This window comes from Epinephelus lanceolatus, chromosome 11 (assembly GCF_041903045.1).
Source record: "Epinephelus lanceolatus isolate andai-2023 chromosome 11, ASM4190304v1, whole genome shotgun sequence".
Taxonomy (NCBI): domain Eukaryota; kingdom Metazoa; phylum Chordata; class Actinopteri; order Perciformes; family Serranidae; genus Epinephelus; species Epinephelus lanceolatus.
In genome coordinates this window covers 779,372-923,550 of record NC_135744.1, presented here as the reverse complement: position 1 = coordinate 923,550, position 144,179 = coordinate 779,372, and the positions used below count along the sequence as shown (strand labels likewise).

At 42.7% G+C, this 144,179-nt stretch overlaps 2 protein-coding genes across 14 annotated transcripts in view; both read right to left on the bottom strand.

The window, feature by feature from the left end:
- The window catches only part of usp25 (ubiquitin specific peptidase 25), a 240,471-nt gene extending 234,191 nt beyond the window's left edge, over positions 1 to 6,280 (bottom strand). For 4 of the 10 annotated variants that reach the window (XR_004502882.2, XM_078172109.1, XM_033649505.2 and 1 more), the window contains exon 1: positions 6,058 to 6,280. Coding sequence is in view for 9 of the 10 variants with exons in the window: in XM_078172109.1 (XP_078028235.1) it covers positions 6,058 to 6,099 (42 nt within the window). In the remaining variant the exon portion in view is untranslated. The remainder of the gene's footprint in view (positions 1 to 6,057) is intronic. The other 6 variants (XM_033649478.2, XM_033649481.2, XM_033649479.2 and 3 more) reach the window with 2 other exon arrangements.
- A 56,026-nt stretch (positions 6,281 to 62,306) lies between these two features.
- Positions 62,307 to 138,634, bottom strand: nrip1b (nuclear receptor interacting protein 1b). 4 transcript variants are annotated; one of them, XM_078172107.1, is made up of 3 exons: positions 138,333 to 138,620; positions 106,227 to 106,293; positions 62,307 to 68,555 (listed from the first exon to the last, which is right to left on the bottom strand). In XM_078172107.1, the coding sequence occupies exon 3, from the start codon at positions 68,096 to 68,098 to the stop codon at positions 64,481 to 64,483; it is 3,618 nt and encodes a 1,205-aa protein (XP_078028233.1). In that variant the 5' UTR covers positions 68,099 to 68,555; positions 106,227 to 106,293; positions 138,333 to 138,620; the 3' UTR covers positions 62,307 to 64,480. The 4 variants fall into 4 exon arrangements, with proteins under 4 accessions (XP_078028233.1, XP_033505362.2, XP_033505368.2 ...); XM_033649471.2 differs by lacking the exon at positions 106,227 to 106,293 and having other exon boundaries at positions 138,333 to 138,634; XM_033649477.2 differs by lacking the exon at positions 106,227 to 106,293 and having other exon boundaries at positions 138,053 to 138,620.
- Between the last annotated feature and the right edge of the window lie 5,545 nt (positions 138,635 to 144,179).

Below are 144,179 nucleotides of genomic sequence, written 5' to 3'. Positions count from 1 at the left end.
TGCTGAGCTGGTCGCCGTCAGTGCGACCCCGCTCAGGACCGCAGTTTTTGTCAGCTCACCGGCGAACATAGTTCGGATAGGGAGAATCAGCAGCTGGAACACTGGAGGGGGGAGGTGGAGTAGAGATAGCACATTGCTAGCATAGCTGTTCGGTTGTTGACCAGCTGTTGTTTGTTGGGCGTCTGCAGTTTGCAGTGGGGTAGTTCTCCCAGTAGCTGGTCCCGGGCACGGGTGAATGTCGCCAGACAAGAGCAGGCACAGAGAGATAACTGCAAGGATGTCCTCCTTACTCCTCCGTGCAGGCAGGCGCAGCGAGTGGCGTTCCAGTGTCCCGTGGAGTGCCGCATGACCAAAGCCGAGGTGTTTGCTTTCTGGCCGGTCTGGTTGGATGTACCGGTTAGGAAGATTTTCCATGTGAACTCCAACATGAGTTTTCGGAGTCGGGATGGAGCGCAGTCGTGCTAACAAAGTTTGTGCGGTGAAAATCACAAATAGTCCACGAATTGCACAAGCCGCTGCACTCCGCACTGCTCCTGCCGCCATGTCTCTAGCTCCAATAGATAGTCTAGTGTGTTTCATTTTTGTAACTTAAAGGCTTCAGTAAACACACAAGACACATTTTTAGTAAAAGTCATAGGAAGAGAAGCTTGTAGGTTTTATCTAAACAGAGTTATTTGCATTATAAAAACTGTTGTGGCGGCTCTAGGACAAGTGCACTTACATTGATCACTTCCATAAAATAAAACGAGAAATTGGAGAAGATTGAAAAAATTGTTAAAATTAAATTAAGGGACTAATCACAGATGTATTGTCTCTGTGTGTTTTTACATCTATTGTTGCTTTTAATTTGCAGCTATACTTTTAATGAAGCTGACATGTCATGACAATCAAGAACCCCCCCCCCCCCCCCCCCCCGAAATTCCCTGATCGCTTCAATGACGTCATCAAAGCGAAAAAGCGAGTCTGTTGATTTCTGCCACATTGACGAGCGATTGCAACTGAGCAATGAAGCGATATCAAAGGGGCGAACCGAACGACAGTGAAAAAAAAACAGGTCCGGTGTGAACACACCTTAAGGTAAATGGGGTTCAGTTGTTCTTTTATCTCATATTAGGAGAGAGAGAGAGACAGAGACAGAGACACAGAGTCTGTGTGTGTTTGAGATAGTGTTGTCACTGTACCAAAATTGGGACCCACGGTACAATACCAGTGAAAGTATCATGGTTCTGAGTGGTATCAGGATACCACAGCGAAAATGAGGCAGATGTGCCTTTTGTCATTTATAAAAAGATAAATCACTTTTCTATAATACATCAATGATATTTCAAAGGAATAAATTACTTATTGACTTATTCATACTTCAAAAACAACATCAATAAGTGATTAACATAGGGGGGATCAAAATAAAATAAATAAATAAAATAAAAATCAACCAGCCACCCTCCTCCCCTGACAAGTCCCTTCATAAGTAACGAACAGTCCCTAAAGTTTCTCCTCTGATACGCTACATACTGTGTGCCCCCATGGCTCAGCTGTTCAGGTACTTTTGGGCAGTCATGACAACAAGTTATTCACCTGAAGCCGGACTTCTTCGCCGGTAAGCCGTTATAATGTGCCGCCGTATTTGACAGGAATACGTATTCCTGTCCATGTCTGTGACCCCCATTCAACCCACAACCAGCGGGATTCGCCGTTACTGTTTATCGCCACACTGCCGACATTTTACTGTCCATCACCGCACGCTGTTTGATTGCATTATCAAAACACGCCGCTATTATTCGGCCTTGCTTTTCACTTATTCCACCGAATACCGAATGTGTGTTTTTTTGCAATATTCGGCCAAATATATTCGGTGCATCCCTAAATAGGAGCCTTCCCCCACTCCCCTCACCGCTGCTCTCCTCACTATACTGGCTGCTGCGCTGTGCAAGTGCACAGATGTCTCAGAGTGGTGGTGCATTTGCAAAAATGTTTTGAAGGAGCAGCAGCGGCAGCAATAATTTAGCAGCGGCGACACGCCGCTGCTAAATGAATGTAGCGGAAACACTGATATGTACTCTGGAGTTTTAGTGCCGCGGTCTACCGTTGGTACCAGTATACCGTGCAAAGTGTGAGAGAGAGTGTGCGCATCTGTGTGTGTGTGTGTGTGTGTGTGTGTGTGTGTGTGTTTGAGAAAGAGAGAGAGTGTGCGCGTCTGTGTGAAATTATGACCGAGTTAACGAGTTGTTTTCCGACATGAGGGGGTATTCTTGAATTTTCCCAGTCAGAAAGAGTTTTTCTGATTATGCCGACGTCACTTGAACGCAGCATTCACTGCAGGCCATTCAGGTCTCATAGTGGGAGCGGGGCACTGCCTGTGCTGACAAAATTATATATGTTATCGTGGCTATTTGTCATGATATCGGACTTATCGGAATGACGTAATAATTCCTGTTATCGGCCCGATAGTTATCGTGCACCCCTAAGTTTTATGTGCATCACTCTGCAATTTAAACGTGCATGCTTAATTTAATTAGGGCAAGCCACATGTCGCAAGTCCCGCGTAAATATTGCACACGTGTGCTTCGTGATGCTAAAAAGATATACTATCGTTCGGGCCTAGTTGGTTGTGTGTCCGCCCTTGCATGTAATTACGGTGCTGCATAAATTGCACGTCACGCTGTTAGTCTTTTTTGGTGAAGGGAAGCCTCACTTTCGACCACTTCTGTCTCTCCGCCATTACGTCTTCTTTGTTGTTGAACGTGCTACTGACTGACGAACGTGACATGCGTCATCGACGTAAAGATTTGGTGTAATGAAAAGAATCGATAAGGGAATCATTAAGCATAAACGCTAATGATGTCGTTGAATTGAACTAATTTGAACAGGTTCTTAACAGGAACCTGTTCTCGATTCCCATCCCTATCTCTGACTGATCTATTCTTGTTTTTTGTCTTTATCAAAGAGGCGTGTCCTGAAGTATGGATGCTACTCCCCAGAATGCAATGCGCCATGACATTGTTGCCTGTTCTCTATGGAGCACAATGGTAGTAGTAGTAGTAGTGACTACAACTCAGTTCCACCACAAACTTGTGCACTGTCAAAACTAATTAGACCTGAAAAGCTTTGTATGTAAACTAATATAAAAAGTTATTTGATGTATTCATATATATATTTACACAATTTTATTTATCATCATTGTTGTTGATGGTGGTTCATTCCCACCTCTGAAAGGTCACACTGTGTAATCGGGTTTGTGTGACAATGCTAGGGCTGAACGATATATCGTTATCGTATCTATACCGAGATATGAACATGCAAGATATTAATATCCCAAAAGGCAACGATATTGACGATATAATTTCCCCATGAGTTTCCCCAGCTTGACCTGCATGTACAGCTCAGCCAATCACAAACATCCTTTTTACGCTTGCCCTAAATGTACAGCTACGGCCAGCCAATCACAAACCTCATTTCCTGCTTGCCTTGGATCGACAACAAAGCCAGCCAATCACAAACATCCCCTTGAGGGAGACGTGCTGCTGCTAGCAACTTGCTAGTACACACAACACATTTGCGACTAAAAATAGTTTTGTTCGAGCAAATTAAATCATTCAGCACGCTGTGTGAGTACAGATTTCAACCAGCAGCAGAAACGAAAGGCGAAACTTACCGGTTGTGGGTTGAACGGGGGTCACAGACGGGAATATGGCGGAGCGCTATGGCCGCCGCAAGATAACGTGGTTTACCGGCGTTTCACCGTACGTGAAGAGCCTGGTGACGCGAGGCTACCGGCAACCGAGAAGCCCGGCTCCAGGTGAATAAGTTGGTGTCATGACTGCCCAGTAGTACCGGAACAGCCGAGCCGTAGCGGCACACAGGTATGTGACGTGTCAGAGGAGAAACGAGCCGTTAACATTTCCACAAACCTCACCGCACTTTAGGGACTGTTCTTTACTTATGAAGGGACTGTTCTTTACTTGTCAGGGGAGGAGGGTGGCTGGTTGATTTTTATTTTATTTATTTATTTTATTTTGATCCCCCCTATGTTAATCACTGATTGATGCTGTTTTTGAAGTATGAATAAGTCAATAAGTAATTTATTCCATTGAAATATCATTGATGTATTATAGAAAAGTGATTTATCTTTTTATAAATGACAAAAGGCACATCTGCCTCATTTTGGCTGTGGTATCCTGATACTACTCAGAACCATGATACTTTCACTGGTATCATACTGTGGGTCCCAATTTTGGTACAGTGACAACACTACCGAGGACTGTATGAACAATGCCTTGCATTAAAAGACACGGCAGGGACATCTGGGTCCTCCTGTGTCAAGCCCAAGCAAGGTCAGATTGCCGATGCATTCAGTAGCATAATGCCATACCAATCGACGTCCAGCAGGCACAAAGACATTACAAATGCTATAACGTACCATATTGCTACACATGATTCCCATGCATTCAGTCACTAAAGAGGGCTTCCAGAAAATGGTTCGGACTCGTTTTATTTGTTTTAATTTTTTATAAAGAATGCTTAGTTTTCACTGAACCCATAGTCATATCGTATCGTATCGGTATCGAGATATCTGGCATAAATATCGAGATATGAAATTTTCTCCATATCGTTCAGCCCTAGACAATTTGTAAGGATGAGTCATCAACACAAGGCTAAGTTTTTATTTTCTGACTCATCAAGCCATCAAATACTGATCACACACTTCTAATTTAAGTTTTTTGGTAGGTGAGCTGTATTACATTTGGTTTAACACAGTACGCCTATGCTACAGAGCAAGCCTGGACTACAGTGTGGTGAAAAAAAAACCCGACTCTTCTGCTAAACTGTTATGTTTTTTATTTAAACAATTCAGTCTTATTATTTAGCAGATCCTAATTGTGTTTTTTTTTCATTTTCTTTATTTATTTTCTTTATTTTTCCAAAGTTTACTTCCTTTTTTCCTCTATGACATCACTCTGGTATTGTTCTGTGATTGAATTCATTTGTTTTTCACATATCTATTTTGTACAGTATTGATATTTAAATGTTTGTAATGATTTGATAAATCTTTAGTTATGCTGTTATATTGCTCGTAATAAAGTATATTTAAAAAAAAAAAAAACTTATGTTTTTGCGTTTGGACGGGCGGAGTAAACATCAAACCTAACTAATGTTTAAGCAACGTCAGCCAAGTGGTTGCATAACTAACCACAGCTATGCAACGCTGGTGGTCAAAGAGTAAACCACATAACTAAAAGCATGAGCAACGGACTCGCCCCTTAATGCACTCTCGTAAACTCAGCATGAGCAAATGCAACCTAATAGTGTGCCTTCTCGGTTACGAACCATCACACATTTGGCTTGGTATCTGGCTACTCAATCCCAGCCAAGCATCCTGGCTGTTTTCTATCTCCTCCGCTGGCCATGCTTTGTAAACAAAGATAATCAGATCAGAGATGAATAACGAGGAAACATTTGCACACAGACACAGGGAGTATATACTACTCCAAACTAACTATAATTGGCGAAAACGTTATTAACAAAGTGAAATAAAGAGCTGCTCTTGTAGTAATTCCGTGTTGACAACTCTATCACAACGTTGAATCCGCCACTGTCACTTGGCCTTGTTTATTTCAATTTACGACACAGTTAGCCCGAGAAGCTAATGTTACCAGGAGAGGTAACGACGTAACATTGACACTGGAGGCTACTGTTAACGTTACAAAGCATTAACAAAAACGCTATGGTTTAACTTTACTTTGTCGTTAGCTAACGTTACGTTGTACCGTTAGCTTACGTAAACGGCAGCAAAATACTGGATAACGATTTACGCTGGGATAACGTTGGGCCCAGCTTCAATAACTGCACTTGCTATTTACTACTAATTATACTTGTTAATTACTTTAAAATGGCACTTAACCCAAATAAAACGACAACACAGTGTTAACCTAACTAACCAAGGAGCTTGCTAAGCAACTCTGCGGATACTTTGAACCCTAAAACTAAGTGGCTATACAGTTAGGCTAAAGTTAGCTAGCCACCAAGTTAGCTTTGGTAACGTTAAGCTGAACATTTTACCTTCTGAGAATGCTGCTGGAGGACATTCTGCTCCACAGTCATGGCGGGTTCAAAGATAAATGTGGTTCGAGTCAAACCAGGAGTAGCAAAACGTACAGGATACTTTTTACTTAAGCGAATAAAAACGCAATGCTACGAAGTCCCCTCCTTAATCAGTGACATTACGGGCGCCATGGCAGAGTTACTAGCGCAGGCATGAAAACATTGCTCTGCCCTGCCTGAGTTCCGGGATCGATTATTCACGCCTGTCTGAAATGCACTTACGTCATGAATTAGATTTTTGGAAATCATGGATAAAAGTAAACATGCATACTGTATACTGTTATACTGATATACTGTAAATGATCCTTATCATGCTTTCATATATCTGTAAACCTTGTTGCTGTTGTTGCACAAATGGTGAACTGGAATGACTAATTGTACACTGTTTGTACACTGCAAACTTTGAATAAAGTTACAAAAAAAGCTAAAAAAAAAATGGATAAAAGTAAACAAATAAATGTTGACCTTGGTCTGATATTTGTGATTTTATTGTTGACCACACCCTCCCTAGGTCTGCGTTATGTTGTGGACATGTGTTGTTTGAGCTTCACGAATATACCACAGCTAATGCCGCATTCGTTTGGCAATCCAGGCCGGTCATTCCTTGTCGGATTTATATGACCGTATGACACGTCTGATCTGAAAGCGTTTCATTGCAACAGTCCGTAAAACATGGCGGCGCGCCGTAAGTTTGTTTTTGTTTGCATGGTTGCTGAGCAACGGAGACTTTGCTGGTTCAAACGATTTTAGGCTACAACGGGCTTGCACAGACTTTTTTTCCAACACAAATCAACAGTGGAAACAGAAATGCTATTGCAAAGTACTTGTATGATTTTTACAACACAAATGCTTAATTAAAACAAATAACTTTGTTTACCATTCACAATGTGCGCAGCCATCTTCATCGTGACGTCAATTCTACCGACTCGGTCTACGTGGACCTTGCCCGAGTTTGATGACGAGACCTCCGGGTAGAACGGAAAGGCCCACTGGCATACTGCATACTACTACTACGTACTACCACTAGATGCTACTCCTACCTACTAAACAAGTTGGGTCCATTCGGATATACTAAAAGATTGGTGGGAAAACACTCCATCTGCTGGCAGAGCAGAGGTACTGCACATGTGGATTTTGTTGCAGTACCTCAGCCAAGCCAGCAGATGGGGTGCTTTCGTAGGCACTCCATCTGCTGGCAGAGCAGAGGTACTGCACCAAAATCTGAACGCACCTGTGACTATTGAAATTGCCCAGAAATGAAGCTGGCCACTCTTTACCCACCAGCAACATGTCTGCAAGCTCTCTCATGCTTCTCAACATGCAAAATGCGAGGCGTAGGCGAGCCAGGGCTTGCAGACGCCTCCTTTTGCACATAATAATTAATTCACTGCCACAGTAAGCAATGACATGACATGCCACACTCAAAACTTTGCACTTTGGAGATCCTTTATATTGTTTTTGAAATAATCCAACCTGTTATGGTGATGACAATCATCATCACTTTTCATAAGTGTCACAATGCTAACATCATGTGTCAATCAAGTGATTAGTTCACTGAATATCAATATCTAGATACAGCATTTCCACCAGCACATTCTGTCATGTGTGTAGGCTGAGTCACTTTGAACACCTGTCACCTCACACAGTACAATGACGAAAACTGCTCTGCCATGATGTACTTTCATTATGCCAAACTTTATCATCATTTGTTTTAACAGTACTAGTATTTATTATTATCATTACTTATTTTATTATTGTTGTTTGTTGTTGTCTTTTGAATGTCAAACGAATGTTAATGTCCACTATCAAACTAACTTAATACCGGTATAAAGCAGACCGCTTTGTTCATAATCATAATAGCAGAAATACATTTTTGACCAATGAAAACTGTGTGTGTTGATAATTGTATATTTGTGCAACTTAAATCTTTAGCTTGTTGCACATAGGAGGCATACAGATCTATATATATATATATATATATATATATATATATATAAATAACCAGCAACTGCCGTTGCTCTGCCATGATGTTTTGAATCTTGCTGGGCAGCGAACACGTTGCATTTAAATAGGAGACTGATGATGGCGGTAACATGCCGTGCAACATCTACAATTAAGTAGAAGACGAAGAAGAAGCCCGTGGTGCATTTTGGGTAAATAGTAGCCCTGTAGTATGCTCTGCCATCATACTACAATGTAGGCATGTTTAGTAGGGGTGTTAGCATACTACTCCTCCCTACTACGGTTTCAGACATACTACATACTAATTTGGTCTACTACAATCCATACTACTTGGCCTTTGGGACGCAGCCCGGGTGTTCTTTTGTACCTTTCCGGACCGGAAACCGTATCAGTCCTGGTTCCGGCTACCAATAGAATGCAGCATAAGAACCACTAGCTGAGAATGATCCCAGAAGAAAAATGACACATTTAAAGGGATAGTGCACCCAAAAATGAAAATTCAGCCATTATCTAGCTACTCACCCATATGCCGACGGAGGCCCTGGGGAAGTTTTAGGGCCCTGTTTTGATGGTCTAAAGCGGACGGCGGAGGGCGCATAATCCATGTCGCAAGTGTCATTGCTATTTAGATGCAGGCGCAGTTCTCATTTTCATGCCCTGCACCTTCGACATCAAACTAGCAAATGAACTTGCGCTTCTCTGGGTGTGTTGGTCTAAAAATGAGGACTGGTCAGGCGCAGTCATGGCGCGTTGCTAGTTAGATGATGTAAAAAGCAAATGCGCCAGTGACCAACAAAAACCTGGTCTAAAGTCAACGGCGCAGGATTTCGCTGTTAAACAAGTTAGTAGTATGCGTCTCTAGGCGGGTGCACAACGCGTGTGCACTCTGCTCAGACACACACGGAGCAGCCACACATATGCAAAAGATAAGAAATAAAAATATGATTACAATGTCAAAGGTTATTATTGTGCACATTAAAATATTTATCAGAAACATGTCTTAATGGTCATTCATTAATCAGAATGATCTAATCGCAGTAATAATTATCATCAATGGTGTTTGGATTGACGTGCTGACGTATTGCGGTAAGTGTTGTGTCATTTCCGGTGTTTCTGTGACAGCGTCTTTGTACTGCTCTAGTGAATTCTACTAGCCTGCTTTCTGCTTTCTGCTTTCTCACTTCAGTTGCTTTAACATCTACTTCAAGTCTTAACCCACACTAGTTCTGTTTAAGCACTTATAGCTCTCCTCCTTTTTTACGACTTCCCTACTAATCTCTTAGCTGTTGTTTGCATGTTACTAGCCTTGTTAGCTACATTAACGTTAGCTTTACAGTTAGCGATGGCTTCTCCTTCTGCTCTTTCTTGCTCGGTGTGCCAAATGTTTAGCTATGCCTCTGCCTCCTTCAGCGACAGTGGTAATTGTAACAAGTGTGGCTTATTTGTTGTGTTGGAGGCGAGGCTTAGTGAATTAGAAGCGCGGCTCCGCACCATGGAAAACTATTCAGTAGCTGCGGTAGTTAGCCAGTCCCCTGTAGCTGGTGCGGAGCCACATAGCATAGCCTCTGCTAGTGGTCCTCCGGTAACACCCGTACAGCCAGGAGGTTGGGTAACCGTTCACTAGAGGCATAGCTCCAAGCCGAAGCCCACGGCTCACCACCAGCCTGTTCATGTTTCCAACCACTTTCCCCTACTCAGCGTATTAGCGTGGTTATTGGCAGCTCTATTCTGAGGCAGCTCTATTCTGAGGAACGTGAAGTTAGCAACACCAGCAACCATAGTCAAATGTATCCCTGGGGCCAGAGCGGGTGACATTGAATCAAATTTAAAACTGCTGACTAAAGCTAAACGTAGATTCAGTAAGATTGTTATTCACGTCGGTGGCAATGACACCCAGTTACGTCAATCGGAGGTCACTAAAATTAATATTGCCTCGGTGTGTGAATATGCAAAAACGTTGTCGGACTCCGTAGTTTTCTCTGCCCCCCCCCCCAATCTGACCACTGATGACATGTTTAGCCGCATGTCATCATTTAATCGCTGGCTGTCCAGGTGGTGTCCAGCAAACAATGTGGGTTTCGTTAATAATTGGCAAACTTTCTGGGGAAAACCTGGTCTTATTAGGAGAGACGGCATTCATCCCACTTTGGATGGAGCTGCTCTCATTTCTAGGAACCTGGCAAATTTTATTAGTAATTCAAATCCCTGACAACCCAGAGTTGAGATCAGGACTCAGAGTCGCAGTCCTATACGCCTCTCTGAGCTTCTAGTTCAGTTACCCAGCCATAGTTTTCATAGTTTTATACAAACGGTGTCTGTCCCCCGACTACCTAAATTATTTAAATCCAAAATTAAACAAAGAGGAGTTGTGCATAACAACCTCATAAAAATTAAAACCTCCTCTGTGACAGAAAGACAAAACAGGAGAATTAAATGCGGACTGTTAAATATCAGGTCTCTATCGTCTAAAGCTGTGTTAGTAAACAAATTAATATCAGATAATCATATTGATTTACTCAGTCTCACTGAAACCTGGCTGTGTCCAGATGAATATGTTAGTCTAAATGACTCCTCCCAGTCATAGTAATACCCACGTTCCTCGAGGCAGCGGCCAAGGAGGGGGAGTTGCAGCAATTTTTAACTCTAGTCTGTTAATCAGCCCTAAACCTAAACTAGATTATAATTCATTTGAAAGTCTTGTTCTTAGTCTTTTACATCCGACCTGGAAAACCTCGCAGCCACTTTTATTTGTTATAGTATACCGTGCTCCTGGCCCGTATTCTGAATTTGTATTTTTGTAGTTTTTATCCAGTTTAGTTCTTAAATCAGATGGCTACCGCGTTTATCTCATTATTAGACTCCATTGGCTTCAGTCAGGGTGTACATAAACCCACTCACTGTTTTAACTGTACCCTCGATCTAGTTCTGAAGTATGGAATTGAAATTGATAACTTAACAGTCTTTCCACAGAATCCCTTGCTATCGGATCATTATTTGATTACTTTTGATTTCTTTTTACTCGATTACACGCCACTCAGCAACAGTTACTATACTAGATGTTTATCAGATAGTGCTGTCACAAAATTTAAGGAAATGATTACTCCATCGTTAAATTCAATACCATGTCCTTCAGTAACAGAGGTTTCCCCTACCGACTTTAACCTCTCCCGAATTGATCATCTTGTCGATAGCGCCGTAGACTCGCTGCGAACAACACTCGACTCTGTAGCTCCTCTTAAAAAGAAGTTAAAAAAGCAAAGAAAGTTCACTCCTTGGTATAACTCTCAAACCCATAAGTTAAAACAAATATCACAAAAATTTGAAAGGAATTGGCGATTAACCAAACTGGAAGAATCTCGTTTAATCTGGGCAGACAGTCTCAAAACGTACAAGAGGGGCCTCCGCAATGCCAGAGCAAACTGTTACTCAGCACTAATAGAAGAAAACAAGAACAACCCCAGGTTTCTTTTCAGCACTGTAGCCAGGCTGACTGAGAGTCAGAGCTCTATTGAGCCTTGTATTCCTTTAGCCCTTAGCAGTAATGATTTTATGAGCTTTTTTAATGACAAAATTCTAACTATTAGAGGCAAAATTCATGACCTCCTGTCCTCAGATAGTACCTATCTAACCTCAAACACAACTGAAAGACCTAATATATATTTAGATTGCTTCTCCCCAATTTCTCTTCAAGAACTGACCGCAGTGATTTCTTCATCTAAATCATCAACGTGTCTCTTAGACCCCATCGCAACTAGGCTACTTAAGGAGGTCTTACCTTCAGTTAACACTCATATATTAGATATGATCAATATATCCTTATTAACAGGCTATGTACCACGGTCTTTTAAGGTAGTTGTAATTAACCCTCTCCTAAAAAAGCCCACCCTGGATCCAGAAGTGTTAGCCAACTATAGACCAATATCTAATCTTCCCTTTCTTTCAAAGATCCTTGAGAAAGTAGTCGCAGACCAGCTATGCGATTTTCTCCATGATAATAATTTATTTGAGGAATTTCAGTCAGGATTTAGAGTGCATCATAGCACTGAGACAGCACTAGTTAAAATTACAAATGACCTTCTGATTGCTTCAGACAAAGGAGTCGTCTCTGTACTTGTTTTATTAGATCTTAGTGCGGCGTTTGACACTCCTGACCATCAAATTCTGCTACAGAGACTGGAACACTTAATTGGCCTAAAAGGTTCTGCACTAAGCTGGTTTAAATTTTATTTATCTGATCGTTTTCAGTTTGTTCACGTTCATAATGAATCATCCTTACGTACTAAAGTTTGTTTTGGAGTTCCGCAAGGTTCTGTGCTCAGACCAATCCTATTTACTCTATATATGCTTCCTTTAGGTAACATCATTAGAAATCACTCTGTAAATTTCCATTGTTATGCGGATGATACACAGTTGTATTTATCTATGAAGCCAGAAGAAAGTAATCAATTAACTAAACTTCATAATTGCCTTAAAGACATAAAAACCTGGATGAGCACCAATTTTCTAATGTTAAATTCAGACAAAACTGAAGTTATTGTTCTTGGCCCCAAACAACTCAGAGACTCTTTATCTGATGACATAGTTTCTCTAGATGGCATTGCTCTGGCCTATACCACTACCGTAAGAAACCTCGGAGTAACATTTGATCAAGATTTGTCTTTTAATTCTCATTTAAAACAAACCTCACGGACTGCATTTTTTCATCTGTGTAATATTGCGAAAATTAGGCCTATCCTGACCCAAAAAGATGCAGAAAAATTGGTCCATGCTTTTGTTACCTCAAGCCTGGATTACTGTAACTCTCTATTATCAGGTAGCTCTAGTAAGTCCTTAAAAACTCACCAGCTAATTCAGAATGCAGCAGCACGTGTACTAACAGGAACTAACAAACGAGATCACATTTCTCCTGTTTTAGCTTCTCTTCACTGGCTCCCTGTAAAATCCAGAATTGAATTTAAAATCCTACTGTTAACTTATAAAGCTCTAAATGGTCAAGCTCCGTCATATCTTAGAGAGTTCATAGTGCCCTATTATCCCACCAGAACACTGCGCTCTGAGAACGCAGGGTTACTCGTGGTCCCTAAAGTCTCCAAAAGTAGATCAGGAGCCAGAGCCTTCAGCTATCAGGCTCCTCTTCTGTGGAATCATCTTCCTGTTACAGTCTGGGAGGCAGACACCGTCTCCACATTTAAGACTAGACTTAAGACTTTCCTCTTTGGGCTGGCTCAGGCTTGCCTTGTACCAGCCCCTAGTTAGGCTGACTTAGGCCTAGTCTGCCGGAGGACCCCCTGTAATACACCGGGCACCTTCTCTCCTTCTCTCTCTCTCTCTCTCTCTCGTATCCTATTACTGCATCTTGCTAACTCGGCCATTCTGGATGTCACTAACTCGGCTTCTTCTCCGGAGCCTTCATGCTGCACTGTCTCTAAGGTTAACTCACATTGCAGCGGTGCCTGGATAGTGTGACGTGTGTGGTTGTGCTGTTGCCGTGGTCCTGCCAGATGCCTCCTGCTGCTGCTGTCATCATTAGTCATACTTCTACTATTATTATACACATATGATTATTGTCACATATGTATACTGTCAGATATTAATATATACTTTCAACATATTGTATCACAGTAGCCAGAACTATAATTTTAATATTATTACTTTCATTAATGTTGTTGTAAGCTACTGTCATTACCATCTGTCCTGCATCTCTCTCTCTCTCTCTGTCTCTCTCTCTCTCGTTTTCTGTCTCATTGTGTCATACGGATTACTGTTAATTTATTATGCTGATCTGTTCTGTACGACATTTATTGCACGTTTGTCCATCCTGGAAGAGGGATCCCTCCTCAGTTGCTCTTCCTGAGGTTTCTACTGTTTTTTTTCCCCCGTTAAAGGGGTTTTTTTGGGGGAGTTTTTCCTTATCTGCTGTGAGGGTCCAAAGGACAGAGGGATGTCGTATGCTGTAAAGCCCTGTGAGGCAAATTGCGATTTGTGATATTGGGCTTTATAAATAAAACTGATTGATTGGTTGATCATAATTTGTAATAATGACAAATGAAATTGTGAAATTATCTGACCAATCATGGCAACACACATTAGTATTTAAACACACTTGTCAGGTTGAGGGTGCCTGTCAATATGGAAACTGACATCGAGAGAGAGAAAGAAAGAAAGAAAGAAAGAAAGAAAGAAAGACTTAAGAAGGCGTGATGCTGAACTGCATGTGCCGTTGCCAATTAACCCAAATATGCCAGCAGCGGCACGGGCGAGGAGAGATCAGCTGGCAGAGCTGCGTCATCTGTAGCCTGGTAAGCAAACTGATTTTTTTGATTGAAAACCAAAGCCCACACATTGCATTTATTTTAACATGTTATACTAGGCTACATTATATACTGTTATCTGAGTGTAGAGAGGACACACATGCAAATAAGAGGCAGAACACAGCTCTAGGAAACGTGAAAACAATTAACAAACTTGGGTGGGGGAGAAAACGCTGAACAGGTCCTAGCTGCAGGATCAGCACCTTGGGGAGCTCCGTGGCAATCCTGACAGCTGTGCTCTGTTATATGATGAAAACAGGGTTGAATAATATTCCACAGATATTTAGTAAGATCTTTCTTGTATTAGTGATCAGGTTTCCATACTTTAAGTAGTCTAATTAATGCCACGCTGTTACACTATGTCTGAACACAACCATTTTAAAGAAATGTTCAGTTTCTTTTCTTCAGACAAAAGAGTGAAGGAGATGTTTCTTTACCTGCTTGACAGTTTGGACTGAGCCTTCAGTCTTCCTCAGAAGCGTCATCCGACGTGCTGCTGACACTTCTGAGGGAGACTGAAGGCTCAGTCGAAACTGTAAAACGCTCACTCTTTCCAGATGGTAAGTCCACCATCTAACTAGCTCTCCGCCATGCGCTCCAATCGCGCCTCTTTTAAAGGGAATGAGAGGTGACACTCTGATTGGTTTATTGAAAGATACGCCCAAAACACACCCATGACTAATTCACAGAGTAAGTTCAACCCTTTTAGACTCTCCGCCATGGCGCACAGTCTAAAAACGCGCTGTCTAACTAGCAAGTGACTGGGACACGCCCATGCGTCGCACGCATATCCTCATGTTTTTCCAGAGTTAGTGATATTTGGGCTAAGAACAGCTTAAAGGCTGGAGGAGATTTTGTTTTTTGTTTTTTGTTTTTTAAAGAAAAGGTAGGCCTATGGTATGCATTTCTTTGCAAAATATGTTCTAGATATTAATACTCTGCATTCTTTATCACTCTTATTACTAAAATGTTCTTAAAACAAGCTGATTTGTGATGGAAACAGGATAAAATAATCTAACTAGACTGGGAGATCTATCTTTCTTAAGAAAGAAACAAAATATGGTCATATGACATAGTCAGCACCTCCGTGATAAGCTATCATTAAAATGCTGTTTATGTAGGTGAAGAAATATCAATACTATGTTATTTAAACACACTGAAACACGGACTATTCTGCTTGAGAATCTGTACTTTTGATACTTATATTTTGCTGATAATACTTATGTACTTTACTTAGTATAACTTTAAATGCTGACCTTAAACTTGTAATTGAGTATCTACACCCTGCAGCTGGTGCCATCCTCCACCATTGCTGTTTGAGGTGAAAGTGATCATAGCTATTTCACAGTGAAACTGTGGCCCATGCCTATGCACATTGTGGAGACAGCGGAATTTGCCAACATGGATGGTGAGATGGTGATTTGAAGCGAGATTGTAGAAATTAAATGTGAGATGAATTATTATATGTGGAATTCAATTCAATTCAATTCAATTTATTATTTATGAAGCCCAATATCATAAATCACAATTTGCCTCACAGGGCTTTACAGCATACGGCATCCCTCTGTCCTTTGGACCCTCACAGCGGATAAGGAAAAACTCCCCCCAAAAAACCCTTTAACGGGGGGAAAAAATGGTATAAACCTCAGGAAGAGCAACTGAGGAGGAATCCCTCTTCCAGGATGGACAGACATGCAATAGATGTCGTACAGAACAGATCAACATAATAAATTTACAGTAATCCATAAATGATACATAAAGAGAGACAGAGACAGAGAGAGATACAGGACAGACAGAAATGACAGTAGCTTACAACAACATTAATTTAAGTAATAATATTATAATAATAATTACGGCTATTGTGGTACAATATGTTGTAAGTTTATATGTTAATATATGATAGTATATGTGTGTGACAATGATCATATTCATATTTGTATAATAACAGTAGAAGTATGACTAATAATAACAGCAGCAGTAGGAGGCATCAGGCAGGACCACGTCACACGATCCAGGCACAGCTGCGATACGAGGTAACCTGCCAGACAGGGGAGCACAAAGGCTCCGGAGAAGAAGCCGAGTTAGTGACATGAGGTAGAGCCGAGTTAGTGAGATGCAGTAACAGGACATGAATGTTAGCAAAGGAGAGAGAGAGAAGGAAAGAAGGTGCTCGGTGTATTATAGGAGGTTCAATATAGGCAGACTAGGCCTATGTCAACAAGCTTGAGCCAGCCCTAACTATAAGCTTCATCAAAAAGGAAAGTCTTAAGTCTAGTCTTAAATGTGGAGACGGTGTCTGCCTCCCGGACCGAAACAGTGAGAGTATTTCACATAAGAGGAGCCTGATAGCTGAAGGCTCTGGCTCCTGATCTACTTTTGGTGACCTTAGGAACCACAAGTGACCCTGCATTCTCAGAGCACAGTGCTCTGGTGGGATAATAGGGCACTATGAACTCTCTAAGATATGACGGAGCTTGACCATTTAGAGCTTTATAAGTTAACAGTAGGATTTTAAATTCAATTCTGGATTTTACAGGGAGCCAGTGAAGAGAAGCTAAAACAGGAGAAATGTGATCTTGTTTCTTAGTTCCTGCCAGTACACATGCTGGCGCGTTCTGGATAAGTTGAAGAGTTTTCAAAGACTTATTAGAGCTACCTGATAATAGGAAATTACAGTAATCCAACCGAGAGGTAAGAAAAGCGTGGACCAATTTTTCTGCATCTTTTTGGGACAGGATAAGCCTAATTTTTGCAATGTTATGCAGATGAAAAAATGCAGTCCATGAGGTTTGTTTTAAAAGGCAGTTAAAAGACAAATCTTGATTAAATATTACTCTGAGGTTTCTTACAGTAGTGCTAGAGGCCAGAATAATGCCATCCAGAGAAACTATATCATCAAATAAAGAGTCTCTGAGTTGTTTGGGGCAGAGAACAATAACTTCAGTTTTGTCTGAATTTAACATCAGGAAATTGGATCGCATCCAGTATTTTATGTCTTTAAGGCATTTTTAATTAATTTTTTTAATTGATCCATTTCTGATGGCTTTATCGATAAATACAATTGTGTATCATCCTCATAACAATGGAAATTTAATGGAAATTAGGTGATTTCTAATTATGTTACCTAAGGGAAGCATATATAAAGTGACTAGAATTGGTCTGAGCACAAAACCTTGTGGAACTCCAAAACAAACTTAATTATGTAAAGATGATTCATCGTGAACGTGAACGAACTGAAATCTATCGGATAAATAAGATTTAAACCATCTTAGTACAGAACCTTTAAGGGCAAATAAATGTTCCAGTCTCTGTTGTAGCATTTGACGGTCAATTGTGTCAAATGCGGCACTAACATCTAATAAAACAAGTACAGAGACAAGTCCTTTGTCTCAGGCAATCAGAAGATAATTTTACTAGTGCTGTCTCTGTGTTATGATGCACTCTAAATCCTGACTGAAATTACTCAAATAAATTATTGTCATGGAGAAAATCACACAGCTGGTCTGCAGCTACTTTTTCAAGGATCTTTGAAAGAAAGGGAAGATTAGATATTGGTATATAATTGGTTAACACCTCTGGACCCAGGGTGGGCTTTTTCAGAAGAGGTTTAATTACAGCTACCTTAAAGGACTGTGGTACATAGCCTGTTAATGGAGATATATTGATCATGTGTAAGTGTTAACTAAAGGTAAGACTTCTTTAAATAGCCTAGTTGGGATGGGGTCTAAGAGACATGTTGATGACTTGGATGAAGAAATCATTGAGGTCAACTGTTGAAGAGTAATCTGGGAGAAGCAATCTAAATATATATCAGGTCTTTCAGCTGTTTTTCAGGGCAGATAGGTACTGTTTGAGGACAAGAGGTCATGAACTTTGCCTCTCATAGTTAGAATTTTGTCATTAAAAAAGCTCATAAAATCATTACTGCTAAGGGCTAAAGGAATACAAGGCTCAATAGAGCTGTGACTTTCTGCCAACCTGGCTACAGTGCTGAAAAGAAACCTGGGGTCGTTCTTATTTTCTTCTCTTAATGAGGAGTCATAGTTTGCTCTGGCATTGCGGAGGGCCCTCCTGGATGTTGTCTTTCCAGACCAAGCGATAGCAAGCATTTACAATACAATACAATATCAAAAGATAGACCAAAATATATTTACAAAGTTTCTTACATATTTTTTATATTATATACATATATTATGTATATATGTGTATACATGTATATATATATATATATATATATATATATATATATACAGTACAGAGACGAGTCCTTTGTCTGAAGCAATCAGAAGGTCATTTGTAATTTTGACTAGTGCTGTCTCAGTGCTATGATGCACTCTAAATCCTGACTGAAATTCTTCAAATAAATTATTCTCATGGAGAAAATCACACAGCTGGTCTGCGACTACTTCCAGGGCATTCCCTCTCTCTCTCCCCCTTTCACATTTGACTTTCCTACTTTCCTATCAATTAAAGGCAAAACTGCCCACTGGCTTCTGGTTATGGCGTCAAGGTGAACGGACGTGTTTAACAGGCGCTCCCTGCACGGTCTGCTAAATACCCCAAGTTAGAGCTGTTTCAACCTCTTTAAGTCTTAAACTATATGATGAGAAGGGGGAGGCCACGAAAAAATACCAGCAAACTGACCCAGACACAAGAAAATAGTGAGAAACACTTAACGGGAACAGTCAACGAAGACGCGCACGACGAACACGTGGCTATGGATAGCCTGCAAGCTAGCATCGGGGCCATCCACAAAGAGATATTGGCCATTCGCTCAGACGTTAAGGACGAGCTAAGCTGCCTCCGTGACAACCTTTCTGGCGACATGAAGAGGGATTTGGCTAGCTTCAGAGAGGACATTAATGGAAAGCTGAACGAAATTATGGCCGACATGAAAGAAACCAAAGACCGAGCCGAGGAGGCAGTACAGCGTGTGGCAGATATGGAGGAGTGGACAGCGGCAGCAAAAGAGGTGCTGTCTCAAACTTTAAACAGTCAAGATAAAATTCAAGCCAAGCTGACTGACTTGATTCCTGAGGACACAGAGGGAAGTAGCCTGCAGGAATTTATTGAGCGTTTTATTAAGGCTGAGCTGTCGCTGCAGGACATTGATCTTGGCATTCAACGCTGCCACCAGGCTCTAGGTCCCAAACCACCGCAGAATGTCAACCCCCGCTCCGTGGTGATTTATTTTTTGGAGTACAGAACCAAAGAGTTGGTACTTTGCTCCGCGTGGAAAAAAGGAGAGATCCGCCTTGGACAACAGAGGATATACTTCGACCAAGATTACACAGCGGAGACCCAAAAGAAGAGAAAAGCTTACGCCCCCATCAGAAAGCTCCTAAAAGAAAAAGGTCTCCGCTTTCAAACCCTGCCACCAGCTAAGCTTCGGGTGTTTTTCGAGGGCGGCCCCGTCTTATACGACAGCGCATCAGTGTTTCGGCATGAACTTTATTTCCGATAAAGACAAAGGCAAACCCGCACATGCGCATAAGTCCCCTTACACAGAACCTGCACTATCTTGAGACGCCACTAGGCGTCCTCCAATAACAAGCATTAACATATGCCTATAACATCTCCTTCCCTTTAGCTGTTGTGATCAAACAAACATTAACATATTAACTTGTGGGCAGACCTTAAATCTCTGGACTGACCTAATAACCTGTGGGCCGTCCCCTTTTAACTTCCTTCAAGTCTGCATGTACATCTATAGCAGTTTCACAACCTCGCATTCCAAACAGTTCACATATATGCCTTTTTTCTTTTTTGGACATATGTGCCTTTAATGCACGCAACTCAATGAACAGTCCTGGGCTATGAGTGAACAGTCCTGGGGCATAAGAGTGTAGAGTGTTGTAGCTGCATCTGTGCAGCTGGGGTTTGAGGAGATTCCCCTTGTCCTGCTTTGCTCTGACATAAGACAGTCCCTGTCTCAGCTGACGCTGTCTATCCAGTAACATGTCCCTGATCAGGATTGCTCTGCTCTGGCATTCCCACCTGCTGTGTCTGGGCTGAGCGCTCTGCAACACGCAGATCCACACGGTTGCGTCTGTAAAGTGTGCCGTCAACATCCACCATGTATGATCGGGGAGCCACCTTCTGAAGACATTGGCCGAGCCGCCACTGTCCTGTGCGGCCTCCTGGAAGGGGCTTCATTCTTATCTGAGTTCCAACATTTAGCTCAGGGAGGTCTCTGGCAGAGGTGTCATAGGCTGACTTTGCAATCCGCCGTTTCCATCGCAACTTTTCTGAAACTCCGTCCACCACGTGTGGCAGAAGCAAATTGTCAGTGACTGGCAGTGAAGTTTTGAGCCTGCGTGACATTAAGCGTTGTGTGGGGCTACTGTCCAACCCCTCTGTTGGTGTGTTGCGCCAGTGGAGGATGGACAGCCACACATCTGTGCCATCAAGTTTCGCCCGCTTGCAGAGTGATTTGACTATCTTAACAGCTGACTCCACCTTACCATTCAATTTGGGGTGTCAGGGTGAGGATGTGATATGGCTGAATCCCCAGCTGGCTGCAAACTTCCTGAACTGTTCATAAGCAAAGTGCGAGCCGTTGTCAGTGATCACTTTGTCTGGCTGTCCATATTGAGCAAACTGGGCCTTGCAGCGTGTGATGAGCATGCCCGCAGACAGATCTGGCGATTTCCCAAAAGTCTGAGTAGCGGTCCACAAGGATGAGAAAGTCCTTGCCGGCATAAGAATAAACATCCATGCTCACTGTTTGCCAGGGACGTACTGGTATATCGTGTGACATCATGGATTCCTTCTGTTGGGCTTGTGCATATTCATTACACGCAGAACAGTTCGCCACAAAGTCTTTTATCTCTGCTTTCATGCTTGGCCAGAAAAGCGTATCCCTGGCTTGTCTGTAACATGCCTCCCCACCAATATGGCTGGTGTGTATGTGTTTGAGCAGCTCTGCTCTCAGGGCCTTTGGGATGACTACACACTGCCCTCTGTATAGCACCCCGCTTTGGACATTCAGTTCATCCTTAAAGGGCCAGTATTCCCACACTGCCAGCGGGATGTCCTCCTTGTAATCTGTCCATCCCTCGATGATAACAGATCTCAGTTCCTGAAGTGCATCATCCTTTTCAGTGTGCTGTGCAATTTGTTGGAATCTGATGGCAGTAACGTTCAGGTGCTGTTATTAAGGGCTTGTGGTGCATTTCTGCAGTGACTGTCTCCCTGCCATGTAAGGACTTGTGGAATCTCTGGCAGGCGAAAACTATGCTCAAACACTTCTTCTCTATTTGAGCGTAGTTTTGCTCTGTTTGTGTCAGTGCTCTCGAAGCAAAAGCCACGGACTGTCCCCCTTGTGACAAGCAGCACCCCAGTCCGGTCATACTAGCGTCGCTCTGGATTGTAACAGGCTTGGTGACATCATAATATTTGAGAACAGGTGTGTGTCCTCATGTTTGTGCAACCAGTGCCATTGAGTGTCCTTGTCCAGGAGCCTGCAGAGTGGCTCACAGGTCTCAGAAAGCTTTGGCAGGAATCTAGCAAGATACGTTATGAACCCGATGAATCGTTGCACAGCTTTCCCATCCGTGGGTGTAGGCATTTCCAACACAGCCCATGTTTTCTCAGGGTCGATTTTCAAGCCGTCTGAGGACAGTATGTGACCATGGAAGTGTACAGCCTTGAGCTTAAACTGCAGCTTGCGCTCACTCAGCCTGACCTTCACAGCCCTGCAGCGCTCCATGAGGGCCTGTAAGTTGTTGTCATGGTCGTTCTCGGCTTCTGCATCTGTATCACCGCAGCTGACCACCAGAATGTCATCCGCTATTGGTTCAATGCCAGCCAGACCCGATAGCAGTTCGTGCTGTTTGCGTTGGTAGATTTCAGGTGCAACTGAGACACCGAATGGGAGCTTTAGCCACCTCATTCGGCCCCACGGTGTCCAGAAGGTTGTCAGACGGTTGCTGGTGTTGTCAAGCTTGCGCTGTAGGAAGGCATTGCGAGCATCCACTAGTGTAAAAATGCGAGCTTTGGGCAGCTTATACAATACGTGGTAGTGAGACCTCAGCAGTGCTTGGTTCAGAGGCTTTGGATCGATACAGTCTGATTTTTTTCTGGTTTTGCGATGGTCACCATGTTACTAATCCATGCTGTTGGCTCAGTCACCGATGTGATGTTGCCGTCTCTAATATGTCTGTCCAACTCTTTCTTAACTCTCAGTTTCAAGGCTACTGGAACATTGCGTGGCGCGCACTGTACAGGTATTACACTGGGGTCCAGTTCCAAGTGCACCTCACCTGGGACTGACTCAATTAGGTCCTTAAAGACGTCCTGGTATCTTTGTAACAGCTGTTCCTTTGTGAGCGGTGTGGGCTGGCTTGCGTCTGCTTTTTGCAGCTCATCTAAGATTGTGATGTTCATAAAGCCCAGACGTTGACATGTGTCCCCTGACAGCAGAGGCTCTTGCTTGGATTCCACAATTTCAAATATGAGGTTGTGCTTCTCTCCCCGAATGATACAGTGTGTGTGGAAAGTCCCAGGTGACCACATCCATTGTCCAGAGAACAGTTTAATCCTGGTTGCGCTTGGGAGTAATGCAGTTCCAGGTGAAAGCCTCTCTTTTGTCCTGCGGCTCATTACGTTGCAGGTGGCACCTGAATCTAGCTGGCATGCCTGTCTTTTCTCATTCAGACTCAGGTGTGCAAACCACTTTCGCTTTCGCCTTGGGTATTCCACAGTGTTAATGCATTCAGTGGCTAAGAACAGTCTGTCATCAGTATCTGAGTCCCCTTCTCCTTGCTCAGCATCTTCAATCACATGCACTTTTTTTATTTTGTCCGAGTTATTACTGGCTTGGCATACTTTGGCAAAGTGATTTGAAATGCCACACACTCTGCATATCTTGCCATAGGCTGGACATTGTTCTCTGCCTCTCTTGTGGTTGTTTCCACAATATTTACAGCTCCATGGCGGGTCTCCCCCTGCCATTTTTTCATACTTTTTGCTTCCCTCACCTTGTCTGTGCACGCTGTCCGTCTGTACTTGCGGGCCTTCAATAATCCTTATGCGTTTCTCAGTCAGTTCTGCGAGCCGGCAGATTTCACCTGCTGCCTGTAGCGTCAGTTCCCGTTTCGCGCAGCAAGCGCCGTCTGGTGTCCTCACTAGCAACACCGAGCACGAGCCTGTCCCGTATCAGCTCGTCCTTAAGCTCACATGATGATGCTCTTTCTCTCAGCCTCGTCAGAAAACTGTCGATCGGTTCATCAGTCTCTTGTGTACAACATCCAAACATATAACTTTCATAAATCACATTCTTCGCCAGCTTGAAATACGTCCCCAGTACATCCAATTTAGCCGTCGGGTCCTTCTTTTGATCCTCCGATAATGTGAGGCTGTGTGTGTAGATGTGCCGGCACTTGTTACCCATTAGCCGTCTCAGCGACGCTGCCCGAATTTCCTCCGACTCTTCCTCAGAAATGCACGGAGAGAGGGCTCGGAAAAAAACTCATCAGATTTCGCCGCAACGCTGAGGACATAGCTTCCACATCAAGATGAATACCACCCAAATAACTATTTGACATCTCTGTGGTAGGACTACCAACACAGTGAGTTAAATCAGCATAAGAGCTAAGAACTGACCCTATTTAAAATGGGACTCAAAGCATCAGACCGCTGATCTGGGAGCCTGTTTCACTCCGTGTGCACTGGACTTATACTCATTACTGAGCTATGTCAGTTTGCACTGGAGAGACCCTTCATTTACTGGAGGCTTTTCTCTCCAATCATGACTCCTTCTTTATGGGACATTTTGTTTTGGAAGCTGTTTTTTCTTTAATTTCCCTTATCTGGGTGTTTTCAAGTTACAAGTTCTTTGTTATTGTTTTTATTCAAGTTCAAATGTTAAGGTCATCTGGGGTTTGCATGGTGGAGGGAAAAATTGTATTAAACAATTTATGTCTCAGCAGGAATATAGAATCATAACCCTTAGTGTTAATGGGTTACAAAATCCAACTAAAAGAGGAAAACTCATAGCTAAGATGAAGAGGGAACAACAACATATAATCTTTTGGCAAGAAACTCATCTGGTAAAAACAGACCATGAGAAACTTAAAAAAATGGGTAATTAAAAATACATTCTATTCTTCTTATACAAGTGGACATGCAAGAGGGGTTGCAATAGTTATTGCAAATAAAGTAGATTTCCAGCTCTCCAAACAGATCACGGACAAGGAAGGATGTTTTGTCTTGGTGACAGGAACGTTAGACTCAAAGGAAGTAACATTAGTTAACGTCTACAGACCGCCAGGACAAGACAGGACACTAATTAATAGAATATTTGATCTTATAGCTGCAGAAGTTTCTGGTGTCTTGATCTGTGGTGGGGATTGGAATGCACAGTTGCATCCCACCGTGGACTCCTCAAACCCAACAAAAAAATTAACTCTGAGTCACTGTATATTAAGAAAATGATTAAAAGGCTTGGCCTAGTTGATGTATAGAGGGATTTTCACCCATCTGCGAAACAGTATACTTTTTTTTCCCACCCCTACGCAGACAGACACAGAGTATTAGATTGCAACATCAGTGTTAGGGATGCATCCGACCACTCCGGAGTATATTTGAAACTACATTTAGATGTCCAACTTAAAAACACCATTTGAAGACTCAATACTACTCTGCTAAATGATAACCAATTTGAGGATTTTATTAAAAAAGAAACTAGGGACTATGAAGAATTAAATAATGACACAGAGGTGACACCGAGTACCTTATGGGACGCTGCAAAGGCAGTATTGCGAGGAAAAATTATAATGTGGTCATCACAAAAGAAAAAAGAAAAACTTAAGCAACTCAATGACCTGATAAATGAACTAGACACACTGGAACAGAAGCATATAGAGACTAATGATCCTGCAATATTGGAACAAATATCGGTTGTGAAATCGGAACTAAATAAGAGACTAAATGACAAGGTGGAACTCAAACTTAAGTATATCAAACAAACATTATGAGAATGGACCTTGAGCGAAAAAAAATATTGGCCCGGAGATTAAGAAAACAACAGTCTGAAAGATCCATCTACAAAATTGTCATGAGTCTGTGTTCCCAGTGTGTCTCCCCTCCCCCGTGTCTGTGTCTCCCTCTCTCCTAGGGGCGGGTCCAGCGAGCCAGCAGGTGTGCAGGCTACGCACCTGTTCCTCATTCTCATCAGTCTCAGTTCAAGCCCTGTCTCTCCAGCCACTCGTCGTCAGATTGTCCAGTTTCCCACGCGGAATCCTCCTCGCTCACCTGCATTCTGCCTGCGCCTGCTGGATCCGCCCTCGTCCTTCACCGTGCCTCTCCGTTGTGCCCCACCACCTCGTCTCTCCACCCTGCCTTCACCCTGCCTCACTGCACTGCCTTGCCATCCAGCCACAACATTCAATTAAAGCACCTTTAACTGATTCCTGTCTCCGAGTCTCGCTTTTGGGTCCCACTCTCAGCTGTTTAACGTGACAAAAATAAAGGACCCCGCCACCAACCACATGTGTCATAGGCCAGAAGATATACATAAATCATTTGAAATATACTACAGGAACCTATACAGTCAACCCAGATTAGCAGAGCCCCCTACAGTAAAGCATTTCCTAGATTCTCTAGACTTACCATCTATTGGCATAGAACAAAACAAGCGAATAACCACAGACATAACAAAAGCAGAGATTGATAAGGCCATTTCAAAACTGAAAACGAGTAAGGCACCTGGGAGAGATGGCCTGCCGGCAGACTGGTATAAGACTTTTAGGGACTCCCTGACACCATTGTTACTAAAATGTTTTAATTATGTATTTAAAGGGGGCAAGAGCCCGCCATCCTGGAAACAGGCCATAATATCTGTATTACTGAAACCAGGAAAGGACAAGATGGAGTGCAGCTCATATAGACCTATTTCTGTTTTAAATACTGACTATAAAATATTCACTTCAATAATTGTTAATAGACTAGAAAATATCATCCCAGGCCTGATCGACACGGACCAGATGGGTTTTGTTAAAAACAGACGCACCCAAGACAACGTGAGGCGAGCAATACAGCTCATGGACATTATGAGCAGAAGTAATACAAAGTCTTTAGCAATTAGCTTTGACGCAGAAAAGCTTTTGACTCCGTGCGTTGGGAGTTCCTGTACTTGACTCTACAATGTTTTGGCTTCAATGACACAGTTATAAGATGTCTTAAATCTATATACGATTCACCGACGGCCCGCATTAAAATAAACGGCAGTCTTTCAAGCACAGTCCCTCTGGAATGGGGATGCAGGCAAGGCTGCCCATTAAGTCCCATTTTATTTGCGTTATTTATAGAGCCACTTGCTCAAAAAATCAGGAAGACCCGAAAATTATAGGAATTTCACTTAAGGAAAGAGAATATAAAACATGTCTGTACGCGGATGACATCTTGGTGACTTTGTCTGACCCCGATACCAGTCTGCCTAAACTCATGTCCTGCCTCGATCAATTTGGTCTCTATTCGGGATATAAATTGAACATAGAGAAAACTCAGACCCTCTCTTTTAATTACTTACCTCAAGAAGACATACGCAAAATGTTTAAATTTAAATGGAAAACTAAAATTATGAAATACTTAGGTATTAATATTCCCAAGACTTTAAAGGACATATATGACGCAAATTATGGTATTATTACAAACAAAATTAAAAATGACTTGATTTGCATAACCGAATAGAAACTATAAAAATGATTGTTTTACCTCAACTGTTATTCCTTTTTCAGTCAATTTCAGTGGAAATACCATCTAAACAGTTCAACGAGTGGAATCAGACGATCTCTAGGTTTATATGGCAGAACAAGAAACCAAGGGTACGATATAAAACTTTACACTTACCAAAAGACAAAGGAGGGATGTCACTCCCATGTTTGGAGAGCTACTACACAGCAGCACAACTGCAGTATGTTGTCTACTGGTGTGAAGAGGGATATGATGCCAAATGGAAAGAAATAGAATTGAGTCAACTTGATATCCCTCTTCAACCTCTGCTAGGTGATAAAAGCCTCAAGACTATCAAGTAATGTAAGTGACCTTACAAAAGTCCCCCTTAACATCTGGTTCAAAGAGGTCTGCAATTCACACTTAGAGAGGAATGCACGGTTATTAAGGTGGGTTGAATATGATAAAGATTTCAGACCAGCACAGCTTGATTTGAGATTTAAGGAAATGACCTGAAAAGGCATTACTTCATACTGTGTCTCAATTTCATCCAGTACTGGCTCGGACAGTTTCCAACAACTGCAGGAAAAATATGATTTAGGCAAACATGATTTCTACAGATACTTACAGCTTAGGCATCATTTTGACAGAAACATTAAAATACAAGAGGAATGTGACAGGGACCTCATTAACATTATCACTGATGCCTATAAAGGTAAAATCTATAAGAGAGTGGTTTCTAGAATATACTTATGCAATCTTACAAAAAAATGTCAACATCCTATGTTAAATGTACTTGGGAGAAGGAAGCAAATATAACATTGACAGAAGACGAGTGGCTAAACATATGTCAAATTAATTCCTCCACCACCAGTTCAGGGCAGTGGAGGGAGTTCGCATGGAAGAATGTTATCAGGTTTTTTAAAACCCGAGAAGAAAATATCTACAGAGTGGCGAAACTGAATCTGGGCAATGTTGGAGGCAATGTAGTAATGTGATGACTGACCACTATCATATCTTTTGGTGTTGCCCAGTAATCCAACCTTACTGACTGGATGTAGTTAAAGAAATAAAATCAATTCTTGGTTTTGAAATTGAGTATAACTTTCAAACTATATATTTGTGTAATCTGCCAACTGTTCTCAGTTCCCAGGATAAGTACTTACTGAAAATACTGCTGACAGCCAGCAAAAAATCAATAACAAGGAAATGGCTTAACAGGGAACCACCGATGGTGAGAGAATGAACAGCCACTGTAAAAGAAATATACGAAATGGAAATGCTGACCTTCTCCCCTAAGATTTAATGGTAATAAGGCACAGTCGAAATGGCTATTATATGTAAGTGAGAAAATGGTATAGAGTAATGCCTCTTTTCTTTTCCCTTATTTACTCACTACTGAGATGGATGTTTAATGTCAATTAATATTGTAAGACTGACTAAGTTACTCTGGAAACTCCTTGTATAAAACCCTCAAAACTTTGCACTTAAAATAAAGTTTAAAAAAAAAAAAAGGCAAAACTGCCCAAAAAATATCTTGAAAAGAAAAATTTGTTTTCTTGGTCCTCCACTTGGTTGTTGCCATGATTCACTGTGAGGAATCAGCTGACTCATGTCGATGCATGAACATTCATGAGGTGCTTTGTATTGACCATTTATGGTTGCATGTGCGTATAGAGAGGGCGGTATATGAGGCTGATCCATGTGCAGACAATTCCAAGTGGGTTTGGGATTTATATAAGGAAATTGCATACTGGCAATTTAATAAATCAGCTGTGCATTCCAATACCCATACTGACATAAGATTTAGTGTGTCCCAGTACATAGTATGGCAAATGCAGTATGCCAAAAATATCAATTCAATCAATCAATCAATTTTATTTATAAAGCCCAATATCACAAATCACAATTTGCCTCACAGGGCTTTACAGCATACGACATCCCTCTGTCCTTAAGACCCTCACAGCGGATAAGGAAAAACTCCCCAAAAAAAAACCCCCTTTAACGGGGAAAAAAAAACGGTAGAAACCTCAGGAAGAGCAACTGAGGAGGGATCCCTCTTCCAGGACGGACAGACATGCAATAGATGTCATACAGAACAGATCAGCATAATAAATTAACAGTAATCCATATGACACAATGAGGCAGAGAGAGAGAGAGAGAGAGAGAGAGAGAGAGAGAGAGAGAGAGAGATGCAGGTAATGACAGTAGCTTACAACAACATTATTGAAAGTAATAATATTATAGTTATTGTTCTGGCTACTGTGGTACAATATGTTGAAAGTATGTATTAATATCTGGCAGTATACATGTATACCAGGATGTTCTACCACATCCGGTTGGATTTTTGCACTATGCAATCCAGCATGCTTTTCTGGCTATTCTGACCCACAATCCACTGAGCAACGGATGTCAGATCAACTGTCAGAAGTTGCAATGATGGATAACAGCGCATTCAGGTGACTGATGACCAGTCAATTACTATTAATAGGAATATTAATTGTTTAATTGAATAAAATAATCATAAATATCACCAACAACAAAAGGGATGAGTATTAAATACCAATGACAGAAAAATGTATACCCTCTGTAATTTTACTATCATGAATATAATATGTTAGAATCTACAATGTAGTTATTACATCATACAACATATAACAACATCAGAGCTGTCCCAGTTGACCTCCTTCTCTGGTGAGCTTGGTGAATGGCATTCTGTTTTGGCAGAGGCATAAGCAGAGCAGGCAGTGCAGTTGCACTGGGGCCCGTGGGACAGGGGGACCCGAGGAGAGAGCAGGCCCCCCAACAGTGTGTTGGCCAGAGATCAGGCTCTTGTAATGCATTGTGATTGCCACCACAGAAATACACCCATGTTCAAAGAAAAACTCATATAAGATTAAAAGAAGTGGGGCCAGCTGCTATATACGTCGTTGTAAAGGCAAGTCCCTCTCCATCATGTTTTTCTTTTTTTCTTTTTTTTTTTGGTGAAAGAGACAGTAGCAAGCTATTCTACAATATAATTACATGTTGACTTTCATAAACTATAAAACCACAAATAAAATGTAAAAATGTTTAATTGAATGAATTCTTTATTTTATTTGGTATTTTTGTCATATACAGATTTGCGGTGATGATTGCTGGGTAATATGTACGCTGATGTTGTCCAATGTCACTTCTTAGGTTGTTCAGATGAAAAAATATTTTTTTATTTTTTGGCGTACATGTGTTTTGTTATTTGTATGTACGCAAACATTTAGTGTGGATTCTCTGCAGAGTTTTACAAATGAGGCCCCTGGTCTGGCTGTTCTGTTGACAGTGTCAGACATTAGGTTTCATTGTTTAAATGATGCAGGTTTGTCATTTGTTGGAAAAGGGACTTTATTTGGTTGTCCATTTTTTGGCGTAATTATTCTGACAGATAGAATAACACCTACATCCAAACACTGGGCATGCAAATGTGTCACCTGTTAATAATTCAGTGCAAGATGGAAGAGAACAGACCTCTCCCACAGAACTGGGTCATCCTTTAGATGTTCAGGAGGAGCATAGTTGTAATAGTTAAAACTGAATCAGTCAGCATGCTTTGTTAACATGAATCGTGTCCTCTAACTAGTACATATACATATTAATGGGAATAGTCAGAACTTTGTGGTTTTATTGAGGGATGGATTTAGCAACAACAAAAGACAAAATGAGGAAGAATTTCATCAAGGTATGTTTTACAATTTCATTACAAGAAGAGTGGTTGTGAAAATCACACTGAAGGTCATTTGAGTATATATGCACAAACGTATAGTATATATCAATATATTTGTTTTATTCAGTACAAACATTAGCTGTTCAATGCTGTGCTGTCATCTAGCTTTTTTCCAGCAGATGGCAACATCCTACTTTTGGAGCACCAGTTTGCATAATGAGAGCTCCCCACAAAAGCAGCAGGAATGTACAAAAGCAAATGAATCATGAAAATGATCCCACTTGGAAAAATCAAGTAGCATTATACATCACAAAGTCTGTTTCCAGTTTTCAGTCATTTCAGTCATTTTCAGTCATTTCCAATGCATCTTATTAAATATTTATATTTGTACATGCAGCATGCCGATCAAAAGAGTATATGAAGGTTAATTTAAGCACACAGAACACCTCTTAAAAGAGCCTTCTTGTTTGAGCAGACACATCACACAGTTTGACCTCAAGGCAGGAAGTAGAGCTATCAGTCAGAGAATCTGGGAAGCTGTTGGGAAACCAATCAGAAAATAAGTGGACGTATCAATTGGCAAAGTCAAACAGTACCTGCTGTAGTCTGAATAGATCCTTGGCTGACAAGCTGATATTAAGAGCTCAGACTTGTTTGTTGAAGATCAAAATGGATCCTGAAAGTGAGCCTGAGGGCTGTATGATAATGGCTTGGCTCACACCAGGGGCCTCATTTATCAACCGTGCGTACGCACAGATGTGTGCGTAATGAGTGCGTAAGAACATTCCCACGCAAAGTATGGAATTTATCAACTTGTACTTGTGCTTAGGAACGTGTGTAAATTTAAGCACAGCTCTGACCATGCTTACGCACAAAATCTAGTGGTAGAACAGTGAAACTACAAATAGAACCCATTGAAGGAGTCACGGTGTTCAGCAATCTCAAACTCCACACATGTTCCCTGTTTCCTCTAATTTATACAAATTCTCAATTAGTAAGTTAGCAGACATTTTGAGTGATTGGTGTGACAAGCTATAAAAGACAGCTGTGACAGGACAACCTGAAAAGAAAACTTGAAATACAAGTACCATGGCTTATCTTGCACTATTGGAGGATTTGAAGAACCGTACACTCCGCAGGGAGCGCGTTTTCAAAGAGCGTGCTGATCTGTTCAGTGAGAGCACAGAGTGGCTTCTCAGCAGGTACCGCTTCCCCAAAAACATATTGATGGATTTATGCCGTGATTTACAACCCATGTTGGAGCGGGAGACAAAACGCACCAAAGCCATCCCAGTGCACATCCAGCTCCTGTCCACCCTGGGATTTTTGGCCACTGGAACATTTCAGCAAGAGATTGGAGACATATGCGGCATTTCGCAGCCAACACTAAGCAGAATCATGCGGGCAGTGTTGGATGCAATAATTTCTCTGGCCCCAACTTACATCCAGTTCCCATACAGACATCACCAACAAGCCAAAATTAAACGAGGATTTCACACCATCGCCGGATTCCCAAACATAATTGGAGCCATAGATTGCACCCAAATCGCAATAAAAGCACCTTCACACAATGAATTCAGTTATGTAACAGGAAAGGGTTTCATTCAATCAATGCACAAATAATCTCCGATGCAACTATGTCTCTGTTAAACGTTGTTGCCCGGTGGCCTGGAGGAACGCACGACTCATTCATTCTGCAGAACAGCTCTGTGGGTGTGCACCTCCAAGCAGGAGCTGTTGAGGATGGCTGGCTTATTGGTGAGTGTTACAGCATTTCGAAATTATTTTCTGGGCTTTGCATGGTTTATTAAAGCATCTCTATAGGTGATCGGGGATATCCACTAAAGCCATGGCTGATGACCCCCGTGGCCAACCCGAGGACCCCGCAGGAGCAGCACTACAACCGGGCCCATGCGCGTTTAAGAACAGTCGTTAAACGTGCAATAGGCCTGCTAAAAGGCAGGTGGCTGTGCCTGTCCAGCGCGGGGGGGACACTTCAGTATAAGCCTGAAAAAGTCTGCCACATCATCTTGGCTTGCTGTGTACTTCATAACTTAGCCATCAGACAAGGCGTCCCTCTGCAGGAACCCCCCAGAGCAGATGAGCCCATGCCCAACGCAGAGCCTTTCCCACCCCCTAATGCCACTGCCATTCAAACAAGAGAGAGGATCATACAGAGATTTTAGGTAAGTCTGCCTGTTAGCTGATCTTTGAAAAGTGAGAAATTCAACATTGAAAGCGTGCGTGGGAAAATAATCTCAACATCATTCAACATTTTAAAGTTTATTTATTTAAGATTTGCAATGCGCATGCAGCAATCTGTTTCAGTGACTCGTTAATTTGCAGTAAAGTATTTGCAATGTTTGTCAGCTGATCCTTTATTTCATTTATGGAATTGGTGGTGTCTTGTTGATTTTGTAGCACTGCCTCCGTCAGCACCCTCGCCCCCCCAGGACGCACCGAATGGGTTTTGGATGGCCCCGGCTGCTCCTGTTCCTCCAACTCCCCCAGCTCCTCCACCACCTCCGGCTCCTGAGGGCAGGCGGGACTGGCTTGAGTTTCTGAGTTACTGAAGAAACATCACATTATTGTCACGTTTATTTTAATTCAAATTCACAAATTAAACTGTCTAAATAAATGTTTATGAAACACCTCAGCCCGGCTTTTTATTTTACCTGCAGTGTGACTGGTCGATGGTACAGCTGGTTGTGTTGGGAGAGTGTCTGTATCTCCATCAGGAATAATGCCACATAGTGCTGTGTCTCCGATGATGCTGGCAATGCGGTTGTCCATGGGTGACAGCTGGGTTGTTGTTGCTTGTCCTCCTCCAGTTGCAGATATTTCGTGTCTGTGGGCTATGACGCGTTTTTTTGGCTCTGATTTTAATGTCAAACCATTTCTTTTTTACTTCTGAGAGTGATCTTTCCTCTGACCCAACGGAATTCACAGCAGTTGTTACTTTCTCCCACGCAGCATTCTTTCTTTGGTTGGTCACACCTGCATTAAGTGTTCCAAATAGTATTTTTTGGTTTGTTTCAATTCTCCCACAAGTACCTCAATCTCGGTGTCGGTGAAGTTCCTCTTCTTCGCCCTCGTTGCCATGATTTCGGTGAGGGGGAAAAAATCCATTCACGCATTATTAAAGGGATGGTTGCTGCCATATATGGTCAATTGGAGGCGTTTCTGAATGCAAATGACCCTAACCATGCACGAGCATGGTAGTTAAGAACAGGTGGGATTTATCATCACTGATTACTTACTAGTGTGCGTACGACCAGTGTCTGCATGTTTGATAATTACAGATTTTTTTGTACTTACACACATTCTAAGTTTCATTCTTAGGACAGAATTTAGAACCTTTTCTACGCATGGTTGATAAATGAGGCCCCTGGACTTCAAATCCCTCTGCTTTCTGTCTCATTCACAAATCCACTACAAATGCAAAGGAAATCACAGTTGTGCTTTAAAGGGATAGTTCAGATTTGTTTTTAAGTGGGGTTGTATGGGGTATTTATCCATAGACAGAATATTACATACAGTAGATGTCAGTCAACACAGCACGCCCCCAGTTTGAAAAAGCAGACTTGAGTGCGACGTAGAAGCTAAGCAATCTACTGCTGTGGATGGAGGCAGCAACAAATGTCTTTTAGCCACCTCAAAAAAGTCCCACCTAATTTTTTTTGGTTTTATGGTGGTTTTACTCACCATACATGTTTTAGAACCAGGCCAGGCCCCATGGTTGCAGATGGATACTGGAGAGTTATTGTGACTAAATATTTATTTATTTTTTATTAACTAATAGTCAGGTTCATTATATTTAGATTTTAACCTTTGTGGGATTTTTTTGGGGATTTGCTAAACTATATATTTTTGGAAAGGTTATTGTATAAGGAGTCAGAAAATCAATGTTTGCATTTGCTCAGATGTCTATATGGCGGCCATACTGAAGTTTAAAAAATGGCCGCCGTAAAATTTAAAATTGTAATATCTTGACTTCTAAATAAGCTGGAATGTTGATTTTCACTGCTAAACCCACATTTTCAGGGTCAGGGAATCCAATGGTGCTAGTTACACTTTACCATATTAACCCTTCGATGCATTAGTAGGTAAAAAATGACCCGGTGTGGTTGTTTTCTTGTAATATCTTTGTAATGAAAAGTTATCATTTAACCCTTCCAGCTGTTCTTCAAAAAATAAACATTTTTTATATCACTCATTAAAACATTTAATATTTATTGTGGGAATGATTACAAGGACATGCACATTGCAAACCTACTAGAATGGGTTCTGAGAGTGATCCACACACAAAGTAGTTCCTGTTGAAAGATTTTATTTGCAGTGATATTTCGAGCCAATGGCTCTTCCTCAGACTTGCTATATCAGAAGTGTCATCCCTTAAGAACATTGTTTTACAGAGCATCTAACACATGTATAGTAAGTATGATCTTCATTTTACTTCAGAAAATGTTATATATTTCAACAACATATTTATACATTTAAGACTACAGCTAACTAAGCTAGCTAATATTATTGTATAGTGTGTGTCATATATGACTTTTGCTCCTCAGACTTCTGATATACTGGGATAGTTGTTGTGGAACACACAACATACTATATCAGCTGTGTCATCCCTCAAGAACATTGTTTTACAGAGCATCTGGTACATGTATAGTAAGTAGTCTTATCTTAATTTTTACCTCAAAATGTTATATTTCAACAACACATACATTTATGACTACTGCTAACAGGTTGCTAACATTACTGTATAGTATGTGTCAGTGTCATTAATGATGATTGTTTGAAGGAGTATTTTTTTCCCCTACAAATTAGCCTACTTTATAGTTAGCTAACACTCGCTAACTAGCTAGCTAACTAGCTAGCTAACACTCGCTAACTAGCTAGCTAACACTTGCTAACTAGCTAACTAGCTAGCTAACACTCGTTAACTAGCTAGCTAACTAGCTAGCTAACATCAGGCTGCTGTATGTAGCCTACATTCATAATTATTATGTTGAGAGCATGTGTTAATATGTATCATCAAATTACCCTTTGTAGTTAGACAACAACACTAGCTAGCTTGATAATATTTTATGTCTTTGCAGGTGCCAAGCATGAGTGACAAGACACAAGGTAAAGAAGGGGTATGTCAAGCTGAGGAGTCCATTAACTGGAAGCAGTGCATTTTCTGCCAGTCTGATGATAAAAAGAAAGGAGTCCTGGTCCAACACCCTAGATTAGAGTCCTATGGACTCATTCTTCAGGTAGTTCAAGAGAGGGCCAGTTTGAATGATGGGGACTATGTCCAAGTACAAAGGCGACTGCAGAACTGCACACCAGCAACAATGTGCACAGAGAAGGCAGTCTGGCATCGCTCCTGTCACTCAAGTGCAACTAATAAGGTTGAAATACAACGTGCAAGAGACCGCAATGCACATGCTTTAGCTACAGGACACTACATTGCCAAAAAGCGTGGACAGAAAAGAATACGCACAGAAACGGCTGTGCCAGACCCCTCAACATCTAGTTCTTCATTGCCATTCATACAATCCCATACAAGTCCACTGGATAAGGAAGAGTGCTTCTTCTGCCAAAAGGACAATGGCCAACCACTGTACCAGATCAGGACTGAAAATGTTGGTAAAGATCTCAAAGATGCTGTGGAAAGATCCCATAATACTGCACTGAAGACAAGGCTGAACACCTGCATCTCACCTGGTGATGCACATGCAATTGATGTGAAATACCACAAACCTTGCTGGAGAGAAAATGTGTTCCACGCTCTTCGAGAAACTACCACTAGCAAAACTGCCAAAGAACCCTTTCTACAAAGGTCGAGTCTGCTTGAGCTGATCAACCTTATTGATGTGGAAACACGAAACCAAGCGTACCTTCATATGGATGACATTGAAACCACTTATCTCAATTTGCTTGGTTCAGAAGTCTTTGAAACTCATGTACCTGCATTCAGCAGAAAATGGCTGAAAGAAAGAATCCTCACTGATTTGCCACACCTGGTGTCTGTTCATCCAAATAGAAAGAAGCCAGCAGTCCTCTACTCTCCAGATGCATGTGAAGAGGACATGGTTACTACCACAATGACAACTGGCAAGGAGGAGGAGAACAGCATGAAGACAATCTACAAAGCAGCGCAGATAATAAGGAAAAGCATTGCAACCTTTACCAAGACCAAGGAGAGAAATGTCATACAGGTATCTAGTGACACTGGCGATGTTCCAGCTGAACTACACACCTTGATACATTGGATAATGGTTGGGCCTGTTAAAAAGCTGGAAACTGAAAAGAGAACCAGAATTGTTGACCGAGCAACGGTGAGCCAGAATATCATGTATGGGTTCAAATCCTGTGCACAGGTAAAGTACATGCCGAGCAGTGAATCAGCATCATTCAGGTCACCCCAAGCACGAGAGAACCCACAGGTTCTGGGACTAGCACCGACTGTCCACCATGACACACGCAACAAGAAGCTGATGAATCTTCTCAATGCTCATGGCTACTCTGTTTCACATGGCCGTGCCCTTCTCATGGAAACTGCTTTAGCCAATGCTGTTGTAGAAAACATCAAAGCGCACCAAGGCCTCTATGTACCACCATTCCTGAAGAAGGGGACCTTCGTGTTTTTTGCAGTAGATAACACAGACTCTGCAGAGGACACTCCTGATGGAAAAGGAACCACTCACGGAACAATCACTGCAGTGTACCAGAAGGTTGATCCTTCTAAAGAACCTGTTGCAGAACCTCTGATCATAGGTGATGCACAGAGTCTATCAGTCACTCCCTACCATGTAGAGATGCTTCACTGTGACAAGCCAAAACCGCAGCTTACCAAGAGGTCACAAGAGTTTGCCATCAACCAGGGGATCTCAGAATCCTATCAGCTGACACAGCTAGGATGGGTTTTTGCATCTGCTATATCAAGAATGAAAGCAGAAGAAACTTCCAGCAACATTCCAGGCTGGGCAGGATACAACTCACTGCTGTCTGAAAGCCTTCCCTTGACACGGGTTGGAGCTTTGCCACTACTCCCAGAGGTGGCACACGAGTGGTCAACTCTGCTGACTGTGATCATGCAAGCAAATCAGCTGAGGAAGTTGGCAGTTGGGGAAGACCACCCCACAGTCATTACCTTTGACATGGCCCTCTATGAGAAAGTGGTGAAGCTCCTAGATGCCAGACCTGACTTGAAACAAATGGTTGTTCCCAGACTGGGTGAGTTGCATGTCGTCATGGCAGCCCTCAGAGCTCTTGGTGCCTCCATGGAAAACTCGGGCATAGATGATGCCTGGGTGGAAGCTGATGTGTATGGTCCTGCCACGATAAGGCAAATCCTGAAATGCACACACTATAAGCGAGCTCTCCATGCCCATATCTACTCATATGTAGCACTCTCTGAAATGGCTCTGGAAGAGTTCTTCAAGGACAACTCACGATTGAAAGATGTGTGCCTGAAGGCTACAGAGGGAGTAGAAGCTGCCTGCTCTGAAGGGAAAGACACAAAGGCTGAATCCATGAAGCAAGCAAACAGCACCCTCCTGGAAGCCTTGACTACAGCTGAGGTCATCACAGCATTCCAGAAATGGAAGGAACAGAAATCCCAGAATGCAATGTTCAAGGCCATGATGAATTACCTACATCGTGTGGAAACAATCCTGTCCTTCATAGCGGCAACTTGGAATGCTGACCTGGAACTCCATCTACAAGCTGGAGAAGCACTGAGCAACCTGTTCTTTGCCATGGACCGCATCAAGTACAAGCGACTCTGGCCAAGATACATCGCAGACATGCATGACTTGAGGACCAATCACCCCCAGACATGGGAGGAACTACAAGCAGGCAATGTATCAGTCACCAAGAGTGTCATTCCCTTTGTGTCTGTTGGGGCAGACCATGCATGCGAACACCTGAACAAGCTCATGAAGATTAGCTCTGGGATCATTGGCATCTCCAACAATGCCAATGCCAGACAGAGATTTTTCATGGTCACACCAGAACTTTCTCGTCTGTCGAAAGAGTTCAAGAGTCAGTTTGACATGGAAGCTGACAGAATCACAGAGCATCATGAGCTTGGGCCAAGTGCAGTCAAGAGGGCACATGATACAATCGACAAGATCAAGGCAGCCATACTCAGCCATGGAAACCCCTTTACCACTGAAGGTGACAACCTGTACAATGTGATCACGCATGCCTACATCCCAGATGAGTATGTACCACAGATCTTGAATGCTGATGTCATTGGCCAGAAGTTGTATGAAGACTATGTGTCAGAGTGTATCAATGGAGATGTCAGCCTCTGGGCCCCTGTGAAGAGAGAGAACATCAAGATGTTCCTGTCTGGGAACAAGAAGATTACAGTGAAACTCAGAGACAATACTGTGGATCTGAAGGAGACCAAGGACCTGTTTGCAAGGCTGATGGTACTTGCCAGGTCAAGCCGAGACATCAACCAGAAAGAGGCCATAGGAAACTATGAATTCACTCTGACACCAAGGGCACTGTTCGCTCCTGATGGAACAACTCTGCCATGCCATGACAAGTCCAAGTTAATCCATCTACTTGAGAAGCTGACAAAAGAAGACATGCCCCATGAAGACCATCAGCCGCCTCAAGTTGGAAGTTCTACCCACGAAGATGCAATGGATACAGGACTCACAAACCTCACATCTACTGATCAGCCAAGTTGGAAGATAGCACTGGTGGACGGTATGGTGCTTGTGCAGAAGCTGAGCAAAAAACCAGCGACTGTATTGACAGTCAAGGATTTGAGTGGCTGCTTCAATGACAGACTGATGCAACTAACACGAGATTATGATGAAATCATCCTCGTGTTTGACACATACAGGGCAGATTCTCTGAAGAGTGCAACTAGAGATAAACGAAGACAAGGAAAAGCTTCTATTCAGTATCAAGTCGGAGATGACACCAACATCAAACACATCCCAATGAGCAGGTTTCTCTCCCATGACAAGACTAAAAGTGATCTGACTGAATATCTTGCTGCCAAAACTCTGGAGTACAACAAGGGATCCTCCAAGCTGATCATCACATCTGCTTCTGGGCTCACTAGGAGTAACAAAGACCTTGTCTTTGAAGAAAACAACCACGAAGAAGCAGACACACTGCTGATCCACCAGGCTGTGCTGGCTTCACAGCGAAACCCACATGATGCACAGTTGGTGTTTTTTTCACCAGATACAGATGTTTTAGTGCTAGTCACAGCAAACTATGATCTCATGTTGAAGAACACGTCCATTTCTATGGCCTCTGGTGCAGATTGAACCACTGTGGCGAGCTCTAGGTAAAGAAAGAGCAAATGCTTTGCCAGCCTTCCATGCATTCACTGGGGCTGACAACACAGGAAGGTTCTCCCGCATAGGCAAGGCAACCTGGCTGCAGGTCTACCTCAAAGCAGATGAAGATATTGTCAATGCTCTGCAGATGCTTTTGGATGAAGCAGATGTGACAGAAGGAATGCTGTCAGCCCTGGAATCCTTTGTATGTGCAGCTTACTCACCCAAGGGGATCAACATCAAGGCAATCCCTCAACTGCGATGGCATCTCTTCTGCAAACATAGGGCAGAAAGTGACAAGCTCCCTCCAACACTTGGAGATCTGATGCAGCACATCTTGAGAGTCCATGTCCAAACAAGAGTATGGGCACAGGCAGCCATTGCTCTGCAGGATCCACAGCTTGATCCTCTGCAAAACGGATACTTCAAACACTCGGATGGCATGCACAAACGAGTGACCACAGAGGTCCTCCCAGCCCCAAAGGCCATCCTTGAGTTGGTCCAATGCAAGTGTAAATCTGACTGCTCTTCTGGGAGGTGCTCCTGCAGAGCTAAGGACTTAGCCTGTACTGACATGTGTCAGTGCAGCAGCCAGTGCCAGAATGATGACGATTCCCAAGCTGTGATGCATGAAAGCGATGATGATTATGATGATGATGATGTATAGAAACTGTCTAACTAAAAAGGTTGCTTAATCATACTGTGGTCTAAATGTGCATGTTGATAGTTCCGGAACATGCAAGTTTTACATTAGCTAATTTTAAACTCAAAGAAAAGAGTTATCTGACCAAATGCTTGTGATGTGTAGTTTTTTTTACCCATATTGTGGATGTATTTCAATGGGATGATGATGAAAAACATGTTTTTTGAGGAACATGGAATATTAAATGCGAACAACTTTTCATTACGATATTACAAGAAAACAACCACACCAGGTCATTTTTGACACACTTATGCATCTATGGGTTAATGTGGTAAGGTTTTGTAGCTTTGTAACTAGCACCATTGGATTCCCTGACCCTGAATATGTGGGTTTAGCAGTTAAAATCAACTTTCCAGCTTATTCAGAAGCCGAGATATTACAAATTAAAGTTTTACGGCGGCCATTTTTAAAAATTCAATATGGCCGCCACATAGACATCTGGGCAAATGCAAACATTGATTTTCTGACTCCTTATACAATAACCTTTCCAAAAATGTATAGTTTAGCAAATCCCCAAAAAATTCCCACAAAATTATATAGTGAACCTGACTATAAGGGCTTATGGCAACTGCATGTCTGAATCCAACTGACAAAGCATCATCCATTATCATCCACCTGCTCTGGAGCAGACCATTGTGCTGGTCACTATAAAAAATTGAGTTGCGATCATTTTCATCAGTGCAGTCTATCACATAATGGCTTGACATCCAAATGAGTTGGCACAGTCATTATGTAATTTGATATAATTGTTGGGATCTCTTCTTGAAGCAGGCACTTTCTCCAAGCATACTGAAACTCATTACCTTCCACCAAAGTGCAACTGCTTGCATCTTAATACTGGCTATCCAATTACGCATAACATTGATGCCTTACTCTCCTATAGGTTAGTTTATATATAGGAAAAGGAAACATCATAGATGTGATTATGAGCATCACATCTTTAGAAGTAACTTCCTAGAAAAGTAGCCAGTCGATCAAAATATCAGTCGATTTCAGCCACTTTCTTGCAGCAGAACCCAGAGGTTATTTCAACGCTGCTGACTTTTTACAACATGATATTTTTCTGTCATAAAGCATGAAAGCATGTAAGCACAAAAGCGGATATGTCATCTGAAAGCATGTCAAAAGGCTAGTTCATGGGTAACATGCAGCCCAATCTGATTTCCAGTGGGCCGGCCCAGTAAAACCATTGCATAAGTGCCTATTAGTAAAAACACCTCCAAAATGTTCCCATTCTTTTAGTATAAAGAATTCTGAAAAAAAAAAGCATCCATTTACAAAACAGACAATGAACAGCCTGAGATAAGTCAGTTTCAACACTTTGGGCTCTAGTTTCGCAGACCGGGCGCGGCGGAGGCGCAGCGCACCTGCGCTTCGCCAGCTGGTTGTGGCCAGGCGGATTTTGCAAGTTTGGCACACCGTGCGCCTTGCACAGCTACTCCTCTATCCCACCTCTGTCCCTCCTACCGGCACAAGTCGGAAAGAGGGAGGAGAGAAAGCGTGGAGTGGGTTTTACACACATCACACCAATCAAATGAGCCCCTCTCCTCGCCCTTAAATGCGCCGCACGAAGGCGTAATGAGAGTTTACTCAATTTGCCATGGCAGAAGAGAGCAGCAGCGTCAGACGGCCAAACTTCTCCCAGGAGGAAACTGATGTTTTGGTCCGGGAGGTTCAAACTCGCAGTGTCCGAATATACGGAACTGCGAGCAGACCTCCACGGGCTGATGATGCAAAGGTAGCCTGGGAGGAGGTCACCACAACTGTAAATCAATGTTGCGTTTCTCTCGTGCGTGCGCGCTCTCTCTTTCTCTCTCGCAGTCTCACTCTGTTTCTTTTCTTTTGACTTTTCTAAGATGACAGATGCTGAATATATACTCCCTATCTGATGCTGTGGCTGTTTGTGGTTGGCTGAGAGGGATGTGAACTCATTAGTTTGCAACTGTGTTAATCAAATCAGGTTGGGTTTCCATTACGCGTGCCAAACGGTGCCAAACGTGCCAATCCCCTTTGATCTGACATCAGATGTGACGGGACAGTTGATATAGAGATACATTTATGTGCTGATTGCAGATAGTTGCATTGAATAGTGGTTTTTGGCTATTTATTGCATCATTAATGTGCCTGATATTCTGGAAACCTGCCTGTGAGGTTTTGGTGACGTGTGCGCACTGTCCGCCGGTCAGCCAAACTTCAGCTTACACCGGCTGCGCTCCCCCTGCGCTGACAGTAGACGTGGTTTCAGTTGGCGAGCTTTTAGCGCACCTTCGGCGAAGCCTTTTGGCACGGAACTGTCACTGCGCCAAGCTGGATCTGTCGACACCTCCCCCTGCTGCGCCGCCACACTGATCTCAGCCCACCTCGGTCTGCCAAACTACCAAACTGAGCGCGCCTCGGGTTGCGCTGCTCGAAACTAGCTCTGCGCAGGGTTCGCCACCCTGTGTTGCGCCGGAAAACTAGAGCCCAGAGTTTCAGTTTTTGCACATTCAGTCAGTCTAATACTCACTGTCATTATGTGTGCATTTTCCACACACCTACACTCTTATACAGGAAGCAGGTTTTACCTGACAAATTATTTATAAATCAGATGTTTTAGCAGTGCCTTATAAACAGTGTTCCATCTGTATTGTTTTAAGACAGTGGTGTAATGTCAGTAAGTACATTTACTTAAATACTGTACTTAAGTACAAATTTGAGGTTTTATACTTTACTTTGAATCTTTTTCTTTTACCACTTTACCCAACAGTTACACGTGCAGCTGAAACAATTATTCGATTGACAGAAAATTAATTGGGAACTATACTGATCCATATTCAAGTCTTTTCTTTTTAATAATTGTGTGTTCAGCATGTTTTTTTGTTTGTTTGTTTGTTTAATTTATTGCATTACTATTGGGTGCTTTTACTTTTGATACATTAAGTACATTTTGGTGATTATACTTACTTAAGCCCTTTTTAAACAGGAATTGTGCGAATTTGCAGGAAAGCCCAATCAGTCTTCTTTCAGCATTGGCAGTATAAAAACAAAATCGGGGAGTGCAGCAAAATGCCGCCGACCTACTTTCGTTTATACAGAATGCGCCTTTTTCGGGATAATGGGGGCGTGAGCAAGTAACAAAACGTGACATGGGAGGGAAGCCCTGGCTAGTCAGTCCTTCGGCAATTCTCTCGTAAGTCGACCCGTCCTTCACCGTTCCTGTCATCTGACGGTTAATGGCCTTGTCGTTTGCGAGGGCAAGGAGGGCGCGCAATTCTTTGTCTCCTCAGTTGCTCATCTTTACAGTGTCTGTCAGGTTTGCGTTTCCCTCTTGCTACTAGCTGCTCGCTAATTCCTGCTATCAGCTGTTTCCTGTTTATCCACTGCCAGTGGCTCGCATGTGCGGCGTCATCAACCACTCCTCCCACAAGTCATCAACAGCCAGAAGGCCGGTTCCGCCAATAGGACGACCCTACGAGGCGAAAAATTGGGCACCTCGGATCAACTCGCCAATCCGTCTCTGTGTGTCTAAACGCTTGCAGCTTGCCAGCAAAACGGCCCAATATTCGTGGAAAATCTGGCAGTTTAAAAGGGGCTTTACTTATACTTAAGTATCATTTTCAAATGCAGTAACTTTTACTTAAGTTAAGGAACTGAATTCTTCTTCCACCACTGTTTTAAGATAAGAAATCTGATACAGATTATTTTGTACTGATGCTGCTGATTTAGAATATTTGCACAATGATCAATATGTTTAAATATGACCACAATAAGTATTCATTGTTATGTCAGACAGCTGTCAGACCACAGTACTGTCTCTTTCAACTGAAGAGTGAGCTCTCTCTGGATCAGCTGGGCAAGCTGAGCTCTGGTCAGTGTGGCACAAAGCTTGAGGCGTGGCATCGAACGCTGTTTCTTTGGTGCCACCCTTGAGCGAGCTAGCACAAAAGCCACATAGACTTGACCTTGAGGATCTTCACCGCGTAGGTAAGTGACTGACCCATAGGCTGACTCTGAAGTGTCACAGAAGATGTGAAGCTCAAGGGTAAGTGCACTTACATCAGCATTTGGTGGGAAGTAGCTGCAAGGAAGGCTGACTCTTGGGAGCTGGGGGAGCTTTTCTTCCCATGTGATCCAGGCTTCCAGGAGATTGGCAGGTAAGTGTGGGTCGTCCCATTTGCGGTCTTTAGTCCACAGTCTCTGGACCAGAACTTTGGCCCTTGTGGTGAAGGGCAGGATATGACCTAGGGGATCATACTGGCTTGCTAGTATCTTATAGATACTTCGCATGGTCGTCTGGCTTGGGGCAACCGGGCGATGCCTGTAGTGGAGCGTGTCCTCCATGAAGTGCCAACTGAGGCCTAGTGTCAGCTCTTGAGCTTCCCCGTGGGTCTGGGAAACCCATCTTTCACTGCTGTCAGACTTGGCCTCTTTGGGCAAGTTGCTGATCACCTTGGCCGGTTACTGGCTCACTGACGGATCTCGAAGCCGCCTGTGGCTAGGAGGGCTCTTAGCTTGGTCACGAGGTTACTTGCTTCTTCTTCTGTGGGCAGACTGTAAATGGTTATCTACATAGAAACACTGTTCTATACTGTGACGGATGTTTTCTCCCGGTTGAGAGCAAAGATCGTGCAGCAAGGGCTGCAAGTTGTTCCGAATGGAAGGACCTCTCACTGGTAAACTGATGGTGGTTCGTCGGTCTTCAGGTCCCTCCAAAGAAACCTCAGCAAGGTCTTGTCTCTGTCCAACAGGTGAACCTGATGAAACATCCCTTTGATCCACCTATCGCGACTCAATGCTCTCTGAAGCGCAGCAGAACTCCAAGGAGTGAAGGTCCTAAAGCTGGGCCAGGTAGGTGGTAGCTGTTCAGACTCTGTCCGCCAAGCTGGAAGCTGTAGTTGAACACTATCCGGTCTTTCCCATTGTGCCTGATCATGTGATGGGGCAGGAACCACGACTCTTCGAATGTGTCAGCTTCACAGGAGTCGATCTTGGTGACGTACCCTGCAATCTCTAATTTTGTGATCTCCCCATGGTAGGTAGATGCACGCTGCGGGTCTTGAGCTAACCTCTTCTTTGTGTTCCGCAGGTTTTTCATCATGACTTCCCTGGGAACTCGCAGCTTGGGCATAGTTTGGACTCACAAGAGGGGAGTAGCGTACTGATACGCTCCATTGACCTCTACACGGGTGGTCTTGGCCTCCAACAGGTCCACTGCGTACTTGTCCTATCTGGATCTGGTCACTAACCTCTCGCTTTTGAAAGGCAGTGTATCCAACTACCACAACTGTTCAACTTGATGAAATAGTTCAGCAGAAGGAGAGGAAAAGTGAACAAGCACTGTGTGGTCAGAAGCTGTTGCTGCAAGTACTTCGCTGGACCTTGGAGTGTCCAGCCCAGGTTAGTCTTGACTCATGCCAGGCCACCAGGGGGGCCCAGGTGCACTGGCTCGGTTGGAACAATCAGATCGGCATGGTCAGACCTAGTCAGGAGGGTTGGCTGAGCTCCATCAATGGGCGGGATTGCCAAGCCTTGTAGGTGACGGTACTTCTTCTGGAGCTGAGAAACTGGGTAGCTGTACTGAGACAGGCCAAGGTGTTCACCTGTGAAGGCACCTTGTATGGGGAACCTCTTACTTGGCTGGGATGGTGGGGAAATGGTGAAGGAGACTCTTGAGCCTGGCAGTGTCTTGATATCCTGGCGGATAGTATGGAGAGTCAGGTCTTCTGCTTGACCCTATATTCCCAGGTGTCGTGCTGCTGAGGAGAGCAGGATGGTTCTCTCCGAACTGTCATCCAGCACTACCTATGTGTCAAACACTCTGTCCTGGTAATGCAGGTTAACTCGAACGATCTTTAAAAGCACTTAGCTATACCTGGCTACATTTGGCTGATCCAGGTAGTGAATCTCTGCTGTCGATATGAGGGTTGGCTCATTCTCACTCCTGTGGTTGACCTTGTGCAGGACGGAGAGGTGTTTGGACTTACGAAGTCGACACGGCTTCTTCAGGTCGCAGGCGGAAGCTAGGTGAGAACAACCGCATCTCCGGCACCTTCTCTTGGCTTTGATCCAGTCCACTATCTCCCCTTTGGTCAGCTTAGCGAAGCGCTCACATTGGCTGAGGTAATGTTCTGACTCACAGTAGGGGCAGTATATCTTACCCTTACCTTGGGGGAGGACAGGAGGAACTGCTTTGGCGGGCATGTCAGAGGGAGGGTCTTGTCCCATGCATTACTGTAGTGACTATTCCCTTGGACTTGTGCTGCTTGGAGTCCTTCCTGTCCTTCTCATTGTGAGCTTGAAGGGAGGGCTCAATATCCAGGCATCTGACTTCTGCCTTCAGCCACTCTGAGAAGTCAATGAGTGACAGCTTCATCTTCTCCGGATCCTTCCTGTACTGTTGATACGCTGTGGGGAGGTAAGGATAAGGGTTCCCTTGGTAAAGTTGGTGGGCCAAGTAAGGGGGCTGGTGTGCTGACGGGTGCACAGACTGAGGCATATGGTGAGGAGCAGGATGCTGTGCAGGCTGAGGTGCAGGCGTGGGCATCACCTAAACTGGTGGTGGGTACGCAGGCTGTAGCACGGGCGGAGCAACTGGTGGGAGGAAAGGCAGAGGCACGGTTTGCACCGGAGGTGGGTACCTCAGCTGAGGCTCCTTATTTCGTTCATGCTTGCTGGGTGAAGCTGCATCATCAGTGCTATATGGGATAGGGTAGGATGACAGTGAACTGCCAGGTGATCCAGTTCTTGATGAGCCTACTAGCTGCTGGAGGCCCAGGGATGGCCCACTGGGATGGCTGGGCTGAGGATATGAAACTAGATCATGTTCATTCACCTGCTTGATAGCCTGGAGGTCATGGTGTGGATCAAGCGCGTGTTTTGGGGGGTGAGTGGAGAGGCGGGGGTAATGTCCACTGTTGCTCATGGACCTTCAAATCTCCTAACCGGTGAGTTAGTTCTGCAGCTACACTTACTTAATCCTCAGTTCGGGAGTGGTGAGGGGCACGTGCAGTGGAAAACTGTGGTTCACCTACTCTGTCTGGGTGTAGTTGGCGAACAGGTGTCTGATGCCGTGATGACCTCTTTGACGACTGAGCTGGGGACCAAGGGGTATGTTGCTGCAGAATGGTCTCCAAGAGCTCCATTTGCTTCTTGGCCATCTCACTCTGTTGTCGCGCTGTCTCCGCTAAATAAACAGAACAGATAACGGAAAATAATCACTCAGTGCAAGCTTGTAGGAAATGACCACATAAATAGCTGCTAGGCTTCCAACAACACTGTATAAATTGCTAACAGTGCCTAAACATCTTAACTATGAACAAATCAATACTTACTTGTGGTCATAGATGCACACAAACTGAAAAACCCAACTAAAACTGTATTGACTGACTGTTTCAGTCCATCTGCTGCTCTTCACAAAGCCCAGACAAGTTGTGTGCAGAGGTCCAAGCCACGTGCAAAGGGCAAGCAGAGGTAGGAGAGAGAGAGCAGGCCGTGTGCAAAGGGCAAGCGGGGTGCAACAGGTTAACTCCTTGAGCCTTTTGCACACAGAGTCAGCAGAATGCTGTTGTGTGGGAGGTACTGACTGCTGTATGCAGTCATTGTTATGCTTACCCCCAGAACCTAACACCCGTCATTTACGCCTGGATTCATTTGAATGCAGCACAACATGTCGGTCTAACAGGATGTATATGGAGCTTTATCCCTATCTTTTTTGAAGAGAGTGGTCTAGCAGTTTGAGAGCATTATTTATTGATTTCATGCTCAAAAACCCTGCCCTCGCACTCAAATAGCCTCTGCTTGCGCTTGGATCTACTCTGTTTCTGCTCAAACTGTGTGCTTGCACTCAGATACCATGTTGCTCGCACTCAGATACCATGTTGCTTGCGCAGATTTCCTGCTCGTGCTTCAGTTTTTCTCCTCACACTCAAACTGTTTCTGTGCGCTCACAGAATTTCTGCTCTCAGATTTTTGCCCTGCGCTTGGATTTTTTTGTGTAACAACCCTGTCAAAATCCCCCAACCAATAGAACGCCAGGTTTACTGTTGACCAATGAAATGATCCCTGCCTCTTTGCGGCACGCGCGCAAGGAGGCAAGGAGGCATATACAGTACAGGCCAAAAGTTTGGACACACCTTCTCATTCAATGTGTTTTCTTTATTTTCATGACTATTTACATTGTAGATTCTCACTGAAGGCATCAAAACTATGAATGAACACATGTGGAGTTATGTTCTTAACAAAAAAATGTGAAATAACTGAAAACATGTTTTATATTCTAGTTTCTTCAAAATAGCCACCCTTTGCTCTGATTACTGCTTTGCACACTCTTGGCATTCTCTCGATGAGCTTCAAGAGGTAGTCACCTGAAATGCTTTCCACTTCACAGGTGTGCCTTATCAGGGTTAATTAGTGGAATTTCTTGCTTTATCAATGGGGTTGGGACCATCAGTTGTGTTGTGCAGAAGTCAGGTTAATACACAGCCGACAGCCCTATTGGACAACTGTTAAAATTCATATTATGGCAAGAACCAATCAGCTAACTAAAGAAAAACCAGTGGCCATCATTACTTTAAGAAATGAAGGTCAGTCAGTCCGGAAAATTGCAAAAACTTTAAATGTGTTCCCAAGTGGAGTCACAAAAACCATCAAGCGCTACAACGAAACTGGCACACATGAGGACCAACCCAGGAAAGGAAGACCAAGAGTCACCTCTGCTTCTGAGGATAAGTTCATCCGAGTCACCAGCCTCAGAAATCACAAGTTAACAGCAGCTCAGATCAGAGACCAGACGAATGCCACACAGAGTTCTAGCAGCAGACCCATCTCTAGAACAACTGTTAAGAGGAGACTGCGCGAATCAGGCCTTCATGGTCAAATAGCTGCTAGGAAACCACTGCTAAGGAGAGGCAACAAGCAGAAGAGATTTGTTTGGGCCAAGAAACACAAGGAATGGACATTAGACCAGTGGAAATCTGTGCTTTGGTCTGATGAGTCCAAATTTGAAATCTTTGGTTCCAACCGCCGTGTCTTTGTGAGACGCAGAAAAGGTGAACGGATGGATTCCACATGCCTGGTTCCCACTGTGAAGCATGGAGGAGGAGGTGTGATGGTGTGGGGGTGTTTTGCTGGTGACACTGTTGGGGATTTATTCAAAATTGAAGGCACACTGAACCAGCATGGCTACCACAGCATCCTGCAGCGACATGCCATCCCATCCGGTTTGCGTTTAGTTGGACGATCATTTATTTTTCAACAGGACAATGACCCCAAACACACCTCCAGGCTGTGTAAGGGCTATTTGACCAAGAAGGAGAGTGACGGAGTGCTGCGGCAGATGACCTGGCCTCCACAGTCACCGGACCTGAACCCAATCGAGATGGTTTGGGGTGAGCTGGACCGCAGAGTGAAGGCAAAGGGGCCAACAAGTGCTAAACACCTCTGGGAACTCCTTCAAGACTGTGGGAAAACCATTTCAGGTGACTACCTCTTGAAGCTCATGGAGAGAATGCCAAGAGTGTGCAAAGCAGTAATCAGAGCAAAGGGTGGCTATTTTGAAGAAACTAGAATATAAAACATGTTTTCAGTTATTTCACCTTTTTTTGTTAAGTACATAACTCCACATGTGTTCATTCATAGTTTTGATGCCTTCAGTGAGAATCTACAATGTAAATAGTCATGAAAATAAAGAAAATGCATTGAATGAGAAGGTGTGTCTAAACTTTTGGCCTGTACTATATATATATATATATATATATATATACATATATATATATATATATATATATATATATATATATATATATATGTATATTATATTTAACACCTGTGAGCGGAGTGATTTTACTGTTACATGTCCCAGTGATGTTATACTCTATATCAGCACTCATGGAATGCCTCTTGTCCAATCAAATTAATCAGTCGGAACTAAATGTTGTAGGCTATAAATATACATACATATATATATATATATATATATATATATATGACGCACATGTGTAAATTAACAGTCCAGGAAGCAAGGGAAGAACATTTAATAAAGCCCTGAAGGGTGGGAGTGGATAAACCCGGTTAAAGATTACCCGCCTGGATAAAGCGAGCGCGCCGCAAGGAGGCAGGGATCATTTCATTGGTCAACAGTAAACCTGGCGTTCTATTGGTTGGGGGATTTTGACAGGGTTGTTACACAAAAAAATCCAAGCGCAGGGCAGAAATCTGAGAGCAGAAATTCCGCGAGCGCACAGAAACAGTTTGAGCACGAGGAGAAAAGCCAAAGCTCGAGCAGGAAATCTGTGCAAGCAACATGGTATCTGAGTGCGAGCAACCTGATATCTGAGTGCGAGCACACAGTTTGAGCAGAAACAGAGTAGATCCAAGCGCAAGCAGAGGCTATTTGAGTGTGAGGGCAGGGTTTTTGAGCGTGAAATCAATAAATAATGCTCTCAAACTGATAGACCACTCTCTTGAATAAAGATAGGGATAAAGCTCCACAGATGTATCGTGTTTAGCCGGCAGAATAAACTTTTCATGGCAAAACAACAAAGGTAAGAGAAATTTTACAACTATCGTTCGGCAAAACGATTTCTGTTGTTGTTCTTTGACCTCTAGCTCTTTTTTTTTTTTTTTTTTTTTTGCTTTGTTTCCATTTTGTTTTTTGGTTTATTTTGTTCTACATAGTCATTTCACTTGTTTTTATATATTTTATTTGTTGTGTTATTTGTAATTTGCTTATGTGTTTTTAAGTACAGCCCACTGAGGCATTTTTTGTGATTTTGGGCTATATAATAAATTTTGACTTGACTTGCTTTGGCACACGTGGAAACAGCGGCATCTCTGCTTTCATTTGAGGTGTCTGCAGTGTGTTTTGCATAATGTGCTGTCGAGTTAGAGCCCGAAATATGTCGATTGGGTCAGCACATCTGTGCTGCATGGAGTTTGATTTGTTGTTATTCATTTAGTTGCTGTTTGAGCTGTGTTTGGGGCATGTAAAAAGGGTTTATACAGCCTTGTAACCCAGGTCCTGCTGTTTAATTTGATGTGCAACATCACTATATTCTTTGTGATTAGTGCATTGTTTCACACTGTGTTTGCAAAGGGTCCATGTCATTGGTTCGACAGCCCATTGGTTCGACATCCCATTAGTCCAACTGTCCGCGGTGCTGAACGGCTCGCGGCGGGCGTATGGTGCGCCGCAACTGGCTTGAGGCGGAGCAGGCTCACGGCTTATGTGTTTGTCACTTTCTTTTTCATTTTAACCCACACCATGATCTTTTCCTAACCCTAACCAAGTGGTTTTTGTGCCTAAACCTAACCAGACCTCAACCACAGGGCATCATGATGATTTCGGAACGGACTTCGGAACAATGAGTTTAATATGGTCGGAACAATGGGATGTCGGAACAATGGGCTGTCGAACCAATGGGCAGTTCCAGTTTGCAAAGTTTCAGGTTTAACGGGTTGGGCAATCCAATAATAGAAGACGAGTGCTCATTCTTTGTAAAAATTCTTTGTCAAAATACGTTAAAATCACGTGTTAAACAGGGAATTATTCAATTTTTTGATGATGATGGACACTTGTCAACCTCAACAGTCTCCACCTTTGTGACATAGCAGAGGCTATACATGTTATACATGTTTTTTGCACTTAGTACCAATACTGTTGTCAAATAGAAGTCATCAGTAATATTTGTTGGGTCTGTAATAATTTGGTACCATGAACAATAATGCGAATGCTAACGTTAGCTGGCTAGCTAACGTTAGCATTCGATAGCTAGCTACCTTGCTCCTACCTATGGTGGCACATTTTAATCAGCATTGACGTTGTGGCAAGTTTGGTTTATGTGTGGGCGGAGATAGCTGTCAAATGTGGGTGATAATGCTCAACCGGCCATTTGCAATTCACCATTTAAAAAGAAGACAAAGTAGAAGAGGTGGGTAAAAGAAAAAGCTGTCACATCTAGTAAGTGGAAAACAGCAGTCCACGATCTGAGACAACACTACCTGTTTAAATTAGTGCACCATGCAAGAAGTACATAGTGTATCAACCCGATCTCACAGAAATACGTGAAATGACCACGACCTCATAACATCGCATTCCGTGGCGGCGGCATGTAATGGGTTAAAACAATGCCAATGTAAAGTCAATTAGGACCCCTAGTTGTGGTGAACACACAAATTCCCTGGTTCAACAACGTCATGCAATGGGCGGTGGTTAATGTTGTTTTCTAGTTTAGAAAACTTTATTTTATCGCTATTTTTATCATCATTTGACTGAAACTATTATTGTGCATTAGTTATGGTCATTTGTTCTCTAAAAACATTGAATTGTGTGTGATATAACTGTCATTTTGATGTGATGAGGTAGTTAGATTATAGTTATTAGAGGATAAATTGTTCCACTTATGTTATTAAAACGGCAAAAATATTCCTCTTTTATACTTTCCCCTCAATAATAGCCTAATAATAATAACATGATAGTTTGGCTGTACTAGATATTTGATATATTCAGTAGATTTACTTTTTTACGACCCTATTTCACAACTCTACAGTCCAAGAACTACCATCCCAAAAACACCATCTCTAGAGTACTAGCTAAAATATCTGAAATTAAACAACATCCTTACTTTTTCTTCACATACAGTCAGGTCCATAATTATTTGGACAATGATACAGTTGTCGTCATTTTGGCTCTGTACACCACCACAATGGGTTTTAAATGAAACAATGAATACCTGCTTAAAGTGCAGACTCTCAGCTTTCATTTAAGGCTTTTTTCAAAAATGTAGTATGAACCGTGTAGGAATGACAACCATTTCCTCACACAGTCCCCCAACTTTAAGGGCTCATAAGTATTTGGACAAACTAACATAATCATCAATTAAACAGTCAGTTTTAATACTTGGTTGCAAATCCTTTACAGTCAATGACTGCCTGAAGTGTTGGACCCATAGACATCATCAGATGCTGGGTTTCTTCCCTGGTGATGCTCTGCCAGCCCTTTACTGTAGCCGTCTGCACTTCCTGCTTGTGTTTTGAGTGTTTTGCCCTCAGTTTTGGCTTCAGCAAGAGAAACGCATGCTCAGTTGGATTCAGGTCAGATGATATGACTTGGCCATTGCAGAACATTCCACTTCTTTGCCTTAAAAATGTTTTTGGTTGCTTTTGCAGTATGCTTCAGGTCAATGTCCATCTGCACTGTGAAGCATCGTCCAATGAGTTTTGAAGCATTTGGTTGAATCTGAGCAGATAATGGTGCCCCAAACACTTCAGCTTTCATCCTGCTGCTCTTGTCAGCAGTCACATCATCAATAAATACAAGAGAACCAGTTCCACTGGCAGCCATACATGGCCATGACATAACAGTACCTCCACCATGCTTCACTGATGAGGTGGTGTGGTTTGGATCATGAGCAGTTCCTTCCCTTCTTCCTTCTCTTGTCTTCCCATCATTCTATATGCTGTTCCACAACTGTACAGGCTTTTTAGATGGTTTTTGACAAACTCTAATCTGGCCTTCCATTTTTAAGGCTAACCAATGGTTTGCATCTTGTGATAAACCCTCTGTATTTATTCTAGTGAAGTCTTGTCTTGCTTACAAGAGCAGCAGGATGAAAGCTGAAGTGTTTGGGGCTACATTATCTGCTCAGATTCAATTAAATGCTTCAAAACTCATTGGACGATGCTTCACAGTGCAGATGGACATTGACCTGAAGCATATTGCAAAAGCAACCAAAGACATTTTTAAGGCAAAGAAGTGGAATGTTCTGCAATGGCCAAGTCATATCATCTGACCTGAATCCAACTGAGCATGCGTTTCTCTTGCTGAAGCCAAAACTGAGGGCAAAACACCCAAAACACAAGCAGGAAGTGCAGACGGCTGCAGTAAAGGGCTGGCAGAGCATCACCAGGGAAGAAACCCAGCATCTGATGATGCCTATGTGTCCAACACTTCAGGCAGTCATTGACTGTAAAGGATTTGCAACCAAGTATTAAAACTGACTGTTTAATTGATGATTATGTTAGTTTGTCCAAATACTTATGAGCCCTTAAAGTCGGGGGACTGTGTGAAGAAATGGTTGTCATTCCTACACGGTTCATACTACATTTTTGAAAAAAGCCTTAAATGAAAGCTGAGAGTCTGCACTTTAAGCAGGTATTCATTGTTTCATTTAAAACCCATTGTGGTGGTGTACAGAGCCAAAATGACGACAACTGTATCATTGTCCAAATAATTATGGACCTGACTGTAGTTCATCTAGGTGCAGTGTAATTATTAGTTTGGCTTTACCAGATAATATTCAGTAGATGTATCTTTTTACGACCCTATTTTACAACCCTACTTTACAAGCCAGAAGAACAACTATTCCAAAAACGGCATTTCCAGAGTACTAGCCAAAATATCTGAAATTAAACAACATCCTTACTTTTTCTTAACATAGTTCATCTAGGTGTAGTGTAATTACTAGCTCGGCCCTATTAAGAAACTTACTTTTCAAATCAGAAGAACTACAACTGTGTTGCTGATATGTATCAAGCTGCATCGCGCGGTCCTAGGGAATTGTAGTTTTAAAAAAATGGTAAACATATTTGTGTAATCAGATTTTGAATAGCTAATTTTTAAAGAGGCAACAGATAGCATCTTTTCCTAAATATATCATTATGAAAATAATGTGGGTTGCACAGGGTAGTGGCTACAGTAAAATCAGACTATCAGTGTTTACATAGGTTACTTAGTGGCTTTGCAATCTTTGCAATAAGCTTCTGTCACCGGTGCCAAAATTTTGTGGAAAAAAATTTGCTTTATGGCAGGAAACGCGTCAAGTATTGCTAAACTGGTCGGTCAGCCAATCAGGGACTGGATTGGGCATGAGATAGTTGAGTCACGAGTACAATGGCAGATGGACAAAGTTTGGAGACAAGTGAAAAATGACCTAACAAAAGAAAATGTGCTCCTCTATCTGAGGAGGCAAAGAAGAGCAAAAAGTAGTGATTAAAGAAGAGGAAAAACAAGAGTAAACCTCAGTCAGGTGTTCAAAAGATGGAGGGAGCTCCGTGACCAAAGAGGCTTCAAAACCGATGTCCAGCGGGAACTGCCCATTGGTTCGACAGCCCATTGGTCCGACATCCCATTGTTCCGACCACATTAAACCCATTGTTCCGAAGTCCGTTCCGGAATCATCATCATGCCCTGTGGTTAAGGTCTGGTTAGGTTTAGGCACAAAAACCACATGGTTAGGGTTAGGAAAAGATCACAGTGTGGGTTAAAATGAAAAAGAAAGTGACAAACACATAAGCTGTGAGTCTGCTTCGCCTCAAGCCTTTCCCAGCTGACCCAGAGCCAGTTGTGGCGCACCATCAAGGTAGAAATACACCCGCCGGGAGCCGTTCAGCACTGCGGACAGTCAAACTAATGGGATGTCGGACCAATGGGCTGTCGGACCAATGACATGGACCCTGTCCAGCTAGCTTTCTTTCTAATGGATCAGTAAGTAACACGGCTAAATGTTAGCTAGACAAGAAAGGACTGTACTGTACTAGTTGCTAGTTAATTCCTAGCTGGCCAGCATTGCAACCCACCGCAACCAGGGACTGGGTAGCGAGTGTTGGTTGGCTGACATCCTCGTTGCCATTCTACAGCAGCCCTCAGACAATGACACCCCCCTCCCTTCCCTCTGGTCTCTTCTCACGGAGGCAGCTATTGACGGAAATGGCCCAGCTAAGTTACACCCAGCTAAGTGAACACTGGACTTTGTGTCCCATTCAATTTGAGCTCCAACTGGCCGCATTGTTTCCATACGGTACTGTTTATTCTAGAATTGGGACTGTTTACATGTGCATATTGGTATAATTCCACTTTAGAACATGGCACTCTTAAATACTTGATTCTGATTGGTCAATCAACAAAATTCTGCGGTGTTTAGTTCTTGAGGTATCACCGGTGCTCTGTTGCTCCGTTGCTAGGGACGCCATAGCAACGGACTGAGGAGCATCAAAATCAGTTAACGTTAGTCCACACAGGTCTCCCAAGCTGGCCTGGAGAGCAGGGAGATCATGTCGGTCACTGGCCATAAATGGGAGGGAAGCCTTCGCAGCTACTGGGCACCCAGCATCTCCGTGTGGGAGAAGTGGAGTAAAATCCTCTCCTCTGCTCCAGAAAACGACCGCAGTTTGTCTGGTGAACGTCTCTCCTCTGTCAATACACTCTGCCAGCAATTTAATAATGTTGATGCCACTTGTAACATTTGAATGTTTTAGTAGTAAGCCATGTTCTAAGCGGGATAATGTATAGTGAGCCTGTGACAGTTGAAAAATAACTCCCGACAGGGGAATGGAACCTCGATGCACAGCGGAGTATTGTTTTCTATCCCTTACGTGTCTACTGTTGTTTGTACTGATACTGTACATATTGGCATAATTTACTGTGAGTTGTTTGTACTGGTACTGTGCATTCTGGTATAATTATTTGCATTTCTATTTGTTTTTTCTTCAGATAAATCTGATAATTGTTGCTCGGTCTCTTTACTCATTTATTTAGTAGAGTGTCCACACACCTTCTCATTCTACATATACATAGAGGTATACTGGTGGCTTTACAGCCTACATTTTATTGATTATCTCAGATTGCCATGGCCAATTTGGTCGTTGCGACAGTGTGAGCAACACCGCTGACGCTAGGTGGCGCCAAGCTAAAAAAAAAAAAAAATGAATCCTATCTGTTGCCTCTTTAAATGGTTGAAAATTAATTTTAACCATATTTTACCCATATCTGACAGCACCCCCAGTTGTTGACTACACTCACATGATAGTTGAGGTCAATAGCTCTCTATAACAGTTGGTCCCATGTCTGTACCCCCTTTTGTTGCTGAATTATAAGCCTTCAAACATGCACCAAGGTCAAGGTTCAAAGGTCAGTATTTTAAAGTAGGAGCTATGTAGAATCTTCATACTGACATATGTTACTCTGCAGGTTGAGACCTTTCTAATGATGTATTTGGTTTAGCTCTACGACAAAGTTTGATTTTTTCATTTTTTGGGCACAAGCCAAGCCAGGTCTAGTTTCAGAGAGTACTTTGAAGGGCCAGTGTATAAAATGATTTTTTCTTTTTTGTTTGCTTGTTTTTTTCTTTTTTACTGTAAACAGTTACTAAAATGAGTCATCCTCAGAGAATACAATACTACTGACAATCTGGTACATTACTACAGGCTTGGAAGAAGGTCTAAAGTGCTTGGGTTACGGTTAGGGCTGATAAGACCAACCGGTTCTCATTCACACATAGGTTACTATTTACACAACCCTGGAGATTTTTTGTATCTTTATGATTCTTGGTTTTGGGATTTTATGTCAGCATGACATACATTCAATCAGAATCTGTTTTATCAGCCAATGCAGGCATACAAAGAATGTGTCTTGGTGTTTGCTCCCAAAAACATGCAACACAGAAGAATAAAAATAGAAAAAAGTAACCCAATTATAACAATAATGAAATAAGCAAAAATAATATTAAAATTATATTGAAATTTTAAAATCTATTTACAGGGTGGAATAGTAGCCTAATAGTCCAGAAATGGTATATAAAAAACGTGAAATGAAATATTGACTGTACAAGGGAAATATGGTCTGCGCTATGGACAAAGAAATAAAGTGTATGAAATATATGACGGTGACAAGAGCAACAATGTGCATAAATAATTAAGTTATGTAACAGTGGAAGTTGAATGCAATGCACAAACTTAAGTCCAGCTTGATGAAATAATATGAAAGTGACAAGTGCAGAGATTAAATGAGGGATGTGAAATGTAAAATCCAGTTTCATCATCCCCAAACTTTTCTTAACAGAGAAAGTGGCATTTGGATTCGGGCTGCAGCAGACCGGCGACAATTTGAAATGGAATGAAGCCCACAGATGGCAGACAATACAAAACAGTAGTCGAACATGCCACATCCGCCCACAGCACAATGCTCTTATAGCCCTATGCTATCAAAAGCTGGCAAAATACATTTATTTTATTTTATGGCCTTAACATTAACCTATCATGTTGTTGAGTTATCAAGGACACTTTCGTGTTTTTGTGTGTATACAGAAATGTTAAAGATATCATTGAGGAAAATGACGTTGATGTGACGTTGTTGAACCAGGGAATTTGTGTGTCCACCACGACAAAGGATCCTAATTGACTTTACATTGGCATTGTTTCCGTGGTACTGGCACGTAATTTTAACCCATTACATGCTGCCACCACGGAATGCGGTGTTAAGAGGTCGTGGTCATTTCACAAATTTCTGTGAGATCGGGTTGCAGTGTGTAGAGTGCACTACACTGAAATGTACTAACGGAAGTATGCAACTTGATACACACTCTAAGGGTCTCTGGCCATGCCAAAGGCTCTGTGAGGCTATACAGTGGTGCTTTAAACTTAATGCTAACAAAAAGTATGTCAAACATTCTTACATTATGACAAAGCTAACATGCTGATGTTTAACATTTTAGTTTAGCATGTTAATATGTTAACAGTCGCTAATTAGCACTAAACATAAAGTCTCGCTGAAGCTTATGAAGATGTCATGAGTTTTCAGGTAGCCTATTTGGTCATAAACCAGCCTTTATTGTCATTATGCATTCTTGTATAACGAGATAGGAGAAATTTTGACCTGATGAGGGCAGATGAGGAGGATCACCAAAGTTACGACAATTCATTCAGAGGGGAGGTATTATGTCCTTACCAGACTCCCTGGTAAGCCATCCAATATTTGTTGATATGTGTCAGTCTGAACCAAAGTGGTGGACCAACATCCATGTCCACAGATCCACCTGATCCACGTTTTCTTTTCTTTCTTTCTTTTTTTTTTGTTTGCTTTGCCTTTCTTGGAGAAAGACGTATATTGATGCTCCAGCAGCATAAGCCGTCACTCACTCAGCTCTAGCTGCATTTAGTGCAGGGGTGGACTAAACCATTTTACACCTTTAAAGGTTGAGAAGGGCCTCAGGGAGCTCCTGCTATTTTTTTTTATACAATTGTCAGTCTTTTGACTGATTTATTCAGCCAATTGTAATTTAATTATGGCACTAATTACTTAGAAATTTAAAAAAAAAAAACAAAAAAAAAAAAACTTTTCTCTCCAGGCATTTTTGAGGGATCCCCTCCCATTTGGGCTCTGGGTAATCAGCCCAACTTTTCACCCCACTAAGACACCCCTGCTGCTTAGCATTACAAACTACAGGCTCATAATACATGTTTCTGCCTCCTCCTTATGTCTTACAATTTGATTGCTCAAATTTTGTTGAGTGCTCTTCACATTCATTTTGAGATGTAGCTAAATCCCTTGTGAAAGCCAGATGCAGTTTTATATTTTTTTCAGTATGACTTCACACTGAGTGGGACATCAGAGCGCAAACTCAAAAGAGATGAATTTGGCATGCTTGGTTCTAAATGGCCCTTAGCCCCCGCAGCACAAAGTTCACATCTCAAGCTGGTCTTAACCAGACTGGTTGACACTGAACTGCCCTTTCTCATTCTACCGGGGATTTTGAGAAATGTTTACTTGGAAAGTTCATGACCCTGCAGATCAACCGCAGTGTCATCATTTATGATGAAACACACAGGAAATTAGTGGTAAATACATTTCCTACAGATTACATTTTTGACAGTTTTTATTTTGGCAAGATGTCTGCTGACATTACTTTCTCTAGATCTAAATAAGTTGAATAAGTTAATGTTAGAGTGAAAAGGTGGGTGGTGCTGGTGGTGTGTCGAATGGTTTCTATGTAGAGAGGGAGGGAGGGGGGTGCCACAGCTGCAGGCTAACAGTTGATCCTGTCCCAGGAAACCAGATCAGCCAGGTCAGGGCAAGGAGGGGGGCAAAAGGTCATGACTATGGTGAGTTCAGGAACAGATTTCACAAAAAGGTATATCTTCAAACACAAAGGCCCTGCTGGGGGAACACATATTAAAATTAAAAAAAATAAAATAATTTGACCTCCTTTCTCAGAGCAGGGGTTTCCTCAGGTGTTTGCTTTAAACTTTTTATTGTTGTCTGACTTGAGGCGCAGCTCTCATGTATATTTGCTCTGCAGGAGCATTACTTCTACTACTACACTACTACTTCTACACTACTTTTTTTTAAACTGGTATCTTTCAGGAAGAAAGTCTGGTATTTTAACACTTTACTACTATACCCTGCCTTTATGACACTCCAAATGGGGTCAGGTGACCCCAAAATGCTATTTATCACACTAATCACCATGACAACTAGTGACAAGTGTTAGCTCTCTATGGCATCCATGTGGATAAACAAAGCACCTAACAAAACTGTATCCTATAACCACTTCAGTCTATGCACAAGAATAGTTGGTGTTTGAAACAGTTCCTCTGTTCCCATGTAGATAAGCCCTTGATGGAGCACATTAAGTGGAGCCATTAAGTTGTTTGACAGAGAATGAGCATCTGTAATGCCAGGAAATAGTTTTTGGAAGCCTCATGACTATGAAATGCCCGTTGTGGGACTGCCGAGCCCTTGGCCTCTGGTTGAGTCATTGGTGGCCTGGTATGCAGTGCTTACATCCTTTTGGCCTCATGCTGAGGTCAGGAAATCAACGAGAGAAGCCACAGACAAACAGCCGATTGTCAAGTTTTACACCTTGACCCCGGCTTCAACTTGTGACTCCCTCCTTTATGCTTGCCGCAGCTTCAGCAATCGCAGGAGATCAAGGGGTTACTGGTGGGTCAGCCTTGATAAGAAATAGTTTAAGAGTAAGAGTGAGAAGAGAGTGCACTCAGTCATGGGGAGTATTAAATAAAAGGGAAGCCAGGGCTGAGAAACTGCTCTGTGATTTGAAAAGTGCACTGCAGACAAAAAGCTGTCTGTTCACTCACTGGACTTCACATTCAAACCCAGTGCATGGGAAATTTAGCTTGAACTCATCTTCACCTTTAGGAAGTCTCATGCCAAAGTCAGGAAAGTCATCACTAATGGACAACTTTGTAGACTGAACACAAGGATTAAGGTTCTGTATTGACTGTACAGCAAAATATATTTTGTGTTCCAAATCAAACATGCGTGTTCCATTTTGTAAGGCCGACCTCCATGTGTCCTCCTTCCTTTCAGTGTCTTTCCTGCCTTTGTTAAGACTCAGCACTGCAGGGAACAGCAGCCAACACAGAGGCAGAAGTTTTAGGGCAAATACAGGACATCCTCTCACTCTGCTTTAATAGTCTCAGACTGATTACACAAAGTGCAGTTTGGCTTTGATGTCCTTTTAAAATACTAATATACTTTATCGTCAGGCAAGTAATATATTTGGAAGTATGGTGCCAAAATGTCCCTATGGATTAATATATTCGGTAAAAGTGACCACTCTGATGAATAAAAACCAGGGTGCACATGACCCTCAAGCAAGAGAATATAATGTGTATTGTTTAACATGATAGAAATGTTTTATGATGGCCCCTGCCTGAGCTTTCCTCAGATAACATCTTTTAATATCTAATATACTAAGTTGCCCACATTCCCAATTTATGCATAGGAGAAAACACACTTCTCAACTGCAAACTAAAAAGAGAAAGACATTCATACTAGGTCATGCACTTGAGTACTTTATTTTTGAGTTATCAGTGCAAATGAACACCAAAAATGAAAACATAAAAAATGATATAATGTTTCAGGTCTTCACATGAAAAAATGAAACATCTTTTTTTGTCATATTTGCTGCTACAAATGTATTTCTCAGATGCACAATGCAGATCTATGATTGTACGTCAATCCCCCGCTATAGCCCCGAGCTCTTTCACAGAGCTTTGTTAACCAGTAACAGAAAATCACAAAAATATTCAATGCACGTTTATTTTTCACACATTTAAATCAACTTGCTCAACAGTCTGTGGTTATTTAGAGACTGTTCATATTCTAAACGAACATCTCTCTGTGATAAAAAAAAAGACTTATTTTAAGACTTGACATTTTTCCCCATCACCAGTAGGGATACACAGGTAGTTCCCATGCGTCTGCATGCAACAGGCAGCAGTGAGGAGAGTCAGACATTATTACACAACACAGCGCAGGATAGATTATCATTTACCACACAGAGACACATGCAAAGAACAAACCAACCAAAAAAGATGGGCATAGCATCCTCTGCCTTTGTATGTACACTTGTACGCATATAATTCATATTTACATATCAGGGCATTAAAAACTAGGGTAATATCTTTTCTTAAACATTACAAAATAGTTATCTTTCATACTGAAAGTACTATTTACACAAATATATTTAACCATTGTGAAAATGTATTAATAACTGAAGAGATGTACTTCATAGGTAAATGTATTAAAAAGATCACAGGACTAAATGGATAACGCAGTGTGTGACATTAACTGAAAAGAGTACAGTACAATAAAAAGAAGGAGCTAGATACCAGATATCCCCTCAAGACACCAAAATGTCTTGGTGATTATTGGGGGGCAGTTACACATATCCAGCTGCTTTGAAAACAAAGATGTACCTGTGGTCTTCTCTTCATAATCATGCGATTCTTTTGACATTTTATGAGTTAAGAGACTGCCACAAAAATTAATGAAAGATGTTCATAAACCACAACAGTTAACAAATGACGAAAAAAATCACAAACTGTCAAATTCTCAACAGATAACAATACTGACATTTTTTAATACATGCCATTAAATTATTCTGAAAAGGTAACTTAGGACTCAGCCTTGATAGTGCAGACTATAGGTCCTTTACATGAAATGAAAAGAAAAAGCCATGTGCTTCACACTTTAAGTTGTTTGTGTACATGAAGAAAAGTGGTGTGGCTTTACCCAGGATGGTGAGATAAGTTTCTCAGACACTGCAGCCTTCTAACTGTTGCTCTAGAAACCTGTTAACATGCAGTTGCTCAACTGTAAGCACTACACATGCTCTGTTGACCCATCTGCTCAAATCTGCACAGTCTGCAAACACACCACCCTGAATTTGCACTGTTAAATACTGCCCTTAAAAGTTCAAATCAAATAAAAGCATAACTCAATGAATTGTGACTAATCCACCTTCACTGATATAGTCTTCCTCCATTGTTAATTATACCAAACTGTGGATCTTGAGAAAAAGCAAGACAAATAATTCATCATGGTAGGATCCTCACTGCTTTTGTAGTGTGAATATTGTTTTCAAGGTCCTCTAATGAATGAATTTATTATGTGCATTGCTGTAATAGACCACTGTGTCTGCTCTAGAATGACTGTATTTGGAATCTTATCTAAAACTGATGGGACTCTGTCCATCTGAAAATGTTCCGATGGAGAAAATAAATAAATGTCCACTGCACTGAGCACTAATGTTTTTGGAGTTACCAATAATTAATGTTGCCTGAAATGTTCTTTCTAAATGTTTTATGGCAGGCAACAAAGGGGACATGGAATCGTGATTTGGGTACAATTCAGATAGAAATAACAAGTGTAAAACAAGACCAACTTGTTAAGGAGGACTTAATAATTGACCAAATATCCATGTGCATGATAATCACTCATGGAAAAGGTTACATTTGTGACAGCTGTGTAGTTTTAGTTGGATCAATTGGACCTGTTTTGTGCCATTTCATGATCTCACTATTTCAAATTGAGAATCCAGTGCAAGTATGCATTTGAATTTGAAAAAACAAACAAACAACAAATTGGCAAGTCATTAAAAAAAAAAAAAAATAAAAATCAATGAATTAAATTCTGCTTTGTATTTTTCTGTAGTTGATACAACTTCTACTCCTAAGATTGGCTCAGCCTCTGGCTCTCATGGCTGTGCTTGTCATTGTGGTTCGGAGATTGCGGGATGGAGCTCAAACTGTGTTCATAAGCATGCATGTCACTGATTGGCTCTTCTTTAACTCTGACCACAGACTGGGTTCCGTCTGCCTGATCCCGCACCTCCTTCCTCAGCTGAATGCTACCCTTCTGCAACATGTAATACAGGATGGGGTTGGAGCGCGAGAGTCGTGGAGAGTCCAGGTTTGAGTCACAACCCTCCTCCTCCTCATTCTCCTGACTACTCCACCTCACAGGGCTCTCAGGCTCCTGTTTGACTAGAGTAGGGGGATCCCATTTTTGAGTAACTGGCCATGGAGCTGGGTGGCGGCTCCAGGAGGGGCGGACGGGGCTGTCACCTGCAGGAGGGGTGGGCGGTGGTCTGAGATTACTTGGAAGCCCTGAGTTGAGGGAACCATGCGGGTGCCAGCCGGGCAGGTGGAGGAAGCTGTGATTATGGGCAGGCTGACTGAGTATGCTGCCATTGGCCTTGCCATTAGCCTGTAGTACAGAAGGACTGGGAGTCCCTTGGGGTTGCTGGGACAGCTCCTTCAGGCAGTTGTCAGAGAGCAGCAGTTGTTTGAGCACATTGAAGCCCCGACTCTCTCTGGTGAGGTTTTCACTTGGTGGGCTCCTTGGTGGAGCCTCCTCCTCCTTCACACTCATCTGCTGGCCAGGCTCTTCCTGAGCAGCAGAAGACGGAAAATTGTTCATGTCACCACTGCCCACTGCTCTTGGAGAGATGGTATTATTCAACCTCTCAGTCCCTTCAGAGCAGACGCGTCTCTTCTTAGGACTGGGGCTCGGATACTCCCTCTGTTCCTCTTTAACCTGTCTGGGCTGTGACTCAGCCTGAGGAGCAGAACTGGTATAGTAAGTAGCAGTCTGTTGTTTAAGCAGCTGGCTGAGGAGGCCATATTTTGCTATGACCTCTGTGGGCCGTGGTTCTGTTTTTAAGTCCTGCTGAGAATCTAAGCGGGGGTTATTCTTTTCATGGCTACTGGGTCTCTTCCTGCCACTTAAGTCCTCAAACATGGCTGAAGATGGTCCCACCTCCTCAGTTTTGACTTTTACATCCAAAGGGGTCCCATTGGAGCTGTCACAAATGATAGAGGCACCAGGGCTCTTCTCATAGCCCCCACCTGCAACCTCCACACTCCTCCTGCCACTGCCACTGGGCCTATCTTTACGGGTGACTGTGACATTAGCCGAGCCTGTTCCTAGCAGGAGCTGAAGCACAGTGCGCCTCTCTAGAAGGTTCTCAATCTGTGATGAAGGAGGAGAAGGTTCCTTCTGACTAAAAGGTGTGCCACTGTCTGGTCCATCTGAGAGTGGAGTGGTAGTGGTCCTGTGGATTGGAGCATTGAGCCTTTCCAATAGAGCAAGGGGCCTGCTAGCATCAAGCTCCTGACCCAGCCCTTTGCTGGAGGGAATGGGTGGGGAGAAAGAAGCTGTGCCACACTGAGCCAGATTTTGTAACAGTTTACTGGCACTGAAGGCAGGCTCTGAAGCCTTCTCAGCAGGGAAGGCTTTAGACTTACACAAATCCAATGGGCTGGACTGGACGTGGGGGGAGGGGTAGGAGTATGGGGATAGTGCACCACTAGGGTCACAGCCAAGTGAGTAGAGGGGCTGGGCTGGGGCTACAGGTCCTTCTATGGGGCTTTTTGTCCTGGTCTCCTCCCATGGCAAGAAACCCTTTGGTTGGTCTCGAGACATGGTGGCCATAGTAATATCAAGTGGTAAATCCTGGTTACCCACGCTTTTATTAACCATCTCATTATTTCTGCGCTCAAGGAGAAGCTGCATGAGTGTGACCTTAGAGTGTGATCTTAGGTCTGGGCTCATTTCAGGCTCCTTGTTCTTGCACACCTTTGTTTCTGATGGCTCTGGCTTCCACTTGTTTATTAAAGATTCAGTTAGTTTGTCCAGGGAGGAGGTAGAGATAGAGGAGGATGAAGATGAAGAAACAGCAGTGGAAACAGAGGATACAACAGTAGAGGATGGTGAAAAGGTTGTGGTGGAGGGTTGAGCAGAAGCTTGTGGAGAGAATGTGGCTGGGGCGGAGGAAAACACTATGGCTGAAGAAGAGAGGGTAGCGGTGGAAGAGGAGAAGGAGGAAGAAGTGGTGGTAGTTTTGGGCCCTGTGTCTTGTGTACTGGCTCGGCTTCGCATGGAGAGGTCAATGGGAGAGCAACTCGAGTAGGAACTCTCTGCGTCACTGCTGTCCTTGGTCAGGCTTCTCTCCTGGGTGGAACACTCGCTGTCCGATGTGACTGAAGAGGAGCCGCTTTGCTGCAGAATGCCACAGCTGTCCTCCAGGTGCCCATTCTTGGTCAGCGGCTTCTGGTTGTTGTGGTTGTTAAGTAGAAGCAGTAGCAAGCTGCTGCATGTTTGGGGGGGGCGAGTTGGACGTGAGTCAAAGCCTCTCTTCTCCCTAGGTTGTTGGCTTTGAGTGGGGTTTGGAGCATGTGGGGGAGTAGTTGGGGAGCTTTGGCTGTGGCCACGCAGCAAAGAGGGGCTCTGTGGACTGGACAGGGCCATCCGAGGGAGTGTTGTTGTTATTGTGGTCGTTATTGCCATTCCATTTTGGGCTGTTAAGGAGTTTAGTGTGTCTGGGGCTACAGGCAGAGTCCCTCCCACACTGGGAGGCCTTTTGTCCGGGCCATGCTGCTGGTTTGCCATGGCAGCTAGTCTCTCGCTGGCAGATCTTCCTGAGAGCTGGGCTTTGAGTGCATGCTCTCTGGAGTACTGCTGGAGATGGGCTTCACTGGACAGCAGCAGGGCCAGTTGACTGCAGGCCACACTGGGCTTGGGTGAAGGAGCTGGACTAGAGCGGATTTTCACCATGTTGGCCACTGCCTTCAGACGCTCTGCACAGGACACTGATTCAGCAGTTGTAGGAGCAGAGGGAGGCGTAGCACTGTGTGCTGACCGGGGTGATTCTGGGGGTCTGTCTTGATTGTGTCCCCGGCGACTGTAAGGTGTGTTAGTGTGATTTTGAAGTTTGCTCTTCCTCATTAGGCCCTTGAGGCGGCTTGACGCTGTCCCATACACAGGAAGTGGCTCTTTGTCTGCAGGTGGTGCCTTGGAGGGAGAGGAACACTCACTGGGAGGTTTATTAGAGTGCTGAGACAATGCAACACTCTGAAGCCGTGAGCTGAATGACTGAAGCAGGGAAGCCAAAAGGGTGCTCTCACCAGCATGTGGAGATCCCTCTAGTGTTCCATTTTGCAGACCTCCCCCTTGGCCATTCAGCTCTACTGGGGGTGAACTCATCCTCTGGTTCCCTGGATTGTTCCAGGCTCCAGAGCGCAGTAGGCGGGCCTTCTTCAGATGCTGCGAAGAACCTAGTGTGGGCCCATTGGTTCCAGCCTTAGGAGCAGTGGGGTCATGGTTGGGTAGTTGGAAAGGCCCACCCACCTCATCACTCTGCTCCTGGTTGCTGCAGGCAGCCTCAGACCTTCCACTTGCCGTGGCCCCGGGCCCGGCCACCACTGGATGCATCAGTAAACCTTCCAGATAAGTTAGAACAGCTGAATCCTTGTGTGTCTCAGGGCCAGGCTCCTCCCCATGAGTCATGTTCAATACTAGGATCCCCTTGTATGATTTTGCACTGCTACTGGGAGACAAATGTCCACTAGGTCATCTGGTTGACAGTGGCATGTACTTTCTAAATACCGAAAAGAGACTAGGCAATTGCACAGAGTGAGTCTGCAGGGGGCTGGAGGATGCACTGGCCAGATATGATCCCTTTCTGTAGTGGGCACAGTCAACACTGTGGTGAAACAGCAACCATAGTTGGGGGCAGTCTGGGGCAGGTGGACCTCCAAGGCATTGTTATATGCCTTTAAAAACTGTAGGATCCCAGAGGGCCCAGCTCCAGGCTTATGTGAGTAGCAAGCAAGGAGTCAGTGGGATTTCACCACAGAGATGTTGACACATTCTGTGGCTGTGGATGTTTGGGATATCTGTCCTAAGGCCTGGCTGTGGTTCTGTCAGTGGCGCCTTTCAGCTCTGCAGATCTCACATGAGGGACCTATAAGGGTGAGTGATAGAAAACAAGAAGGAAAGAGGGAGGGATGGTTGGGTGGAGAAAAAGAGGAGAAAAAGGAGAAACTGTGAAAAGCAGGGTTTTACACAACACTATATTACATTCATTTCACTACCTTGTCTGCCATCTCTGTTACTTAGCAACATTTCAGATTGACTGCACACGGCTCCTTCTCCTCTCTGCACCCTCCCCTCGCAGCAATCGAACAGATGACAAATGCAGATTAGGCCTGATTGGATCCAAATTGAAAATTCAAGCCCACTACCTTGAAAACATTTAGGTCTTGAGCTGTAAGCCCCTCACAGCGATGTCTTTCAAAAGTGAAGGGCCTTGTGAGAGCTGTGAATAATTTCTTATGCAGCTTGTCATTTCAGTGGATTATCCCCCCCACCACCTCCTGCTCCTTATGCACTTGAGCAGCATCTTACACAACGCAACCCTTGGTCTACACGAAGCACGAGACATCCACCCACATGCACCCAAGTAAGCATTTAAGCATTCATGCCTAGACTCAAGTATGAATATGTGCATGAAAACATACAGTATCTCACATAAGTGAGTACACCCCTCCCATTTTTGCAAATATTTTATTATATCTTTTCATGGGACAACATTATAGAAATGACACTATGATATAACTTAAAGTAGTCAGTGTACAGCTTGTATAGTAGTATAGATTTACCTTCCTCTGAAAATTACTCAAAACACAGCCATCAACATCTAAACAGCTGGCAACATAAGTGAGTACACCCCACAGTGAACATGTCCAAACTGTGTCTAAAGTGTCAATATTTTGTGTGCCTACCATTATTATCTAGCACTGCCTTAACCCTTTTGGGCATGGAATTCACCAGAGCTCACAGGTTGCTTAAGGAATCCTCTCCCACTCCTCCATGATGACATCATGGAGCAGATGGATGTGAAGACACCTTGCGCTACCCCACCTTCAGCTTGAGGATACCCCACAGGTGCACAGGTGAGTTTAGGGCTGGATACATACTTGGCCAGTCCATCACCTTTACCTTCAGCTTCCTCAGCAAGGCAGTTGTCATCTTCTAGGTGTGTTTTGGGTCATTATCATGTTGGAAAACTGCATTGCAGCTCAGTTTCTGAAGGGGGGCGATCATGCTCTGCTTGGAATTCATGTTTCCCTAAATGAACCGAGCTCCCCAGAGCCAGCAGCACTCATGCAGCCTCAAACCATGATGCTGCCACCACTATACTTGACTGTAGAGAAGGGACAGCTGTCTTGGTCCTTTTCACCAAGGTGCCACACATGCTGAAAGAGCACCAAGACAGCTGTCCCTTGTCTACACTCAAGTATAGTGGTGGCAGCATCATGGTTTGGGGCTGCATGAGTGCTGCTGGCTCTGGGGAGCTCGGTTCATTTAGAGAAACATGAATTCCAAGCAGAGCATGATCGCCCCCCTTCAGAAACTGAGCCGCAATGCAGTTTTCCAACATGATAATGACCCAAAACACACCTAGAAGATGACAACTGCCTTGCTGAGGAAGCTGAAGGTGAAGGTGATGGACTGGCCAAGTATGTATCCAGCCCTAAACTCACCTGTGCACCTGTGGGGCATCCTCAAGCTGAAGGTGGGGTAGCGCAGGGTGTCTTCACATCCATCTGCTCCATGATGTCATCATTGGAGGAGTGGGAGAGGATTCCTGAAACAACCTGTGAGCTCTGGTGAATTCCATGCCCAAAAGGGTTAAGGCAGTGCTAGATAATAATGGTTGGCACACAAAATATTGACACTTTAGCCACAATTTGGACATGTTCACTGTGGGGTGTACTCACTTATGTTGCCAGCTGTTTAGATGTTGATGGCTGTGTTTTGAGTAATTTTCAGAGGAAGGTAAATCAATCAATCAATCAATTTTATTTATAAAGCCCAATATCACAAATCACAATTTGCCTCACAGGGCTTTACAGCATACGACATCCCTCTGTTCCTCTGTCCTGACCCTCGCAGCGGATAAGGAAAAAACCCTTTAACGGGGAAAAAAAATGGTAGAAACCTCAGGAAGAGCAACTGAGGAGGGATCCCTCTTCCAGGACGGACAGACGTGCAATAGATGTCGTACAGAACAGATCAGCATAATAAATTAACAGTAATCCGCATGACACAATGAGAGAGAGAGAGAGAGAGAGAGAGGGAGAGAGAGAGAGAGAGAGATGCAGGTAATGACAGTAGCTTACAACAACATTATTGAAAGTAATAATATTATAGTTATAGTTCTGGCTACTGTGGTACAATATGTTGAAAGTATGTATTAATATCTGGCAGTATACATGTGTGACAATAGTCATATGTGTATAATAACAGTAGAAGTATGACTAATGACTAATGATGGCAGCAGCAGCAGGATGCATCTGGCAGGACCACGGCAGCAGCACAACCACACACGTCACGCTGTCCAGGCACCGCTGCGATATGAGTTAATCTGAGAGACAGTGGAGCACAAAGGCTCCGGAGAAGAAGCCGAGTTAGTGACATCCAGAATGGCCGAGTTAGCAAGATGCAGTAATAGAACACGAGAGAGAGAGAGAGAGAGAGAGAGAGAGAGAGAGAGAAGGAGAGAAGGTGCCCGGTGTATTATAGGGGGGTTCTCCGGCAGACTAGGCCTAAGTCAGCCTAACTAGGGGCTGGTACAGGGCAAGCCTGAGCCAGCCCTAACTATAAGCTTATCAAAGAGGAAAGTCTTAAGTCTAGTCTTAAATGTGGAGATGGTGTCTGCCTCCCGGACCGTAACAGGAAGATGATTCCACAGGAGAGGAGCCTGATAGCTGAAGGCTCTAGCTCCTGATCTACTTTTGGAGACTTTAGGGACCACGAGTAACCCTGCGTTCTCAGAGCGCAGTGTTCTGGTGGGATAATATGGCACTATGAGCTCTCTAAGATATGATGGAGCTTGACCATTTAGAGCTTTGTAAGTTAACGGTAGGATTTTAAATTCAATTCTGGGTTTTACAGGGAGCCAGTGCAGAGAAGCTAAAACAGGAGAAATATGATCTCGTTTCTTAGTTCCTGTTAGTACACGTGCTGCTGCATTCTGAATTAGCTGGAGAGTTTTTAAGGACTTACTAGAGCTACCTGATAATAGAGAGTTACAGTAATCCAGCCTTGAGGTAACAAAAGCGTGGACCAATTTTTCTGCATCTTTTCGGGTCAGGATAGGCCTAATTTTCGCAATATTACGCAGATGAAAAAATGCAGTCCGTGAGGTTTGTTTTAAATGAGAATTAAAAGACAAATCTTGATCAAATATTACTCCGAGGTTTCTTACGGTAGTGCTAGAGGCCAGAGCAATGCCATCTAGAGAAACTATGTCATCAGATAAAGAGTCTCTGAGTTGTTATACTACTATACAAGCTGTACACTGACTACTTTAAGTTATATCAAAGTGTCATTTCTATAGTGTTGTCCCATGACAAGATAAAATGAAATATTTGCAAAAATGAGAGGGGTGTACTCACTTATGTGAGATACTGTACATACATGTGCATGCAAGTCGTATCATTTGACCTGCGGCCATATGTTCTGGACACTCGGGTGAAGAGAGGAGCAGAGCTGTCAACTTATCACCACCTGGTGGTGAGTTGGATCAGATGGTGGGGGAAGACGCCGCGCAGACCTGGCAGGCCCAAACGAACAGTGAGGGTCTGCTGGGAACGCCTGGCGGAAGAACCTGTCCAGATGATCTTCAACTCCCACCTCCGGGAGAGCTTCGACCGCGTCCCGAGGGCAGAGGGGGACATTGAGTCAGAATGGGCCTTGTTCCGCTCTGCCATTGTCGAGGCGGCAGTTGTGAGCTGTGACCGCAAGGCCGCTGGGGCCAGTCGCGGCGGTAATCCCCGAACCCGCTGGTGGACACCAGAGGTGAGGGGAGCCGTCAGGCTGAAGAAGGAGGCCTACAGGGCATGGTTGGTCTGTGGGTCTCTGGAAGCAGCTGACGGGTACTGGCGGGCCAACCGGAGCGCAGCGGCGGCACTCGTTGAGGCAAAAACCCGGGCGTGGTAGGAGTTCGGTGAGGCCATGGAGGAAGATTATCGATGGGCTCCAAAGAGGTTCTGGCAAACCGTCCGGCGCCTCAGGGGGGGAAGGCGGCAACTTGCTCACACTGTTTACAGTGGGGGCGGGGAGCTGCTGACGTCAACTGGGGACATTGTCGGGCGGAGGAAGGAATACTTTGAGGAGCTCCTCAATCCCACCAACACGTATTCCAGTGAGGAAACAGAGACGGGGGTCTCGGGGGCGGGTCGTCCAATTTCTGGGGCAGAAGTTGCTGAGGTAGTGAAACAACTCCGAGGCGGCGGAGCCCCGGGGGTGGATGAGATTCGTCCTGGATATGTCAAGGCTCTGGATGTTGTAGGGCTGTCCTGGCTGACACGCCTCTGCAACATTGCGTGGACATCGGGGGCAATGCCTCTGGAGTGGCAGACCGGGGTGGTGGTCCCCATTTTCAAGAAAGGGGACCAGAGGGTGTGTTCCAACTACAGGGGGATCACACTCCTCAGCCTACCCGGTAAGGTCTACTCCAGGGTGCTGGAGAAGAGGGTCCGGTCGATAGTTGAACCTCAGATTGAGGAGGAGCAATGTGGTTTTCGTCCCGGACGCAGAACCATGGACCAGCTCTTTACCCTCGCCAGGGTGCTGGCGGGGGCATGGGAGTTTGCCCAACCAGTCCACATGTGTTTTGTGGATTTGGAGAAGGCTTACGACCGTGTCCCCAGGGGCATCCTGTGGGGGGTGCTCCAGGAGTATGGGGTTGGTGGCCCCTTGCTAAGGGCCATCCACTCCCTGTACCGAAGGAGCATGAGTCTGGTTCGCGTGGCTGGCAGTAAGTCGGACCTGTTCCCGATGAGGGTTGGACTCCACCAGGGCTGCCCTTTGTCACCGGTTCTGTTCATAACTTTTATGGACAGAATTTCTAGGCGCAGCCGAGTGGTGGAGGGTGTCAGGTTCGGTGACGGGAGGATCTCGTCCCTGCTTTTTGCGGATGACGTGGTCCTCCTAGCTCCATCGAACAGTGACCTCCAGCTCTCGCTGGGGCGGTTCGCAGCCGAGTGTGAAGCGGCTGGGATGAGAATCAGCACCTCCAAGTCTGAGGCCATGGTCCTCAGCCGGAAAAGGGTGGATTGCCCACTCCAGGTCAGGGGGGAGGTCCTTTCTCAGGTGGAAGAGTTTAAGTATCTCGGGATCTTGTTCACGAGTGAGGGTAGGATGGAGCGGGAGATTGACAGGCGGAATGGGGCGGCGTCAGCAGTGATGCAGGCGCTTAACCGGTCCATTGTGGTGAAGAGGGAACTTAGCCAGAAAGCGAAGCTCTTAATCTAACCTCTGGGTAGTGACCGAAAGAATGAGATCGCGAGTACAAGCGGCCGAAATGAGTTTCCTCCGCAGGGTGGCTGGGCTCAGCCTTAGGGATAGGGTGAGGAGCTCAGACATCCGGGAGGGACTCGGAGTAGAGCCGCTGCTCCTCCACATCGAGAGGAGCCAGTTGAGGTGGTTCGGGTATCTGGTAAGGATGCCTTCCGGATGCCTCCCTCGGGAGGTGTTTCGGGCATGTCCAACCGGGAGGAGACCTCGGGGCCACCCCAGAACACGCTGGAGGGACTACATCACCCGGCTGGCCTGGGAACGCCTCAGGGTTCCCGCGGAAGAGCTGACGGAAGTGGCTGGGGAGAGGACTGTCTGGGCTTCTTTGCTGAGGCTGCTGCCCCCGCGACCCGGACCCGGATAAGCGGAGGACGACGACGACGACGACAACAACGACATGTACATGCAAACCAGTCTGATGTCTGCTCACTTTCACCACTGCAAAGAGTTTATCAGCACCTGGATAGCTGTGAGTCCTTCAAAAAGTTCAGCTCTTTGCAGCCTCCAATGTTTTTAAATCGAAGACAAGTGTAAAACATGAACTGACTTGGGGCATCAGTGGCTTAGTGGATAGAGCAAGCCCCCCCCTTCATGCTTGGCTGTTCTGTCAATTAAAGGCAAAAATGCCCCCAAAAATATCTTTAAAAAAAAAAAAAAATGAACTGACTTGATGTGATGTGACTGCTGTTTACAGGTACAGTACAAAGGCAGTGGAGAATCACAGATGAGCTGTACTCGACTGTCAAAAGTGTGTGTGTGTGTGTGTGTGTGTGTGTGTGTGTGTGTGTGTGTGTGTATTGAGGGGTGGGGGTGGCTTAAGGATCAGATGCACCTGTCACATCACACCACTGTCAGGAGGGCAGAGATGGTGACACTAGGGTGAACACTGTGCCAGTTGCCATGACAGTGTCAGCAGCGCTGCCCTGCGAGACCCCTGCTCTGAACCCTGTCAGCGTGGTTTCTGTGGATACAGGACACCTCAGACAGTCCTGGCCACATCCCATAAAGGTTAATTAATACAGAGTTTCCAACTCGCCTCAGCTGCTGTCCGTGTCCTTTCCTCACCTTTAGTGTCCGCTGAATGCACCAACGTAGCAGGTCACACAACAGGACAGCAGCCCTGGATTATGACCAAAGGCCATGGCAACCCACACGACAACCAGCCTAAATACTTCACAGACAGTAGTAGCAAGGACCAAAAAAACAAAAACAACAATGAGGCAGCAGGCTTCTAATCAGGCTGAAATCCATCCCTGTGGCTAAGGTCCACAGGCTGTCATGATGGGAAGGGCAATGAGGCGGCACTTTTAATTCCACCTTGAATATAAAGTAGGATCAGAAGCTGGATCTAAATTGATCAATTCGCAATTAAATCTGAGTATTAGTAGGAAAACAATCAGGGTAGCAATTTGAAGAAGGTGCAGCATCGTATAGAATAGAATATTTTAACTAAGATCAGTCCATCAGCATCAATTACACTTCAAGGCCATTTTTAAGCTGATGACCTAAATCTGACAACAACAAAAGCCAACCTGGTCATACTGACGTCTGCTGTGATGCTAATCTTAGATGCTCAGGATTAGGGCTATTTTCCTGCCAGTGAGTTTAGCACTATTATAATAGAATGCCCACATGTTTACCCTCAACATAGCTTGGCAAAGTAACTAATAAAGCATGATGTTCTCCCCAGTTAGTGTTAGAAAAAAAATGGAAATGTAAAAGGAACACTGACACAGTTTCAACATGGGGAATTCTGCTAATCTCTCTGCTGCTGGCAGTGAATCTTTGGAATTACAGTTGACCTTGTTTATGTTTTTGCCCAAAGAAACTTCTACACAGAGCAGCACAGAGACACTATGACACTGCACTACATTAGTTTATACAACAGAGTTACTGCATTAACTATCCCACATAAAGTATAACTCCTAAAACAAAAGGGGTGCCTTCAGGCTCTTGAGAGATGTGTAGTGACAAAGCTGGTGTCAAAAAGCCCTGCTACAGCAGGGACAAGAAAAACTATATTCTCCTCAGTGACAGAGCTCTGTTAACAAATAAATAACCTTAATATAGAGAAAACTGTCCTCTGTATGGAGCCCCTAAAGCATGCAGCCCTCCTCCTCTCCTCTCTCAGTATGTGTGATGTGTTTATTACTATGTGATGTGTTTATTACTATTGCCCTGGTGTATACATTGAAAATGACCTTACACATCTGTTAACATGTCATCTCATTGGTGATGGCACCCAAAAAGCCTGACCTCCACCCACCTCCCCACTGTGGGACACCATAGCCCCAATGAACCGCTCGACAGTTTCTGTGGTGATTATCCATTATCCTTGACAATGTCAGCCAAGGACAGAGCAGGCACCATTCTACAGTGATTTTTAGCCCTACAGTCGGCCATGCACATGTGAGAGGCAGGGCAAGTGATGGGAGGGGGTGAAAGCTTCATCATTTCCTGCCTCTGATTTCTCTCTTTGTTTCACTTCTCTTGAACTGAAAAGACACTAGGAACAGGAAAGGTCACTGCACTTTCAACCACTGCCTAAATTACACAGAATTTGCAGAAGGCCAACATAGAAATGTGCTTCAGTAGAAGTCATGGATTAGATCTTAATGCGACCCTCATTCCCTCCACTGACCTCCAGATTACACCCACTCCACCACCCAGTGACACACAGGCATGAACACACTTGCTGGTAATACAGCCTTTTTATCTTAAAAAGTGACTTCCTGAATGACCTTCATTGTCTGGAATAGTAATCCATTTAAGCCATTTAAAATGAATGAGACCAAACAAAAGAATTAAAAAGGGGAAGAGCCAAAGGAGCAGCAGTTAAAGTCAAGGTCATTCATTCCGCCAAGGCTTTTCCACTTGATGCAACAGCTGGTGTCCATGCAAAGCTCTGGGCGTTAATAAAAAGCGACAATGCTGCCCAAGTGGTGTGTATTACTAATGTCTGACACCAGCCTGGCAGATGTGTTCTCCCTGCGATTTAAAGGGAGTCAAGGTTAAAGGAATTTAAAAGGAGAGACGATGCAGAAACACTATTATATCATGTAATCTGCAGCCCAGCTCTGCTACACATACTCAAAGGGGTAGCTCACTTACACATGCGGTGTGACCGCTATCTGTAAATTCAATATGGCCTGACATGATTAAATAAGACAAAAAAATAAGCTACCTGACCAAATGCAGTTGTTCCAAGCCTTCCACTAGTGAACAAGTGCACCAGAGGGAAGTTGAATTAAAATCTCTTTTTCACCTTGAGAGAGAGAATAACATGCTCCCAAACAGCAGGAGAGCTACAGCAAGAAAATGTTGCAGATAAGTAAATCGGGACAAAATAACAACAAAATGCAATCCGCAGACACATGCACGTCCACACAATGAGAACTAGGGCACTCTGACCCACTTCTAAGGATGCACTGACCAAACAAGTCATGCATAGCACACGTGCCTTCATGTGCACACACAAAAAGCTGGGGATGAACCCCACATAAAGGAAATGTCATACATGTATGATAAAAAGTCAGATCTCTGGTGTTAAGTAGCACAGGCGATCCACTGGGAAAAAATCATCCTACTCACAGCACTCGAATGTGAGGAACAGTCAGCGATGACTGAATGATAACATTTCAGACTTGGACAAAATGGGGCCAGAGTGCTACAGTTTTTGGCCTGCATCTGGCCTTGGATGAGGAAGCGTACTCATCAGTACAAAGAGTTCTTGGGGTTGAGAGAGAGAGAGAGCGAGAGCGAGAGCGAGAGAGAGAGAGAGAGAGAGACAGAGAGAGAGAGAGCACAGAGGAATTCATGCACACCGATGAGTCATCTAAGTGGTTCAGAGCCCAGCTGACTGGCATAGGACCCAGCCAAAGTAGCCAGAGCAATGATGATATCACTACACTGTATCATAGACCCGGACACTCTTTCCCCTGACCTTACATGCTCAGGCTTGCATGCTTGTGCTTACAAAAATGTTTGTGTCCACAGTAAATATTTGTGTGTCATTTGGAAGACCCACCCAAGGGCCATTTCCTGAGTGGTTGAAAATTAGTGCATCAAATAAACACACACACGCACACAGACACAGAGACATACAGACACACAGACACACACACAGACACACACACACACACACACACACACACACACTATTTCTTAATGAGCCATGGCTGCCATCAATATATACCTCATTCATTTCTATTGGGCTCTGAGGTAATCATCTGCTTACATCGTCTGTCCAAAATGGCGCTCATTTCCCTCCCGAAACAACACAGATTTTCCATTTGTAAACACTGTGGCTGGAAATAGGAACAGATGATTGCCCCATGGCCAGCACACCAAAAGGCAGAGCTAGGCTCTTGAAACAGACTGCAGTGGTGATGTCTGGGGGAAATGGGCCACTTTGCAATTGAGATCAAATGTCTCACTGTCAGGCTCCCCTGAAAGCTGGATAAAACCAGCTGAAAAACCTTGGACTTTAATGAATCATTTCCATGGCATCAGCCCTAAGAAGGCTACTGCTGTGAGTCAGCAAGATGCCTGCCTTTATTGGGTTGAAAGAGTACTGGTTTATTTTGTTTTAACTGAGTAATTTGGGATGGTTTGGAGCAATATGATGTGTGACAGAGGTCTAACTGACAGAGGAAGAAGAGGACAGATCTCTGCTATCATTTTGCTTTTCATAATGCTCCCATTGACCTACTTTCTATTTTTTCAAATCATCCTAAGGCTTGCTCTGACTGTGAGGCTGGAGGATGATATTACAGGGTACAATGGGTTGTGAGGGCACATACTGTAAAAACATTGGGCCTCATTCACAAACAGTGCGTATGATCGTTTGACGCACAAATCCGGGATTCATCAATATTTTCTTACCCGAATTTGTTCTTACTCTGCGAACAAATTTAGAACTGCCTCAGACCATGCGTACGCACAAATGAGGACGGCCAAACTGACTTAGAAAATGCAAACACATACCTTTTAAGTACATGCAGAGTCTCAAAAACCACATTCATTAAAAAGAGATTTAATTAACATTTTTTAAAATCATTAATTTACTAATATATTGGCCAAATGGATTAAATTACCATGAAATTGACACACGTTCACCCTCATCATTGTGACAATTAAAATATTAACAACAACATGAACAGAAAAAACTATCACTCCATCAACGTGCAGATGATCTGTAATGCCAACTGCCATATCCTTAATGCTGTGGCCCGCTGGCCAGGAGGCACCCACGACTCATTTACTTTGCAAAACAGTACAGTGGGAATGCATTTGGAGGCAGGGGCTGTGAGAAGTGGATGGCTTGTTGGTGAGCATCTTTTGTTCTAGTCCTTTATTTCAATTGTTTTTAGTTAGTATTTTTAGTAAGTCTCTATTCCGTTAATGCTAAAATGTTATATTGTTTGGGTGACTGGGGATATGGCCTTAAAACATGGCTGATGACAACATATACAAACCCTGAAACTCCTCAAGAGGTGCGCTATAATAACATACATGCCCACACACGCGCCGCAGAGCGCACTTTTGGCATGCTTAAGGGCCGTTGGATGTGTTTGGATCGGATACAGCAGGTGGCAAACTACTTTATACCCTTGAGAAGGTGTGCAAGATCATCCTGGCATGCTGTGTCCTCCACAATCTTGCAATGACCCATGGCATTCCTGTAAGACCCGGCGCCATCGCTTCTACTGTGACAAACTGTGAAATTTACTACTTCTCTCCTCGCGTAACCGCTTCCTTCATTCATGAATCAACTCTAGGCAAGTGGTTTCCTTATATGGAGAAATGGGGGCGTGGTAGTATGCTAATCACAAATTGCGAGAATGCACCTGTCAATTTAGAATGATTCTGATTCACACACATACGCAAGGTGGTGAGAACAAAATTGGCCGGTGCACAGGTGTCATGAATCCCACGGTGATTTTGCGTATGCACTTATTTTGTGCGCAAAGTAAGAACATTTCCACGCACATATTAGTGAATGAGGCCCATTGTTTGTGTAACCTTTTCTCAAGCAGCACCAATCCAGTTGGCAGGGCAGAGCTAAGTGCATGCCAATGAACAGGAGACTTCAATAAGATTACTCCTATACCTGGCCTCCATGCCCAACCCAGTGTTCACAGAGCAACTGCTGGTGCAACCAACACACACAACTTCACTCAACATATTCCCGACCCTCTCAGAATCTATCTTAACATCCAGGTCAGAGTCCTGCATGGGTCCATTTTTTAAAAACCAACACCTGCCTTTACCCATAAAGCTCAGTGCCAGACCCGACCTGTTACCCGTCATTTTTTATAAGTCAATGCCGCACTCACCCACAGCCATTAAAAAAAAGTCCTGCAACCCAAACTGCACCCGTGATTAAACATACACAGGCTACAGTCACTCACATTAAGTGGGGTTTTCCATCACTGAATTACAAATCCAGCAGAGGAAAAGTCTCTTTCACTGGCTGCACTCTTTTTCATTTGTTTTATTCTGAAAAATAGCAAATATATTTTTGTTTTCATCCGCTGCCCACCCGCATGTAGTTCATTTTTACCCATGCCTGTACCCATATACATATTGTTACATACTGTTACAAGTCCCAGTGATGTTATACTCTATATCAGCACTCATGGAATGCCTCTCCTCCAATCAAATTACTCGGTCGGAACTAACTGTTGTATAAATATATATATATATATATATATATATATATATATATACATATATATATACACACACACACACACAGACACATATATATATATATTTATACAACAGTTAGTTCCGACCGAGTAATTTGATTGGAGGAGAGGCATTCTGTGAGTGCTGATATAGAGTATACATCACTGGGACTTGTAACAGTAAAATCACTCCACTCACAGGTGTTATAAATATAAATACAACCGTTAATTAACCAACTGTCACACTCGCTACATTGACGCAAACTGGCACTATAATGTTACACCAAGAAGATGGATATTTTTTCCCAAAATTACATTTGAATTAAATTATGAGTGGTCGTCAGGAGAGGATGAGGAAAAGGAAAGCCAGGACTCTTCTGTGCAGACCTCCAGGTGTGTTTGTGTAACATCAGCTGACCTCAACAAACCGGAGAGGAGCAAAAATTAAGCGAACACGGTCAGGAATTATCAATGATCATCTGATGAGGTACTGATGAGGATGAGGGAGAGTGGAAGCTGAATCCGGCCGTGCCAACATCCAGGTTTGCCAACGTTTCATCAGCTGAACTGGACGAAGTTACACAGCTGCAGATCAATGTAATTACAAAGGGCTCTAGTTTCCCGGCACAGCGCAGGGTGGCACAGGGTGGCGAGTTTCGAGCAGCGCAACACGAGGCGCGCTCAGTTTGGTAGTTTGGCAGACCGAGGTGCGCTGAGATGGGTGTGGCGGCGCAGCAGGGGGAGGTGTCGACAGATGCAGCTTGGCGCAGTGACAGTTTCGTGCCAAAAGGCTTCGCCGAAGGTGCGCTAAAAGCTCGTCAACTGAAACCACGTCTACTGTCAGCGCAGGGGGAGCGCAGCCGGTGTAAGCCGAAGTTTGGCTGACTGGAGGACAGTGCGCACACGTCACCAAAACCTCACAGGCAGGTTTCCAGAATGTCAGGCACATTAACGATGCAATAAATAGCCACAAACCACTATTCAATGCAACTATCTGCAATCAGCACATAAATGTATCTCTGTATCGACTGTCCCGTCACATCTGATGTCAGATCAAAGGGGATTTGCACAGTTTGACACGTGTAATGGAAACCCAACCTGATTTGATTAACACAGTTGCAAACTAATGAGTTCACATCCCTCTCAGCCAACCACAAACAGCCACAGCATCAGATAGGGAGTATATATTCAGCAACTGTCATCTTAGAAAAGTCAAAAGAAAAGAAACCAAGTGAGACTGCGAGAGAGAAAGAGAGAGCGCGCGCACGAGAGAAACGCAACATTGGCGAAGCGCAGGTGCACTGCGCCTCTGCTGCGCCCGGTCTGCGAAACTAGAGCCCAAAGTAGGCTAGCTTGTGAGTTCCTGGCGTGTGTGCTGTGTTGCCTGGCAACAGACTGAGGGAACTGTTTTTTTTTTCGTGGAGCTACATAACATAATTTATTTCATCACCTTTTCTTAACATTTCCTTACTCAGCATTGCTGTTTAAGCTGTTGTTGAACTGTTGTATAAAAGCAATATCACACTCGAGGTCGTGACGTTGTACTGTATATCGTCACGGCTGTAATTGTCTTCGACCGAATCACAGCCGTGACGATATACAGTACAACATCACTCCATCTCGTGTGATATTGCTTAAATATACATATATATATAGATAGATATATATATATATATATATATATATATATATATATATAGATATATATATATATATATATATGCATACACACACACACACACATATATATATATATATATATATATATATAATTTTTTTTACCCGTTACACAGCTTTTTGCGGGTGCAGTACACTGATCCAGTTTAATAACCTAAAACACATTTAAATACAAGTTTGTAATTTAGCAATCCACTAATGGTGGCACAGACATGTCTGTACATACATACATACATACATACATGCATGTAAGCAGAATTGGTAATCAAATTTATTATCCAACTAAGCCTAAATATATAGATATATAGAGACATGATGCAGAAACAAGGTGAAGGTGGCCCAGATATCAAGACAAAAAAGTACACTGACAAATAGTAACTAACTCTTGACATATTAACCCCATTAAGAGCAACAGTGTTTTGATAACACTAACAAAACAAGCCACAATATGCTTGCCATCCTGCCACCCCAAAGGACCTTGTAGCACCCTGCTCCCTGTTACACAACCGTGAAGAGACCCAAGTGGAAGGCAAGCCACCCCAACTTAGCTTTTTGAGTTAATGGTACAGGCCTCATATGATTTTTTTTTCAAGCAAAACAGCGGACAAAACAACTTTGAAGCAGTTATCAAGCTCAAAGATACTTTCCATCATAGCTCTGTGGGCAAAGAGGTCTATTACTGTATGGACATAAATTCCAAAAAGCTTTTTAAGAATCAGTTGTCATAGACAACTTTAAGTCTCCATGGGACCATAATAAGTTGTATAAGTATAATAATTTAGTTGTAAATATTTGATATGCTGATAATTTCACTACTTTTGTTTGCACACGTGGGCGTGGGGATAAGAGGGGTGAAGCATGATGACAACAAAGTTGTGGCCCATGTTACATAAAGGTTGTGACACTATGTTGGATTTAAGTTTAAAAGATGAGCCTTCAGTTATATAACATGAGTCCTTCCCAGAGAAACGCAAGGGAGAGAAACTGTCACATTACTGCAAACAGACTAGGATTTTTTAGACACATAAAGCTTTGCAGCTGCAATAAAAATCCTAAGACAAACTACCTCTCTTTTCAATTAGAGTATGAGTCAACTCTACTGCTCACTGCTGCATAGTCCAGTACTTCAGAAGTGACTGTAAATCTGGAAACATTGTAATACAGAATACTAATATTAGACAAGCTTCATTTAAAATCCACATCATAAGAATCTATGTAGCATGATCTAAGACGATTTCTGCTGATTTCCATCTCTACAGGATACTGGGATGACTAACCCCAAAATAACTGTTGGGCTTCTAAACAGGACTTCAAAAAAGCTGCCAATCTGAACAACTGTTATCTTTGTATCATAACTGGGTCCAAGCTTTGGAGAGAGGTATGAAAAAAATATGTAAAAAAAAACAAAAAAACATTTATGTTTTACATACATGTTACATTTCCAAACAAACTCGCCTTATTTACTAAAAATCTGTTTCTTTATCCTTTTGTTAGATGATTTTTTTTGTCTGATTTCGCTGATTGACACATTTGGGTGAGGCTGTCCTAAATGAAAAGACAGAGGGGGAGACAGAGACTGCGACAGAAGACCATGGATGTTTAGACGCATTATGAAAAAATAAACCTTTTTATCTGGGTCCTTTTAAACTGGTGCACTAGATAAGATGGTCACATTCTATCAGTGAATGGAGGGTTCATGATTTGGGCCAGGCCGGAAACAAGCAGTGAATACAAATATCCTTGCACTGCCCACTGACTATTGATGACACGGTGCACACAGCTGATGAGCTAAACTGATTAGTGTAATTGGCTTTGAATTAAAATTTCACAGTGAAAATGGTCTGGGCTAAAGGAGTAATTATTTAGAAGTACAGGGGGTAGTAACGCATTACAACCTAGTGAGGGCAGTGCCGCCATCTGGATGATTTGGCCTGTTTCTGGGGGGTCATTCATGCTGAGTCTCAGTTGAGTCCGGCAATCAGACGTGGCGCGGCTAATTTCATCTGGCATGCAGAGATTAGCCCTATGCTGGATCAGGTCATTTTGGCTACCTGAAAAGTAAGACACAGGAGTAAAAAAAGTGTATTTTTTAAGGAACGAATACTTTTCATGTTCCTTTTTTAAACTGTACTTCTACTCTTTGCTCAAGTATATTTTTGATAGTGATCTACTTTTTACTTTGCTAAATTTACCATTTATACCTTTGTTACAATTAGTCTGCTCTAAATGTGGGGATTGAGTGTAGGTGGGGAGAGCACCTCTGCTGCAGCTGCTAAGTTGCAGCTACCTGAAAGAAAAAGAAGCACCACCTGACTTAAAGCCTCAGTGTGTAAAAATGGTGAGTAACAGTGACATCAGCGGTCAAATTCTAGATTGCAGTGCTCCCTCGCGCTCACTAGCGCTCACTCACTCACCCCTCCCGTTGGGTAAGTGACGGTGGCCTCGTAGGACAAAAAGCCTTGTGCAGACAGCAGAGTTTTTCAAGTTTTTCAGGAGTATCTAGCGACGAGGTGAATATTTATTTAGGAATCTAAACCATGTTACGTTATGTTATAGCTTACCAGTGAGATATAGGTTATCTGTGCGATATATGTTAGGAGTGTTTTATTTCTAATTGTTTTGGTAACACGAGTAAACATTAGCACAGTAATGCTAAAATAACACGTTTTATGTGATAGTCACGGCACAGTGCGGCAAATATAGGTTGGTACAATTATAATATATGCGTTTCCAGAGTGTTCTTCCACAGGACACAGGAAGATGAGGAAGAGGGAGAGGGAGAGGAGGAAGACCAGGGAGAGGAAGGGGGCGAGGGGGTAACGTTAGAGGCGGTGCAGGAACGGCCAGGCGAAGAGGTGTGTCTTGGCTACCCAGAGGGAAGAGGAGGAGGAGAGGGTGGCAGCCTTCGCAGCAGCGCGAGAGGAATCAACAGATTAGGCTGTAGGCTAGGCTAACCATTTAGCTGTAGCTCTGGGATAACATTAGCCAAGGCTAGGATAACGTTAGCATGTAAACGTAGCCATCACTTGAACTTAGACGAGAGGGAAAAGTAGTTGCAAACATGAAGCCAAAATGATTTTAAAATATCAGATTGAATTACCTGTCTAGCAGAAAGCAGGCAACCTCCGCATCCCTTGTGAAATCCTTCTCCTTCAAGAGTTCTTTCCACCTGGAATAAGCAACGCCGATATTCACATGCGTTTTGTCCCGTCTTCACTTATCTGATCTTTTTCTTTTATTTGGTGGCGTGGTTTCCCTCTTATGGGGCAAAACATATGTGTGGTCCTCCATTTAAAGTGCGACAGAATCATAAAAGTACAAAGCAGATTCACGCAGAAGCGCCCCGGATTGATCTTCACCTTAACCGTCTCCAGTGACGGCAAGTTCTAGGTAAATGCGAAAGGCGAAGCGCGTATATCCCTTTCGGCCACTGTATTCAAATATGGCGATGCAAGAGGGCAGCCTCCAGCAGACTGCGCCCTGCCTGTGTATATACAGAGAAATCATTCTAAGCCTATGAGAAAGCTTCCATTTGTATATGAATTGCAATACACTTTAGTAAATATATATTTATGAAAGCAATAGTTGATAATTACAATTACACATTGTAACTTTAAACCACGATGCGACCATAATGACGGAGCAAAAATAAGAACAAGAGACTGCTGCCAGCAACAAGAGTTACACTATGAAGTGTTGCTGTGACTCCTGAAAAACAGAGATCTCTGCTTATAAAATCTCCTCTTTTAACTTACACTAGCACAATCACTAAGTTGCACATACTGTAGAGGAAAAATATAATTAGCTAATGTATGTTGATTTTTCATGTGTAACATTACTCAGTTAGCCAAAATGACCTCACCAAGCATCAGCCTTAACTCGGCATGACATGAAATTAGCCAGGCCACGTCCAATTGCCTGAATTGGCTGAGACTTTATGATAAAAAGGAGAGCGAGTGGGAGTGTATTCATATTGTTTCTGAATAGGCTATTAGGGGTACAACAATCCATCAAGCTGGATCAATACATCGCTTCAATGATCAACGATCCAGTATTATCAATGCCTAGGAAAAACATTGATTCATATCGTTATCTTCAGTATACGCCTTTATTTTGACATGTCACTGCCAAACAGCAGTAGACAGATAAAGGCGAGCAGCCAAGAGAAAGACGATAAGGATAACATTATTTACTTGGGAATAAATCAGCGGTGTGGAAATATTTTCGATTTCTGGAAAAATACGGTTCAACAGACAGCATTTATCTCTTAAAGGGATAGTGCACCCAAAAATGAAAATGCAGCCATTATCTACTCACCCTCATGCTGAGGAAGGCTCTGGTGAAGTTTTAGAGCCCTCACATCCCTTGCGGAGATCAGCGGGGGGAGTGGCTAGCACCCCAGACTAACGTCCAAGAACACAAGATTGAAACCACAAAATATCTCCAACATGCTCATCTGTAGTGATCCAAGTGTCCTGAAGCCCCAAAAAAAGTTGTTTCAAAAAATGTCATATGAACTCTGCTTGTAGCCTCATTTTAGCCTGTAGCTCTGACTGCTTCTCTGTGCTCCGCGCTCACGTGTGCGCGCTTGCGTGAGACCAGCAAAAGCATGAGCTTTGCTTACCCGTGTTTACATCACGTGACACGTGCACCACAGGGAGAGACAAGAGTAACCACAGTAGCTAAAAGATAATTTGCACTACGGTCTTTTAGCAAAGGACAGCCCAACATGTCTGAAGACTTTGAAATTGAGGAGGAACAGCATTTCTTTGTTGAGCCGTATTTGTTTGAGCCCGAGTATACGGACGTGGAACTCAGCTCATGAGCCTAACCCTCAGCCAGCCGCAGAATACCAGAGTCGAGCACTGGAAACCTGGTGGTGTAGTTGTTTCAAATGCAAAGCAATGCCAACGGATGAGGAAAGTCTTTGCTGCTCAGACTGGGAATTGGCGATGCCTGCACGTGAGAATTTGGACATCATAATAAATAATAATAATACATTTTATTTATAATGCCCTTTTCATCAAAAGATCTCAAAGTGCTACAAGTTAAAAACAAAGAAAAATAAAAAAAAGGAATGGAAGAGAATAAAAACAGTACTGACGAGACTGCTGCTCTTCAGAGACCGTGCATCACTGATCACCCTGAACGCGCACACGTGAGCACGGAGCACAGAGAAGCAGTCAGAGTTCAAATGACGTTTTTCGAAACAACTTTTTATGTCGGGGCTTCAAAACACTTGGATCACTACGGATAAGCATGTTGGAGATATTTTGTGGTTTCAATTTTGTGTTCTTGGACCAAGGGCGTAGATTTGATTTTCACATTGGTAGGGACATAAAAGTGCTCCATGGTGGCGACATGTACATTGATGATTTTTTAATGCAATTTCACGTCATGTGAAACTGATCACATATCTACACTAAATACAAGAATGTCTTGGTTAATGTATTCTCTAATGTTATCAGTTACATGAATATACACTGATAACTTCACTACATCTGTCCGTATGTGCTTCCCAGGGTAAACTATAATATTAACAATAACAGTATACTCCGAATGGGCGTAAATTCAGTACCAGCCTGTGGTCTGCAGTTGGGTTGGTAATAATGATCCAAATTGATATTGATATTGGGTAAAAACATATATTATGCAGGAATCAATATTTTTACTTACCCCTAGTCACAATGCTGAATCTCATTATCAACATATATCCTTCATGATTCAATCTCACCTGTGAGATCTCTCCTCTATCTCCCCATCTCTCTTCCATTTCCTTCTGTCTCTCTTCCTGCCTCTCCTCCATCTCCTCCAGTCTCTCTACTACTTGTCATCTGACAAAAAATATATTGATGCAAGACATGTGAACAGTGGGACAATTTGAGATCCAACAGTCATAGATTTTGATTGTTGTAGCTTGAGGAAAACATACTGTATGTTTTACAATTGTGTAATTCATTAAACAACATCTGAATGTATATAGGCTAAAGAACAGCCATAATGTCAACACAAGTTAGTCAGCTTCATCATGTTAAACATAAATAAAATAAATCAACAAAAATGTAAATGCTCCAAAATCATTATAATACAACTGTGTGCAAAATGTTACACTTACACCCAATATCTATTACATAAATATGACTCAGTGTTGGTGTTTTTACTGGGAGCAGTGGATCTCTATTCTCCTAAGTCTCTCCTTCACACACCATGGATGCTGAAGACTGTCACTGAAGGAGCTATTATTTATAGTGTTTACACTTTATTTATTCAGACTGTTTCTATCATGTCATCTTACTATAAACATTAATTTGAACTGTGTCATCACCGTTCACACTCGGCGCTCGGCTGTGGAGTGCTAACGGTGACGCACGTGAATGTGTCATTCCCTCACGAACTGCCGTGAACTGTACGGTGACACGCACCCACAAAGACAGTGGAGAGAGCGGCGCTGGGGAGGACCAATCACATGTTACCAAAATAACGGTAGAGCCAATCGATGAGCAATACGAGGTTAGAGGTGGGACATATGGTAGACACCAACGATTGTTAACCCTTTGTGTACCATATTGAGCGGACGCCGACAGCCAGTGTTTATATTGGTAGGGACAATACACAAGGGGCTGAATATTGGTAGGGATGTGTCCCTACCGTCCCTACCCAATCCTACGCCTACGTCTTGGACGTTAGTCTGGGGCGCCGTCAGCCATTAGGTGTGCTAGCTGCTCCCCCTGCCGATCTCCGCAAGGGATGTGAGGACTCTAAAACTTCACCAGAGCCTTCCTCCGCATGAGGGTGAGTAGATAATGGCTGAATTTTCATTTTTGGCTGCACTATCCCTTTAAGAGATAAATGCTGTAACATTACCTGCCTAGAGGGCATCTCACTCCAACGTTCTTGCAGCAACACAGCAACATTAGCTGGTCTCTTTCACAATGTTAGGCTGAAACAACATGCATGCAAGCTGAAATTCAGCTGTGTTGTTCTGTTGGGAGATGCAGTTACTTAAATCTGCAGTGAGTAAGAAAAAGTTTAAGTAATACATGCAAATAGAAAGCTATAAGAAAAGGAAATCTCTGTTAACTGCTTGGCCTATTTCTGCAATGTAAACATGCTTAAGCTAATAATGAGTGACAAGCAAAAAAAAACACTGTAAAACACTGAACCTTGACAGTTATCATTGAGCTTAATTTTATACTTTTGTTAAATAATCTTGTTAGTAATCCATGTTTTATGGCTGCAGGGAGAAGTTTCCCTTTAGGATTTTGAGTCAGATATCCCTGAAGTTTCAGGAAAAAGACGATGGTCTGGGTTTGGGGACAGAAAGCCCCAAAGGTTAACTTTTCCCATATCATATCATACTGCCAAGACAGGTGCCATCTGGCAGAATGGTGGTGTATCATAACACCTCAAAAGGTTCTGTGCAGCCACGTTAAGATACTGACGCCACCTGGGTGCATATCATACTGCCATAAAAGGCGGCTTTTGCTGTTGGCGTCTGACACCGAAATCACTAATAAAGCAATGGTATTAATAACTTCGGAAAGAGAACCAGGTGGATTTTCAGCACTCTGCCTGCCACTGAAGCAGGGGTTCATTGCAATTAATTGCCTTTATCTGGAAGCCCAGCTGTTATTAGTCCCCGACTAAGTAGCTAGAATGAAAACAAGCGGGAGCCTCAACACTAGAGTTGAACCCATCTTTTTTTTTTTTAAGAAATTTTTTGGGGCATTTTTTAGCCTTTATTTGACAGGACAGACAAGTGTTAAAGGGAGGAGAGAGAGGGAGTGACATGCAGCAAAGGGCCACAGGCTGGAGTCGAACCCGGGCTGCTGCGGCAACAGCCCTGTACATGGGGTGCCTGCTCCACCACTAAGCCACCGACGCCCCTGATCCCATCTTTTAAATGAACAGTGTGTTGGTGCAAATTACTGACTAGAATTCGTCTCTTAAATTTGACAATTCTGCTGTTGCCTTGAAAGTGATCATGTTGTCTTTAAGCAAGAGAAACACACTGTTAGCCTAGATGCAGACAAGCATGGAGTCAAGGCTTGCAGGAAATGAGTCTGCCTTCTCTGAGTCAGCCACTATTAAATCAGACAGAGAGAGATAGACAAGGCCAACACCCAACTGCAACGCAGCTATTATTTCTCTGTAATGAAGGAGATGAAGAGGACAGAGTTAACTGAGGTAAATGTAGTAAAAAGTTCCCAAACAAAGTCACAAAAAAACATCCACACTAAGCCAAATACTAACACCCCTATTCTGTGGTTGGGAGGTGATTGCAGAAACATACTCCTGCACCTTGTCATCCTTAGCACTGGAGGCTGATACAGGTAAAGTGCAGTAATCAATTTGTTCTACTGGCAGGCATGCTCCTGTAGAATACTAATGAGGCTTCTGCCCTCCCCTCTTCCCTCATTCTCACCATCCCTCCACTACCGCCCCCTCTGCCTTTCTCCTTCCTCGTTCACCTTTCTCATGACTTGACACCCCCCTGGTGCCCCAGACCTGACCAAATGCTAAAGGAGGGTGGGCTGTCTTCTGCACAGATAACTGCTGCCACTAATCAAGCCTACGTGCACCAGGGCGTGAGATTAAATGAGCTTGCACAGCTTGACTCAGGCACTGAATGGTGTTAATGTGCACACACGAACAAGCAAATACACACAGGTTATAATAAAAACCTATAGGCAAGCCAGTAGCATTTCATCCTAGACACACACACGCAGACTCAAGCCTCAAATGAGCAACACAAGGTCAACTTAAAAGCTGATGTTGGGTGAACATTCTTAGGCTGTAAAAGAACACACACAAGAAGATAAGATCTAAATTTACTCCACCAGTCAAAACGGGACTGTGGTGAGCCCCCCGATCTCCTTCTCTCAGAACACGTCACGCGCGGGGCTGCAGTGTTGTGTGCATCTAAAGCGAAAGAAGGAACAAACTCGACTGTGAATTGACAGGGCCTTAATTCCTGTTCGTTTTTCATTTGGAGAGATGGCTTACAAGGGGGGGTCTCTACACCATATCAAACACATACCGGAGTTGCCTGGAGGCTGTAATAAAGCGTCCTCAATGTTACACTGCACACACAAACACACATATAAAGGCAATAGGAATGTGTGTGTGTGACGGGGGAGAAAGAGAGACAACGCCACCCTATGCATCAGCAGGGATATTTCATTAAGTACATAACGAGTGCCATTAATCGCTCTTAACAAGAGGACACAACCTCACCTTGGCAGTCTCACACACACAGCAGGAAGGTGCAGGGGGGGTGGGGGCATGGAAATATCTATGGTGCGCACAGAAATTAAAATTCACCACACTCAATGATCCGCCGCCTACTTTTGACCGACTACATCGTGGCTTGCAGGTGTGTGGAGGCAAGCCAGCAGTCATATAGAAGCTGGTCATCTGAGAGACACATAAAAAAAGTTGAAAAAAGAGAGGAGATGGGAGGGGAGGAGAGGAGACGAAATAAATATATTTAAAAAAAAGGGGGGGTGGGTGGGTCGCATTGGTGGTTGCCAGTTGGTGCCCTTGACCACTGACACGGGTGGAGGAGGGAGTGGGTTACAGTCATGTGACATTCTTGTCATTCGCCTGATCAACCCCCTGCCTGCCGGCCACCTGTGACCCCCCCATCTTGTCCACCTTCATGCGACCTCATCCTCCGCTGACCTGACCACGCCCTCCACAACACACACACACACACACACACACACACACACCCTCTGCAGTCCTAGAACCCTGTCCGCCCCACCCCTCTGTCTACCCCCTCCCCTCTCCCTCCCCCGCGGCTGTGCAGCAAGGTCAGGCAGGTCACCATGTCCTCATCTGTAATCCGCTGCCATTCGTCAGCAGCCCCGGCCCAAGCAGGAGGAGAGAGAGAGGAGAGGCAGGCGCTCCGACGAGGGGAGAATGCCCAATTAGGCAGCTGTCACACACATGCGTGCACACACACATAGCTCAGCACAGCAGAGTTTCAGAGAGGAAGGGAGAGAGGGAGTAAGGCTGCAGAATCAGCCTACTGTCCACAAACACAGACAGAGGAGGAGTTGGGGGTGTACATGAACCCTTTCAGCTGTGAGTGTCTGTGTATTGTTTTGGTGTGTGTGTGTGTGAGGAGCAGCTGGGGGGTGGGGCAGTCAACTACAGTTTAGAATATGACTGGCTGTTATCTCAGGCTTGTCAACAGGGGGAGTACCAGGATGTGCAGACTTTTGAGGATACAGTAGTTAAATAAAATTTTATAAAAGGACATCTGTTCTTATCTCACATGAAAGTGTTGGATATTCTGGTGAGTTCTTCAATTATCTGTAACCCCAAGACTGATGATGGGAGAAGTGGCTGGGTGCTACTGAGGACAGAAAACACTACAGGGCAGGCTTGGTCTATGTGCAAGGGCCGGGTCAACATGTTCCCTGCCAGAGTGGACTGTGGACTTAAATGTAGCACCACACTGAGGCCCTGTTTAGACGGTCTCTCTAAAAACGGAAAAGTCTGTCCTTTGCATTTTAAAAAACTTGTGCGTTTATATGACAACATTATTGAAACGACTCCTGTTCACACGGAGCCGCAAAATCTACTGGAAACACTGTAGTATGCACGCCAGGCCAATGGGTGACAGTGTAAATTTGCAAAGCAACACCATGGCATGACGCCATGCGCCTGCGCTGAAGTGCCTTCCTCTACAACGCGGTGATTACAAACCAAAACAAAGAAGACACAATGACGAAAGCATGCACAGATAACCTTGTCTGGATGGATGACGAGGTGGAGTTGCTACAGTAACTTTTGAGTAATGGGAAAACTTATCAGCAAAAATGATACAGAGACGACTCCACGCCAGGCACCACAAAGATGTATGTTAGAGCAATTCAGGACTTAAGCCTTTATCTATTGATTGTTTAGTCTAAATGTGTTATCTTTTATCAAAAGAAAGAGATACAATAGTAAAATGCCAGGGGGTGAGCAGGTGTGATCGAATGCACCAGGGACAGAGCGGAGAGGAAACTCTTTCCAGACCCCCTTAGCACCACTTTAAATGTCAAAGTTCATCAGGGTTCAGTGGAGCTTCAAATCCAGCTTTGAGTGGTTAGTGTTCAAAAGGATTGCATCACAAGTGTGAGGGACACTTATCCGGTAAATCCTGTCTGAGTAGAAAGTACAGTTCATAGAGACTTAGACTAGATGTCATCATGCTTAATACATATGTTCCTCTACCCGAGGAGAAGATTTTCACTTGGCTACAGGTGTCTGGGTAAACCTGTCCTCCCTGCTAGACATTCAACCCCCACACAGACAGAATCGAATGGAAGACTATGCAACAGAGGAAAAATGCCCAGTTATGTTAATTTATTGGAGAATGCAAAGGGGATAAACACTGAAAGGACTTTCTCTGCTGCTCAGTATCCTGTGGCAAAGGATAAAGCCCATTACTTTTTAACCAGCAGTGTTGGACAGTGACATGCAACACATTACAGTAATATAAAATTTTTTTAGTAACAGTCAATTTGAAATGGAGTAATTACATTGCAGTTACTAATCACAGTAACACTCCATTTGGTCTCTCTGTATTCAGCTGGCATGTCCCACACGGACTGGTCCAGGATGTGTTAACTTGATGCAGGGGCACCAAATTTGTCTTATATACATGTTGTGCTTTCTGATAGCTCACTTGCTGATGTTAGCCACAGGTATTTATTGATTGATTGATTGTTTGATTGACTTCTTTATTGATAATGAACACGTATCAGTACATACACAGGTCATCATGAATGTATTGGGAGAACTGGATACAGTGATGAACATGGGGCCCTTTTCATTCCTATGAGAGTTACTCAGTGGCACATGAAGCCAAAACGGTTCAACTGCAGCATATAAAATTCCCTGGATGATCAAGGAATGTTCAGGACTACTTAGAGCAGCCATAGAGAAGAAGCACTGGAGACTTAAGACAGCCAAGTATGACCAGGTGCGGCCAAGCATCTCACTTCTGCTTGCTGATGTGCTAACTTCCGATTTAGTGCTCCGCTTACTTGAATGGGGATAAAATTATTTACTCTTGCGGCTCTTCTAGACTTTCCGAATGTTATCTGACCAAAAGGATTAAATCCTGATCGTGATTGGAATCATTTTGTAGGGGTCGTGATGCTCAAAAAATGTATCCACTGATTTACAGACGCCTCATTCCCAGTGTAAGATGAAGTCGATGGGGAAAAAGCATTTTTGGGTCACAGAGCATTACAAGACAGATCCCAGAACTTCCGGTACCACTGTTTGGCCATTATGAAAATTGGCTTCAAAGCCCAGCGCACTTCCTGGGGGCCTGTACATCATGGTATGAAATTTGACAGTTATCATAAAGTGTACATTTATATACAGTATTTAAAAAAGCAACATGACAGAGAATCTCAGACCCAAACCTCCATTAAACCTCCATTAATAAAAAGGTTTTACATTAAGTTACAACAAATCCTTTGATTTAAAAAAAAAAAAAAAAAGCAAGAAAAAAAAAAGCAAGAAAAAAAAAGCGGGTGAACGGTGCGAGGGCCAGCAGATAGAGAGCGAAATACAGCAAAAACACACAAAATGCCTATGGAAATTAGTTACTTGTCGATTCTGATTCTAACGGGAAATATTTGCCCTCTGATGACAATCGGTCGCCAAGTGACGAAAGTGACGGTGCGTCTGCGTGTCTGTGCATTGCATGCACGATGACGGTCCACACAAACCAGCACTTGACATAGATAATAACCAGACTTTACCTCACCGTGGTCTGGGTGGCAGAAATTAGACAAGGAGGGGACCTATTGGAGGCAGCAGGTGTGGTAAAAGCAGGGCTGTAAACAGTGATGATGATGGCTGGGTTTACTTGAGAAATGAGGAAGTGGATCACAGGTGGATTTGGGACTGTTCACTATTGTGGAGACACGGATCTCACAAATGCTAAACCCACTGATTTATTTATATATCATTTGACCCTTATCATAAATGTAACCAACAGAAATATCAGTTCTTATCCAGAGAACAGCTAAAACCAAAATCCAGATTCAATGACATTACTGTCCCTGAGATGAAAGCTTCATCGTTACTTCATTTGTGCATGGGGCTTGTAGAAAAGTCTGAGACTGAGGACCACTGGGCATTTTGAGGATGAGATAACAAAAAAAAAAAAAAAAATTCTACTGTGTAAATATGTTCAAAATTCAGTTTTACTGAGAGTTATTTTATCAGATATGGCCGCTGCCTAGTGATGTCACAATATGCAAATTAGATGAGTGAATTTACTCCCATCACATTCCTGTTCCTTTATTTTGAGAATGAGATGACAAACACAACACAAAACAAATAAATGTACTGTGTAAATATGTTCCAAATTCAGTTTTACTGAGATTTATGAAATCCAATATGGCCATATGAAAATCTCATACCATTGCAGCCTACTGTGCAGTCACTAAGCTGTTGCAGGTCAGTGAATCCCTCCAAACTCAACGCTTCCTGCTTGTCAAACCACAATGTCTTGTTTTCTGTTTTTACAGATGTTAAATACAGAAGATATGATGTGTGTGTGTGTGTGTGTGTGTGTGAAGGATTTGGGCTTTTTTAAAGACAGCTAAAAGAGCTGGGCTGGCTAATGAAAGTACAACACTGAGTTATGTAATGCATTATTTTTGCTGCTGAGCATGGACGTCGTTAGACCTGGGCACCGGATCTTTTGGGCTCAGCCCCCGTACTTTTAAGCCTCTATTTTTTTTTGTTTTGTTTTGTTTTAACCCTATGGGCCCGAACAACGCATAGTGCGTCCAAATTCACACATGTTCTTCTCTATTGATTTTTGATTTTCTCCGAGACCGTGCATCATAGCGAGAAGCCACGCATATCACGTGAACAGCGGAATTGTAGCTTTCCGACAAGACCAAGCACTTTTCGGTAGTCCAATGTTTTCACAGCGAAAAAGAATGATAAAGTTACACTAAAATTATGTATAACAGAGCTTTCATACAGCTTTGCACACACATTACTCTTGGATGGATTACTCGCGAATGCAAGCTCGCACAGAAATGCCACGCATATCACATGAAAGCGCAGGAGCAGAGCTTTCCATTGATACCACACACATCATTGTGCTGTCATCCCATCACGCTATAAATCCAGATTAATTGTCTACAAAATAAAAACCTGACGAATTTCTTTACAACCCATTATTACAGATCTTGTTATCAGGCACTTCATATAGTGAGGAATATCGTATCTTACCATGTCTTAGGCTTACGTGTGTTTCTCCCTGTCTATCCACATTTGTAGTCCAGCTTTCAAGATGCAAACATCTCCATATTGTCCAGTTGACACTCGTCAAACTTTGTATGACAAGACCAGCCACTTCACCTTTGCGCACCCAGACAACTGTAGCCTAATTATGCATGCATGACAGGACCATAGTCACCATATACATTAAGGGGGACATGTGTCCCCCCCAATGCCCAAAATGCCCCCCCCCAATATATAACTGAAACTGTAAAACAACAACAAACTTTGTTTACTGCAAACAAAGTGGCAAATATTATCTTGGAGGACATCATTGCACTTGGTTGACTATTTTTCTATTATCTTAGATGTAAATGTTGCATGTTTCTTTCAGATAAAACACATTTTTGACTTGTGAATGAGTCAATGGAATTTCTTGCAATAAAGAAAAAATACTGGCAATCATGTCCGCCTGGCACAAACCACATGTTTTGGACAACTGTGAAGTGACAGAATGTCCCACCATCATGGTTCTTATATTGCCAGATTCCAGAGAGTCTCCCCTCTTCATATTTGGTAGAATATGTCAACTTCCAACTTGCTATGGTGAGATACATGTAAAAATGTAAGAATTTAGTCACATGGATTTGTTTTTTTCATTGATATAAAAATTAATATAAAATACAGGCACATAGAAGGACATGGAATGATGGCAAATCTGGTTAGCCCACACTGTCCTGAAAAAAACAAGATATAGCATGTGTATGTAGCCTTTATAATGACTGTGATATGAGCTTAAAAGTAAAGGCAGTAAAAATACCCCAAAAACACCTAGGGCCATAAAGCACATTGTTTCCAACTTAAAATCCACGGCACGGCACGGGAGCACAACAGACAGGAGCGCATGCAGCACAGCAGCACACAACACACTCACTGTCACACTATCTTACATAGCATATGCCCATATATGGGCAGTCAGAATGATAATTTGTTACAATTCTCAAGTGCAACGACAGTAGGCTACTCTGTATTACAATTGTATTTATTGTGCATACTGGTGGTGGCAAGCACCGAGTCGTTAGATACAAGGCCAAGAAAACAAAAAGGAAGCACACCATCTAAATGTGAAGCAGATTTTCTCTTCTGTGCTTTGGAGGCTCTATCTCCGTAACGGATTGGTCATTTTGAGTGATTGATACCTCGTTGGATTCGTTAGAGCCAATACAATGACGCTATACCCACCAAAACGAGACTGACAGCACTGTCAGCCAATCAGAATCAGAACGCCGTTGTGGGGGAGGTGCCGGCTGCTGCATGTGGTCAATAGGTTCATTTGAGATGAGCCAGGCCTGCGCAGATTCGATCACCGGCGATCGGCGCACAATGCATGTCGGTTAGTTTTGTGTGCAACTTCATCCCAACTTGCTCTGACGCATTACAAAATTGGACGGCAATAAAATCGCAAGAGAGAGGTGGTCGCAGTTTTCAGAGCCAGGCGCTGCAGTTGCTCTCCACTGACTGCACTGCCTGACTCTTACCTGATCTAAAAGCTGATTGGTTTAGATGTTGACTCAACAATATGACGTTTTAGATAAAACAGTTAATTTTTGTTGAATTTCAGAGATTAAAATTTGATTTGTCTGATTTCAAGGTTTATTCTGTAACAGAAAACATGTGTGACTGATGGTGAAGTTTAGTTGTCAGAGACTAAATACATTCATCATAAACTATACTGAGTCCACTGTATATTAACACTGGATTGTTTTAATTATTGAAGTAGGCCTATTTAGCAACACAGAGACTTGTGGTCAGTGGGATGTGAGGATTCTTATAATAACATTTGCAGGGCTTGAAGCAAGAAAAAATCTTGTGCCTGAAATTTTTTTAGAGGGCCTTCTGCGCTAGGGGGGTCCGGGGGCATGCCCCCGCGGAAGAAAATTTGACGTCTAAATGAATTAATCTGGTGCACTTTGAGAGTATCAATCAAGTATCACATCAAGGAGCTAGAATAACAATTTCAAGGTTTTTAATAATGAAATATGAACAGTTCACCAAAAAAGGAAAATTTGGTCATCAGCTACTACAAAATGGTTGGGGCCGGGCAATTTTAGGCAATTCTGAGCAAAAAGTGGCAGAATAGGAAGACAACAAGAACGCATTAAAATGTACGTTTTACATCAGTTGAAGCTTGAACTCATGACCTCTGACACCAAGGAGCATCTTCTATCTGACTGAGCTAATTTGCAAGTGACAACTCATTGGTGGCTTCACAAATTATCTCACTTATCTCTACCACCGCTCGTGTGAAAAACAGACCAGATGCCGAACTGAAGCGCTGCAGTGCGCGAGCCTCCGCGGGCGCTCCGCTCTGCTCACCGGCCTGTGTGGACAGTCAGATAGGTTAACATGGATGCCGACTGAAAACTGCCTCCACTGCTGGGCGCTGCGCTTCGGTTCTGCATCCGGTGTGTCCATGGCGTGACTGAATGAGAGACTGTGAAAACTTAAGGCCTGCCCTACTCTGCCTCTGATTGGCTAGAAGTCCTTGGTTTACCTTGAGTAATGTGATACACCATTGGTAGTTGGAACTATCACTTTGCTTTGCTTTAAAACTACTGGTTAAATCACTGCTGCTAGGGCAAGATGATAAAATATTCGCGAGAAAAAAATATTCCTGCACCAGAATATCCCTGCGCCGGAAATCCGGCACCGTGCCGGAGAACTTCAAGCCCTGCATTTGTACAGATGTGAAGCCCTGACTGTATCTAACTGATCTTTAATGAAAGCTGTTGTCTTGTATTTTTTTTCCCTCTGAAAATATTAACCTTGTTGTCAAACATAAATTATATAGCCTATGTAATTAAGGAGACAGGTCAAAATGATATGATGCTGATTTACATGAAAATACATGTAAAATGGAGGATAAACCATGAACATAAACTACAGATCACCTGTCGAGTATTTTAATAAATCAATCTGTCATAATTAAAACAACTGGAGACTGAAAACAAACTGTTATGGGTCTGATCACTTTTTAATGAATTAACATCATTCCGGACAGGATGTAAATGTGTTTGTGACTTCCTGTACGGACTGAAGGCTGCTGGAAACTGTCAGAAAACTGTCTGACTTCACCGCGGCTTTTTGGCACCGCCTCCTGCTGCAGCCGCCTGCTCTCGTCTACTTTCCAGGTGAGGCGCAGTTCATCTTGAATGAGCCTATTGTTATGCTTCCCCCTGGATGCATGTCGGTGTAACAGGATATACCGTGTTTTAAAGGCAAAATAAACTTTTCACGGCAAAACAACAAAGGTAAGAGGAATTTTACAACTATAGTTCGGCTTTCTGTTGGTGTTGTTCTTTGGACTCTATCTCTCTGATGCTTTGGTGTAGCGTGCTTTGGCGGGTATGCGGAGAACAGCTGAGTTTCTGCTTTCATTTGAGGTGTATGCTGTGTGTTTTGCATGACGTGGCTACGAGTTAGAGCCCGAAATATGTCGAGTGGGTTGGCATATCGGTGCTGTATGGAGTTTGATTTGCTGTTATTCATTTAGTTGTTGTTTGAGTTGTGTTTGGAGCATGTAAAAAGGGTTTATACAGCCTTGTAGCCTAGGTTCTGCTGTTTAATTTGATGTGTAACATCACTATATTCTTTGTGATCAGTGCATTGTTTCACACTGTGTTTGCAAAGTCGCCTGGGCTGCCTACAGAGACCGGACTTTTTCACAACATATTCAGAGGACATGTAGCTAGCGGATCGTGAGGAGATGTTTGCTGTATGTAACAAAACTTTTCAAGCTTAGGAAGACTTTAATTGCTTTTAAAGGGATAGTTCGACATTTTGGCAAATTCGCCTATTACAGTAAATCATGGTTTATACATGCATTGTAAAAGGTTGCAGTAACAAGCCAAAGACATGGAGCAAAGTGAAGTTTCACGTAGTTCCAACCAGTAATACGGACAGGATGAAACAATGGCTATTTGTGCTGGACATCGACCCCAACACGCCTGTGGAAATGGTCCGGAAAATGTTTGTTTGCTCCTGCCATTTTTTACCATAAGGACTACGCTGAAAGGATGGAGCGAAGAAGCTCAGGAATGGTTCAAACTCCTTTCTTGAGAGACACTGCCATACCATCTGACGGCATCACTAAACGAGCAGACGTGGTAAGTGATCGTTGTATATTTTGCTCAGCAATCTCTCTGCTGTAACGTTACCTCCATGTTGAGTAACATTAGCCTACAACCCAAGCATGGTAAATAAGGCTAAAATGCAAATGTTGTTGTGGTTATGCTGTGGATAAATGCTTGCCCAGAGCATATAGTGAAGTGACTGGCATTACTTCTCATTGTTGGGAATAAACAGACTGCTAGGGAACATTTTATGTTGTTGTTCCTTCAGGAGTTGTGGTGATTTATGAGTGTGGATTTAGCATGTTCTCCCCGTGTTCCGATGATTATTTTGAGGCATACTCTATATTTATATCGCACAGGTGTACCTAATGAAGTGGCCAGTAAGCCCCACATTTACACCACCGCCTCCGGGTCTCCCCTCAACCCCTGGTTGCTCGGCAGCCTCAACCTCTCTTCTTGCTCTCTCTTCTTCCAAAACCTGTAACCCTTCCTCTGTATATTCTGGCTTCTTCTCAACAAACTTGTTGTTTTGATGACGGGAGTAACTGCACTAAACATACGCTGTTTGAAATCACTCCGCCCAGCAAGTACTCTATGTCTGGAATGTAGTTCCGGCTGTGCATTTGGCTTCAAAACAACTCTGTCTCATAATATTACATTATTATTTCATAGCGTGGTGAATGTGTAAGCTACAAGTTGTCCACAAGAGTGTTTTGGAGTCATTTGATGGTGTATTTGATTAGTTTTGAGGGAGAGAAGGGGCTGTACCATTCACCTCCATTCTGTGTGCTAAGCAGCGGGCAGCTCTGCTCCACCAATCTCAGAACAGCAGGCACTGACAATTAAAGGTAATGTACCTACTCATATGACTATAGGGATTACGGCAATAGGTGAATTTGCCAAAATGTCGAACTATCCCTTTAACGCAGGTACTGTGGGTTTGAGTTGTCCATTCAAATTGTTTGAAACGTTTCGTTTGTTTACGTTGTTAGCGTGCAGCGCTATTTTGTTAGATTATTATTATTAGAGTAGCGGTGGTTTCGTTCTTTGAGTGAATTTAAATGTTTTTGTTTATTTGTGGGAAAAGATATTTGGAGTTTGAATGAGGGGTAATGTATTTATGTACTGTAATGTTTAGGATTTGTCCATTTATTCACTGTGTGGTATGAATTTAGATTTAAATGCAGTTTAGCCAGCTTTGTAGGAGGGTTGAATTTAGTTTACATAATGTTTGCTCTCAGTGTATACGTTTGCTGACAGGACATTAGCATTATTAAGAAAAGCTATTGTCAGAGTCTAATTTAGTGTCTACTTTTAATAGTTGTTTAATTTGATTTATCATCTGTGTACTGTATTTTTGATATAAGTGACTGTAAATAAATGTGGATTCTAATCTTTTTGTATATAGTTTTCACGGTGCTTTTCATGGTACAACCAGCTGGTGACTAATAATGAGAAATAAACCATGAAGCATTAGTTTGGGACTCTCCGTGTGCTTGCTCAACTAACCCAAGGGTTGTTACACCCCTGCTGCTGAGTGATTAGTGAAGTAATGTTACTTTTGCATGTGTAACATGTCATGAGTACTTGATTACATTTTTCAAGTCATTTGCCCGACATGTTTTTGCAAGTATTGGCATAAAAATTAAAAATAATGTGAAAAAAAAAAAATAGTGCAAATGCGTTATTTCTTAGCCTGAATGTATAGAGAAAAAAGACAGCGTATCGCCAAAACATAAAAAGTAAACACGGAAATTTAAACTTTTTTTTAAGTACAATAACTTCAGAGGTACCACACACTGAGGTTGGTTACTTTGACATGCTGGAGAGAATTTCAGTATTAACTGCATTTTCTGAATTCAATGTAAATGATATGTTCTCTGCACATAAATGTGACTTCGATGAAAAAAGTAAAAGAAAACTAACTGCAATTCAATGAAATGTAAGGGGAGTATATGAGATGAGAGATATTGAGAAGTTTATCAAGGTCACTGTAAAATGCAACAGACATACCACAAGTCCCCATGAGCATACTTAAGTAATTTCTGTTAGGCTGTATCACTGTACAACTCCACCCATCTCTGTGATTGTTATTATAATGACTCAGTGCTTTGTCGGCCAGTTTTTGCTCCATTCTCCCTGCACTGAAAGTACCTAAAGCGCTCCCAAAATCTAGATTATAATCTGTGATTTCATATTGATGCATAGCCTGAAGCAGCTCCATTAGCGGCCTGAGAGACTGACTTTGTGGACTCATACAATGTCTGCCAGTACTTTTACATCTACAAGGAAATTTCAATGACAGTAAGGCTATTAGTTCTGTCTCAGAAAACATAGTCTTATCTTTGTCAAAAATTCATCCCCATTCCTTTCACCTTATACTTCTTTTCCATTTCATTGTACATTGGTGTGAAATCACAGTTGTGGAGGTATTTCTCATTTCTGGCTATCGATGAAAAAACGGTATTAGTCTAGAGGAATAACATAATCCAAAGGCTAGATTTTGGCTGTATAAAATAATACTTGGAATCTATTAAGAATGTAATACTTAACTGAGGGAAATCTTCCACCCTATTCCCAACACAGGGAGGTTAGAGGTCAACAACATAGCTGAGTCCATAGACTGGAGCTGGTAGTGATCAAAAGTTTCTCTTAATGAACATTCAGTGCAGCATTCTAATAAAAACAGGAACCTGAACTCAGGTCTTCGGGCTCTCAGTACCCCGTTCTGATACCTCATGGTCAACCCTGGCATGTGTGCTATCATAGGACAGATATTGACAAGACATCACTGTGCAATCCCGATGCACTGGGTGCTGCAAGCCAATACCCTATTGACCAATGAACACATGACTACAATGTTAACAAGAAGTGGACAAGCAAGTCTACATTCTAATATCTATACTTTTAGTCAAGCTGCACTTTGTTCACTGATAACCTCACTTTTGTTCCTGTAATGGTAAAACATAAAAGAAATTTGACCAAAATAGCTAGAATAACATAATAACAATATATTAGCTGACTTTGTAATATCTGCTCTGGGGCAACAAATGGCTTACTCACATTAGCAGCAATGACTATTATTGTGCAATGCCCCTGATTCATTCATTCATTCATCTTCTAACCGCTTCATCCTCTTGAGGCAGGGTACACCCTGGACAGGTCGCCAGACTATCGCAGGGCTGACACATAGAAACAGACAACCATTCACGCTCACATTCACACCTACAGACAATTTAGAGATATCAATTAACCTAGTCCCCAATCTGCATGTCTTTGGACTGTGGGAGGAAGCCGGAGTGCCCGGAGAGAACCCATGCTGACACGGGGACACACCACCGTGCCGCCCCAATGCCCCTGATTAATAAACAAATTAATCAAATATGATAGGGCTTAACACCTGTCAGAAAATGAGTAAGAAAGCCCAGTGCTTATCAAACATTTGCTTTTAGCTTAATATTACATACATACAACAGATATTCTCAACTTTTCTATCATAATATGGGTCTTTTTTCAGTGCTTCCCGCACATTCTCTAACAACATAATGAACATTTAATGTATGGTTTACTTTATCCTTATCTATCATGTATCTATCATGTATCAACCCCTAAAAAGACATCATTACAGTATAATAATTGACGTATTACACAAACTCCCCAGAGGTTCTGACTTGTCATAGAAAGAAAACACAGGTGTTACTAATAACATTATCTGTGGCTCTTTTCTTTTCAAGTGCCGCACTAGGCCATAACATTGTGATAGTAAGCCAGCATGCGCAAAACCAGGACTCTGAAGCTGAACCAGCCAAATGGAATTCAGCCATCAATTACTGTTATTATTTACACCAGTGCCTTTAATACCACAACAAGTCACCACTTTTCATAAAAGGCCCATTGTCATTAGTGTGCATCCCCCCTGATTTCCCTAAAGTATGTTTCTGACTTGTGGGAGACATTAATGTGTAACTGATCACTTCAGGAACTCACGGTGTACAGGATAACATAGTTTTATAGGCATGACAGATGAGTAATTGTACCAAAAATGTTCATATTCACATTGCAGCCCTTTAGCTGCTGCTGCTAATCAGTAGCCTCTTTTACACTGCCTATTCAAGACAGGAATATTGTGCCATTATGCTGCCTCACCGTTCTGTGTAAAAAGTATGATCACAGAATGGGGGGACGAAGTTGTCTTGCCTCTGAGCCAGGAACAGAGGTAGTAACAGTGCTGAACTGACATCTGTATAAAAAGGACAGCTGGCAGGATGGGATAAGGTATGACGTTTTGATGCTGAGTTATGTGTGCGATGCACCACAGGAGATTCAAAAAGTAGGTGGTAGTAGTTAGTGGCTAAGTCAAAGACTAAGAACAGCCATAAATGTCTACAAATTGGGAAAACACTGAGATGCAGGAGCTCCTTAACCTCAAAGCAGAGGACGAGATCAGCCACCATATAACAGAGACGATAAACGATTGTTATTGACATGTTTATGTTATCGTTTGTGGGTATGAAGTGCTGCCAAGGTGTATGTTATAGTATGTCACTGTAGAGGCCAATGCTGTTGTTACATGTGACGCCAGTGACACCACTTTTGATTATAGACATGCTGTCTATAACCGGAGTGATCACTTCAATGGATGCTGCTGTTGTTTGGTTCCATGTAAAAATGCAAAGGCGGCATAAAGAAGGAACTTGGTAGTGGCAATATAGCGCCATTTCTGTATAAAAAGGGCTGGTCTGACTTACAATATGAAACAACAAATACTGAAGGCCTGGACCTCTGACTACAGCTCTACTGTCCATCTGAAACCACCAGCTTGTGCACTATAGTTTGCCTGTATTGCAGCGTGTGCTCCTTGAAAAGAGGCTAAAAAACTTTAGATTCAGTGAAGCTAAAAACACACTTCAGTCTCAATCCTCAACTGAAGATCATTGAGAAACATCTGCCATTGGTTAGCTGTCCCTTTAATAACTTAAAGACCTTTTTTCTCTTCTCTACCTCTCTGCCCTGAGGTTTATCACTGTGACTCTTCTCTTCCATCTTTCCCCCTCACTCTGTCTCACACCCACACACACACACACACACACACACACACACACACACACACACACACACTCTCTCTCTCTCTCTCTCTCTCTCTCTCTCTCTCTCTCTCTCTCTCTCTCTCTCTCTGCCTGTATGTATGGCTGGCAACTACAAAGCATCTCTTGGTTCTGTGGGGAGAGAATAAGACACTCTCATTACTGCCTTTAAAAAGCTCTTGCCCTCACAAAATCCACTGTCGACCCAGACACTGGTGCAGAAAGTCACAGGAAAGACTGAAGGTGTTAAAGGCTACTTTTTCCCCTTATAACTCAATTCCGCGCGTGTGTGTGCGCGCGCGTGCGTGTGTGTGTGTGTGTGTGTGTGTGTGTGTGTATGGCTGTGGCTGATGGTTTCTGCGCCCCCCCCCCCCCCCCCCCATTTCCCTTTCCTGTTCCTCTTTAATGTCACAGGGCTGGCTCATATGACCTTGAGCAGCAGCGTTGGCAGGGCAAGAGCGAGAGCTGCCTCGCCTGCGGGCGCCCTTGAACTGGATCTGCAAGACAAAAAAAAAAAAAAAAACCTTCACACAGCCTGATAGACATCTCAGCCCTCCTCCTACACCCCCCACGTATCCTCCCCCTTTCTCCTCAGCTCTTTTATTCAATCTATGCTGCTCCTTATCTGTTCCCCCTGGTGGGAAGAGATTTATCAGAATGCTGTATCTTTAACCTCTCTGTCAGACTGAGACAGAAACAGAATTTTAAAATGTCTGATGATTGGCCTGCAAAGATTTCCTTCATGCACACGCCCCATGCCACGGCGGTGGTGGTAGGGGGAGTTCTTTAAGGAATATACCTGTGGCATGAGATCGCCATCCACCCCGAAGGTGATGTTTACATACAAGGAAATTCCAGACTGTTTTCCCTCCCAGCTCTGCTCTGAGCCACTGGCACACAGTGACCTGGAGCTTCAAAACAAATATCCCAGCCTCTGTTCCAAGGATGAGCATTGGCTTACCAGCCAATCAAGGCTCTCTGACTAAGAGAGGGGGCGGTGCCTTCAGAGCCATGTTTTGACAGGCTGGTGATGACCTGCTGGGTCCCAATGTGGACCTCTGTTTTTCCAAAGTAAACATCACGGTACATAGTCCAAAGTCTGGCTCTGCACCATCAGACTCGCTGAGCGTAGTCTACTGTAAATGCACAAAGAAGGGTTTTATCAGCATGCAAATATTGCGGCACCCTCCTTGTGACTCAGGCCACCAAGGATCACGTATTACAATACATATTTGCATTCCTGTTATAAGCAATGTGTTCAATACTGGGTGTTTTGAAATTTATGAAAGGCCTGTTCTTTTCAACAGAATGCACACACACTGTACAAAACTGTGTGTGCAGAGGACAGTATTAGAGGTTTGGACACTGTGAGACTGGCGTAGACATCATAGTGGTCCTCTTCATGCCTGACCTTTAAAAACTGTAATGTTATCACATGTCATAAGCAGGCCTGCTGAAAACCATCTGCTGAAGGCACTGCAGTGGCTCCCTAACACCAAAAAAAGAGAGAGAGAAAAAAAACAAGACAACACTAGCTGGAGTGGCCAAGCACTGATTCTGACTGTTTTACTGCTCAGCATGTCTCACCTTCTCTCACACGGACGGACGGACGGACGCACGCACGCACAAACGCACGCACGCACACACACACAGAAAGACAGACGGCATCATACACCCCCTCAGAGGCTGTTGTTGAGCGACATGAGCCATGAGCAGTCGCCTCAATTAGTGTTAAGGGGCTTTTGCACAGAGACATGAAGTTCTGGGGCTAAGAATAACATTAAACAGGTCTGCCGGGTGGCAGTGGCAGAGCTTGGGAGCTGTGGCACTGAGGAGAGCAGGGTGTGTGTACTAACCAAAGTCTTGCTGCTAATCCGATCCCCCGCCATGTTTAGCCCCACTTTGGGATATTATGTTTTTTAGAGTGACACCTTGGCTAATAGTGCTGGTTTTACACAGAGCGAAACCAATATGATTGCTATTAGTCATGACCAGTATAGGAAAAGAAAAAAAAGACAAACTCAATGAATGTTGTGTTTATTTGCTGAGAAATCACTCCCATCTAAAAATAAAGTTTTCCTATGGGGGAGATGGGTGTGTTGAAATATTAAAAGGCCCCCTATAGACAATAGCAAAATGTAATCAGGGTTCCAACAGTTTCATGGACAAAAAACTTTTAACTTTTTAAGGACCCATAATTTCTTTTTTTTTTTCTCTTTTTGCTGTACTTGGGTATTTTCAAACATATCAGATTCAAACTCTATTCAAATATAATTTCAGTTATCTGGCATGGAGGGACAGATGGAATGCTAGGAGAAAATGAGAAAACATGTGGTGGTGCATACTAGAACTACATTATGTTACCACCTTCAGAAAATAAATTTGCAGTCTTGTTACATTCAGAGATGCACTATAATATCAGCATGTCATCAGTATTGGCCAATATTGGCTTTAAAATTAGTCAGAATCAGTCAACATGCTTTTTCGTACTCCACACAATGAATGAATACTACATTCATTGAAAAGTATTATATTTCATGTCTCCATATGCTGTTGTGCCATCATGATAAGAGTATGCATGCATAATATAATGTCAATTCCACTACAGAAGAGACTTGATGATCACTAAAATTAGGTGAGAAAAAGTGTATATATTGATATGGATTGATTTTGTTCGATGTTGATACAGAACAAAACAGAGAAGCAGAGATAAAAATAAGTAATAGTTAGTTATAATAGAACAGAGAGAGGAAGCGGACAGAGGAGCAGTTTTGTGTATCTTATTTTCACAGATTTGAAACCAAAGGCCATGTATGTTGGATTTTGGTTGATCATTGGCAGCAGTTTCATGTTGCCAATAAACTTCACCGCACCAATTCTGTCACATATATATATATCAGTTACCGTTACCAAACGGTGCGTTACTCCGTTATTTTTGGTTCCCTTTCACTAAAACATTTCAGCCCTAAACAATGAAAGATAGTCAAGTCAGATAAAGGTATATGCACAATTCTTACCAGAGCATCTTAATGAAACACGTCTCTCACCCTCTCTGAAGTCACTGTCGACCTGCTGGCCTCACCACAGTGCTGTAACGTTACATTAAGCGGTAGTGCTTCTGTAGAGTTTTAGTCCCGGTAACGTTATATCCAGTGACGTGATATCCATTGTTATCCCGAGGAAGCATTTGTTGTGGACAGACAATGTCTGCGGTGGCAACATACTCGACACCATCATGTAGCTCTTCAAATGTTCTCTTTAGCTAATTTTCCATATTTGTATCCAAGTAACGTAGTTGTAAAACGTTTAGCTGCCTGACAGCGAGTGACTCCACTGTCAAGACGGTTGCATGTTTCCTATACCGTTCAATTGTTTTGTCAAGTTGTATTTAAACTAACTAAAAAGTTACTTTTAAAAGTAACTGAGTTACTAACCGAGTTACTTTTTAATGAAGTAACAAGTTACAGTAACTAGTTACTATTTTTCAGTAACTAGCACAACAGTGTACATATATATATATATATATATATATATATATATATATATATATACATATATACATATATATACATACATACATACATTCATACAGACAGACAGACAGACAGACAGATAGACAGATAGATAGATAGATACACACACACACACACACACCCACACATACATTTATAAACAAATATGCGAGGACTGACTCGGATGATATGACTTGGATAGAAATGTGCTGGTGTTTTAAGGGAATGATTAAATGAGTTAGGTTTGCAGTGTGTGGATAAAGCTGGTGTATGTAAAGAACATTTATGGTGTTTAATGAATTTAATGTGGTTTTGAGCAGAAAATGATGGCTAATTGTGTGATTCGGTTGTGTTGCTGTGTTAAAAGAAAAAGTATCTTAAGTGTAGCTAAACACTTGTTAGCAACTGTAAAAAACAAAAACATAAACTAAATAAAAGTGTTTTTGGTCCAAAGCTCATGAGGGCTCTGCAAAGAGGTCATTGCAACTGAATAAGCATTTGTATTGCTTATTTAAAACCACAGTTGAACTTGGTATAGTAAATAATCTGACCTGAATAAATTCGAGCAAATCTGGGAGAAAGCGGCCTATATTTAGAAAATAGCAACCCCTGTGTCAGAGAAAGAGAAATGTAAATAGATCCTTTACTTTTAATCGTGTGTGGCTTGTGCTTTGAGCTTGTCAGGTCTGACTGCAGTAATCAAACGCTATTACTGGAGACTGAGAGAAGAGAGGAACTTATAGAAGGTGGCAGTGCTTCAGAGACTCCTGTGCAACTGTAAGGCTTACGTGTGCCTGTGTTATTTGAAGTGTGGAGCTGAGGAGTTAGGAAAGACCTCAGTGCTCAGCTTGGGGCGTATAATCTATGGGTCATTTGCAGCTTTTCTCTCCAGTATGACAAGCCGTTTACAAGACATAGCCTCTGCTGCTGACCCAGTTCTGAGTGGCTGCGTCTCGCGACAAGGCCCTGCCTCCCCATCAGGCCCTGCTACTTGTCTAACCGACGATAACACCACCACCCTCTGCCTCCGTGAACTGTGGGAAAAAAATAGGTCGCCCTGACCCACTTTTCTTCTTTCTTTTTTTCTCTCCTCCCCAACATCGTGCAAGGAGTTCTGCACAGTATGATCGAAGGAGACAGTAAAAGCGAGAGAAAGAGAGAGAGGGAAACAAAGGAAGAGAAGAAGTTAAAATGGCAGACTAAGAAACTTCTTTGTGATGAGTCCCTGCATTTCAGTGATGCGTTCCTCTGGCCTTTGGAATAAAGGCAACCCTTATCAGCTGGCCTGCTGTATGTGTGGTTAAAACAGGAATGTCCTGATCAAGGTTTTTTTCTTTCTCCAATACATCCCAGTTCCCATCCAATACTTCAGTTTTCCTCTATAGGTAGAAAATGGAAGATGCAGCTGCACACTGCACACTTCAAGTACTTCATAATCATTAAAATAAATCCAAAGTAGGCTTTAGCCCCTGTTTAACAGTTGAAATGCTGTGCACTGTATTAAGAAAAGAATCCCTGCATCCAAGCTGTTCCCTGGTGTTTATTTATCGATTTATTTATTCATTACAAGATAACAAGGTATATAATAACAAACCCTGTCTTTAATATTTTTTTCTTCGATGGAATTTCTCTCTCCTTTAACAGAGCATTCTATAGTGTTTGTTGCTAATGTTAGTTATTTGTTGCCTTGCCTGAGTTAAGGCGGATTTATAGTTTTTTGCTGGCTCTACGCTGTAGCCTAAGCAAGTGGCCTACGCCACTGTGAGCATTTATACTACACTACTACACTCGCCAGTTACACCTCCAAAATGCTAGTCGGTTGTGGGGTTTACTGTGAAGTGCTGAAAAGTCTGATTGATTCAGAACACACCTACAACCAGGGTCCAAAACTAACTTTTTCACTTACCAGCCAGGCTGGCTGGTAAGTGAAATTTTTTTACCAGCCAAGCGGATATTTTACCAGCCAACCAAATAAAAATTGCTTTTAAGTGTTTGCTATCAGTATTATTTAGCATGTCATTTGGGTCTTGTATGCGATTCTCAATCAATATTTTAAATAGTGTGCACTAATATTAGTAATAATGTATGCTAAAATATGAATAACTGTTTCAACAGTTAAGTGTAATATTTGGGTTAATAAATTCTGTAGTATTCTTAAAACAGTGCAAAAAGAATCTTTCATTAAGGAATTTTACATGAATCACTGACTTCAGTCCCCTTTGGACAGTTGAGACATAAGATTTTAGCTCGACCAGACTGCAACAGCAGGGTCTGCCCTATATAAACATGAATGTCTGACCAGTGGTGGACAAAGTATTCAACGACATGACTTGAGTGAAAGTAAAGATACTCTTGGTCAAATATTACTCCAATACAAGTGATAGCTGTTCAGTCTTTTTTTTTTTACTTAAGTGAAACTGCACCAACTGATTAACATACAAGTAAAGAACAGTCCCTTCATAAGTAAAGAACAGTCCCTAAAGTGCGGTGAGGTTTGTGGATGGTTACCTGCCACAAAGAGAGAAATGTGAACGGCTCGTTTCTCCTCTGACACAACACATAGCTGTGTGCTCGGCTGTTCAGGTACGTTTGGGCAGCGATCGCAGCGCACCGAAATTCTCGCGCGAGCCCGTTCACATCAGACGCGCATTTCTCCACACCGGTTGACAAGCCGTTCTGCTCCCAGCTGTTGTCTCCGTCACATTTGGGGCTGTTTTTCCATCATGGGTAACTGCCCGGCTTGACACATTTGCTCGCGGCTCGCGCAGAAAATAGACCATAGGCCGAAACGATCACTGCAGGGCAGCTCCACGGTCGGTGTGGATGACACAAACGGTTAACATGGGTGCCGAAAGGAAACTGGCTTTGCTTCTCGGCGCTTCGAGGCTATTCACAGCGCTTCCGCGGGCGGTGTGGCCATGGTGTTACGTGACCAAAGATCGTCTCTGCCTGAAATTTACATTACTCTGCCAGGAAACCAGCCGATACCAGCACCATTCTACAGTAACAAAAAATGCATTTTTCGCTGGTTAAAAAAAAAAAAAACTCGCCAGAGTGGCAAGTCTTAAAAATTTACCAGCCAGAGACAAAATCTACCCGTAATTGGCGAGTGGCGAGTGTTAGTTTTGGACCCTGCCTACAACACACATTAAATGTGTAATAGTGACATTATCAAACACAAGTACAAAATTCAGCTCCAATATAACAAGGATCACAGACAAAATACTCATCTTTTGCTTGACACGTTTTCCCTACAATTACAACATGCTAACATTTAGCTTAGGCCTTTGACATTTTACACTGTATAATGGGACTTACACAAGCTGCATTTTTTGTGCCCTCAAATCTGTTGTTGTCTGTTGTTTTCAATGTAGATGCACGGCAGACGCACTCATACGCTTGATTAACACTGTTGCGATGCGCACGTATTCTTGAGTGCCTATTTTTTTAGGGTGTGACGGCTGTGCCCTGAGATGAATAGAGTTAACAACCACAGCCGACATATATCTTTCCCTTCTTCCATAAATATCAGTCTGTGATCAATATGAAGGAGTTGATCATTTTAGTGCAGGACTACCCAGAGCTTTACATCTGTCCTACGGATAATACTTTAGGCCCAATAGGCACAAGAGTTGCACAGAGTGCCTGACTTTGACTTTTTCCAGGCACTTAAAGACGTGGCATGTGTACGACCTAGGCTTGGGCAGTATCACGATATACCAGGATATTAAGAAATCCTGGCGTTATAGATGAAATCCTTCAACAGTGGACCAATTAACTGCATGACTAACAGCAGTAACCAAGTCAGGCTAGATGAGTTTTATTTTGTTTCTGTTGAGTTTGAATAAAGTGTGAGTTAACGAGGCAATTATGCCAGTCTCAGTTCCGTGACAAAGAGAAACGAGAACCCAAAGAGTGTGCAGTTGTATTTCTCTGTTTAATAAGGAAAAAATGTGGAATGTAGAATATTACTTGTCTTATCATTGTGTGAGTTTCTACTGTATATTTATCCGTTTGAAAAAGTTGAAAGAGCTTGTGGAAAGCAGCGTAATCACGCATACCGTCATATACCGTATACCCCCATGAAATTTCAAGAATGTATGGAGGTACCACCCAAGCCTATTAAGCCACTTAAATTAACTTACTGCCTGTTTTTCTTCTTCTCATGCAAAGCCAAGCACAATGGAAACATTTATCAAAGGTAATGTTACAAAATTCAGCTCTATTATAACTCACAAGGTTTACCGACAAAACAACTGTCTTGTACTAGACGTTTTCCCCACATATATGGCATGCTAACGTCATTAGCATAAGCCTATGACAGTTTACATTGCATAAATTAGCCTAAAGTGGCTAGTGGACTGTCCTCTACTCTCATGAAGCCAAGACAAATCACACACAGGACTTAAAATGCTATTTTGTTAGGGCTTTATTGCCTTCACAATGTATTGTTTCTTATCTGTGAAATAAGTTTCTTTGTTACCACTGAGGGAAATGGTTTTTACCTTACATGTTTGTTGGATAACAAATCAAAAGCTTTGCTCGGGTTCGGCCCACTTCACATGCTGCTGTGTTGTGCTATGGCCTATTGAAGTGCTAGAATTTGTTATCTACGTGACAACGCCTGAACGCAACACAGGCTCTGCTCTACTGAGTGTGTGTACAGTGCCATCAGGAAAATGCAGCCCAAGCCATGCTCTAGTGTGCTCACCTGTGTGTGTGTGTGTGTGTGTGTGTGTGTATGTGCGCATCAGGGCCGAACTCTGCCGTGTGTGATATGTCGTGTAAATAAGTTAAATAACATATTTACTGCAAAGTTTAAATGTAAAGTCTACACCAATGCCCCAGATTATCAAAATGACATAAAAACTTAATGTTCACTTGAAACAAAAACTCATCTCTTGAGAGCTTGACATCATTATTTATGTTAAGTCAACAAAAATCTAAAAATTTCACTAAAGTCTATATTAGTGTACGGCCAAGAAACAACACTATCATTGTACACTAGTGTTGCACGGTATATCGGTACTAAAATAGTACCGCGGTACTAGAGTATTCCAAACGGTACTATACTGCATTTGAAAAATACCAGTACTTTGAAATTGATTCAATTCATTAATTTAGTTAATTTATTTTACTCATTTATGCACACATACGCCTTTCTTGTTCCTATTGGAGCACAGATTGTGCAAGTGGTGTGTATGAAAACACCTGTATCAACATTCGCAGCAGGCGCACGTGAAAAAAGACAAGAGAAAGTCTGCCTCGCAAAGGGAGACAACACGAGACAACACCAACTTGGTGGAACATTTGAGTTACCAAACCATGACGTCCGTACCGAGGTACTAACTGAACCATGATTTTTTTGGTACCGTTACACCCCTACTATTTATTGTTCTAAAGGTTTGTATCCAAAAGGACTTTTCCATAGGAAAAGTACAGAAGAGTATCGAAAAGTATCGAAATTTATATTGGTACCGAAACAAAGATTTTGGTATCGTGACAACACTATTGTACACTTAACATATTGTGGCGTGTTGGAGCTAAATGGGTGGTGTTTTCCAGCATGCCATGAGACAATGTGTTTAAGGCCATAAACTGAAGACAACTGTGTTTAAATGTGTTCTAAATCACTTTTTTTTACCCATTATGCAGTGATAAATGTTTATGTATTTCACAATGGTTCTAATAGGTTACAGTAAATGTTGTGGTAAAAGACATTTTGCACCATGAGTTAAGTCGTATACACAGTTAGGGACCGCCCACATTTATTTTGTGTCTGGTATACTCAAAACTTTTATGTTATTGTAGTAAAGTAAAAGTTTTGAGTGCAAGTTGTTTCCAAAAATATTTAAGTTGAGTAAACAAATGACATACATACATACTTATATACACATGGAGTGGAGGAGAGACAGACAACTGCTGCACTTGTTGCTTTGTATGAACACTTGAAGTAACAACTGACGTGACAATGACAGCCAGTCAGTGACAGCTGAAATAAAACAAAGGATCGGATTGGGCTCTTTATAGCTCAGTATAGCTGATCCCGATCAGTTAAGAGTGCCCTGATCGGACCCAACACAGATCTTAAGATTGGACAAGGACTTCCCTTGCTATCCCCCCGCCGCCTTCATACAATAACTGCTCTACAGGCATCCAACCCACCTCCCATTATCTCATGTCCCACTTAGAATGTTACATGGAATCCTCTGCCTTATTTTAACACAGACATACAAACTGCTTTTTGCAGTCATTTATCACCCTTGACAGTATGATATGTCATCCAACCAGAAAAATGATGAGCCTTTCTTGGCTATAGAAGATATTATGGGACTAGCTGGACTGGGAGCTGGCCCTAATGCCTGGTAGCATGAGACTGACCCCCACCAATGCCTCTGTATAGGTAAGAACAGCTCATGATATATGTCAGATCAAGCACGGTGCTCTCATGCAAACCCTTTCCTCATAAGGCTGTGCTCACTCATGAATTGCTTTTGTAATCCCTCCATACATTAACCATAGCTCTCCTTGACAGGCATGTTCCTCTTATAACAGCTGAGAGTTTCATATATTTACAAAACAGATAGTTTATTCTGCAGCACCAGCTCTATCCTTGTTGGATTCCTATTGAAGACATTGTGAAATACCCAATCAATGCACACCTTTGACAGCTAGTTTAAATATTAATGCACCAGATCCACCAAATCATCAATCATCATTCACTGGTGCCTCTGTGTCGCTTAGCAACTATTGTTTAGCGCCTGCTCAAAAGCTTTATTTTTCAGAGTGAGAGTGACATTTAATTATCAGCCTTTAAAAACCTTTTACCTTTAAAGAGACTTAACAAACTGAATAATTCTACTTTAGCTATAGTGTGATACCTCTTTTTTTAAGGCAGCAGTAAGCTATTTACTATGCATCACAGTGATTTTATACATCTTAGCCCTTCTGAAACCACACAGCATGACTGGTGCATACATTTTTTTTTATATTTGATTACACAAAGCTCTTACAAATAGACAGTCAAAAAGCTCTCTGAACATGAGCATGCCTTATATACCACCCTAGTGTCACACAGTTTGCCTGCACAAGAACATTAGTCTCACCAGATGCTAGCCACTACATGTGTTTGCATGTGTACTCATTTGCATCAGCCACAGTTTGACTCTCTACTTAAAAGAAAAACAGAGGAGGAGGGTTGACCTGCCGCTAAACTCTCACCAGCCCTGTGCTAAGCCCCTGCGTGCTAATGGTGACCTAGTGCACACAGACATGTTGGTGCCTCAGAGACGAGTCATGACGCTGCTGCTCCACTTTTTTCCGCTGCCAGACACACTGCAAAAATGCTGGAACTGTGCTCTATCTTATTTTTATGCATTAAGCACAGCAAATTTGATCAAAGACAGAGAGAAAATGATCACTGGAGAAAGTTGAACAGGGTGTCATGTCTCTTTACTTGGCTGGGGGTGGTGGAGGTTCTCATTCCAGTTAGGGGGGAGTGTAGGTCAAGCCCTGTCTCCTCATAAGCACCAAGGTCAACACAGAATGGAAGGGAAGGTGGCTTAGAGAGAAAGAGGCCTTGGATAAACCACATTTGTCTGGCCTGAGTGCCAACACCAGCCCCAGACGTGTAAACATAGTTACACAAGCACACAAGCACACAGCTCCTCTGTGTTAGCCCTAGGAGTGTATGTGTGCGTGTGTGTGTGGGTGTATGTGTGAGCAAAAAAAGAAAAGATCTCACGTGTTATACAAGCTTTACTGTAGCTTCCATAGCCGTTTTAAAACCCAAACAAGGCTCAAAATAAAATGACAAATGAGTTAGCGACACTTGTGTTGTGCTGCTCTCTTTGGACATAACACAGTTATACAAAAGAAGCACCTCTGACTGGCTGAAGCTGAAAATCATCATCCACATTACACAAGCAACAGGTTTCTGGAGGCTCCTTTATGTGAGAGCTAAAGATGTATCCAGACGGACATCAAATTATGTCTGATTTTAAATGTCAAATCCTAGCAGACGATTCCCTTTATTTTAGCTGTCTAACAAGACAGTTCACATAATAAAGAAAGCTTATGAATTGCTGGGATCACAGGGGGAGAGCACTGTGCAAATGAGACCAGGATTTAGAGTCCAATTCCCACTGGGGCCATCTATGATATAAAAAAAAGTCTAACAAGTGCTAAATAAAAATGTCAGTATTTATACCAAAGCAAAAAAGTAAGACACTCTCAAGCTAAAAGTGTGAAAATGACAATGGGACCTGGTTAGGGAAAGCTGAATAAAGCAAAGCACAGAGATATCAAACCTGGTACAGAGTGCTCAGACTGGGTCCAGGGTTCATTCATTTGATTTTAGCAGAAGGTTGCATAATACATAATGAATTATGAAGGGTTGAAGTGAAGGAGTCTGAATACTTTCTGAATGCACTGCATCTGGATCACTTCACTCTCAACTACTAACGGCCTATTTCCACCAGATGCGTGTTGGTTGCGTCTCCGCTCCGGCACGGCTGCGGAGCCAATAGGATTCAATCCTAGTCAATGTGTGTGTTGCCACCGGCTGCGGCTGTGCTGCATTCCGGCTCCGTCTCAGCTCCGGCACACCGGAGCCCTTCGGAACAGATACGCAGGACTTCTATTTTTGCCGGACGCTGGAGCACAAGGCAGCAATTCAGCACAGAGCAGATCGTGCAGGGCAGGAAGTCGTGCACAGAAACAAAATAAAACATCCAGTTAATTTTCAAAATAAAATACACAGTGTTCACGGCAGATCATATTTCCCTGTACTACACCTTAAAAACTACATAATGGGCAGAGGCAGGCCTGAAGTCAACAGGTCAGAGGTTTTCAGATGTCATTTCACCCCGTTGACACCATGGATGAGGAGATATTAATCATGACAGTGCACCGAAATGTCTACCGGCGGAGCTGCACCGCTCCGCACAGCAAATGCAGCCGGTGGGTATTGACGGACGGCGGAGCACGCAGTGGATAACCAGCGCTGCTGTTCCGCAACGGACATGCATCCAGTGGAAATCCAGCGTAAGACCACTGCAAACATCCTTGTTGCCTTTAGCAGCTAATGGCAACAATGCCTCACTCCTGCAGCACATGATCAGTTTGTTTTATTAAAGCTGTAGACTATGGTATGTCTTTGCCTGTTTTCCAGTAATGCTACAGTGAAGTGAGAAGCACAGCACCTGAGAGATACTGACATTTGGCTCCACAGAGAGCAAAGAAAGAGTGCATTTTTGTTAAAACAAGACTGGAAATTAGTCTTTGCTTCTTCATATAGTTGCCCAAGACACCATGTGCAACATTTCATGTCAGGCATAGTATAACATTCATATCAGGGGCTAGTTTAAGAAATCATCAGATTAAGTTTCTTATTTTTATCTCAAGCTCACAGTAGTTGCACTGATGACATTTTCATCACTTAAAAAAATGCCATTTAATATTGCTGGATTATATTAATTCTATTCCATTTTTATGGTACATTACATCGTGTCATTTTGATATTACATTTCAGTTGTGGATTATAAAAGTAAGATTCCCTAAATAGTAAATTGTTACCCTGATTTTTGCTGCTGAATGCAAATGCCTGAAGTTAACTGTTCTTATGTCCAAGTGGGTGAGTCTGAGCTGTAGGGTGCGACTACAAGAAAACACAAGTAAATAAAGTAATAAAACAGGATTCAAGTTCATTGACCACATCAAATCGTTCTTAGTCTTGAGTCATCAAATACTGCCATTTGCGCAGTGATTTACACGAGACACCAGTAAGAAAAGCAATCCATTTGCGGCAGTATGATACACTGCTGAGCGGTGTCAGCTTGAAACACCCTCAGAAAAGAACGTAACCTGAGGAGTTACAAAGTTCCTATAGGGCAGGCAGGAGGGGAGGTGGATGAGTCCAACAAACACCAGACTTTACCTGGGAGGCCACTGCTTTCTAGGGATGCACATTTATATCGGTTCATCATCGGTGTTGGCCAATACCAGCTTTAAAATTAGTCAGTCAACATGTTTTTTCTTATTTTGCACAATGAATATTACATAGATTTAAAAGTACTGTATTTTATGTCTCAATCTGCTTGTGGGCCATCATGATAAGAGTATGAATGCATGATATTATGTTAATTCCACTACAGAAGAGACGAGATGATCACTAAAATTAGGAGGGGATAAAGTGGATATATCAATATTGGTTATCTGTCAAATAAGTTGTTATGTATCAGCATATCAGCATATCGGATATTGGCAAAAAAAAATCCAATTTTGTGCATCCCTAAACCATGTGCTTTGGCTGGACAAGGAAATAAATGTAAAAAAGAGGTGTTTTACTAAGCGGTATAACGATCCATCGATCTAGATCAATATATTGATTTAATGATCAACAATCCAATATCATCGATGCAAAGTGACAACATCGATCCATATCGTCATCTTTAGCATAGGCTCTTACTCTGAAAATCTATGTCACTGTCAAACAGGGGCAGGCAGATGGCAAGCAGCCAAGAGAAAGATGATGAGGATAACATTATTTACTCAGGAATAAATCAGCGTGTGGAAATGTTTTGGATTTCAGAGAAAATACAGGACAACAGACAGAGCACATGGCGTATGTAAACAATGTTGTTTCGAGATAAAACACAACATAACATTACGTGCCTGGACGAGCCTCTCACTCCACTAAATTCTTGCTTTAGCAACATTAGCTGCTCTGTTTTAACAATGTCAGGCTGAAAAAACGTGCATGCAGGCTGAAATTCAACCGTGCTGTTCTGTCGGAAGATGCAGTGACTTAAACCACCGGTGAGTAAGAAAAATAATAATGTTGCATGTAAATGGTTAAGCTATGAGTAGAGGAAAAATGCCCGCTAGCGGCAAGGCTAATTTAAGCAATGTAAGCATGCTAAAGCTAATTTCTTGACAGTTTTAACTGAGCTGAATGTTATAGTTTTGTGGAATGATCTTGTTTTTAATCAATGTTTTATGGCTGTTTAAAAAAAGTTTCCCTTCAGGGTTTTAAGCCAGTTATTCCTGAAGTTTTATGAAAAAGATGATGGTTTGGGTTAAAATGAAAAGAGTTCTTCCAGAAAGGTCTCTCTAACGGAAAGCCCTGAACTATAACTTATTTCATCTCATTTGCTGTTTGATTTGTGTTAGTGGAGTTAGTTTAAAGAGAACTTTACTGTACTTATCATTTATGTGTTGTTTATATGTTTTATGGCCAAAGGTAAAAAGGAAAGGGGAAAGCTTCCTCTGTAACTGCCTGTGTTAAATGGGCATTTAACATCACCTAATTGCAGACTTTATTGCAGACCCCTGAACTGTATCAAATAGAAATCATATCGTGGCAGACTTAGTAATATTGGAAAATATTGTATCGTCTAAAGAATCAAAGAATTGATATTGTATCATGATGAAACTGGTGATTTACACCCCTAGTTTTGCTGCCGTTTTAATTAAAAAAAAAAAAAAAAAAGGCTGTATGCCTCAAATTAATCTATAATCAGAAACTATTAATTTCCTGCGAAAAGGGAAGTGTATTTTGAAAAGAAACAACGCATATAACAGTCAACAACAGACGCACCCAGGATACCTATCACGTCATATGTAGATATCAACATTCAATCACAAGTGGCGATATGTTCGGAGTGAGAATATACTGACTACATCAATATTTGAAATGACACTTGGCCATCATCTCAGAAATAAAGTTCAAATTGAAACAAAGGCAGCATACCAGAATGGAAACCTCTCGCACTGGAATTTAAGGAATAGATAAAAGCAGTCTGCTTTTCTGTCAAAGCTATATGGAAACACAGCATCAAAATAGGCTGTAATTAGTCATATAGGACCTGATGGAAACAGTGCTTCCCTCTGATTGTCCAATGCTACTACTATGAGACAAATCAGTTTACAATATTCTGAAAAAGTCAGAAGTAAATGACTTGATGAAGAAAGACTGGCTTCTGGCTGACAAGTGTTATTGCATGTTTTAACAAAGTGGGCCAGGATCCTGATTTACCCAGCCATATGGTAAATATATTCCATGGGCAGAAATGTTAACGTACTAGCATAAAAATACTCTGAAGCAGAGACAGTAGCGTGCTCTAAAGTGAGACAGTGAGCCAGCATGGGGCAGCTGTAGGGAGTGAGTGAAGGCAACTGCAATAACACAAATCCTAGCAGCCAGCTCACTCTGGATATGAATCACTCTAGACATGAAATGACCTTTCGCTGACATATGCTGGTATCAGTGATTGAGAATTGAGAGGATGACTAAACCTGCTTGGTTCGTCACCGCAGTCAAACAGGGTGGAAACTTGTGGCCAGCCCTTCCAAACTTCAGACAAGGGCAGGGATAGTTGGAACCACACTGCCCTTTCTGACATGACCTTAACCCTGTTTGACCTTCAAGTGTTTACCCAATTGAATGACAACCCCTGAAGGTGCATGCATGCCTGTGGCTCATCCTTGTAGACATACAAGGTCAGGAGAGAGGATGGGGTGAGGCTGGGTGAAGGGTGTCACATGATTAGATCTTCATCTGGAGAGTTCCTTAAAAAGCCTGCTCAGCAATAAGGTCAAGGCCATGCTCTGGCCTTAATGCCACAGGAAAAGAGACAAGTCTGTGACTGTGTGTTAGAATTGGGTGGTATCCAAATTTTGTTACTGTTAAACCTTCCCCACATTTTCCCGGGGTATATGGTATAATCATGACTAATAAAAAATCACTTTGAAGGGCTCAGGGGGAGTCGCCAAAATGTCAGCTTGCGCCTATACCGTTCAGAAACAAAACAGCAAACACTGCATAGGCCTAAGAATACTGAAAAAATAACAACAAAACATGTACAAAATTAACAACTTTTATCAACAAATGCCAAAATGCAGCAATCAAACAGAATGAAATAACAACAAATTGTCTTTGGGCTACAGTCCACTTCCAGTACAGTAATCGACACAAATCAATTAAATTAAAACACAGCCCTACAGCATTCAATACTTATAGGCTTATCAAATAATAAAAAAGTAACAATAAATAACAAAGGCAGTAACAAAAATGTCCTGAGACCGCAACGGGTACTGTCCGTTGGTTTATTTTTGGAACCTATCAACATAAATCAAATAAATTAAAAGCAAGCTCTACTGCATCCAGTACTAGGGCTTATCAAATAAGAAAAACAGAACAATAAATAAAAAAGCATGACTGAAAATGGGCATATATAATCCTATCCTGAAAACACAACAGAAAATACTGTTCGCTGGTTTATTTTTAGAGCCTACCTTTAGTTTGAAAAGTTCACCCTCTCCAAGTCTGAACGTTTCTGTCCGTTAGAACAGGCTACTCCTCATTGAAAATGAAATAAAAACAAACTATAATGATAATTATAGCAGCATCCTATGCTTCAAAACTATTCAAGTTTTTTTTTGCCAGAAAAAACAGCATGTTTACTTTTTCCAGCTGGAGCAGGGCACGTATTGGATTGACAACCCGCGGTGCTGAATAGGCGCTCTGATGGAGAGCTCGTCGCACAAATGCACAAGTACTTTCAGGCAACCCTCGACATCAGAGGAAAACGCCTGGCTCCATCACATTACCACCAGAGAAGGGGGTCTTCGTCTCCCTGAATAACAGGCTGGCGACAACAAGCAGTTATTTCTGCTCCTGCTCGCTCTTGTATGGTGCTGACTGGACCTGCCACCACATCGGCTTTTCTTTGAAGGAGACTGCCCAGAGTCATCTTTTTATGGGTGTTTTGGGTTGTGCTTCTCCTTCCTTCACTCTGATGGCCACTGGACCTGCTGCTGATGCTGCTTGCAGAAGTTATGAAGTTGTGTTTTTTTTGGAACCAACTCGCTTGATGCGCGGCTTGCCATCTTTTCTTCTCTTTCACACGAGCTGTCACGTGACGACGTCACATCCACAAACTTTATCAAATGTCATCTCCCGAATCAACAGTAAAGAGAAACATTATAGCCTCCTATTAGTTTTAAATTGTAATAGTATTAAATTGAAAACTCAACCACACATAGGCTACATAGGTGCTGGACAAGCACTCATTATATAGGCATTAAATAAATTATATTTAATATTATATTAGGCTCCTATAGGGCTATATGCGCAGCAGATTTTTTTTTAAAATGACGGTAATGAAACTGATACCGTTGATATTTTTAGATACCGTGGGGATACCTTATTATCGTATTATCGCCCAACCCTACTGTGTGTGTATGGAAGAGTGCACAAAGAAAGATGAAACAGAAGAGGGGTGACTGCGTACTCCTCTACATGTTCAGCAGTCCTGGGTCCTTGATAACTTGAAAACACAAGCTATGATTCTATTAGCTGTATTAATCTTCCTGCTTAGTGGACACTTTTATTCAAAGTCACTTACGCCATTATCACTCTTGCACATCTCTTTCCATTTCTACAGCTGGATATTTACTGGAGGAATCCAGGTTAATTGCCTTTGCTGAAGGGCAGAGGGTGAGCAGAGTATGAGCCAGCAATCTTCTGGTCACGGGTCCATTTTCCTAAAGTAATAGGTCATATGGCTGCCTCAAGTCATCAGCCTAGTCCTCTCCATCTCCTCTCAAATGGCCTCTCTACTACTGGGCGCCTTTAACAGTTATGAGAAAGCTGCACATCTGAGCAACAGTATTTAGGTCTGTTTACCCAGCTCTAGTGAGGACACACTGAATAACGCAACCTCACTAATGGATTTACAAGTTGGCTGGAGGTTCACAAAAGGACAGCATGTTTCAGAAATTCAAGAGTCCACTTACAGTGAAAGAGGGGGACTGGGGTTATGCCAAACGTCGTCGGTCATTGCTTTGCAGTGTGGGAGTGCATTCATTTTTAAAATTTAGAGATGTGCTACTTATTTAACCATGTCCTTTTAAAAGATGTTTATTAAAAGTGCCAATAGTCATTTATGTATTCATTGACAAATATAAAATGGAGTGCAGGGTATCTGCAATGTCAAAGCCATTACAAGGTTGATCTTTATGCACCTTAGAAGACAGACTCTTTTGGCCGACAACAAATTATCTAGCTTGGTATAAAATAGAAAAATGTAGGTATTTCCACAGGGATTCAGTGACATTCCTCTATTGGAAACCAGGATAATGTGCTGAAGATCTATGTGAACTCACATAGCTCCGACTCTCCGTGGCCACACACACAGGTCCCTTGTTGCCCAGCAACAATTCAGCTCATCACTTGAAGCCAAACAGTTATGCAATTACAGTTCAGGCCAAAAGGATTTGGGGTGTGCAGCACATAACACCATTCAGCAAGTTATATCCAACCTCTTTAAACTGTGGGTCTGAATCAATGAGGACGTGGAGAAACCACAGCCCAAACCTTACCTAAATACTGACAGTAGAATGATGCACTATGAACTCTCAAATGTTGCTGTGCTGGTGGCATAAAAAGTAACTCTATACATTTATACTGTTATACATTTTGCAATGTATAAGGCTCTAGGCTGTGACCAAAACGGTTACATATGTGACCATTTTATGTGAGCGTGGAAATTAAAATTTCACATGGTGGCATTCATGTGAGTGCATGATGAAGACTTAAGTTTTTAACATTGACAAAGTGGCAGCTGACTCAAATGGGTCTAACTTTGGACTGGCAAGTCCATGTTACATGTGTCTGCTGTATGAAATGTCTGTACTGTCACTACACATTTCTCAACCTGGGCCCTATTTTCCATTTCTCAAGTCCTTTCACTCCTTCCTCTCCTTGCAGTTCTCGTATTCATACAACCAAAGTTATATGCAGTAACTACTTTAAGGTTACTATGGGCAGAATGCTACTGACACAAACACCGGCTGTATTTGCAGTTTCAGTATAAGACATTGTGATATTTATTCCAACTTCAGTAATATCAGCTGCTTATGTTTGACACAGCTCCACTCACTGCAGCAGCAGCTTTAGTCTTTTGGCCCACCTGTTGCATGGCAGCCTTCAGTGTTGATAGGCTATTACTCATGACGTGTAACCAACTTTGTCCATGGGCTAGAGGCCAAAATTTCACTATTTAGTTGATCTCAGGGTGGCAAAACTTCATCATAATTTTTGAAAAGATACATGTCTGTAGATGATATTTTGGTATGATAGCAATTCCAAAGTGGCAGCTTAGTCACTGTTATCAGCACAGGAAGTTAACATCCCCTTAAGATAAATTCCATTTTTGACACTGGTGTATATCTGGTTTAGGCTCATGGTAAGGACATTTGTTAATGTTTTATAATAGTGTTTGCTATTATTTTAAATGGGACCTTCTTGGCTTTTATTTAAGCCCAGTATTGTGTCTTTCTGACAAACATGGAAGTCACCAGAGCTCTTTAAACCACCGACAACACACATTTTCCCACAATTCCCCCCTAAACTATGTACTTTCTTTTAGCCCTGTGGTATCCAGAAACATCAGGGGCAGAAGAGTCAACAACTGCAATACTCACAGGACTCTAAGGACTCAGGAAATGTATAATATACCTATACTATCTCTTTGTGGGAGGTGACTGTGAGCCTTAAATTAAAAATCTGTATTTTGTAACCTTTATAAGCAATAGTAGAAATTTACACTTGCATAAACTTTAACATATACAGTCCTATACATAATCAGCTTTTTATGAGTCTGTCCACCCTGGGCTATTGTAGCTAGAAACATGATGAAAATCATGAAAAAAAGGCTACAAGTTAGTCTATTGCTTATATTAAAGTCTTAAATTAAAAATATTAAACTTTTTAAATATTTATGCCTAAATGTGCTTTCAAAACCACTATTGCACACACATTAGGCCTATTTATTTACAATGAGACTCTTTATTAGGAGTCTATATGCCACGCGCTCCAGTTTCGGAGGTGATCGATATCAAGTCAGCGCGTGAAGCCGCATATCACAATGAAAGGTAGGTATTGACGCTTCAGATACTACAAAATTATCATAGTGTTAACCAGTGTTCGAATTGGAACAGAATAAGTTCTGGTATTCTGTAGGTCTACTCATTAACTTACTTAGCCTACTGTCTAAAAAGAACGCTAGACCTTTTTCCGTAAATGTACTGATAGGTGGAGTAGCCTAACCTAGGCTACTCCATCTATTAGTACATTTATGGAAAAATGTCTAGCGTTCTTTTCAGACTGTAGGTTAAGTAGATAAATATCTTGTTTTCAGAAGATACACCACAGTGTAGACAAATATGGCAGAACAAAGTAGGCCTACAAGTGGAATACAGTCAACTGAAGGGCTAATTCTAATGTAAGAAAAACACAATGGGTCTCATTTATGAAAAGTGAGTAAATCTGTGTGTAGATTTGCGCATAAAAACCTACTCTACTAAAAACCTACTCCGGATTCAGGAACACCGAGGGAAACTCAGATTTGATCGTAAACACGTGTGTATGATCATGAATGCCAATCCATCGTAAAGTGACAGTGCGCTCCCGGTAATCAGCAATTAGCATAAATCCCCACCCATGAATAGCCAACGACCACCATATAAGGAGGTGTAGATGCATCCTGTCGACCTGTCAGTCATGGCGCAAAGAAAAAAAGAGAAAGAAAGAAAAAAGAATTTTTCTGAAGTGGAGATCGAAATAATTTTGGGTGAAATGGACTTAAGAAAAAACATTTTATTTTCTTCAGTTAGTAGTGGTGTGACAGGGACAGGCAAAGCGAAAGCCTGGAGGGAGGTAACAGGTGCTGTTAATGTTGTCTCCGTCGTACAAAGAACCATGTCAGAGGTGAAGCGTAAATGGTTTGATATGAAACTGGAGGCAAAGAAACGCATAAGCACACACAAAAAAATACAGTGGTCACCAAACAAACAGAAGATTCATTTGTGGGGTTTTGAATGAAGTGGGAACGGGAAACCAGAGATGTTTTGTGCATAATGGATAAACTCTAAATCAGTGATGGCTGTCGGAATGTAGAGCTATTTAACATTTATTTTAACAAATGATACGGATAACATATAGCCTACAGCAGTCTGTATGCATCATCTTCAAATTATTTGAATCTTAATAGCCTAAAGCTCTGTTTAATACAACGTAAATTAAACATTTTTCAAATCAGATTTATTCATTCAAATGATCAAAAAGCCACAAAAAAAAAACAAAAACTGTTGTCTCAAATAATTCTTTCATAATTCTCCTTCGTGGCTCCACCACCTGCTGCTCCTGCTGCCCCTGCTGAACCCAGGCACCGAGGCCGAAGAGGCTGTGATCCAGCTGTCCTTACGGATATTTTTATTATCATCATTCAATATGTAGAAAGAACGTGTAATCTATTGAGTCGATTTACATAGATAATTCACAATCATGAACCTAATCTTAAAGGTTCTTAAACCTGCTAACTGCCAACTAATTTGATTAAATGTGTTATATATTTAATATTTTGTCATGTTTAGATTACGTGTTTCAAAGGCATCTCTATATTGTGTGCATAACAGAGTGCAATATGAATTAAAATTGTAATTTCCAATAGTGAAAAGCAATATTTATGTGCTTTACTAAATTTACACAAGCACTATGAGTGGTCAGGAGCAGGAGTAGATTTTGTTAGTAGCTACAAAAAGATCGGAGCTACTAACATATTGATGAATGCGGACATGCACGTAAATTTCCATCTGCGAACAGTTTACACAGAAATTCCATCTGCTCACGTTTCATGAATGAGACCCAATGATTCTTATTTTCAGGTGATTAGACACTAATGACAACATACTTAAGATTATGATATTCCATTTCTGCCAATCAATCAAAATCTTGCACAATGGTCCTTAAATGTCACAGAAATGCAGAGATGTCAGCCAGCCATGTTGAACAAGTTACTACTGTCTGTCAGAGGCTTAACATATAAGGTAGAGTGAAGATCATGGTATGAAACTAGATAGTCATATGTTGTTACCAACCATGTTATGCTAGCTGGCTAGCCAGGAAGGAGGGTATTGTCTAGGCACCTAAAACAAAGTTTACTACAGATGTATGGTTAGCAGAACAGTGTTAAACTTATTAGGTTTTTGTACTTTATTTTCATAAGATATACATCACAGGATAGGAAAAAATATGGCAGAACAAAGTACAAGTGGACTACAGCCAAAGCGTCCCAGGATGGGATACATTAATACACTGTTCAGATGATGACTCAAACCTTGTGGCACCTACAAATACAGATTCATGGAACACACTACTGAGAGCAGCTGAAATAAGAGGCCACAGACCAATCCATGACCTTGCTAAAGACCTACCTGAAGGTAGCATACCATCTGTATTGTATCATAGGAAGTGCCGTAGCATTCTTTACTATGAAGAGAGACCTTAACATAATCCAGACTCAGAGTAAAAGTTCTGCAGAAAAATCTCTCACAGAAGACTTCAGAAAATCCACCGACAAGGTCCAGCCACATCAAGAGTGTATGAAGCCAAATGTATTATTTGTGACAAATGCAGCAAGTATTTGAAGGGTCAAAATACAGAAGAGACTGACAAAATGCTGTGAGTTGAGAGCTGATGACACACTCAGGAGAGCGGCTGAAAGCAAAGGAGATACTAGCATGCTAGCCATAGTCAGTCGTGAACTAGTGGCAGCTGAAGGTCATTACCACAGATCCTGCTACAGGCTGTACACAAAGGAGCTATATAAAGACAAAGACACTGTTGACACTGACATGGAGGCAGAATCACCTTATGAATCCGCAGAAAGAATGGCACTCCAAAAGGTTTTCACATACATTAAGGAAGACCTGACAGAACATCCTAGAGTGATACCATTCAGAGACCTGACCTCTATACTGGTGACAGAAATGACTAAAGGTGGTATGACACAAATTATACCTAATACAAAGGGATACCTACGACGTAAGGTTGAAGCAGAATTCTGGGAATCTTTACATATCATAGCATATGGGCCCAGAAACCTGTTTGTACACCCTAACAGTCTGACAATGGATGAACTTGTAAAGGTTTGCCAGGAACTCAAAGATGAACTGAAGGTTTCCAAATCGAGCAGCGACATATCTGAAGCGGCATTGAAGATCAGACATGATATTCGGAACCAAGCCATTTCTCAAGTATGGCCACCACATGTGTCAGATTTTGAGAAGATGAACTGTGCTCCTGCATCTCTAGTAGTGTTTCTTCAGACACTCCTAGCGGGTACATCCAGAGTAGGAAATAGCCCATCTAAGAGAGTGCAAAGGCTCACAGCTTCATTTAGCCAAGACCTGGTCTATGCTGTTACCTGTGGCAAAGTCAAACCTACCAAACACATTGTGTTGCCCTTTGCTACCCCCCAAAAGACACCAAGATCACCATTCTAGCACGTTTACATCATGAAATGTAAGCATTTCTCTCAAAATCTAAATTTTTGGTGGCAGCCATTTTGAATGTATGCAAATGAGGCCCCCTGGGGGTCCCACAAGGGGGTTCTTAGGAAAAAATGTTCCTCTCTCCCACCAAGAGATAGTATGGGTATATTATACATTTCCTGAGTCCTTAGAGTCCTGTGAGTATTTCACTTGTTGACTCTTGTTCCCCTGATGTCCCTGGATGCCACAGGGCTAAAAGAAAGTATATAGTTTAGGCGAAAATTGTGGGAAAATGTGTATTATTGATGGTTTAAAGAGCTCTAGTGACCTCTGTGTTTGTCAGAAAGTTCCAAAATTGGGCTTACATGAAAGCCAAGAAGGGCCCCTTAAAATGATACCAAATACTATACTATAAAACATCAGCAAATGCCCTTACCATGAGCCTAAACCAGATATACACCAGTGTCAAAAACGGAATTTATCTTAAGGGGTTGTTGAAGGGGAACTAATGTTTTTTTCAACCTGGGCCATATTTTCCTATATTTTTGTCTAAACGAGTGATAGGATGTTCAGTATTTGACATTTCTCCAGTACGAAGTTAGGGCTGATCTGCCTGCAGCCCGTGAGCACATGCTATATTAAATAATAGGGCACTCAGACAGCGTCAAACAACGTCAAAATACATCCACTAAAAGTGCATTTTTTTTCACACAACATAACGGAAAGGAGAAATGAATGTCTGTGTTTACCTTTAGCTGGATTCGGACAAGTTCCTCTGCCTGTTCCTGCTCCCTCTCTCTCCTCGTCCGCTCTTCAATTTCAATGAGCTCTGCTCCCGTGTACGTCTGTGGTGTGTCCATGTCTTGCGAGATTTGAGTTGTTGCAGGAAGTTACCGCTGGAGTGACCTTACAAACGTGAGGAATTACTCTACTGTTTGGAGTAGTCATAACTGAATTTTTCCCCGATTTTGACCAACTGTAAGGTCACTCCAGCGGTAACTTCCTGCAACAACTCAAATCTCACGAGACCAACTGCCGTAAAACACCAAAGAAGAAGAAGAAGAATCTCGCGAGACGTGAGATTTCAGAACCAGACTTTCACTCTACGAGTAAGTATTTTGACTTGCCACAACAAACATGTCTTAATTTTTACCTGATTTTGACCAACTAGATCTGGATGAGCCATTTGAATTTTAAGACCGCCCGTATTTATTTGAACACGGAGTACACGGATGTACACAGAGGCAGAGCTCACTGAAATTGAAGAGCGGACGAGGAGAGAGAGGGAGCAGCAACAGGCAGAGGAACATGTCTGAATCCAGCTAAAAGGTAAACACAGACGTTCATTTCTCCTTTCCATTTTGTTGTCGGATAATTATACTAACAATTCGACCCTATCTGTGTGGAAAAAAATGTACTTTTAGTGGACGTATTTTGACGTTGTTTGATGCTGTCTGAGTGCCATATTATTTAACATAGCGTGCGTTCACTGGCTTCAGGCAGGTCAGCAATAGCTTTGTACTGGAGAAATGTCTAATATTGAACATCCTATCACTCATTTAGACAAAAGTAGATCGGAAAATAGGGCCCAGGTTGATAAAAACATTAGTTCCCCTTTAACTTAATGAGCTGATAACAGTGACTAAGCTGCCACTTTGGGATTGCTATCATACCAAAATATCATCTACAGACATGTATGTTTTCAAAAATTATGATTAAGATTTGCCACTCTGAGATGGACCAAAAAGCGGTCTGGCCCATGGATTAGCACCAGTGCCACTGTGGAAAAGTTAGTACGAAGCTCTGAATGTAATTCAATTTTAGAGACACAACCTCGCGACTTATGCTGCATTTGCATCCCCGTTCCCACTCTCCCTCCCTTCCTCCCCCGTCATCCTGTGCAATATCCATCATTCATTCATAAATTCTAAAAACTCCTCTTTACTTAATTGCCTCTGAGAATTTAATTCCAAACGAAAGCTTTTAAAAGAGAAAGATATAATTAAGTTACCCACCCACCCACCCCCTTCCTTATTGTGTGTGTGTGTGTGTGTGTGTGGGGGGGGGGGGGTTGTGCTGTGCAGCTCTGCACCGCACTGCTCTGTGTCAGGGAAGTCATACACCTATGTTTAAAGCAGAACGTTACGTAAAGCCTCCCCCTCTGCACAGGCTTACTGCACCAGACGCTATGTCCTTGCCTGGGCTGCTCAAGGTTCCCAAAAGGACAGACTGCTAAGAAGTTGGGAAGGACAGGGCCCTGTGATAGCCTGCAAAGACAGGGAGGGAGGGAGGGAGGGGGGCTGCTGCCTGTGACAGCTTTGGATTTTGAATTCAGCGCCAGACAGGCTCATGCATCAATCCCTCAACCTACAAAGACAAGCCACTAACCTTGACAAGGCCAGGGACTCTTCGGGAATGAGTGGCATTTTCACTTAGCCCCAGCTTCTCCCCCGCACTCCTGCCACATAACCTTGTTAAAATAAGACACAGCTGAATAACAGCCGACCTCAGTCTCTGGACTTTGTGACTGCTGTTCTAGCCTTCAACCCTTAGGCTTAGACTATTTCCATATGCAATGATACAAAAATAGCATTTAGTACACAAGGTGCAGTACCCTTGTCTGATGCCCGTCAGAAGCTGTTTTTTTTTTTTGAGTGAGGCATGACGCAAGTTCATGTGAATCTATGTTTACTATGATCCTTGGGATCAACTACTGTATTCTCACAGTCTTAGTTACAAACATACTCTGCCTGTTGCAGCTAAAAAAAATGCAGACATAGACATATACAAGCCATCTTTCTTCTCTGTACGAAAAAAGGCAGGCAGCCTCTATCACACGTTCACACAGGCTGGATTTCCCTTTTATCTGTTCTCTTTTTATCTCCTTGCAGCCTGTCCACTCCGTCAGGCCTGTGACATTGGCCTGCTTGTGGCAAAGCAGAGACCTTGCCCTCTGTCTGACTGCAGCATCCTGGCAGCATGCTCACCACAATGGTAGAGAAACCTTCCTACTGCACCTCTACAGCCTGGGGGGCAGCAGCTCTGCTACAGGAGCAAGAGAGACAGAGAGAGGGGGAAGGAGTCAGTTCCACTCCGCTCCTCCGCTGTGACCACACCAGCCTGGCTAGGAAAACAGTCAGCTCCTCTCACATCACCGAGGAGGTCTGCTGCTCCATGCTACATCTCCTCAGTCTTTACTTAACGAACCAGAGAGGTACAGTGGAGAGTCTGTTTTGAGCTGGTAGCTCTGTTACCACATTACAAGGTAGCTTGATGCTGTTTCCTCGCTCTGCTTTATTGATCAGCACATTTAGGATTCCACAGCAGGAGAAGATACTTAATGTGGGTACCATGCAATTTATTTGACCAGCAATATCTTTGTCCTATGGGCTGCCTCCTCTATAGTGAGCAATTTGTGCAAAGTCTAAATAATTCACGGCAATTGCAATCAGCAGCGATCAATCGGTGGAGATAATTGAGGGGCCTGTCATTACGTCAAGGTCAAGCGTGAAGGAAGAGGGAGAGTTGGAGGTGAGGGTTGAAGGGAGAGAAGGGGGAGTAGGGGGGAGGTGGGAGGAGAGTCATTCAACAGATGAGATCTAGCTAGTATAGCTCTTGCCCCTTTTACACTGCCAGATTTTCCACGAATGTTGGGCCGATTTGCCAGCCAGCTGCGAGCGTTTATACACACAGAGGCGGAAAGGCGAGTTGATCCAAGGCGCCTAATTTTCCGCCTCGTAGGGTATTATTATTATTATTATATTGGCTTAACCCTTTAAATTTAAACAGACCAAGGCGGCCTTCTGCAACGGGAGGGGCTGTTGAAGACTTGTGGGAGGAGCTCTTGATGACGCCGCATGTGCGACCCACTGGCGGTGGATAAACAGGAAACAGCTGACAGCAGGAATTAGCGAGCAGCTAGTAGCAAGAGGGAAATGCAAACCTGACAGACACTGTAAAGATGAGCAACTGGGGAGACAAGGAATAGCACGCCCTCCTTGCACTCGCAAACGAAGAGGCCATTAACCGTCAAATGATGGGGACGGTGAAGAATGGGCCTACTTACGGGAGAATTGCCACCTGACTATTGCCGCCTGACTAGCCGCGGCTTCCCTCCCACGTCAATGATTACGTCACACACTGAGCTACATGTTTTATTACTTGCTCACGCCCCCCACTGCCCCAAAAAAGGCGCATTCTGTATAAACAAAAGTAGGTAGGCGGCAATTTTCCGCCCTCCCTGATTTTGTTTTTATACTGCCAATGCTGAAAAAAGACTGATTGGGCTTTCCTGCAAATGTGCACAATTCCTATCTAAAAAGGGCTTCTCAGTTGCAATGGAGGCATCCGTCTTTCCTCCTTGCATTTCGTCATTCCAGCCCCGATCCAGGAGCGATGGCTGTAAAGACGCATTAAGCAGTTCCTGCCTTGTCATCAAAATGAGGTCCATTGACTTTGGATGCCTTCTGTTCATGACAGAAGCACCAACAGGAGCCGGAGTGATTGTCTCTGAATGGGATAGTGCTGCTATAACTGAGCACCCTTACTAAAGCCTGTTTTCTAAGCAGCACACATACTCTCAAACTGCCCACACAGTGATTAGATTTCAGAAAGCAAAACTGACTTCAGTAGTTTTCGGCCTTGTTTTCTGACGCTGCCCTCATTCTTTGAGTATTCTAGTGGCAAAATATTCTGAGAAAAAAAAACAACATATCACATAAATCAGTAAACAGCAAGCTTCCACTTCATGTATCTCTCTAATTTAATATCAGCTTAGGATAGTAAAGCTACACTGGATTTTTTATTCACTTTTGTTGTCTTTAGTGGCTATATCAATCTGAGTATGTTTACGCTTTAATAGCTCAGTCCTTGATATTTTAGCCTCTTCTTCGTCACAACCATTTCAGGACATTATCCATTCCAATTTTATGCAAGCTTGCCCTGTTGTGGTATCAAGACTTGCGTGTCTGATACTGCAGTCTGTACCTGTGTTTGTGCGTACGTGCGTGTGTGCGTGCGTGCGTGCGTGCATGTGAAAAGCAGTGAGAGATAAGCGATGTGGAGGAGGTGGCACAGGGAAGAGTCAAGATAATAAGGAGTGCTAACATCCATTTAATGGTAAGACACTAAAAACTGATCATTTCAAAGACTTTGATCAAGTGCAGCAAGAACTAGTCTTGTATTGTGTCACTGCCTTGTCATGTACGATAAATGTAGTCTGACTATGAAATTTACAGCATAATTGTGGCAGTGTAAATCTTCTCAGCTGTATGGTTATTAGTGGAGAGTGTCTACAGAATAAACAAACAATAAAGACAACAATGAAATGATTTTTAATGCATGCTCCACACAAATATTATAGAGCCCAAACAATTAAAGAAATGAGCTTGTGGCTAAAGGGTCTCTGGTTTGAATCCTCAGCGGGCTGACAAAGTATGGACCTGTAAGTAGATGAGAAAGGCTTCTATTCCTCATCATCTACTGTCAAAGTGCCCTTGAACAATGTTCAGTAGCCAACAACACAAGTGCTGGGCAGCTCCCAGGTCTATAATAAATCAAAAACTCTAAATGCATGTAAATGCAGTAAATGCATGACACTTGTCCTGGTAGACTGCACATTAGGTCTTTTTTGGAAAGTATCTCAATAATCAAAAAGTGGAATTTCACCCCCATTTTGTCTGCCCTGTGTCTCGTGCTGTTGTGACTGACAGATTTACAAACGGTGGGCTTTGAGCTGGCACAGTGGTAGCAGTTAGGGAGGCTGTTAGTAGAGATAAGTGCCTGGGCAGGTACCCCTGTATCTGTGGCATCACCCTGTATAAAACTACACTACTATCAACTGACTTAAAAGGGGAAAGGAAAGTCACTGTATAACAACAAGCAGTGACTTGGTAATTACTAAAAGTTTTTATGCCACAATGAACACACACACACACACACACATCAAAACCTGCCATTTTCATACCACGGCAGTGTTTTGATGGCCGATAAGATTTGCTGTCATGAAAGGCAGCCAGTGGATAATCGACAGGAGTCCAGAGTCCAGCTTTGTGACTATTCAGCAGCTTAAAAATCATTTGCATTTGGCCATTTGAATATCCTCTGGTTCTGTTGCAGGCTATTGCACATCACTCAACAGCAACTCCCTGGACAATAGCAGATGGCCAAGTCAAATTAAGCTACATCCAATAGAGAGGATCCTTTGAGCTACAGCACACTGGGCAGACCACTCAAACACAAGTTCTTTTAAAGCGCATCTTTAAAGTTGGGCTATAAATGCTCAGGTTTTAGTTATATACAGCAAAAGAGGACACGCTGAACTGCCTTGAACATCTTTCCTGAGTTCAGGTCAAATAATTAAGCAGCTTAAATGCTCAACAAAAGAGAGGCTAAAAGGCAGACCCCAGACACAGACAGTATTTAGAAGGCTTTGAAAAACTTTGCCTTTTCTCCATCTTACTTTAGATTGTTAGTCTAAGTTACAGCCGTTCTGTCAAAGGTAGCAGATTGAGTGGACACAACGTTTTTTTGTTTTTTTTTAATCAACATATTACGACATCCAAGCAGGTTGGTGCTGGACAGCTTTGTCATCTGACCCTTTTGGAACCTGAACTGAAGTTCTCTGACCTCTTTACTGTAACTTGCAGCAAACCTCAGCCACTCACCTTTTGCTTCCACACTGATCTAAAGTCCAATGAAGCAATAGGTCATTTCAGGAAAGGAACACATACGTAGGGCTGGGCAGTATACTGGTTTGTACCGAAAACCGGTATTTATTTTCGTTATGATATGAATTTTTCATATACCGCAATACTGGTGAATAGCCCAAACAACGTCCGGAACGTGCGCGGCAGGAAAGTGTTTCAGCAGGGACCCAATTCACCGCTGCACACCACAGGCGTGCTAGAGCCGACTAGAGTGAGAGCATAGAGAAAGATTTAGAAGCGAGAATGGCTGCTGGAGAGTTCGCTACGCACGCTTTATATCCAGGCCTATAAAAAAACTAAATAGCCTTGTGTTATTTATCTCATTTACATGACAGCATGTCATTTCTGTCTCTACATGGTCGCGCGTTTACAATTCTCCTCTGCTCTCTGTATCGTGCACGGCGGAGCTTCGCCCCGATGCACGCACGCACGCACACACGCGCACACGCACTCACGCACTCACTCACTCACTCACTCACTCACTCACAGGTGGGCACACTACAGCGTGGCTCGGGCCACATTTTCCTGACTGAAGCCGATCGAAGTCCGAGACAATTATAACCGAGCACAGCACTAATGGAGCGGAGCCTGTGTTGCGTCCAAGTCTTTGAACTATATCAAAACATATCTGACATAACACAGTAATGTGTCAGGCTGCAACAGACTAACTTCAACCAACTGCATTTTGGTCAGCAGACTAGAGTGACATCCTTCCAGTTGCAGGGACCTGCCAGTGGTTACAGACAAGCTGATTTTTTTCTTAGGATGTGACTTCAGATCATGGCTGTTTATGGTGCATTCAGGCCAACTGTTACCTTCATATTGACTGTAATATAGACTTGTTATAGTAACAGACAGTGAGATAATGCTTTGTGAGATTTCTAACTACCCTTCGCTACACTGCATGCTGGGGGTTAGTGCCATTGTCGTGGACTTCCCCTAAGAGGCACTGCAAAGTATAAAACAGTAAAATGACACTGCATGGGCATATAAATACAGGGAAGACAAATATAAGACTGTCTCAGACATGTATACAGTTTAGAACCAATTTTAATGAAACAAAAAATAGTAAAAAGCTCCAGGTAAAGTCTGGGCAACCAGGGAGATTTTTTTATAAAGTAACCTAATCTATCCTGGACAAACAAAGCTACAGGCTATTTTGACATCTCAGAAAAGCCATTTATGACTCAAACTCAAAGTATGTCCTTTTTAAGATCTTAAAGTTCATTTAAAACCCTCCATGACCTTTTTAAGGAACAGGACTTGCCAAGAGTCATTTTCAGAACAGTGCAAGTGTGAAGTGTTTCCCATTGGTGGTGCTAAAACTACTTGAGAACAGGAGGCTGTCTGCTGTTGACCCAGTGTGATTAACTACATTGAGTGGAACGTTACATTACAACTCCTTGACACGGGCAGCCCTACGCTAAGTATTTGTAATAAATGAAGCCCGTGGGATTATATTAAGAATTCAGTATGCAGTCGGTCTGTGTGACAGCAGCCTAAAATACACTTAGAAAATAAGCAGTAGGCTACGGTTTCTATCGGTTCAGCTGCGGTCGGTCCGCATATTAGGAGGGTAGTTGAACTAGAAGTGACATTGATTTCAGCAGCTTTTCATACACATACACGCCTCTGATGTAGGCCCAATGTACCGCTCATTTGGTAGCTAGGAAATACAGAGAGCTGCTGTTCTTACCTACCAAACGAGCCTGTGGGCTCAAAAGGAAGTCCATAGCACTGCACACAGCCAGGTCTGTCTCCACTTCTTTATGCAGCGTTTTCAACGCTATAGCCTTTACATATGCGCCTCTACTCGCCTTACGACACACAAACTGCCTTTCCTATTCTCGACAAAACACGCTATCGTCTAGTCTAATCGTCGATACCGCGTTCCCTTCTGTGGGCATTCTTGGCCCCCAGTGCTGACAAGATTTCTCAAGATATGACAGTGCGTTTGTCTGTAGCACGTAGATCCCCTACCTGCGTTGTCCACCCCACAGTCAGCCGGAGAGGCGCATCGTTCGGCTATTATTCGACCGGAGACGGCAAATCCAATGAATACGGTCGCATCTGTGTTGACTGTTTTAGCAAGGAACAAAAATAGCAAGGCAGGCTGTAATAAAAATGTAGTCCAAAAAATGCGTCAGGTTTTTTTTGTGCTGCGACTGTGATCGAGCTGAGGTGTGTAGCGTATAGTCTGTGGGAATTGTTTATTCTCGAGTACCCTCGCTGTGGAGAACCGAGCGGAGACAGCCTCACTCCTCCTCCTCTGCCTGCCGCTGACACCACCCTTAAAGGAACAAGCCTTCCCTCGGCTGCTGACACACACTCCCAGTGCCAGTAGAGCCCAGTAATAATAATAATAATGGTGATGATGATGATATTATTATTATTAGTAGTAGTAGTAGTAGCAGTAGTATAATCCTCATCATCGTCATCATGGGCATCATGCTTTATTATTTTTTATGTTCACTTTTTATGTCCAGTTGTTATTAACCATCAACCAATACCTATTTTTGTACATTTTAATTGTAATTGAATTGTTTAATATAGTTAATGTAGTAGGTGTTCTACAATTAGCACAAACTATTCACAGTCAGTATGTTTCCATGCACAATGCAGTGGAGCTATGGTTACAGCTCCAGAAGACCATTTTATTGGAGTACTGTCCTTGTCCCAGTATACAAGCACAGGAGGGGAATCCATTTATTGACTGAAGTATGTCCAACTCTGCTATGATAGGTGGCGATATGTCCCCTTGTTAATATTGGATCTTTTTTCGGGTTGATCTATCCACCTCATTTTTCACGGAAACACGGAGACAAAACAGAACGCAGCCAGTTTCCGTTTTTTTTGTGCGACACTTCCGGTCTAGCACTCTTGACCACTGTGTAAATGGGAATCACCTTGTCGTTTACCTTGTTGAGTTCATATACTTCACTACATCACTGTTTAGACTAATCTGATGTTTGTAAAGTCTATAAACACAATGATCGAACAAACGTTACTATTTCTGTGCGCGCGTTTTGTTTGTAATTAATAACATGGTTATCGTAGATTAGCTGGGCTAACCGTTAGCTGTTAGCCGTTAGCGGTGTCTGTAACTCAATCACTCAATAAACGGTCCGTGAAAAAAATATTTTTCCAGCGGATGTCTTAGTTACAACATGATTGAGCTAACTGGAGTAGTTTCATGTGGTATCCGACAACGGGAGGCTTTTAACAAATGACATCCTGATGTTAGCTTTGCTGCTAGTGTTAGCTGTCCCTGTCAGCTGCAGCCACTGATGCTTTCTAGACATTGTGATTTCCCAAAACTGAATAAATACCACAAATACCACACATAGCAACATAAAACTGCTTTGCTAGCTCAATCATGTTGTAACGGCTGGATGGTTGATGCGTACATGCTGATTCGGGTGCAATCAGAGCCGATCCGCGTATCACTATGACTTAATAATCAACTCAGTCAATAAAAACAACCCGTCCTGTGTTAGAAGTGTATGTGGCTGACAGAAAGAAAGAAAGTAAGAAAAGGGGAAAAAAGATAGAAAAGCAGCGTACACCTCACATATTTATTTCTCACAGTTGTGCACACGTTTGGCTGGCATGCAGAAGCACCATCTGTGTGTCTGTGTGTTGAGGGTGCGAGCTGCAGCTTCAGCTGCTCAGGTAGAGAGGCTGTGTAGCCCGGTGTGTTTTTTCGCTGATTCGGTTCTGCAGGTTCTCTGCTGGTACACTGGAGACGGGGATCAAGCAGTTTGTCTCACTCGGGATAGATTGTGCTTTTTTGGTTCATAGTTTTTGATTGACGTGCGATTTATTCGCGTTTAGAGGGAATAAATTTCCGTTATAACAGAAACGTGGGCACAGTTATCTATATAAGTTAAAATACACAGACTAACTAACTAACTAACTAACTAACTGATTGACTAACAGAAACAACTGAAAATTGAAAAAAATTAGCTTGCAGTAAGGGAAAGCATGAGGGAAAGCGGCTGACCTGAAGTCACGCACAAAAAAACGGAAGTTGATCACTATTTACATCCGTGTTTAAAAATAAGGTGGATTACATCACAGGGTCCGCCCCAAGTCTCTTAAATTACTGCTAGTTATCTTACCTAGCCGACTTTGCTAGCTGTTTAGCCCCTCCCACCTAGGAAAAAATGCGAGGAGTTAGCGCTAGGAGCGATGAGCGAGCATTGTCGGTTTAAGAGACGTGAGACATCCTTTCCACTGAACCGTCACGTGAAGCGACGTCCATTCCTGATGACGGCAGCACCGCTGGATCTGCTGCATAACGGAGCCGGCATTTGGCGTACATCCCAAGTCACATTATATTCGCTGATCAAAGCCGTAACCCCCCTGAGAGACAGAGAGAGAGACAGAGACAGAGAGAGATGCAGGACAGACGGTAATGACAGTAGCTTACAACAACATGAAAGTAATAATATTAATTAATATTAATATTAATAGGCTAATTAATATTACCTACAAACTATTAAACATTCCACTCACATGACATGCAGGACAATTAATGATGGGCAAATGTGTTTGTGTGTCTGTGTGTGTGTGTGTGCGTGTGTGTGTGTGTGTGCGCGCGTGTGTGTGTGCGTGGTGTTATATCAACACGTGTGGTTCTGGACATGAGCAGCTGCACATTTAACAGCCACACATCACCGACAGTCCGCTGAACAACGCAACAGGTTGTGAATGAAATAAACTTAATTACAACATGACAGTCTTGCACGAAATATCATTAACGTTACTCTTTGTAGTCACGTAGGCATGTGAATTACAGCGTTTCATTGCAAAGAATGCATGTAACGGGTACACTTGAGCTGTTTCTCCACCATCTCATTCAAATGTGCCAAATGTAGAGGGCAGGTATTTATACGTCATGGTGTTCACCTGAAAAACTCTTCCGGATAGGAAGCTCTCGACCATCCTAGCTCGTAGCTGCTTAAAGCTTGCTGCTAGCTCCTAGCGCTAGCTCCTCGCTGCACAAATAAGAGACTTGGGACGGCCTAGAAGATGGCGGACCTCGAACGACTTCCAGTTCAAGCGAGGAGCTAGCAGTAGCACTATGAAAATAGGAGACTTGGGACGCACCCACAGACCAAACAATCGACAAACAAATTAGCTATGGTTAGCTAGCGGCAAACTGGAACGATGGTGGACAACTTTACAGCTCTGTACTTTTTGTCCATCCAGAAATGCACAGCTCTGGATGTGGATTTCACCATAGACATATATACGTAGACGCTGCATCGAGTGGGTTTGTCCGCTGCTGCGATACCTCAAGGTTGCTGCCATATTGGATGTGGCAAGGCTGCGCTGTAAACTAAAAGAAGTGAATGGACTTAATTTCATAAAGCGCCTTTCTACAAAGAAATTTACGTTAATGTTTCTCGTTTATTCATTCACACACGCACTAATATACTTGGAAACAGTTAGGCACCAAAAACAATGTATTTGATCTTCTCAGATGGCTAAGATAAGAATTATATATTTATATATGTATATATATATATATATATATATATATATATAAATACTCTAGCGTCCGCCAGGACGTGTGGAAAGGATAACAAACCACCGTTTATTACTGAACAGTACAGGTTACTGTTGGCCGTAACCACGCGAAAAGAAACCAACAAACAAGAACTTAGCTGTAACTCCAACTGTGCACTACTGCTCTCTCCTCCAGCTCACTCCTACACACACCAGCACCCTCACTCACACAGCCCTCATCCCCGTCACACTTGCCCCCTGCCCCCTTACCTATACTCATTCAATCCCAAACATGCCACTAACTCACAAAACACTGACATTATAACAGAACATTTACTGCAGGGTTGCTACAATACACATATATACATATACATATACATATATACATACAGTACAGGCCAAAAGTTTGGACACACCTTCTCATTCAATGCATTTTCTTTATTTTCATGACTATTTACATTGTAGATTCTCACTGAAGGCATCAAAACTATGAATGAACACGTGGAGTTATGTACTTAACAAAAAAAGGTGAAATAACTGAAAACATGTTTTATATTCTAGTTTCTTCAAAATAGCCACCCTTTGCTCTGATTACTGCTTTGCACACTCTTGGCATTCTCTCGATGAGCTTCAACAGGTAGTCACCTGAAATGGTTTCCACTTCACAGGTGTGCCTTATCAGGGTTAATTAGTGGAATTTCTTGCTTTATCAATGGGGTTGGGACCATCAGTTGTGTTGTGCAGAAGTCAGGTTAATACACAGCCGACAGCCCTATTGGATAACTGTTAAAATTCATATTATGGCAAGAACCAATCAGCTAACTAAAGAAAAACGGGTGGCCATCATTACTTTAAGAAATGAAGGTCAGTCAGTCCGGAAAATTGCAAAAACTTTAAATGTGTCCCCAAGTGGAGTCGCAAAAACCATCAAGCGCTACAACCAAACTGGCACACATGAGGACCGACCCAGGAAAGGAAGACCAAGAGTCACCTCTGCTTCTGAGGATAAGTTCATCCGAGTCACCACCCTCAGAAATCGCAAGTTAACAGCAGCTCAGATCAGAGACCAGATGAATGCCACACAGAGTTCTAGCAGCAGACCCATCTCTAGAACAACTGTTAAGAGGAGACTGCGTGAATCAGGCCTTCATGGTCAAATAGCTGCTAGGAAACCACTGCTAAGGAGAGGCAACAAGCAGAAGAGATTTGTTTGGGCCAAGAAACACAAGGAATGGACATTAGACCAGTGGAAATCTGTGCTTTGGTCTGATGAGTCCAAATTTGAGATCTTTGGTTCCAACCGCTGTGTCTTTGTGAGACGCAGAAAAGGTGAACGGATGGATTCCACATGCCTGGTTCCCACTGTGAAGCATGGAGGAGGAGGTGTGATGGTGTGGGGGTGTTTTGCTGGTGACACTGTTGGGGATTTATTCAAAATTGAAGGCACACTGAACCAGCATGGCTACCACAGCATCCTGCAGCGACATGCCATCCCATCCGGTTTGCGTTTAGTTGGACGATCATTTATTTTTCAACAGGACAATGACCCCAAACATACCTCCAGGCTGTGTAAGGGCTATTTGACCAAGAAGGAGAGTGATGGAGTGCTGCGGCAGATGACCTGGCCTCCACAGTCACCGGACCTGAACCCAATCGAGATGGTTTGGGGTGAGCTGGACTGCAGAGTGAAGGCAAAGGGGCCAACAAGTGCTAAACACCTCTGAGAACTCCTTCAAGACTGTTGGAAAACCATTTCAGGTGACTACCTCTTGAAGCTCATCGAGAGAATGCCAAGAGTGTGCAAAGCAGTAATCAGAGCAAAGGGTGGCTATTTTGAAGAAACTAGAATATAAAACATGTTTTCAGTTATTTCACCTTTTTTTGTTAAGTACATAACTCCACATGTGTTCATTCATAGTTTTGATGCCTTCAGTGAGAATCTACAATGTAAATAGTCATGAAAATAAAGAAAACGCATTGAATGAGAAGGTGTGTCCAAACTTTTGGCCTGTACTGTATATACATATACATATAGGCCTACATATATAAATATGTATGTGTGTGTATATATATATATATATATGATGTGTATATATACTGTGTATTGTTTTTCGGCACTATCTTGTTCTCTATAGCTGATGTAACGTGAATTACTCCTGTGTGGGATCAGTAAAGTTCTTATCATACATTGTTTTTGGTGCCTAACTGTTTCCCAAGTATATTAGTGTGTGTGTGAATGAATAAACAAGAGGCATTAATGTAAATTTCTTTGTAGAAAGGCGCTTTATGAAATTAAGTCCATTTACTTGTATT

Excerpts from the sequence above, each read along its gene's own strand:
- nrip1b (XM_033649471.2), bottom strand. The coding sequence starts at position 68,098 with ATGACTCATGGGGAGGAGCCTGGCCCTGAGACACACAAGGATTCAGCT.